Here is a 144,179-nt window from a genome sequence, read left to right on the forward strand (position 1 = left end):
CTCAAAGTTATTGTCTGCTTTTATATGCATTTTTTATTATTATTTAATTTAATATTGTTTTTTGTATCAGTATACTGCTGCTGGATTATGTGAATTTCCCCTTGGGATTAATAAAGTATCTATCTATCTATCTATCTATCTATCTATCTATCTATCTATCTATCTATCTATCTATCTATCTATCTATCTAATCTATTAGCCGAGCTTCCATTGTGTCACCTTTTCTCTCTTTCTCACTATTTCTCTCAAGGATTCCTGAACCATTTGAACAGTTCTTGCATGCAAATATACACGATGAAATGAGTGAAAAGTAACTTTTTAAAGTAATTTTATCAAGTGATTTGTTTTTCTATTACAACTAAAGTAAAATTATGCATACCTAAAACTGAACTTGTACTAATTGTTGTAGCTATGATATAAGGCTACTTTCATTTGATTTATGTAATAAAATGGAAAGTGTAACTTCAAACATGGGCAGCCACCAAATATAATGACTTATAGCTTTAAGGATACGTTTACCATGGCTGGAAAACGTATGAAATGGAACTTACAGGCACATAGTGTTTGGTCTTTTATTTTTGTTACTCCAATATTAAAAGTGTTGAGATCATTATAATATTGGTTACTTCAAATAAACATGGTAAAAGGGAGCATGATATGTTTGGCATAGAATGTGGAGTGTACAACATTCTATTTTTATCTATGATCCTATGGCATTTTCCAGCTCACTTACCCAGGTCAGCTTCAAAGCAATGGAGGCCTTTTGATATAAGGATGTGATCAATTTTGAAGGGTAGCCAGTCCATAGTTGGGCACACTCATGCATGTATCCTGAAAGGGAGGAATACCACAGTATCTTGCAAAAAGCCCACATTGAAAGAGAGAGAGTATGCATGATCTACATAAGCAACACCTTGGCTGGTATTTGAACCCTGAACTCTGAAGCTTTGAGACAGTAGCAATCGCCACCCTTATTTTACATAATTCAAAATATATTTCTTTTACATAATTCAAAATATATTGCTCAGTTAGACCACTTAATCCAAGTCAGGATCACTAAGTAGCGCTTTGAGCTACTTTTTGTGTGAAAATGTGCTATATAAATAAATGTTGTTGTTGTTGTTGTTCTCACACAATTACAGATGAACGTAACATGCATGTCTTAGGGGACACGGGAGTATAACTGGAGCAGTCAGAAGAAAATACACATGCAGAAGGGAAGAAGTCTACAAGGTCCACATGTACAATGTGGGATTCAATCCCTGAATCTTAACAACTGCATGACTGTTGTACCCTTCCAGTGTTAGTACACACTGTAAATGATTGGTTTTAATGGGTTCGGGCACAGTGAACTACTGGTCAGGATTCCTTGTTGGGATAGGCTCCAGCTTTCCTGTGTCACTGCTTAAGATAAGTAAGTATGAAATTGGATGAATGGAATTGCAGTTTCACAGCACCATAAAACTGTGTTAAATTCCGATCATTGCCTGTGTGGATTTTTGCACATTTTCTTAATATTCAGTGCACACATATGTGCTTGGGGATCACCTTCCTGGTTCTGTTGAGTTAAGCAGTACTACCCTGGGACAAGAGGCTGTGCTATTGCTAACACTTTTTTCCTTTTTTCACCTACAGTTTCGAGAGGTAGCCAAAGGAGGAAGCCTAACCCTGCTTTCAGCTAAAAGCAGGCTCCAACACTTCTGGCCAGGACACAATTAAAACAGACAAAGCCTGGAAGATGGAAGCTCATTTTGAACCTATCAGCAATGGAGATGGAGCTCCCACTGATGAAGCCCTTCTTGTTTTATTTGCCTAAGATTAATTTGTTGGCCGAACTTGGGCCTGATTCTTATGTTCAGAGACTGAACTGCCTTTGTTTTTTTGTTTCTTTGGTTTGAAGCCTATAGTTAAAGGTGTAGCCCAGCTGGTGCTCCAGCTATTTTGCGGTTTCCTTTGCAGTCCATTCACCAGTCACTACATATGCTAAACATTTGCACAAGTGGCATCAATCAATGTGTCCTACCAAGAACTCTTTCCTGCCTTGCACCTATTGGTTTCAAAATAGGCTGCCACCCCAGTGACTAAATTAGATTAATTAGGTTCAGTAAATGGATGAATGTTTGACACTTAATGGGATGGACTGACCTTGTTGGTTGGGCCAGACTCTTTAAATGACTTTCAAGACCTTGGATAGAAGAAAGCCTTGTAGTGATTCTAAGACAGAGGTACTTTGTGGTTTTATTTTCCATAATCTATCAAGGTTAGAATTCCATGAAATACAGTATTGCACGCTGTATTCAGACCATATGATAGATGCATGTTAATAAGATGACTTCTATATTTTAACATTGGGTTTTGTGAAATACTACCCCACTTGACCTAGACACTCTACATTATTGTATGTATTATCATTCTATTTCCTGTCCCTTTTGGTACATTCACAATTACAATCTCAGTTTTTATTTAGTTGCCTTTTTATTTTTATTGTTACAAGGATAACAAGAAGAAGTAAGAACTTTAATTCAATGATTAATGGTCACACGTGGCAAAATATAAAAAAGATGGCTGCTTTAATACCATTTGGCCCATTTTCTTTATGTAACAAGCACAGTTGTTAAACGTGGGAACAGAACTCTATTTTTTCTCAAAGCTGCAATATGTATAAAATGTGAAATAGTGCCAAATGCCCCTAGTAGTAAAAAGAACTCACACAACATACACTTTACAGCACGAGTGTCGAAGTCCGGTCCCGGAGGGCCGCAGTGGCTGCAGGTTTTCATTCTAACAATCTTCTTCATTAGTGACTAGTTGTTGTTGCTAATTAACTTGTTTTGCCTTAGTTTTAATTGTCTTGACTCAGGCCCCTTAGATGTTTTTTTCTTTAATGAGCAGCCAAACAATAATGAGACACAATACAAGCCGCCACGTGACCAGCTCACATGTGCCCATCACACAATATCTGAAAATAAAGAAAGGTGAAGGTCTCTGCAAGGTTGATCTCTGAGGTCACCAAAACATTGTGAGGGTTGTGACAAATTAAGGTTTTCTCGCACCCTTGTACCCTCGGACCACACGTCAGACACCAGATAAAAGTCCAAATAATTATTTATTATAATAATAAAGTGCACAAAGCACGCTCCTCTCCACAATTCTCCAATAAACCAATAACAATAATCAAAAAACCAATCCTCCACTCCCAGACGCTTAGCCACCCTGCCTCCCAACTCAGCTCGCCGTCTGGGAGCTCCCACAGTCTTTTATATCTCCTGACCCGGAAATGTCAGGTACAAGTTCTTTTCTTCACCCCGGAAGCACGTTATTCCTCTTGTCCACGTGTGCTTCCGGGCGTAGGGAAAATATCCATTACTCCTCCCTGCAGCATCCCTAGTGGCCCCATGGCATCCAGCAGGGCTGTGCATAAAAACTCCATTGTCCATGATGCCCTGCTGGTCTTCTGGGGACCTCCATGCTGCAAGGAGGGCTCCACCTGGTGGCTTGGGGGTATTGGCCGGCGATAAACGGCTGGCCATTCTCCACAGGGTGTTCTTAGAAAAAACAGAAAAATCAACAGTTTCGGAAATGTCTGCTGTGGCAGAATGAGAGCAGCAACAAGTCATGGAATTAAATAATGGGTTTAATTAATGGCAAGAATCAGCTGCTAATTAAGAGACTGGTTGGAGTCTGAAATCCCAATTTAGCTGGTCATCTGTTGGCTCGTTTCACATCTCATTTCTGTTTGGCTGCCATTTAATGGAAGAAAGGAATAAATTCAGAGGACTGAATTTTTAAAAACAGGGCTATTAAAATAAAGGGAAAAAAAGTTAATTAGTAGTGAAAACTGGTCACTGATTAGGAAAAGGGTTAGAATGAAAAACTGCAACCACTGCAGCCCTCCAGGAACAGAGTTTGACACCGCTGCTTTACAGCATTAACTCTAGAACCACATTGCAGAATTATCATCATAGCCTGTAGCTTGTAGCACCCTAAAGTTATGAAAAGAACATTCATTTAAAAGTGAAATCCTTTAAGAATTCTCGTTTACAAAGATATCTTTAGTGAAAAGCAGTTTCATTTAGATAGGTGTAACTATCACACAATAAAGCAACATACAGAACATAAAAGGCAGAGACTAAAATAATAAGCCCGATCTGAAACAAACTCCTCCTGTGCAAAAAAAAGTGGTGTACGCCACAGAATTTTATGTGCCGAATCAATTTCTGAAATTGTAGTTTCTCCACCACAAACTATGGGATATCAGACTCAGTGAAAAGCACCACTTTGAAACAAAAAAACAGATTTTTAAAAAATAACTTATGTTCGTTTTATGGCATAAGTTGTCCAGAACATTATTTGTAGTATATTTTAAGCTGACAAATAGTAGTGTTCCTCTTTCTTAATGTTAGTTGGGGTGGAAACAACACAAAATGAACATATTTGCTACACATTGTTTGCTCTCAATCAGTATTTTTTTCTCTTTTAATTCCTTCAGAATAGCTAGGGAGTTATATTTATTAGGTTTGAAAGATGCCTTTTTTTGCTCAGGAGACAAAATGTTATTGTTTAAGTGGTTTTCACAGTTATATGCAAGGCAGAGTTGATCCATCCATTGTCTTGACCAGGTAACAGGTAAGCAAACCGTAAAAAACTAGACACCTTTCATTTATAGAAAAAAGCAGAAAACTACAGAAATTTTGAATTTTTCCACCCCAAGAACTTCACTCAAATGGAAAGATGTTATAGTGGAAAGCCGAGTGAACCTATGTTAACAGACATCTTTTCATCATTCCATCATGAAACAATTTTAGGAGGTTATAGCAGCAAAAGAGCTACTAAGTGTCTATTGTATGTAAGTAATGTTTGGAAAGATGTCTGGAAAAGACTGGGCATAATTACTGAACTCATGCAATCCGGAGCTCAGGTGCTAGAAGGGGTTAAGGACAAAGCTAATGCCCTGAACCAATTTTTTAAAGATATTTTGACTACCACTGCCACCTTCTTCAAATGACCAGTCTCTCCACACCATCCCTACTACATCACCCACTCCCACCACATCCACTGGAATGGCCAGTGTTGAATTCATCTATGACCATCAGTATGGGTGGTGCATAACTGAAGACCAAGTAAGTAGACAACTGAGGAAGCTACAAATAGGAAAAGCTGCAGGACCAGATGGATTCAGTCCTCATTTTATTAAGGCCTGTGTGGACCAACTTTGTGATGTCCTCCTTCACTTGCTCAGTCTGACCCTAAGGCTCCACAAAGTGACTCTGCTTAGGAAAACATCTTGTATTGTTCTTGTTCCAAAAAAGGCAGACATTTCTTCACCTAATGACTACAGACCAGTGGCATGTCTCAGACCTTTGAGAGATTGGTCCTGGACTATATGAGTCCTCCTACAGTACCCACTGCATTTTGCCTATTAGGCTATTATTGGAGTGAGATGCAGTTATTTATCTGCTCCACAAAGCTTATTCTCACCTGCGCAAAACTGGAAGCACTGTGAGGATTTTGTTTTTTGATTTCTTAAGTGATTTATTACCATTTAACCATCTGTGTTAAGGAGTAAGCACAGAGATATGCAGGTGGATGAGCCAATGATGTCCTGGATAATGGACAATCTGTCAAGCAGACTGTAGTTTGTGAGACTCAAGGACTTTGTTTCTGATATTAATGTCACCAACACTGAAGCACCACAAGAAACAGTCCTATCTCTTCACTCTGTACACCTCTGACTATAAAAATAACACCAGATCATGTCACTTGCAGAAATTCTCAGGTGATTCTCCGCTTATAGGGTGTACGGATAAGCTGGATGAGGCAGAGTGTAGAAGTCAGGTGTAGAATTTGCTTCTTGCTGAAAAGAGAATTGTGTATATCTTAACATCTGCAAAACCAAGGGACTGGATATTGGCTTTCTCTGCATCAAACAGCCTCTAAATTCAGTCACTGTTCAGAGAGTGGATGTAGAGGTGGTGTGCCTCTACAAGTACTTGGGAATCCACATCATTGACAGGTTGGACTGATATTGGAAGACTGAGGAACAACATAAGAAAGGGGCAGAGCAAGCTATTTTTCTTTAGGAGACTGTACTCCTTTAATGTTGATAGTGACATTCTCCACATTTTCTACAGCTCTATGATAGCCAGAGTGATTTTTGATCCAGGGATGTGCTGGGCTGATATCATCATTTCAGGACAGGCCCACCAAATCAAAAAGCTAAATAAAATGGCAGGCTCGGTTATGGGATGCATTCTGGTCCTCTGATAGTAGCAAAGGAGAGTATTAAAACAAAACTGAGCAAAGCACCATTATGAACAATGCTGTACATCCTCTCTCTGACACACTAACACTGAGGACTTTCAGCCAACTAATTATTCAGCATACGTGTGTCAAGAAATGCTACTGGGGCTCCTTTATACTGTCAGTCATGGGCGTTGAAGGACTCCTCTAAGGGCCGGGAAAAGGCACACAATAAACCACCGAAACAAGAGGGGGGCTACCGGTGACTTTGTCCTGTTGTTCTTCTTCCCTCACAGGTCCGAGAAGCCGCCCGATAAGGGTACTTAACCCCGCCCCTTCTGAAGTTTTGGATATAAAAGAAGCGCTAGCAAAGAGAAAGGTGTCCTTTGCCAGGAGACCAGAACGAGCCGAACAGCACGTGACTCTCGAAAGATCCCTAAGAAGGAAGAAATCCCTGACTGGGATAGCACATTGGTGCTGTTTTTTGTTAATTTTTTCTTATTACGGTTGGTGTCCCAAACATTTCAACTATTTAAATTCTGTCCTTCCACCCGCCAACCACAATACCAACAGCAATATGCCTGCATAATACCTCACTGTGACTGTGACTACCAAGTCAGAAGTTTTCTTTCTTTTTAGTCATTCTGGTGTGCTTTTCTGTGGGTTTTCCCTGAGCTCTTGGGATAGGGCATAAATCCCAAAAAGTTAAGTTAGTTTCTGAGTTCAAGGATCTGAGCTGGTATCTGGAAAGTTGCTGGTTCAAATCCTGTTAATTGCCAGAAGGGATCCTACTCTGTTGGGCCATTGGGCAAGGCCCTTAATCATAATTGTTCCAGGGGGCTGACTCTAAACTCTGACCTCCTAAGGTAATGCTGAAAAAAGACAATTTTTCCGTAAGGTTTAATAAAAAGTACTGTATATCTAAAATCTATCCACATCTGTTTTATGAGATGAAAGCTCGGCTGGGTTTCTTTGATTTGGTACAAATGTTCCTGCAGTACTGACTTTGCTGTAATAGTAATGTTGTTCCCTTATAGTTGCACTTTGTAGACAAACTGCCTAATTAACAAATTATTAAAAACTTTGTCTGGCAAAGTAACAGGTAGCTTATTGCCATTTATGTAACAACAAACTAAAAATGTATGCATAATGCATAAGCTTAATTGTACATTGGGTATACTTAAAAAACATTGCTTTGATCATTATTTTTTGCATATATTTGTAACATTTTTTCATTAAACACATTTTAAGCAAACAATTACAGTTTTTCTCACTAGAATTAATAAAAATATAAATATGTTATTTTAATAATTGTTTGAATTTAATATTTTCAAAATCTGTGTTTAAAGCAAAACTGTTATTTTATTTGATAATAAGGTTAGAACATTGAGGAAATTGAACACAGAGATGAGTCATAGTAGCAAACAGAAACATGTGATGCCTTTAGAACTCCCATTTCCTCTATGAGTGGGACAGCTGAATCATGAATTAACACCAGGTTGAGAAGGAGCGGCTAGCTAGAAGAAAAGCAACAGCTTGCTGCCAAAAACATCATCACACCTAGTTTTGTGGATTCATTCCCCCTCATTTCATATTAAGCTTGGCTTAATGAAGCATTTTGTCAAGGCCCTATCAAAAGATGGGGTCTGTTTTATACATTTGTGTCAAATGTTTCTGAGTTTGTCTGAGGCTAAATTGAAAGAGGACACTTTTTGAGCATCATTTAGGTAACAATAAAGATCCAAATTATAAGGAAATTGTGAAGAACCTATGGATTGCAACATGCGTCTCAAACTTCACTTTTTAAAAATTTGCATTTGGACTGTTTCCCTGAAAATCTTGGAGCAGTGGTTGAAAAGTGGGGTAAAATATTTCTTCAGCATATCAAGAACGTGGAAAGTAGGTACTAGGGACCAGGGCCGGATTAAGGCGAAATTGGGCCTGATCCTGCAGCACAAAAAAAGGCCTATTTTGTCTTGCCATTGGTGCATGTGCATTCGACACTCACTGTACATGCGCACTCAGACCGACCAAGGAGCCTTAATTGCTTGCGACGCAACCAGCCAGCCGTTATTGAACATGAATAATAATAACGACGTAGTATCGTAACAACTCGAGATTAACAACAAACTATGTAACATCAACATTCAATAGCAATTGTCTGAAAAGTGCACTTAATGCAGAAAACTTAACAATGAAATACACAAAATTTTGCAATTCTCTTACAAAACAGAGTAAGAAAAAATTAATTTGCAGAGACATTGGGTTAAAGTGACTCAGTTCAGGCTGTTGAGGGCAAAAATTTTTCCACGATTTAAATTTCATAATAGACCAGAATCCTGTCAAGGATTTAAAAAATTCTAAACATCCATGCCGGGCCCGCAGGCCAGCTTTTAGTTTTACCTTTACAGATAACCATTTAAATACACATCGATTTTTACTGTACAACTAACTTTCAAGGTGAAAAATGTACTACATGGCACTTACAATACAATGATAAGGTGGCAAGAATCCCCAAGATATTGCAAAAAAGCGCAGCTAAATTACTAAGTAAACTGTTTAACGTAAAATTGGTAGCATTAACTTGAAATCTTCGGTTAACAATAAACACAATGTTATAGTTACATCACAGCGCAAAGAACAATACTAACTGTATAAGTAACGCTGTGTCTAGGCATACGAAAGTCGGACTCCAAATTTCATTCTAAGAATTATTTTGAGCTTAATATAGCAAAGAAAAACCGTTCAGCTTCCGGAAAATTCTCGTCTGTTTTCATCTGGGACTATTTCAGGAATGGGCCTAATGATAGATAGATAGATAGATAGATAGATAGATAGATAGATAGATAGATAGATAGATAGATACTTTATTAATCCCAAGGGGAAATTCACAGCTGCAGCATCAATAGCACCCACCTTAATCCGGCCCTGCTAGGGACATTGGGATTTCAGTGTAAATGCAGATTGGATTACTGCTGGATGATTCCTAGGAACACACCAAAGAAAGTGTATAAATGACAGGCCACCAAACAAAGTTTTGGACCACTCAAAATAATTACAAGTGACACAAACTAAGGAAGTTACATGTAGGTCACAAATATTCGTCAATTTACAGTCTCATAGATAGATCTTTATTTGTCCTGTAAACGTATGTTTAAACACTACAGTTTTAGACGTCTATTTGTTGTAATTACTATATTATTTAAAATGTAACAACACTGTAAACCGGGAAATGGCTTTTAGACTGCAATCTACAATTGTACGAAAATCAGCATTAGCCTTGGCTAAAAGTATTTTTAAAATGAGTTTCTAATGTTTTCCTGTGCGTCATCTTTAATTCTGAGTAGGGAATTTTTATCCTTGAATTTGGCATCTGTTACATAGCGGACGAGACGTGAAGCACAAGAGCGCAGACGGCGTGTAGCCAGTCACGTACTAAGTTATTTCTCCTCTACTGAAAAAGTTTTGTGTGATTACCCGCAATTAACTATACTGTCAGCATTTTACTCTACATCAGAGTCCAGCATTACCATTTTGCAAACGTTAAAGGATTATGGCTTCAATGCTGGTTGTGTTGTAAAGCTGACAGGTAAAGCCTCCAACAAAGAGAACGTAACAGAGACAGGCGTGGGAAAGTCGAGGACGGCCCCACCCGCCACGTTGAGGGGAAGTGCTTGTTAGCGTCTTCCACAAACAACAACCGGGTTGTGAGCTGTGTGGCGGCCTTTGCTCCAGGCGAATCCCTCACTTTGCTCGCCTGTGGTCATGCATGGCGGGCTCGACTGCATTTCGTCTCTTATCGCATTTTAAGGGCTAGCGGGGAGAGGAGTAGCCCGACAGCTGCAAAATACAGAAGAACATTGTCAGACTGCTGCGCTTTTTTTCTACTGTCGGACCCAATGCCGCTCGTCTCCACCAGTATGTTAAGTAAACTGCGATTATTCGAAGGAGCCAGGCTGGTGAGTGGTTGTCATCATATACCAACTTTTAAACCCTGCAATTCTGCATGTTTTTCACTCTTTCCTCGTTTCCTTCTGTACGTTTAGCTGATTTGAATCGGCTCCTTACAGATCGCGTTTACAAATCGTATTCCACAGAATAAACTATTCTGGCACTTTCCTGATTTTGTTCCGTTACATTGCAAAGAATCTCCATGCACCACCGTCCAACTCTGCACTGGACGTCGTGGACTAGCCTAGTGGAGCTGACAGTGCGCGGCCTGACGTCGGCGTGCTGACGTAATGGGGGCGTGTGCGTCCTGCTTAATAGTTTAATATTTGAGCACTAGACAAGGTACGGTTCTATACTTGTGGAGACTTGGTCGGTGCAGGATCCATAATTTAATTGTTGGTGCAAAGGTTTTAAATATCTTATTTGAATATTTCTATACGTCTGACCCTGGTCTTACCACAGTAGCTGTTGATTTGTATTTTTTTATCTGTTAACTTTTGGAGTTGATAGTACTTAGACACACGTTAAAATGTTACTGGTTAAAATAACGTAGAGCCAGTTCCAGAACTATTTTTTGCAAAAGATGCGTATTAACAGTATTAGAAACATGTGGACGTGGAAATTAAGGAAAGTGCTAATACGTTTTGCCAAGATTTATACAGGACTGAGTCAAAAATTACTGCTACCCAAGATGAACATGTAAATGGAACACCCAAACCTTGTATACCTGTGCACACTCAATATGTGTACGTATATTGGATAAATATATGCAAACCGCACAAAAGTAATGTATGATAATTTTCTGTAATTTCTTCTAATTTCACAGACTATTCACATTTGTATTAATATACAATGCTCCAAATTTTACCATGTAAAAAAATGGGTATAATATGTAGTATTTAATATGCAAATCAATGACTGCCAAGGCTGTAAAGCTAATCAATTCAACAATTCGTTAGAACTTTGGCCTTTTTATTCCTTTAAATATCAGGATTCATAATGGGCACAGAAGCAATCCTTCTAAAAGTGCTTGTAATAGCAATATGCTATGCTTGCAAAATAAAGGAAGACAAAATACATGTGTCTAAAATCTGTATCAATCCAAAGTTGAACAATGTCTGAAATTGCATAAGCTGTCCTAAACTTTAGTGTTTATAAGAAATTTTGTTACTGCTTGATTTTTAAAGTCTAAATATTCACGATTGTACAGGTTTCATTTTTCACCCTCTGATATAGGTCCATAGAGGGCTAGATCCCTAGTGAAGGGTCAAAAATAATATATTTGTAATCACTGACCTTAAAATACTCGAAATACAGCAAAAAATTACACGTATCATGTCTGTACTGTATTACCAATCAATATTTTTTCAAAGGTTTGTGTAATGGAGGGGGTGAACCTTTGGGATTGGTTGATGTGGCATGCAAGTTCTTTCAAGTTCTTCTGATCATTTTTGATGAAGACACCTATTGGTTTACTCTTAAATTTTAGTGTGTAATTTTTACACATAATATGATCCAAAAATGTCCTAAAATGAGGATTTTTTCAAGTCTGTAGGGCCAAAAATAGAAGGGAACCCCAAAAAGCCTGATATCTTGCATAACTAGACATGAAGAAGCATTGAACGGTATATCTTATGGTGGGGTTTTCTCATACCGGTGTGTCAGGAGGCACTGGACCAAAAAAACGGAACTATTCTTACAGCATTAAATACTTCTAATGAACAGAAGGATGTAAGACAAGATACAGAACAACATTTCTGAAAGGGATACAGTACTAAAAGAAAAGTAAAAGTACAAACTTGCAAGGATGTTACAACAAGGATGTTCAGAGTAAAAGAATGTGGTGCATCCTGGCATGTGGAAGACAACCAATATAGAACTCATGAAGTTGGTTAGATAGTACAAAAAATAATATAAAACAATATAGCACGGCTAATGGTAGTTGAATGGGCTGTATTGAGTTCCAGTGGTCATAAGTTAGGGTCTGAGTTGTTTAAAAACCCACATTTTGATTTATTCGTTTATTCTTATGCTGCTAACATATAATTTTTGGTTAAAGAAGAAACCTAAATAAAATCAGATGAATGCAGAAATCTTCCTCTGAACTTAAAAGTATACAAGGAATACTGGCAGCTGGAGTTGCCCCAGTGCTAGGCTATTACGATGGGTATACTCAAAGCAGTAGTTTGTGGTTGCATACTTTAAATGAAATAAGTCAATGGGTAATCCTAGTTAAATACCTGCCTTAGACTTTAGACTTCTTTTCTATAAAAATCCAAAATTTTATGTTATTACTCTTCTTGTGAGCCCCTTGGAGGTTGTAGCGAAATAGAGAATTAAAGCAAAACTGTGTGCCATTATGAACAGTGCTGTACATGCTCTCCCTGGCACACTAACACTGAGGATTTTCAACCAAGAAATTATTCAACAGAAGTTTGTAAAGAAATGCGACTGGGGCTGCTTTATGCCAGCAGCAAATACACCAGCAAAATACCTCACTGTGTCAGTGATAGCCAAGTCAAAAGTTTTTTATTTCTTTTTATTTTTCTTAATTTATAGTGATTGTGGTATGTACTCAGACCAAATTGACTGTGTATGTTTATTATGTATTTATCCATCTGTGTACCTACCAACCTATTTATGTATTTATTTAAAGAGCTTCTATAAAAAGCCAAATTTTCCCCTGGTGACTACCAACCTGCCTTCCTTCCTTCCTTCGATATTCAAATTTCTGTCTTTGTGTGAAAATGAATACATTTATGTAACTAAAGTTTTAATGCTAAATGCACATAAATAATGGAAAAAACAACATTTAAATTACTTCTAAGTTTTTAATTGATAAAGTCACATATATTGAACAATTGGTTGTGGCTTTTCTGCAGGAACTTCTCTGGTTTTCTGGCATTACTGTGACTGACACAATTCCCTTGTTCTTTCAGCATTCTGAAATCGATGTCTTCTACATTTTCTAATGTTTCACTTGTATTTCTTAGGTGTTTCATTTTTCTCAATAACTAGGTTTAGATTTCTAAGATGTTGGGCTGGTGTCCCTGTCTTCATGTATTTTGATTGACCCTCCACCTGCATATAGAAAAAACAAAGCAAAAAATATAAGAGAGACAAATGAAGAGACGGCATATGAATGTTTGTCAGCCTCATATTGTCCTATTAATGGTAGTTTAGAGGTCCAATCAATATCTAACCCTGTCTCTCCTGGACACCACAGATGCCATTGTGGGGGAAGGTCATGCAGTGTAGAGATGGCAGTTGGGATTCCGGAACCTTCTCAGCATGTGTGCAGACACTAGCAGTATGGGGGAGGGCTCTACTGACAAGAATGAGTTACACCTGTTTTTGTTCCCTTAAATAAAGTTTAGAAAAGTTTGCAGCCATTATCACATTATGTCACTTGTACTCATTGGGCATGTCAGACTTGCTGACTTTAGTAGCTGACCTCATCGACGGATCATGTCTGTTTACATGAAAATCACTGAGCATATCAAATGTAGTGAGCTGCATGCTGACCTTCCAGCATGGTCATGTTCACCCCATTTTTGTAAAAAACCAGTAATGTGTCGCCTGATTAAACCAATGCGGTATGAAGGATTAACAGATTTGCTGATTTCACCTACATTCTCTGCCCTTTTTCGTTCTTTTTCTTCATTCTGTTGTGCTATGTTAAACAAGACATCAGACAGCGAAGCCTATCTACTACTTGTAAGACCCAAAACATCTGTGTTCTTTATTCCTCACCACTGCGTTATATACACTGTATCTTCTTATAAGCATTCATTGGTTGACCGCTCTCATGCACACAGAGCCTACCCCTACAACTAAAGACAAAATCAGACCTGCTGAATTTTGCTGGGGTAAGTTGTGGACTAGCTGGAATGAGTCGGTTGGGTATGTCAGACTAAGTGGATGATGTCCACAGGAGTGTGCTGCTGACTGCCACGGTCTTCCTAAATTATTAACATGAAGGCTAAGACTGAAAATCTAATGTGAAATGGTCTTAACAAAACCGGGTCTGTTAAAATCAGAACAGGTATAACAGCTTTTATTTTATGTTTTTACTCATCTTCTGGTATAGTAAAATATTTTTTGGATGCCAATATTACTGCTTTTAAGCTTCCTTATTATAATCTGTATGACAAATCCTTTAATTTTTGCTTTCAGTGACAACTGCCATTTAAAAAACTGTAGCAAACAATGACAATAAATAAAAGCAAATTAATTGCGTTAATTATTTAGGGTTTTTATTTGTTTTGAGTTTAGGTAAACCTAGGAGTTTAGTGTAAACCTAGTCCTATATACCCACTGATTTTTTTTTTTAATTTGTTATCTAATAACTGAAAATTAGACCTTTAATACATTTTCATTACTAGATTGTTTGCTGGAAGAAAGGTTGTGGACCTGGCAGCTTTTAGTGTAAAATCTGACCAGGTCAACCTAACATGTACACAATGAAGATGTCAGTATGCAAAGAAATTAGTATAATAAAAAAATCAAAGTACTGTATAATACTATGTTATATATCCAAGTAGAAAACCATATCTGTTTTCTAAATTTACAAAGTGAATGTAGCTGAGACATTGCGCTCCATCCAACACAATACAATCTAATGCTGCAGGGATATGTGGCTTTCTGCAGTACTGCTGGATTTTGTTAATAATGGTTTATTAGTGTAATACAGTAATCCCTCGCTATATCGCGCTTCGACTTTCGCGGCTTCACTCTATCGCGGATTTTAAATGTAAGCATATCTAAATATATATCACGGATTTTTCGCTGGTTCATGGATTTCTGCGGACAATGGGTCTTTTAATTTATGGTACATGTTTCCTCAGTTTGTTTGCCCAGTTGATTTCATACAAGGGACGCTATTGGCGGATGGCTTAGAAGATACCCAATCAGAGCATGTATTATGTATTAACTAAAACTCCTCAATGATATGATATGCTTCCCGCGCGCTGCTTGATTGTTTGCTTTTCTCTGTCTCTCACCCTCTCTGACATTCTCTGCGCCTGACAGAGGGGGTGTGAGTAGAGGGGCTGTTTGCACAGAGGCTGTTTGCCTAGAGGATGCGGACGCTCCTCTACAAAATGCAGCTGGTGCTTCGACATACTTAAAAGCACGTATTGATTTTTTGATTGTTTGCTTTTATCTCTCTCTGACATTCTCTGCTCCTGAAGGCGCTCCTTTGAAGAGAAGATATGTTTGCATTCTTTTAATTGTGAGAAAGAACTGTCATCTCTGTCTTGTCATGGAGCACAGTTTAAACTTTTGACTAAAGGGTGTTATTTCATGTCTAGAGGGCTCTAGTAATGCTAACAGTGTGGGAGAGTTTATAAGGGCTTAAAATATATAAAAATAACCATACAAACGTATGGTTTCTACTTTTGCGGATTTTCATCTATTGCGGGGGGTTCTGGAACGCAACCCCCGCGATCGAGGAGGGATTACTGTATTACATTATTCATTAACTGAAAAAAACATTGTGTCATTATTAAACAAAGTTACACGTCATTTAATGCAGCCTTCTGCTGGGTTCTTCTTGCGATTCCTGGTTTGTAATATGCATATTCTCCCTGTTTTCCGGGGTTTTCTCTTCTGACTTTATGTTGATGGGCCAATATAAATTACCACAGTTTCAGTGAGCTTGAATGTATCTTGCTGTATAAACTGGCAAACCTTCCAGCATTGTTTTCTGTCTTCCTCCCGTTGCCCCTGTGATAAGTTACTGCTCTCTGATTACATTAAGTGTTCTTTTAAAATAGAAATATACTGTTAGCGATCTATATTTGGCATATACAGTATCATTGTGTTTTTTTGGAACATGACTAGGCTTAAATCCTTGATTTTGAGCAGTAATTTAGATTTAGCCTTATTTTTCATTCATTACCATGTAATCCTTACTGCAGAGTGTCATTGCCCATAGATCTTCTCAGATGTGTACTGTTATCACCAAGCTAATGAAAACACATTTTGATCTGTTACCCTAGTAAATTATTTTAAATGACAGAAATAGATTTGATTAGTAAACTTTTAATCGCAAGGAGAAATTTATATACATGTGGCAGCAGAAACATGAAAGACAAAGATACAGACTTGCAGGACAAATAATACAATCAAGCAATGCATCTCTCTATTATATAAAAAAAATCCTGGGATGAGACGAGACTTTTTTCAAGAGATTTTTTCAAGTCCCATGAGATAAGGCTTTGGCCATTAGATTTTTTCAAGTCACGCACTTCTCTCAACTATATTCAACCACGCACACTGTATTCTCACCTCTCATTCATGTGAATGCTTTTGACAGACCCAGTTCCTGCTCTCTCAGCTCTTATAAATTTTAACGTTTCCCTCACTTTAAGTTCCCAATTAAATAAAACGTATTATGTCCAAATCTTATTGAAGAATTTCATCATGAAGGGTTATCAATAGAAAAAAGAGTGCACGGACAATAATGTTATATGTTCTAGATGACACGTCAATGACTAAGCGCTGCCCTTTCTTCTTCGCGTCGAAAAGAGGCCCAAAAGTGTTGGAGAGAAAATAATTCAAAAAAGAACAATAATAATCTTAAGTGCAAATTTGGAAAATATTAATCAGCCCAGACCAAGTGGAATTGAAAACCTAGCAGGTCCAAGGGGGGTCGGAAATAAAAGACAAAGAGTAGAAGATAAAGTAGAACGTTGTAAAGAGGTTCAAAAACATTGGCACAATACACAGAGCAGGTTAGAGATTATGAAAGTACTAAAATTCGAAAGTCTAAAAAAACTGATAGTAAAGATTGCTTTAGCGCTAACAAACAGAAATTATTACTCTTTGAAATAATGTAACAGTGAAAAGAGATATGTAGATATTGTTCGGCTTTAAGGTTTAAGTCGGAGACTCACAGATTGTCTAATTCGTGTTGCCATCAGGGAAAAGTAGTGTTTCTTCCCAGTGAAGAGGTGTATCCACGAGAATTAAAAGATTTGTTGTTTGGTGAAAGTGAAATCCACAAACACTACAGGCAAAATATCTGAATCTACAATAATCTGTTCGCATAAGCATCATTCAATGCTCAAAACATAGATTTGCACGATTCCGGACCCTACGCTATGAGAATCTGTGGTCCCACAGCAGGTAAAGCTACTACAAGTTTGATTTTGAAGAAACCACAATTCGTTCATGTTTATATTTATGATCATGGAGAAGCGATGCAACATAGAATTGAAAGAGTTAAACAGTCGGACGTATTAGAAATTCTACAGCCAATAATGGCTTCTTCTCTTGGAGACCACTGCATAGAACAACACACTGTATACTACGGATGGGTAAAACATCTTCAGCAGCTTGTTGCACACATCTAAAGACCTAAATATCCTCAGGAAGTACAGTGTGCTCTGTCTCTTCTTATACAGCCTCACTGTGTTGTCAGACCAGTCCAGGTTGTTGTTTATGTAGCAGCCAGGTACTTGTAGCTCTACACCACTTCCACATCCTCCTCCCTGAATGGTGACTAGCCTGAGAGGCTTTTTGGCGCACTGGAAGTATCCCACCAACTCTTACGTCTTGCTTATGTTGAGCTGCAGATGCTTATGTCTTGCTTATGTTGAGCTGCAAATGGTTCTCAGTGCACCACAGGACAAAGATCTCCACAAGCCTCTCGTCCTCTGGCTTGTTTCCATTATTAGTGCAGCCTGTGACAGAGGAGTCATATGAGAATTTCTGTAGATGTTATGCGCTGCTTTTGTACTGGAAGTCCATTGTGTAAAGGAACAGGAAGTTAGACAGGACAGTTCCATGAGGTATTTCTAGTATTACACATCACCATTTCTGACACACGGTTTTGAACTCGACAAATTGATGTCTGTTGGTCAGGTAGTCCATGATCCAGGAGGTTGTGTGGGCATCAAGATTAATAGCCTTGATTTTTTTTCCCCTGGTTGATGAGACAAAATTATGTTAAAGGCACTGGAAAAGTAAAAGAAAATTATTCTGATTCGGGTGCCAGCCTTGTCCAAGAGGGAAAAAGCTCTGAAGCATGTATATCACAGCATCCTCCACATCTGTATGTGCCTGAGGATCAAGATATTCTAAAACCACTTATCTGAGATGTTGCAGGAACATCCTCTCAATTGTTGTCAGGATGTATGAAGTAAGAGCAACTAGTGTGAAATCCTTGGAATCACTGGAGTGCCATTTGTTTGTTTTAAACAGCTGTGGAACGTACTGCAAACTCATTTAAAGGTAGAACAGGTGCTAAAGGTACCCACAGAGCTGGCTGGCACATGTTTTCAGCACCCTGGGGCTGATTCAGTCCGGCCCTGCAGCTTACTTGAAGCAGAGTTTCTCTCAACTGAACCAGCAAAGATAAGTCTATCTCTGCTTAAAATACAGGAAGTGGAAAAGGACTGGAGATCACAGATGTTATGTCATTATAGGGGAAGGTCTTACAGGGTAGAGATAGCAGTTGGGATTCCGGAACCTTCTCGGGTTGCACACAGAGGAGGCTAGCAGCAGCATTAGGGGAGGGCACAACTGAAAAGAAAGTTAAATCTGTTGAAGAACTGTTTCATTTCATTAACTCTGCCCTTGTTCCTTTCCTCTGCAGATTTTACAGTCCACATGTAGCCAGTAGTAGTCCTCATCTTGCTCCAAACTTCATTCACGTTGTTCTGTTGTAATTTGTGTTCAAGTTTGTGTCAGTAGTGGGCAAAACCGATGTACCACTTAGATACTGCTTCTTGAATGCTACCATAAGGGGTGAATCTTCATTACAGAATCTGTCCTGTACTGTATATGACTTATTTATACCTGTGTAATTTGGTTTAAACAGAATCAATTTACAAATTGCTTAATGCCATTTAGGACAAACTTGTTTTACCCTGTTGTAGTAGCCCATTGATTTTTTCCTTTAGATGGTCTTTGCCTAAACTGACTCATCTTTAACCAGCAGAATGGGGGGTTCAAGCTGCAGTTGCCTCACAGTTTCAGGGATTTCGGTTTGACTACAGGTTATGTATTGTTTCTCTCAATGCTTGCCCTTGGTGTTTCCAGTGTCTGCCATTTCCTCTCAAGTCTTGTTTTAGGTTATTTGACATTAAATTGGTCTTTGAGAAAACAGTGGTAATGTGAGTTGTTTTCTGTCTTCCATTCAAGGCTGCTGGGAAAGGCACAATTTCTTTGAGTCTGTACTATTTTATTCTTTTAAAATATTAGGTAAAGTAAGCTGTTATTGAAATACTATGTGCACCATATGAAAACGTTTGGGAACTTCTCTCATCCTGCATAATAATTTACTCTACTTTCAACAAAAAAGATAACAGTGGTATGTCTTTCATTTCCTAGGAACATCTGAGTACTGGAGTGTTTTCTGAACAAAGGTTTTTAGTGAAGCAATATTTAGTTGTATGAAATTAAATGTGAAAAACTGGCTGTGCAAAAATGTGTGTCCCCTTGAAATTTTGCTGATTTGAATGCATGTAACTGCTCAGTACTGATTACTCGCAACACCAAATTGGTTGAATTAGCTCGTTAAGCCTTGAACTTCATAGACAGGTGTGTCCAATCATGAGAAAAGGTATTTAAGGTGGTCAGAAGCAAGTTGTGCTTCCCTTTGACTTTCCTCTGAAGAGTGACAGCATGGGATCCTCAAAGCAACTCTTAAAAGATCTGAAAACAAAGATTGTTGAGTATCATGGTTAAGGGGAAGGCTACAAAAAACTATCTCAGAGGTTTAAACTGTCAGTTTCAACTCTAAGGAATGTAATTAGGAAATGGAAGGCCACAGACATAGTTTCTGTTAAACCCAGGTCTGGCAGGCCAAGAAAGATACAGGAGTAGCATATGCGCAGGATTGTGAGAATGGTTACAGACAACCCACAGATCACCTCCAAAGACCTGCAAGAACATCTTGCTGCAGATGGTGGATCTGTACAATGTTCTACAATTAAGCGCAATTTGCACAAAGAACATCTGTATGGCAGGGTGATAAGAAAGAAGCCCTTTCTGCACTCATGCCACAAACAGAGTCGCTTGTTATATGCAAATGCTCATTTAGACAAGCCAGATTCATTTTGGAACAAAGTGCTTTGGACTTATGAGATGAAAATTTGACCTACTGTCAAATTTGGTGGAGGTTCCATCATGCTGTGGGTCTGTGTGGCTAGTTCAGGGACTGGAGCCCTTGTTAAAGGTCCTTGTCGAGGTTCGGATCAATTCAACCCAATATCAACAAATTCTTAATGATAATGTTCATGCATCAGTTACAAAGTTGAAGTTACGCAGGGGTTGGATATTCCAACAAGAGAATGACCCAAAACACAGTTCGAAATCTACAAAGGCATTCATGCAAAGGGAGAAGTACAATATTCTGGAATGGCCGTCACAGTCCCCTGACTTGAATATCATTGAAAATCTATGGGATGATTTGAAGCAGGCTGTCCATGCTCGCCAGCCATCAAATTTAACTGAACTGGAGAGAATTTGTAGGGAGGAATGGTCAAAAAATACCTCCATCCAGAATCCAGACACTCTTCAAAGGCTATAGGAGGTGTCTAGAGGCTGTTATATTTGCAAAAGGAGGCTCAACTAAGTACTGATGTAATATCTCTGTTGAGGTGCCCAAATTTATGCACCTGTCTAATTTTGTTATGATGCATATTTTCTATTAATCCAATAAGCTTAATGTCACTGCTGAAATACTACTGTTTCCATAAGGCATGTCATATATCAAAAGGAAGTTGGTACTTTGAAAGCTCAGCCAATAATAAACAAAAATCCAAATAATTAAGAGGGTGTCCCAAACTTTTTCATATGACTGTATTTAATCTTTTCAAGTGCATCTGTGTAAAGGTCACTGAAATCACAACTCTTGGATATTTTTCCTCTTGAATTTCTTGTGGGGCGGCACGGTGGCGCAGTGGGTAGCGCTTCCGCCAGTTAGGAGGCCTGGGTTTGCTTCCTGGGTCTGCCCTGCGTGGAGTTTGCATGTTCTCCCCGTGTCTGTGTGGGTTTCCTCCGGGTACTCCGGTTTCCTCCCACAGTCCAAAGACATGCAGGTTAGGTGCATTGGCGATTCTAAATTGTCCCTAGAGTGTGCTTGGTGTGTGGGTGTGTGTGCCCTGCAGTGGGCTGGCACCCTGCCCAGGGTTTGTTCCCTGCCTTGCGCCTTGTGTTGGCTGGGATTGGCTCCAGCAGACCCTGTAGTTAGGATATAGTGGGTTGGATAATGGATGGATGGATTTCTTGTGTACAATAGCGCTATTAATGGATAAGCAGCCAAAAGGCAGAGAAACCCAAAGAAGTGGATGTTTGTTGTGAGAAATCAATCTTAATTAACCCAAAGTAATTTCTTGTTTTTTTCAGGTGCAGAGAAGATGGTTAAGTACAGTGCCCATCCAACCTGTTCCACCTCTGAAACAAACGTTACAGCTGTATTTACGGACCTTGGAGCCAATTGTCTCAGCCTCTGAACTGGAGCAGAGCAGATTGATTGTGGAAGAGTTTGGCAAGAAGGGAGGCGTGGGTGAACATCTGCAGGACAGCCTGGAAAAGAGAGCAAGACGAACATACAATTGGGTATGCAGAATTGTGCATAGGTGGATGGCATTGGAAGCTTAACGTTTCATTTAATTTTGCCTTGAATTGAATAGACATTTTATGATGACTTAATGAAAGACTTTAATATTGGAAATATATTCTTATCATGATGTTTCATCAGGTGATAGTTTGTTTTGTCCCAAGTCTTTTATATACAGTGTATAAGACTGTATTAAATTTCACAAAGTTTAATTGCAGTAAATCTCAATCTCTTTCTTGGGAGTACCACTGTGGCTGCTGTTTAAATAACCAGACAAATCCCAACCTTCAGTTCACGTCTTGTTTAATTAGTTACCCTGTTTCTTATAAAGTAACTGAGTTAAATTCACGAATGAATTGTTTTCGTTATACCGTATTCGAGAAAAGGGTATAGGAAATGTAGCACTTAATATCATGTTGTCATAGCTTTTTTGCATATGGGACTCTTGGTAACCTGGTTTATTAATTTATTTTTGATTTTTAACAATTAGCCTACACAAAGTGTTAATTTACTTTTAATTATTTTCATAAAAAAAAATCAGAGTTAATAAATTGCCAGCATCAGTGCATTAATATTGTGCCCTAAGTGAAACACTCTAGTTCAGTTGTGTTGATTTCTTTGAGCTCATCCTCAAAATGCTGCTGTACTAACTGACATTGTGTAAGAAATAAGAGAGATTAAAATTGACTGGTATCCCCCGGAAAGCACATCCTTTCTTGTTAACTAAGCACAAAGACTTTTGTAAATTCTGATCAGTAACTTACGGGAATTCCTACAAGGGCATATTAAATGCTGAAACAACAAAATAGCAAGCAAGAATTGACACTTGATTAATTAATTTGGTTAGAATGAAAACCTTAAGTTGCGGTGTGAAATTTTGAACTGTGCTTGGCAAACCCTAATTTAGTGCAAATTTGCATAAATAACTGTGCTTTTCTTTAATAATAAGCATTGTGTCTTTTGTTAGAATTAATATGTACAAGGCTTTGAGTCTGTCTTATGGCTGATTTTACATTACCTACAAAGGCACATTTTTCTGCCTCTGGCAATTCATTGAAGGTTCAAATGCAAAGAATAATCCCAGCAAACCTCGCAGGAATTGTATCTTATCCAGAGAAATGTCTTAGGTTGCATGACATTTACATAGATTTATAAGAATAATAAAGTGAAGAAAACTGTGGACCTGTACTCTGTATAGTGATGTGTATCTTGGTTTAACAAAATTCTTTAGCACCTTCAATATGCAATTATAAATACTGCAAAACCTAATCTGTATGACTGAAACAGATTCAGCTGTGTTAACATATGATACAAATTTTCTGAGCCCCTCTGTTTATATTTTTATATCTGACAGAAGAAAATGTTTTACAAAAATCCATTGTATTATATTTTTTTTGCTACAGCAACAAAGATTGCCCAGAGAAAACTTCAGGAACAATATTAATGGTTCTTTAAAGCCACATCACATGGATTCCTTGCTGATGTATGGTTGAAAGAATTTAGCAGCCTTTTATGAATAATTAAAAGATCAAAACATGAAACAAATATTAAAGTAAAAAAGAGGTATATCTTTAAAGTAAAAAATAGATCACACTGAATTCCTCTCTCCATCGTTCTGCTTGTTTTTGACAAATAATTATCATAAAAACAATTAACCCTGTAGATATATTTATATCGAGAAATACCAGATGCTTTTCCTATTCTGAAATAATGAGTATATTATTACACTTGCATGTTTATTCCTCACTGCAGTGGTTTTCCTTTTTTAGTATTTTTAAAAAAATAGACTGTATCTGAAAATGTGATATCCCATTCAGTATTTCTAATTATTTTATTATTAATTAATAAAATTAATTTTTCCTTTTTTTTTTTTTTACTTTCTCCAAGATAACCATACATAACCTAAGAGAAAGTATAGGAATCATGAAAAAATTTGGCCTCGAGATTTTGATGAATCTTGACGCTTTAGACCATCCCGAGTCTGAAAATACCATTTTTGATATTATGACAGTCTGTGTGTAAAGAAGATAACTCGAAACGCTTTGACGTAGGTCAATGAAACTTGGCACACCTGCTTTATATTATAAATAAGAAATTCTATCAACTTTTGAGCCACTTCAAACTGAATACTTCAACAAATTGTCCAGTAAACCATGGTTATAATTACATATAGATGATTACAATTTTGTGTAGTTCTTTATAATGATAAAAAGCAAACAGATATGAAATTTGAGAAAAATATTTAAACAACCATCTGAAATTTTTGTATCATGGAAATATAAATGTGTACACGATATTAAAAAAAAAACTATTCAATATAACACATTCTTTCAATAACTATTATTAATTTTGTCTTAATTTATAGATTAGCAGTTTAATAATAACGTGCAAACATTGAACATGCCTTGTAAATATAAAGATGCAATGAGAACAATAAGCTGCTACATCCCAGTCATGCTCCTGGTAATGCATTTAATTTTATGATTTTTTTTTAATAATTAAATATAGCTAAATGCAGTTTTACCTATAGCAATTTATTGCAACAAATATTATATAATACTAACACTTTTTCTATGTTTTTAGGTGACTATAACTCTTTTTACTTTGCTTGTAATCTAGGTAATGCTTATGTAATCATGAAAAATATCCACCTCAGTTTTCGACCTCGCCAAGTGCGAAAAAACATTTTAAAACAAAGTTTGTTTATAAACAGAGATAAATGATTGTGTATCGATTATTATCAATTAGTTATGATGAGAAACAAAGAGCTATGATATTTGAGAAATATCGCGCAACTGCAAGTGGTTCTAATGACCTTTTCCTCTATCTCAGTATACGAGAAAGTCGAGAGGAGCACGCTTCCAATTTTTCCATTCCAGCGTCAAAAGCTGCCAAAGGTTAGAAAAGCACGACTTGATATACAGTTAGGTCCATAAATATTTGGACAGAGACAACTTTTTTCAAATTTTGGTTCTGTACATTACCACAATGAATTTTAAATGAAACAACTCGGATGCAGTTGAAGTGCAGACTTTCGGCTGTAATTCAGTGGGTTGAACAAAAAGATTGCATAAAAATATGAGGGAACTAAAGTATTTTTTTAACACAATCCCTTTATTTCAGGGGCTCAAAAGTAATTGGACAAATTAAATAACTGGAAATAAAATGTTCATGTTCACTACCTGGTTGAAAACCCTTTGCTGGCAATGACAGCCTGAAGTGTTAAACTCATTGACATCACCAGCTGCTGGGTTTCCTCCTTTTTAATGCTCTTCCAGGCCTTTACTGCAGTGGCTTTCAGTTGCTGTTTGTTTGTGAGGCTTTCTGTCCGAAGTTTAGTCTTCAACAAGTGAAATGCAATCTATCCTTTCTATTCTTGAGGCTTATGAGTGTCTTGCACCTTGCAGTGCACCCCCTGTATTTACTTTCATGCAGTCTTCTCTTTATGGTAGACTTGGATATCGATACTCCTATCCCCTGGAGAGTGTTGTTCACTTGGTTGGCTGTTGTGAAGGGGTTTCTCTTCACCATGGAAATGATTCTGCAATCATCCATCACTGTTGTCTTCCGTGGGTGTCCAGGTCTTTTTGCATTGCTGAGTTCACCAGTGCTTGCTTTCTTTCTCAGGATGTACCAAACTGTAGATTTTGCCACTCGTAATATTGTAGCAATTTCTCGGATGGTTTTTTTCCTGTTTTCGCAGCTTAAGGATGGCTTCTTTCACCTGCATGGAGAGCTCCTTTGACCGCATGTTGTCTGTTCACAGCAAAATCTTCCACTTGCAAGCACCTCAGATCAACTCCAGGCCTTTTATCTGCTTAATTGATAATGACATAAAGACGGACTTGCCCACACCTGCCCATGAAATAGCCTTTGAGTAATTGTACAATTACTTTTGAGCCCCTGAAATGAAGGGATTGTGTTAAAAAAATGCTTTAGTTGCCTCACATTTTTATGCAATCGTTTTGTTCACCCTACTGAATTAAAGCTGAAAGTCTGCACTTCAACTGCACCTGAGTTGTTTCATTTAAAATTCATTGTGGTAATGTACATAACCAAAATTAGAAAAAAGTTGTCTCTGTCCAAATATTTATGGACCTAACTGTACAGTAAAAAGCAGGAACCATTCCTCGATGTTAATGCAGTTAATTTACAGGGCACATTCACACTCACTTGTGCTGAACCAACTCAGAATTTCTAGTAAACACAACATTCTTATGTTTGAGTATGAAAGTGTAACCCAAGAAAACACATATAAACATAAGAAGACCTTGCAAATTCTACACATAGAAGATGGTTCTTGGTTCTTGGGGCGGTGTGTATGGATTGTTAGGTACTCCAACATCCATGGATTTATTGAAACCACACTTTGCTTTAGAGGATCACAGGGAGTCAAAGTGAACTTCAGCAGCATCCAGCTATAGATGAAACACCAATTAATTGTAACAGACATTCATGCACATACCTGCACTCCAACTGGACTAATTAATGTCCCATTAATCTAAAGTACATTTCTTTTAGATGTGGGAAGGAACCAGAGTACTCTGAGAGAAGTAGCACATGCTTGATGAGTGTATACAGGACAGGAGAGATGGTGTACTGTGCTTTGAGTTAAATTCAGTTCCTTAAAGTTGTGAAGTTGTTATGCCATTGTCTGCTGATAATTATTAAAATACAAAGCTGAAATGAAGTGGTAAAAGTGAATGTTTGTTAGTAACATGAGACGGTGTCTTGTTTTTTTTATTTTACAAAACTATTATACAACCGAGGATCAGACCGCCAAGGTCCCCGCCTTCGGCCACCACCCAACTCACACTGCACCCAACCTCCTTGGCCCCTACCATAGGTGGTGAGCCCATGGGAAGGAGGACCCACATTACCTATTCGGGCTATGTCCGTCCAAGCCCCATGGGTGCAGGCCCGGCCACCAGGCACTCGCCATCGAGCCCCACCTCCAGGGCTGGTTTCAGAGGGGGGCCCTGGTGACTCACGTCCGGGCAAGGGAAAACATCGTCCAAGGTTTTTGTTCTTCATCAGAGGTTTGTTGAACCGCTCTTTGTCTCATCCCTCACCTAGGACCAGTTTGCCTTGGGTGCAAACTGTATCCCTTAAAGATAGGGTGAGAAGCTCAGTCATCCGGGAGGGGCTCAGAGTACAGCCGCTGCTCCTCCGCATCGAGAGAGGTCAGATGAGGTGGCTCGGGCATCTGATCAGGATGCCTCCTGGACGCCTCCCTGGTGAGGTGTTCCGGGCACGTCCAACCGGGAGGAGGCCCTGGGGAAGACCCAGGACACGCTGGAAGGGCTATGTCTCCCGGCTGGCCTGGGAACGCCTTGGGATTTTCCCGGAAGAGCTGGAAGAAGTGGCCGGGGAGAGGGAAGTCTGGGCCTCTCTGCTTAAGCTGCTACCCCCGCAACCCGACTCCGGATAAGCGGAAGAGGATGGATGGATGGATGGATATTATACAACCAATTCAAGTTAGCGGTCTCATACAACAAGTGAATACAGAAACTCCTTGGAGAATGAATTTGAGAGGAGGAAGAAAGCATAACAAAAATAAATAACTGAAAAACTGATCTGCCATGACTTTGCATTACAGTGAGTAAGCATACAGTGAAAAAATGACAAGTTATTTGTTTGATACACTTGCTAAATGTGGGAAAACTGTTAAAAAAACCCAGAAAATAATACCGTAGAATCCCAGTACTGCAGTGGACATTCAGGTATTCTGAATCCTGTGTGTGAACGGCTTCTGTGTGGAGTTTTCACATTCTGCCCATGTCTGTGTGGATTGTTTTTCTAAATCCCCAGAGAAGTAGGGATGGTTAGGTAAATTGGTGAATCCATACTGGTCCCTGTGAATTGCACCCTGCCTCATATCCGGTTCTACCAGGGTAGGTTCCACCCAATGTGGCATATTAATTAAACTAAGTGGTTAGGAAAATAAATATTATGGAGTGACTCTTCGTACTGAAATCTTATCGTTCGTTACTGAAATAACAATACATCAGAATGATAACTTGAAAGTAAAACTGTGAACATTAACAGTCTTCTTGCATTTCTTCAGTATTGTGGGTCACTGTCTCTTGCAGTCATGTTCTCTCAATTCTGACAAACTTGGTGACCATCTACAGCCAGAGGGTGACATCTCTGGATGGTGCAACCCAGGGCATCGCAAAGGTGGTCTGTGAGGTTAATGTCAGGAGAGGAGGCATGCCAGTGTCATACCTGCACAACAGCTTGTGTTCTTCAAGACAGATGCAACCACATCAGCTGTGTGCAACCTGGCATTGCATTGCTGTAGATACAGGTTGTGGAGTGTAAGCAGAAGGCCTTTCACAAGTTGCCTTGATCCAAGGTCAGCAGCATGGAGCCTGTCCATCTGTGTCCTGTAATTGATAGGAACGTTGCCTTTGCCAGCATTTTTACCACTGGTTACTGCTGAGATATATATGTGTCAGTCTTTCCTGGGAGTGACCAGATCTTTAATGGTTATCAGTCCTTCCAACTTTTGAAACCTTGCATATAGTCAGATAACAGTTTGCTTATTAATTCATTATGATTTTTGTTTCTTCATATAAAACCTTTTAGAAAAGCCGTTAAGTGCTTGTAAGTGGTAAAAGTGAGTGAGAAAAGTTTTAATTCAAGTTCAGTTCCAGATTTGCTCTTTGGAGATCAGATGCTTGTGTCTTTTAGGAAGCCAAAAAAATGCTTTATTTACATCAATATAATCTGCTTTTATCAAATTCATTTTGCAGTTAAAAGAGAATGTGCAATTGATCTGTAATCCTAACCAATTTATAATTTGAAGAGAAAATACTTCAATAAAGTTGTCATCTGTAGTAAGCTTTGATGTCACAAAGATAATTTTCTTCTCACTTTTATCCAAACTTGGCCAAGTAAGTTATATATCTCTTAAGTTATTTCCCCAACACACCTTGAATAAATGGGTTTGGGTTGGGCAGGGGGCAATATGGTATGATGAAATTATACATATTAAGCTCTTACTTGTAAGCGGTTTGTGAAAGCTTTATCCAACTCTGAAAAGTGTATTCTACCTTTTTCTTGGATTTCTTTTCATGCAGTACTATTTAAAGTATTCAGAGCCTTTAAATGTTTTCAAATATTGGAGGATTACAAATGATACAGATACGCCTGTATTTGTATTGCAGTTTCACATATGAAAATGGAACACATCTGAAGAGAGCTAATTGGATGGCATGACCAAGGCACTGGCTACTTGTTCTGTCCGTATCTGTCATTTATGTACTCTCTCAAAGATGTGTTAGCTTAACTGTCAACTCTAAATCAGCCCAGTATGAGTGAGTGTGGGTATGCATGAGAATGAACTTTATATGTTACAAAATGGGATGGATAGACAATTTATCTTCAAATGAAATGTCAAAGCATGCAAAAGTGTAAACTTTCAATCACTTGGCACTCTCATGTCATTCATTGTGTACAGTATTTCCATTTTCTCCAGAAACCAGTGATTCACATCACCATCTTGAAAATTGCCAAAGTACCAGTACTTCTATACTGCACCGTAAATATCTTTTTTAATATTATAGAGTCTGTAATTAGATTCAAAGTGTTTTTGTTCAATGTTCTCTAGTGCAGTGCCAGTGGTAATCTTCTTGTTTTATACTGTTAAAATGAGCAGGTACATTAAGCTTTAAAATGAAATTGCTTGCATGAATTTGTTTGCACGATTTATGCCTCAAATTTGCTGTTGTTTTTCTCAATAAGAATACTTTGGCTCCTTCTTTCTTTACATATTATGCACTGCACAGCACCACAGGTGTAATAAGGCAATACTTTTCTATCCTATTTAAGTATTAGCTTGTACAGTTTTCACAGTTAATTACTGCCTCCTTTTAAAATCCCTGAGTTTTTTTATTTGCATGCCCAGTTCAGAAAACACATTAAATGTTTACCATAACAGAATGCATTTTGTTTGTGTCACCGTATCAGTTGAAAGTGTAAAGCTGAAAGCTAGCACAGATCTCATTTGTATAATGGGCCCATAAGCAGACTTGGTCAAATATGTGATAGATCAGTGCCAGCAGCAAAAACCTTATCTATAGTAGTTTATCTCCGAAATGCAGGGTCATGGGGACTGAAACCTAATTCACCAGTATCGAACACAACGTGGAAACCAGTTCTAGTCTGGGTGACAGTAGATCATAATAGTCATGTTCTAAGTTTGCATTCTGCCATTCATCACTACTGTAATTCAACATGAAAAGATTGCACTTTATAGTGTTTAGCAGTATTGTATACTGTACATCCTATGTAGTACACATAATAAACATCTACTTAATTGTGAGTTAACAAAAATAAGCAAGCCTTAAATAAACATAAGCTACACATACAAAGAGAAAAACATTTGAAATATCATTCATAATAGTAAGTTATACACAGTATAGCTTTGGCAACCAGGAAGGGCAAGTTCTTCACATGCAGTTATCATTGGTAGGCTGGGGTGTTAACAAACAGATCAATAAGTTTAATTTGCTAGTATTTTCAAAGGCATTCTCCATTTCCTGTTTTTACACAGGTCTCGGAATGGTGGCAGCATACTGCATATCTAGAAAGTCGCCTCCCCCTGGCTGTGCACTCCAATCCAGCAGTGGCTCTACCAAGACAAGACTACAGAGATTGGAAAGGCCAGCTTCAGTAAGTGTTGGTAAATGAAAAAGATGTTAATGATTGCATGCTGAACTGAAAAAAAAATATCTAGAACTGAAAATAACTGTTTCACTGCAGAACTGTGTTGACTGATTTAGGGTTATAATTATAATCACAAGTACAGTAAAAGAAGATGACAGTGGGCATCATTATAAAATGATGGTGTATCTTTTCTGTTGTAGATTTGCAGCAAGACTTATTGCTGGAGTTCTTGATTTTAAAGCTAAGATTGAAAGGTAAGTGTGCCAGGTTAAAGATCTGCGCAGTGTTTTGATAACTATCAATCTTGTACCTGTTATCATATTTGAAGAATTCATAATGTATGCAAGTAGTAATGTTGGGGAAACAATCAGTTATTCATAATAGAGACACAACATGAAAGGATCTTTGTGCACAAAGGTCTAAATACAAAGTAACATTTGGCTGAATATGATCCTTGTGGAAGACCTCAGATATCAAGAACGATCAAAAATTAAAAGATGCTGGAGTACTTAAATAGAGTCCAGATATAATTCAAATACTAGAAGTAGCATATAAGGGTCAGATAAATGAAAAAAATGGAAATGTAAAGTGGTATAAGAATTGAAGCATTATCAATTATCAGCAGTTAAGGGGGGATCATTTACACTTTTATGTGGACAATTCAACTTCTTTACTGAGCTTCCTTGTGAGACACACTCATTGATTTTAGCTTGAGATCTCGCTTTTAAAAATATGCCTAGCATTAGTCATTTTAACCTCAAATCAGACCTTGCCAACATAATAATATCTATAATGCAGGAGTACAAGATAGGCGTTCATGTGTTGGTGAAAACAATGAGAATGTGTCAAAAGATTAAGTGTATGGTCTAACATTGTCACTCTTTTTTTCATTTAACCACCTCTGTCCAGCTCCTTATGATGGTACTCTGTATCACAGTCCATGTTACTTGATTATTGTTTTCTAGTGCTTTATGTAAAATAGCTGATTGTTTTTTGTTATTTGCGTTTCATTAATTCATTTTTTTTTTATTATTTTCCGTTTGCTGTTTAATTTGATTCTAGTTTCTATCCTGTGTTATTTATTGAGACTTTTCTGTGCTTGTATTCCTATTAGTTTCTTTTTGAATGTTTTTGGGGAGCTTTTAGCATGGGAAAATGTTATATAAGTACAATGTATTTATTATTATTATTTAATAACTATCTGTGAAGGTAATGTTAACTAGAAAGAAGACACCAAACTCTGGAAATTTTATTTTTGTCTGAGAAATTCCTAATTGTTGATTTGTACACTGAACTTTACTTTGAAGTAACTAATAAATGTGTTTACCGGTTTCAGAAAAAGTGTTTATTATATTTGAAAATTAAAAATCTTGGTCTTTTTTATTTTACAATTTGTAATAATTTCAAAGTGAAAGGATGAATTACCAGTGGTTAACCTTTTACATAGTTTACCATGTACTAACAGACAAAGACAAATCTATGGATTGGGGGTAAACAATGCATACCTAGCTAATCATAGCAGAAGATATAATAACATGTTTCAGCTTTATAATTGTAATAATTTGCATTACAAGACATTTGTTGACCAATTCAGTAAACACTTTAAACAAAATAGCTTTGAGGCTGATATGATAATTTCAGCATCTGAAAAGTTAAATGGAAATTTGTTGAGCATTCCTGGTCAGGCACATGGCCCTTTTATGAGTGTAAATATGTACATTCTGGCAGAGGTTAAATTAAATACAAAATTTTGCAATCAACAGATTCAACATGCAGAACACAATGAAACAACAAGTGCCAAAAACTAAGAAATAATGAAGATGGCTTGGTCAGGGAAGAGAGAAAGTTTGTCAGCCAGAGAACATAAAGCCAAGAATTAAAACATGTTCTGCTTAATGCAACAGCAGCCTAAATTTTGAGATGTGCAGAGTAAGGTATAGTTAGCTCACTATTACAATCTTTGAACAAGGATTATGAAAATATAGGGTGGTCCAGATCTAATTATGCAATTTTCATTACGCTATAACTTATTAAGTTTATTGCACAGAAAATCACCCGAAAAATCCTGGACTATCGAGAAGTGTGTGAACTAAAGACCACGAAGAATCGTCTTTGCGCCAAACTGGAATCATCCCCGCATAAATCAAAGTCATCTAGACGATCTGGTTCTGCATAATTAGATCTGGACCATCCTATATATTGTAAATGGATTCACTGAGAATCTTATATTCATGAGGTAGCTGTCCTGTTATGCTTACCAAATTAAATCAGAGAAATCATATTATAATGTTTTTAAAAGAAAGACAGTTATATAGTAAAAAAAAAAAAGTAGTTTGTTTAATGATAATGCTGACTAGAGTAAAGGAGTGAAAAAATGAAAATGCTAAAGTGGATCAATCAGGCTAACAATACGGTAGTCATCTAGATATGTCGTTGAAATGCATTTGCTAAGGAATTCCAGACAAATTAAATCCAGAAGATCCTTATAAATTCAGGAACAGTAGAGAACAATCAATTTTATTGTCATCACCAGTCCAGCGTTTAAAAAAGTGTAGAGAAGAAAATAAAAATAAATATATAATCTTTAAAAGTGTTTTTTTTTTTATCTTTTTAAAAAAATAAGTAAAATATGACCACACAAGCAGTGCAACATCCATTATGCAAGCATAAGCACATGTGCTGCCACTTGGTCAACAAAGATATGTGCTTTATAAATAATTTGTCAATATTTTGTATAAGACACATGATTTAAATCTGAGTTAGGTTACAACATAAAGAAGAGGTGAAAGGCAGCTCAAGCATAACAATATCTTGCCTTGCCTTTCTAGTGTAAAACAAGCAGTATTACAGGATTATAATGACATATTAGTTGTCGTAATATTCATAGTCAATCCTACTCATACAGACAGATATCACAAAAATCAACTACCATAAATATAATGTGATTTAAATGTACTTAGAAACACTAATACTCTGAAAGCAAGATGGTTGCCACTCTATATAACCAACATTCTCAATTTTACGTAAACAGACTCATTTTACATCATTTATATGTAAAGCATAAAACTCTAATTCTAGAATAGTAGTGCATGTTAATATATTGCACTCATAGACAAACATACCTAGCACAAATGCGCGCACACACACACACACACACGTTTTCTAACATGCTCACTCTTATATGCATGCTTCTTGAGAATAAGCGTGCAGTCATACCTGCCTCATAAAACTCATAAGCATTTAACATATCTAGTGTTACACATACCCTTGAAGTATTTGCCAAAACATAAGCAATGTAATATACAAAACTTTAAAAACCTATTTTATGTCTTGCATAATATGCATTGAAACATAAGATTCTTGCTGTTTTGTTGATACTGGTACAAAATGAAAGTGCGCAGGAGATCAGGCAAAGCTATTAATGGGTTTGTTTTTAAAGTTTACTTGAAAGTTGTAAACTCCTTTATTTTTCTTTTATCTGCAGTCATACCCTAGTGGCAGAGTACATGCGTGGTAGACCCCTCTGCATGGACCTCTACTCCCAAATTTTTTCATCCTGTCGCATACCTGGTCCCAAGCATGACAATGTACTACACTTTGCTCTTACACGCCGGCCCCCTACTCATATTATTGTTGTCCGAAACTTCCAGGTAGGGCTTGTATTCACTGTCTTGGGTGCTAATATTTCTGGCATGCTAATGATACAGTAAAATGCCACTTATCTGTCTTCGACAGTTCTTTCAATTAGAGGTGTACAACAGTGATGGTACACCATTGACAGTCGACCAGATTCACATGCAGCTCCAGCGAATCAGAGGGATGTCATGGAAGACCGATAAAGAGCCTATGGGTGTGCTGACCAGTGAGCACAGAAACACCTGGGGCCAATCGTACAACACACTTATGAAAGGTATACTGTGTACTTATGTATAAACATAGTAATATTAATATGCTGTACTTTATACAAAGACCACCCAATTACTTCTCCTAATGGTTGCATATTTTATCCAAAGCAGGAAGTACATTTATTACCAAGTTTTTAATTAGCAAACATTACACTAAAGAGAAGAAAGACAGAAAACAGTGGAGGTATCTATAACCTTTGCTTCATGTTTTATCACTTTAGACAGACTGAACCGGGAATCCGTAAAAGCAATTGAACGTGGTATTTTCACAGTGTGCTTGGATGCTTCAGTAATGCGTGTATCAGATGACCGCTATACAAGTCGCATGGCAGCTCAAATGCTACATGGAGGGGGCAGCTACTCCAACAGTGGTAATCGCTGGTTTGACAAAACTTTACAGGTAAGAATTATCGGGTGTCAGACTCATGTATGTGATGGTAGAATGAATGATACGTAGTTTCTGAGGAATTATAGGTGAAGAGCCAGTGTGCTAGTAAAGCAGGACATTTGACATATAGTACATAGCAAATCAATTGCGCATGAAACATCAAGACAGTTCTTTAAGGTCTTGAGGATAGGATGACATTACTGTACATTCTGTGTGATTTAAATACTTTGTATCCTTTCTGTGGATATAGTTCATAGTGGGAGAGGATGGTTCCTGTGGACTTGTGTATGAACAAGCCATTGCTGAGGGCCCTCCAGTTGCCAGCATATTGGACCATGTCCTTGACTACTGGTGAGCATTTTACACGATTTAATAAATATTAATGAAGGTGTAGGTGTAAGGTTAAGTCCAGAATTCTAGAAGACAGAGCTCTAGGTAACATATGCCTACTAAGTTTCAATATGATGTCTTCTAAGATCCTTGTGTTTTTCTTAAGTGGTGTGATGTAATAAAGGTAGCGAAAGAGCAGTGATGTTGTTGTAGTTGAAATTCATTACCAAATACTGACGCATGATTCTTTCTTGTTATCTTTCAGTAAAAACCCAGACACCGTCCGCACTCCAATGATTCCCTTGCCGTTGCCAAAAAAACTTTATTTTTACATCACTCCTGAAGTCAAGAGACACATTGAACATGCCAAGCAAAATCTTGACATGTAAGTTGTTTTTTTTTTTTTCAATCTAGTAAATGCCTACATATTTGTACATTAGCATGTCTACAGATTACAGAGATTACAGAATCTATTTAATGTAACATACAGTTTGGCAAATTTGCTAATGTACAGCTCATATGATTGCAGGATTTTGTAGATAAACATTTCTTTTTAACAGTTAGATAATTAAATGTCTACAATGTATATGGTCCTTTTTAGCTCTGCATGAAATTGTAACAGAAGAATTGTATTCTTTCAGCATATATAGACCATTATGTAGTTTACATGCTTTTTTTGTGTTTAAGTGCATTTTCTTTTGGCATTCTCATTTCATTGCCCATTGTAACGGATTGAAGTCTGGTTAGTTGTCATCTACTGTAAAATTTCCTGGAATGAATATGCATACATATGAGACTGTCACTTTGATCTTGATTGCAAGTCTGAAGCTTTTAAAACAGATGCAAGTGTGCAGTTTCTGAAGAGCGGCATGAGAAGTTCTGTTGTATTACCTAATCCTACCTGTTTCAACTTAACCTGCCAGACATTCTCAAATCCTCTAATGTCAAGTTATTCATCATTACAAAGACATGTTACTCAACTCTTGCGCTTTAACACTGTTATTCATATGATAAGATAGATGACTGGGATGAGCTAAAATAATGTTGGGTTAACATGTTGCCAGTGAGTTTATGTGAGATTTTGGTAATTTTTTTAAAGTGTTTTTTACATTAAATAAATAACACGTACAATAGGTAAATTATATGCAGTATTTAACTTTAATCAGTTTTTAAAAGGTACTTAACTGTTTTGGTAGCTCTGTTTGTGAATCTGCGTCACTGTTTGTATTTATATGATGATTGGAAACCTACATTTTCTTTCTTGTGCTTTGACTAACCACATCTGAATTTTTAACTTTTCTAACCAACTTGTTGGTCCCGAGAGAATGAGGTTTTTAACCTTACCATATTTTCATCTTATTTTAACCTACTTCAATAAACTATGGGTTTCTTTTTACTTTCCTATGCTTTTTAATATACAGTGCCCTCCATAATGTTTGGGACACATTTTTATTTTCCAGACATTATTAAAGTGCACATTGCAGACTTTAATTTAAGGGTATTTGCATACACTTGGCCAAACCATATAGAAATTACAACACTTTTTCTACATGGCCCCCCCCTCCCATTTCAGGGCACCATAATGTTTGGGACAGCAATGGTAGGTATATTAAAGCAGTCTTATTAAATACTTTGTTGCATGTTTTTTCATTTTTAAACAAATATGAACTAGTAGTATGACATTGAGGGAGCTTTTAAAATTCTGCACTCTTCATTCCAACTACACACCTTCTCAGCTTAGGTTAGCATTGTGAAATGGTGTTTACCATTTTCCTCTTACTGATAACATATTGCAAGTAATGTTGTGCAGGTACTGATAGCCTTTCCTCTTATCTGCTGAGGGCTTGTATAAATAATGGGATTTTAATTGGTTTACTGCCTTAAAACATGCTACAAGGTCAAAACAATCTACAACCATGCTTTTCAAGACCCATGACTGACATTGATTGAACTAGAAACATACTTTTTGTCTTTTTTCCAGGTAATTGTGCATGTTTAAAAAGAAAAAATCCATGAGTGCATAGGAAATGTTGCATGTCTTATTTCTTTAAACTATCCATAATACTGTCCGGTAAATGCAAGGGAAAACATATTCCTCTACTGCTGTAGTCCTCTGTAGTGTGCTTCCACCAAAACAAGTTGGAATTTTTAAAGTCAAGTGTGGGTGAATACCTATTGTTTGCAATGGAAAAGCAGGAAAACGGCGAGAAACAAAACAAAATGGACAGATGGGACTAAAAAGTTTTGAAGCTGACAGTGGCACTTCACTAGTAATGTATTTTGAGTCTGCTTCTGTTGGTGTTAGTGAGGAAAATGGTAACCAAGAGACTTGCACAAGGAACTGTCATAGAAGCTCTTTTATGCCAGTGATCTCATTGAGATGTTGGAAAGAAAGATGGAACTGAAAAAAAAGTTAACAGAATATGACTGTGTTAACTTTCTTTAAAATATAATGGAAGCTGCATGAAAGGTCCACAACCACCAGTATGACATGTTTTTATTTTCTCTAAAAGACAATGAATTAGTGAGTGAAATTTTGGTCTATCACTACTATTTTACAGAGCAATACAATTTTTATACCATGTTCCCTTTAATCAAATACGCACATTTAAAACATTAACAAACTATACATGAGAAAAGGCAAATACAAAGCAGTAAGGATCAGAACATGTGCATTACTGAATTTTTTTTTTAAATATTTCTAAGAAGTTAATAGTCTCTGATTTTTCATCTATTTAATGGCAGTTACACTGCTTCTGAATGTATTTTTGTAGTTGCTTGTAGATTTCCATGTATAAGAATAGAAGTAACTGTGAAATAGTTGGCACATGGTTGAAACAACTCTTGAATAAAAAGCCTCATGTCAGAGTCAGTCCTACTTCCAGACCTTTTTGCAGGTTACAAAATAAATTTATGTCTTGTATTGTAGACCATTCAACTTGCATGTTTCACCTAAGTCTGTCATGATTTTTTTACATCTATTACCACTGTTGCATTTTACATACTGTATGTCTGCTGTAAATGTTTTGTTGCTTGGCTCTGTGACTCGCATATTAACTGATAGTGTAGATTCCCAGGAATTATTCTAGACTGTACCAAGTGAGTTTACAGGATGTTCTTTCTGGTTTTAATTCACTGACACCTTTGATCTCAAAAAATATAATTATTGTGATAATCTGCAAGAGGCCACTTAAATGGAATACTAGTTAGGAGGTAAAAGGCATTTAAAAACACTTTTATAAATTTTAATTAAAAGCAAATAACAGTTCATACAATCAAATCACACTTAAGAAAACTAACATCCAACCCCCATCCAAAAGAAAGAAAGTGAGGAGAGCCAGACAAAAATATAAAATAAATAGTCAATACTTGAGTAACAATGATGAACTTATGAGAAGAAGGAATATGCTTTAAAGGTTTGATAAGCTCTGATCCATTGTAAATTGTGTCATTATTTTTGTAGTATTAGGTGTTATTAGCACTGCAGCTTAAAACCTATCCAGGTCTAGATTTAAAACACAATTAAAGTCTCTGGCCTTTAAAATTTTATGAGTGTTCACATTAGGAATAGATGCGAATACAGTCAGTCATTGTCCAACCCGCTACAGGTACATAAATTATTTATCAGAATCACTTTAGTATTAAATAAATTGCCTTTCAAGATCACATATTATGGCTGACACTGCAAATGGGATAGTTCTGTGTATTAAGATTCCTACACCCCTAGTTTTCTTTGTATAGCTGAAGTGAAAAGTTTGACCAATCCGATCCCTTTGCAACCAAAACTGGTCCTTACTTATTATGTGATTGTACAAAGTTCACTGTTTGGTCATAAAAAAAATTGCTTCTGCACATTTGTTGACATTTTGTTTTCTTAAGTTAAGGTAGTACATTTTTATATATGATAGCTTTGATCTAGATGTCATATTACTGCTAGGTGTTATGACTATGAAGCCTACTGTTGTATTGGCATTAATGGTTGTTGGAGTAGAAAGGATAAATAAAAAATAGCAAAGCTCCTGTTCACTCCCCCAATCCCCCCCCGCCACCCCAATTTTGTCTCCCCAAGTGAGGCAGACCACACTTCACGAAGCCCCAGTCCTCTAACATGCCAAGAAAGACAGGGCACATCCAGAACAAAAGGCTTTAAAGTAATGCATTAAAAACTAAAGTAATGGCTATAATTCAAGGGGCAAATGTGGCACGGGGGCTATATGGCAGTGTGGTATTATCAGTAAAAAATTTGTAAGGAAAGCTGCAGGTATTGTATCAATAAATGTCACAGTACTATGAAAAGTAGTCTACAGAAAGCAAGCCTGACCTTTGATTGTTATAAATACACAAGAGGAATGCTAGATACTGATACTGTATACTAAATGCATTTGTTTTTGGCAAAAGTGTAGAAGTTTTGCCGACATTCTGAATGTGGGTGGAGGTGCAGATTCAGAGGGGATAGGAAGGTGAAAATCTATGTGATAAAAGTTTTGGGAGCTGTTCCCAGTTTTTGTCGCAGGAGCCCAGTGGGGATAGCTTATGGTGGAAGAACTACCCATGCAAAGAACCTAGTCACATATGCTGCAGAAGACATCATTGGACCAGATGTGGCCATTGTGCCGTCTAACAGGGCTGGACATTGGTTCAAATTTCTAGTTATCATTCTTCCTCTGTAGAGACTTCATGTTTGTGTGAATATCCTCTAGGATGCTCCAGCTTCCTTAAACTATATAAAGACACCCTACTTGGTTAGTTAATGACTCTAAATTGCCATTGTGTGAGTGTGAACTATGAAGTAAAACTACAGTGTTCTGTTCTTGTTCTTATGCCTTATATTGCTAAAGGGGCTAATTGAAAGCTACTAGTGGGATTTACATTTGTTATATGACTTGTAATACATTGTGAAGATGGATTCCAGGCTGCATGCGTCTATAGATTGTCTGTTGTATTTTTCCCAATATCAAACTAAACAGAAATACTAGGGCTTTTAAAGTTTTATTAGATTGCTTTGGCTCAAATATTGGTATATTTTCACTGTTATTTTCCTATTGCTTTTGTTCTCTTTGCCAGTTTTTATTCAAATTACCGTTATAACCAAAATCCTGTCAGTGACCTTTAGTTTATTGAATGCTTGAGTTTGCCTAACAGTGCTGCTAACAGGGGTGAGATGGTGATTGTTAACAAAACCCCAGATGCCACTGTTAAGGAGCATAAAACTTGGCAAAAGTGTCACAAAAAATCTAAGTTCTTTATAGGCATAAACATATATAGAAACAGTATTTGTTATAAAGGTTTTTAATTATCATGAAATGACAATAAACATCACAGAATGAGGAAGACTATGGCTATTTTAATGTGAATGTAGCAGTTATTTAATACTGAAAGTTATGCTACATGATAGTTATTTAATAAGCTACCACACGCAAAGAGTAAGCTGGGTATATACACACAAACTTGGTAAAAGAGTCAAGAGCTTCACTTTAGGTCTTACAGCATTGGCACCATTTAAGTTTATGATTTTACTGTAAGCATTATGTTCAGACATAGAGTGAGTCAGGGAAAATAGTAATACTGTCAGTGTGAAGAGACACTAAAGTGCCTCTGCAAACAAAAGTTTTTGTTTTATACATAATATAGAACCCGGGCCAAGAAAAGTATATGATGTGTATTAATTATATATTTAATGTGATTTGGAATATAGCCATATACAGCCATACTTACTTATTGTGAGTTCAGTTTAGGGAAAAAATAAGAGGTTTTTCATTCAAGTGACTATTACAAGTAATATTAATTATTTTTACCGCAGTGCTGCACCCACTACACGACGAATATCAAAAGCAACCTTTTTGTAAATCTTTTGCAAAACTCCTAAATTGGTAACTCTAGCACCGGGCAGATTTAGCAGTATAAGTCTTAAGGTTAGAGGTGTTGGCAGTCATTCGTTTTTCTGTAAACAAACTGCATTAGGGCTTTGTTGGAAATGGTCTGAGACGATCCAATTTAGGCAGTGCATGGTTTACATTTTAATGTGCAGCCAAGTTTGAATGGAGTTACAGGCCTGTCAAAATGAGGGTTAAATGTGCTGGATTTTGAAGTCAAAAACATGCCTTCTAATCATTTACACAGGCCACTTTATATAAAAAAAAAAAAAAGTTTTGTATCATGGTGCAAAATTAAAAGCCAAAAGCTCATAAAATGAGAAAACATTAGTAGTGGTTAAACTTCTACAAAGAAAAACAAGACCTGTCTAAACAAAAGGGTTACAACTATTAATAATAATTTCTCAAAGACAGAAATCCAGATTCTCATTGCTCATTACCTTTCTTATATTTTTGTAGTTTTCAGTTTAAGCAGTTTGTTTAAGAAAACAACCTCAACCAAGGTATAACGGAATACAGACCTGTATCTGCCGTTTACATTTCTTTATTTTTTCTTTACAGACTGATAAATGACCTGGATATCAGCTGCTTCACATTTAGGAAATTTGGCAAGAATTTTCCAAAGAAGTTCAAGCTCAGTCCAAATTCCTTTGTTCAGGTAGCATTGCAGTTGGCCTATTATAGGTAGGTGTGCCCATATTTTCCACACTAACTTTTTTTGTTTGCTATTATTGTTTCACCTCCTTCCACCCAATTCATTTTAGGGCTTGATAAGCTGCTTTACCTGTTTGTCCATCCTCCAGCATTAGTTGTGTCTTTAAGTAATTCAGTAATCAACAATACTGACTGGAGCATTTAATTTGGAAAGGAGTTACAGTAGTGCTTATCTCCTGCAGCACAAGCATTGCATAACAGTGTTAGTTTACCATGATTAACCAGTACTGCCATGTCTTTACATTTACCCTTGTACTACATTCAAACTGAATACCATGGGAGTGAATGGAGAGTTTACATTTAGTTTCAGTTGTAGTTATTGTGACCATGACACTATAAGTAGCCTTGACTGTATGTGGTGCACCATATAGGTAAGCTGTTTTATTTCACAACTGTGTCCTTATAAAAGGAAGCAAGGACACTTGATCAATGAGGCAGCACTGCTATCCACTGTAGCAATATGCCAACCTGCTGCATTGTATGATTAATATAATCCTGATATTGACCTTGGCAAAGGGGTTTAGGTCTAAAATGAAATACTGAGCTGTGCCCATTTGTTTACCATAAAATTAAATTGAACTTGATTCATATATAACCCATTTGTATCTGTAAACCATTAGTTTGAAAAAGTCTGCACTTGTCATCAATTTTAATACTGTAGTATTAGCTTAGTTTATATATTATATATATGTAATATATATATGTTATTTTTATATATCTATATATATATATCTATATATAGATATATATCTATCTATATATAGATAGATATCTATCTATCTCTATCTATATATATATATATCTATCTATCTCTATCTATCTATATATATCTATATATATCTCTATCTATCTATATATATTGATTTTTATTTTACCCACTCTTTAAGCCTGACCTCTTTGCTCTTTTAAACTATTTTCTTTTGAGACATTTCCCCAAATTATACACACTGATTTGGCAGAAGAAGAGAAAAATGTTTTGCAGTAGATCTTATGTATATCAAAAGATGAAAGATGTACTTTGGCAAATAAAAAAGATGAAATGTCTAACTTCACATTCTTTGTGGTGTATACTGGCTATTTTGGAACACCTGATCAAGTAAGTTGAGGCTTCTGATTTATATTTTACAAAGAAGAGAATTTATTTGGCAGAGGTGGTTTTGGCTTTTGCAGCCAAGTCTTTGACAGTACATTTTAGCTTTTTGATATTTTACTATTTAAATGTTAAGTACTTTCTACAGTATAGTTTACTACATACACAAAGTTAGATACATTGTTATTTAATGGTCCCCTCCTTTTTTTTTTACTTTTGCTTTGAATATAAATTGTACCATCCACCTTAATTAGAATCAGAACTTACTTTATTGGCCAGGTACACTAATGTGTACTAGGAATTTGTCTAAGCAGGATACGACATACAAGGGCAACAGAAATACAAAGTGATAAAATATGAAGGAAAAAAGTCAAACTGCTGAACCCTCTCCCAAGTTTGAAGTCTGCTGTTTCCTACAATTAAATTAACAATGGCATTATAGATCTTAAACTGAAGTATCACATTCAAATTGTGCACACTGACTGCAGTATTTGTGCTTTACCATCTTAAAGTGTCAAGTGAACACCTTTTTGGCTGGTATGTTCAATTAATCACTAAACTGGGGCAAGTTGTTGTATCAGGCTGACCTCTCCCAGCCTTTCCAAACAAAGCTTTTATTGTTGAGCATATGTGTTCTTGCAGGTGGATAATAATTATTATTGGATGAAATAATTATTTTGTGAATACTTGTTTCAAGTGCTGATGGAGCTGATTTGTTAACCCATGCCATAGCCAAGATATATATGCAAAAGATTTTTTTCTGATTATTTTTTAAATATTAAATTTTATGTGTACTTCTGAATCTGTGAGTTGACAGAAATTCTTTACTCTTGACAGGATGTATGGATACCTGTGTTCAACTTGTGAAACTGCTTCACTCCGCATGTTTAGAGGGGGGCGTACAGACACAATCCGCTCTGCAACTAACGAAGCTTTTCAGTTTGTCAAGGTGATGCAAAACCCAAAAAGTGGGGTGGGTATTGTTTCTGTTTATATTTGGCAATTTTGCGTTAATTAAGCCGAGGTTTACTTTGTTTAAATTAGGTCACAAATGTATGCCCAGTACTACTTAAAAGTACACAACAACACAATTGAGAAAAATGGAATTTTTGATGAAACCAACAACACACACCTTACACGTACTACATGACATCAGAAGTGAAACTCCTTCACAATGGAGAAAGGCATTTCAAGACCATTTTCACCACTTATGAAATTTTAATGACCGTTCAAACAGTCCAAACCAAACATGTAACTTTTGAATCATTTGGATAGATAAGAAAAATGAAATGATAGCAGCAGAACTGTTTTAATTTAACATCTTTTTCATAAACTGTATGTAGTACATAATTTAAAATCGGAGCAGTGTGCTTAGTGTTTATAGGCAGTTGATACCCAGCAGGGTGGAGGGATGCCATATAGGATTCATTACTAACGTTGAGGCAATCCATGCAATATTGAATCTACTAAAGTTGATTTAGGGTCCTCGAGGGCTAAAACCTTATCCTTGCAGTATCTGCTACTGGATTTTGGGTGCCAGTCCATCTGAGAGCACATTCATGCCTATGTGCAAAAAGAAACTAGCTAATTATAAGCCAATTTGTAATTTCCAATTAACCTAAGATACATATTTTACGTATATGTGGGAGGAAAACCAGGGTACCTAGGCAAAAAACTACAAAGACTAAACAAATAGACCCTGGCTGGTGCTGTGAAGGCAGTGTGATATAGTGGGTCCGCGGCTCAGAACAAAAGGCCAGTTTTATAAATAGTAGGAGTGCAAGTGCTGAGGGGAAGAAGAAAAATGGGAAAAGAGAGCAGAGGTTAGAGGAGGAAGAAGAGGAAGCTGGAGGCTGAGAACCGGTGCGGTTGTAAACGAATGAACAGGAAGAGCAGGCTTGATGGTAGTTGCAGGTAACTGGGAAGTGAGACCTAGAGGGGTGTTTGGCTGGCTCTCAGGGGTGGATTGATTGGGTCACTCCTGCTGAGTTTTTCAGAGGAGCAGGATTGACCAGGATCGTGGACGGCTTGCCACGAAAGGCAGTGGGAGTCGTAGAGGCTTGGGAGGGAGAGTCCCAACATGAGTGCCCTGGTCGCTGGGGAACCCAAGTCTTGGTCCAGCGGATTAGCCATACGGAGTCAGGGGTCAGAAGGCTACCAGACCAGAAGAAAAGTCAGCTGCACCTGCAGGTAGGGCGACTCCCCTGTTGCAGGGCCCATATGGAAGAAGCAGGGGAGCCGCCAGTTAAAAGAAGAAAGCACCGGGTTTTTAAAGAAGGGACTGCTTCCAGCCAGTATTTTAACCTCGGTTTTCAATGGAGCTATTTATTTGGATTTTAACCTGCACTTGTCAATAAATAAATAATCCATCAAAATGTTTTGAGCACTACACTTTATTTGAACAATTTTTTGGTTTTGTTTTAAATAAAAGCACTTTTGCACTTTGCAAAATTTATGTCAATTTTAAACTTTTACAGTTGAATAGTTTTATACATTAAATAAATCCCTCCTGGCTAAGGCCTAAATACTTATATTGGATTAGACTACCAGAAAGAATTGATTTATTTAATCTGTTTTCTCTGGCTACATGTTTTGGCCATGTTTCAGTAATATCCTACTGGATGACAATTTTGGCCTACTTATCAAACATCTAACAGTCCTTTTTGATATAATAGAGAACCATTTAGCTACAAGCACTCCAACATGATAACCTTTACTACACCATTCACTTGCTGTTTCATTTTGCTTACTTGGAGTAACCTTAACCTACCTTAGCACTGTGTGATTTGTTAAAATTATCATTTCAAAATATCAACAATTTATGATACCATATCTCGGTGAAGAGATGGAAAGATGATGAAAGTTTTAGGTTGGGGCACAGCAATTTATTTGTCTCACAAATTGCAGCAGCTCAGCACATGTAGTGGTGTTCAGTAAAGTTATTACGATGACTCAAAGATGAGACATTCCAAGTTTATTTGAAATTGCTACAAACGTATTGGCACGAAATTCTAAAATAAAATCTGCCTAATCATAAAAATGGATTTAAATAAATGTCTACCAACAGGAAACCAAAAGTGTTGCACTCTTCCCACTCAAACTTTCTGGGTGATACACAGATCAGGCTGCCTTCCTGTCAACTAGCAATGCACTCCCGCTAAACCTCTTGTAGCTAAGCACAGGCATCTCACACCCCTTGGCTGCAGTTTGACACTCTCAGGAAACTTATGCAAATGTTTGGAGGCAATCAATGATGTGTCCAGCCAATCGGTGATGGATGATATCATCGACCATCAGCTCAGGCTTAACATACAGTATCTGCTACAATAAAAAGAGAAGTAGAAGTCAATCCAATTTAGGACTGCAAGGGTCATACTGTAAATATATCATCACAGTAGCATTTGGTGCAAGGCAAGATAACAGCCCTGAACATGCTGCCGTCCACAGCAGTGCTGATCCACAGTCATATTGAGCTATTTGGATATGTGTGGGAGGGAAACAGGAGTATCCAGAAGAGAATATGCAGAGCCCACATGGATAACAAATGGGACTAGGATTCAAACTGAGGCCGTTGGATTTCAGTACTTGGTGAAACATAGGTCTCTGTTTTTAAGTTTTTTTTACTTTAAGTTTTCATGCTTCCATTTTGCCAAAACAGAAAATAAACTGGCTATTTAAGTTTAATCAATTTTAAACCTATCCTGAAAATGATGGAAGTTTTGGTTATTTTAGTATCGACATGCTGTGAGCCCTGACAGTGATGGGTTGTGATAGTTGGAACACTAAACAAACCTGCTTTCAGGCCCCAGCTGTTGCAGAGAGGGTGGGAGACAGAGAGTGTGACATATCTTTGATTCATTTGTTTTACCCTTTTTCACCCATTTCTAATGCAAAACTGACATTCTGCAGAAATGGCCAGCCACGGTGTCAGTATCTCATTAGCAGATTCACTTCATTGAGGGCAGCAAGACATATCTTGCCTAGATAGTTATGTCTTCCATGCTTTTTTTTTTCTTTGACATTCTACAGGGCCACCCGATTATAGCAAAATGTACCAAAAAGTGCATTCATTTAACGCTGGGTTAATCAGTAAGGTATTGAACTTCTCTGTGACTTATGAATTTAGAAATATGTCATCAGACTCACTTGGTACTTAAATATAATTGCAGCACAGAGTAAACGTAGCAGCATGGGTGTGCTTTTTATTCTTGTTCTATGGGAATTGTATGAGTGTAATTTGTGATATCTCATCTTTCTACTTCATTATATCTCTCTATTTTATAAAACAAAATCCTGCAACGAGGTGAGACTTTTTGGAGGATTTTTTTTTTTTAAGTCCCACAAGATGAGACTTTGGCCATGAAATTTTTTTCAAGTCACGGCCTCCTCTCAACCATATTCAGCCATGCACACTGTATTCTCACCTCTCATTGGTGTGAATGCTTTTGACAGACACAGTTCCTGCTCTTTCAGCTCTCATAAATTTTAACATTTTTCCTCACTTTTAAGTTCCCAATTAACAAAGACGTATTATGTCCAAATCTTATTGAAGAATTTCATCTTGAGGGGATATCAGCAGAAGAAATGAGTACACGGGCAATCCTAGCACCGAGAAACAGTGAAGTCAAATGAATTAACGTCAAAAGTGTTGATCAGTTACATGGCAAAATGGTTAAATGCGTATCAATAGACTATGCTAAAACAGTTGGTGGTGATCGTGCGGAAGATGAAAACATCAACTTACAATATCCCGAAGAATATCTACAACCATTAATATCGTCTGGTCTTCCACCACATGAATTACTGTAGAAAGAAAGATGTATCCAAGAAAGGTTATCTAGTACATTTCCAGGGGATAACATCAGACAACCAAGGAGATCTTGATATGCTATTTGTATTAAAATGTGAACAGTTTCCCATTAGAATAGATTTTGCAAAGACAATTAACAAATCTCAGAGCCAAACATTTGAAAAAGTAATTTTATTTAGTAGAGAGAGAAAGAAATGAACTTCAGTCACGGGGAGTTATCCACATTGCATTGTCACAATGAAACTCCAAACACAGAATCAAAATTAAATGGGATGTTGACGGAAATTTAATTCAAAAAATTGTTTTTAATTATGTTTTACAGTAAAAGTGTAAGTTTAAAAAGTATCTGCGTGTTAATTTCAAAGCCAAACAGAATGAAATCATATTACATGAAACATAATTTACTTGCAAATTATTATGTTTTACTGTTTTTTACTATGGTTAATTACTCACTGTAATGTGAAATAGTTCTATTATACATATGTAATAATTCCTTTGAAAATAAAAATCTGTTTAAATTGTACATCTGCATCCCCATACGCGAGCAGCAGAACCGCAAAGAGGATAGCACGTAGCGCAGGCACGGGGGTTGGCGAGCAAAGTGAGCAGGGGGCAAAACTCCCTAGTTCATATAAGTTTCCAGTTGGCTTTTTAGAAATCAAATGCAAACTACATGAATTAAGCATGTAGGATATTGCTCTGAATTAAGTGCAACCAATTAAATGCCATTTCTGGCTGACCTAGATTTTGTATTTTATATTACAGAATGAGAGGAGAGGTCAGTATTTTGTCACAGCCTAAGTAGAAGAATTTATTTCTGAATTTTCTAGCTGGGAGGTACCATTTGGAAATACACACAAGCAGAATTTTAAAGTGGGAAATTTGTATGTCTTACTGTACCTGTTCCTTTGCCCGGGAATATATTATTATTACAAGCATTAGGTTCTAGGCATGTCACAGAAACCAAATGATATCGTCATTCTCTGTTCATGAATTTCCTGCTTTCAATGTCCCTTCATCCATCCACCTGCTGTAGTGGCATGCAAGGCCTGGCGGCACACAGCTGCTTGCTGCTTACAGAAAATAAAATGTTTTTAATATAAATAGCATAGTGTTTTTTGTTTTCCACTGGAATCGCCATCGGTTTCTGCTTGACATTAGCAGCCCTTATGTTGCTTTACTATGCCTTCACACAACCTGTAAAGTTGTAACACCTCTACATATTTAGATAGAAGGCTGTGAGGCCATGTTGGCCATCTGTATTATGACAAACTCAGTCTTCAGAAAGTGCATGATAGCCACATTAACAATGCCCTAAACAAAACTGCCTAATTTAACTGATAATAGAACTGAATTCTAAGCCAGTATAAGCAGTGCTCAGCTAAATCCAATATAAATGTTGTGCTTCTAAAACTTACTGTTATGCCCAAATGGTTTTGAATGGCTGGCTTTATTTAACGGAATATTCATTACGCAGCTAACAACAGTGCTGTGCTTATAGACTTTTTAATATTTCTTCCATGTTCTAAAAATTTCTTTGCAGTACAGCTTATTTATGCTGGCATTAATACCTACTTGTATTTTCAATATTCCCTCCTGAACAAAAGCGCTTTTGTTTTTATTTTTTTTTTTAGGTACAGCTGAAGCAGGATCTACTCAAGAAAGCAATCGATGCTCACAGCACTAACACAGAACAGGTAGTTGTTATTCTGCTTTTTATAAATCTTGAGTTTGTCAGTAGCATCATACCTTATTAATGATAACTTGTTTAAAAAGTTTCCAGCAATTTAAAATGTTTGTAGATGTGGAAATAGATTTAGATTTTTGAATCTCTAATAGTATATTTTAACATAACACATGTTGATACGTGAGAGAGCTTATGTTTTAAAATTTATTTTTCTTCTAGTGTAAATAACATTACTTTAAAGAAATACTTAACTCAAAATTTTTTTTTTATGTTAGTTACCCCATGTGGTTTGTAGTGATGGCTGAGAAAAATCTAATGTTTTCATGCAGAATGAAGGAAAAAACAAGTGTATGATATAATAGAAGCCAACAGTGACCAATGCTGTACAACGTCAAACAATTTGAAAAAAAAAAAAAAAAATCTCACTTTACTTGCATGGCATAATGTGGGTGGAGGTGGACAAAGCTTGCTGGGCGGTGTAGAGGAGAAAGAGAAGAATATCGTGCCAGTTTATTTAATTGTCTAAAAAATATTTCTCAGTGCTTTTACCCGGTGTCCTGCGTGTCTATCTGTTGAGTTTAAAGGGGCAACAGTGACCCCTTACGGAAAAATCAGTGCATATCATAAACAGGAAACTAAAGCCTCATGAAATTGCCACTTTGAATAGATCTGATTCCCTGCTCATTCATTGGTCAAGAGTCCTGTCTTTTTTTCCCTTTTTCCATGCATGTTTTCACACCATTTGTCATTGTACAACATAGGTCACTATTGGTTTGTATTACAGTAGATCATAAACCTTTATGATATCAGGAGACTTCTAAATGGGTACATCTGATTTTGTTTTCTGTTGTCCAGCATTGGACATCATATATCCATGTTTTATCAGAAGCTTTAGTGGCTCCATTCTGCATGAAAATATCAGATATTTTTTTTTATTTTTGGCCATCACTACAAAGTGACAATTTAGTTTGGGTGATTACATTCAATTTTTAATATCTGATTAAACTCGTAATTCCATCCCACCTTAAATCGCTTCTTAAATCTCTTCACACCTCTCCGCCAGCGTCCTTTGTCCTCTAAATGTGCTGATAAAGAGAAGCTAGAAGCAGCCGGCTATTCCATCCTCCCACCAATTTAGAACATGCACAAACTTCTCTCAGCTCATGCCTTGATTGAGTATCTGGGAGTGAAGTGGAGTTTTACAGTGGAAATAATTTGTCTTACTATTTTAGAGTAAAAGCATACATTTGATTTCGGTCTGTAACAGCCGGTGCAATTTATGATCCTTGTAAAGGTTAGCTTTTTTTTTTATTATTCACTTTTCATTCTCTCAGTCGCGTTCAGAATCAATCCATACAACCCCATCTGACACGGCTGTTTTCACATAAAGATGCGCTATAGCTCTGCAGTGTACCAAGATGCATACTAAAGCCCTCCCACCCAAGGTTGCTAACACAAACGCTGGCGAAGCTGCCTTCTTCGTAGCTCACCGTCACTTGATTTTCTTTTTATTCAGTTTTATTGAGTGTTCCTGCCAGTCCCCGCATGTTGCTGTATGCTGTTTCTTTTGTACTCCAGGACATGCAGAGGAAAGAATGGTAAAGAGCAGTAACTTCGGCGCTATATGCAATAAACAGACACTCCCCATCTGCCCGTTGTTTTGTTATACTTTCACACCAACATATATTCCTGTGTTTGAGCATGCTCAAAAAATACACATGTAATGCCACGAAAAGTAACTAATGTAATATTATTTGAAAACGAACAGCGTCAGATCGGGTGTGAATTTATGCAGGAACTGGAAATTCTCTGATGTGGGACCTTCCCCCAGGGAAGAAAGTACAGTGTCAGGTGCTCATTCAGTGTAATAAGAACCATAGCACAGAGAGGTGTGTACACTGCAACAAGTACACGTGTCGTAAATCTAGGAAGGACGGTCCTTGGGTGTGTGGGAACTGTTAATATTTGAATGTGATGATTTTATATAGCACGGAATGGAAATCAGCACTTCTTGGAATGGAAATCAGCACTTCTTAGCATTGCACCATGCAAGCTGTCGTATCAATCGCCTACTGTAACTTGCTTTCTTTTTTCTTCGGTTATACAGGTAATCTTGAATAAAAGTGCACTTGTTTTGTTTGCAAAATGAAGTGTCTGCGTGCACTTTTCGTGGCATTACACGTGTATTTTTTGAGCATGCCCGTTTGAGCAGTATAAAAGTATTGAAAAGTATAACAAAACAACGGGCAGATGGGGAGTGTGTGATTATTGCATATAGCGCCGAAGTTACTGCTCTTTACCATTCTTTCCTCTGCATGTCCTGGAGTACAAAAGAAACGGCATACAGCAACATGCGGGGACTGGCAGGAACACTCAAAACTGAATAAAAAGAAAATCAAGTGAAGGCGAGATACGAAGAAGGCAGCTTCGCCAGCGTTTGTGTGTCAGCAACCTTGGGTGGTGGGGCTTTAGTGTGCATCGTGGTACACTGCAAAGCTATAGCGCGTCTTTATGTGAAAACAGCCGTGTCAGATGGGGTTGTATGGATTGATTCTGAACGCGACTGAGAGAATGAAAAGTGAATAAAAAAAGCTAACCTTTACAAGGATCATAAATTGCACCGGCTGTTACAGACCGAAATCAAATGTATGCTTTTATTCTAAAATAGTAAGACAAATATAATTTTACTTCTCAAAACGGAGTGATGCAGGATCGAACTTGCAACCTTTTGATTCCCAGGCGGGAACGGATTTAATTGCACCACGGAGGCAGTTACAATAAACGGCTGTCAATGTCGCATGTTAAGGCGGCTTTTTGTTTCTGCGCAATTATGTTATATTTGTACCTTTTGTAATAAATGTTTCTTTGATATTTGGACTTCAGGCTTCATACATTATATAGTTTATGCCTACATTTTGTCATCTACTACTAGAATATAAAAAAAGTCTTTGTTTTAACAATGTGTTTACACATATTACTGTAGAAACGGAACAGACATGAAATGCGTGTGTTCCAAATAATGATCTATTATTTCCAGTGTAAAACTCCACTTCACTCCCAGATAATCAAGGCATGAGCTGAGAGAAGTTCGTGCATGTTCTAAATTGGTGGGGGGATGGAATAGCCGGCTGCTTCTAGCTTCTCTTTATCAGCACATTTAGAGCACAAAGGATGCTGGCGGAGAGGTGTGAAGAGATTTAAGAAGCGATTTAAGGTGGGACGGAATTACGAGTTTTTTCGTAGGCTCTGGAAATTCTAGTGTTAAATCTTAAAAAAAACAGGCTGTTTAAACTTGTCGAGTTTATAGGAGGGTCTTTGTCTTTAACTGTCATTTTAGGCTGCAGAATTCAGGCATATTTTACAATGGTTTGGTTTATTTTATTTAAGGCACTTCAAGGACAAGCCATTGACCGGCACTTGCTAGGTCTAAAGCTGCAGGCAATTGAGGAAGGCCTAAGTGTACCTGACATTTTCATGGACACGTCATATGCGGTTGCCACTCACTGGAAACTTCATACTGGGCAGGTATGTATAATCTGGCTAAAGGAAATCTGAATTATTTACTACACTCTCTATGGCATTGCATGAAAGGACTACGATTTACATATACCACTGTATGATTACCATGAATCTCCCAATTATTATTTTCACAATAACATTTTCACATTAACAAGCCAGTGACGATATAATTGCAGTAATTGGCATACTTCGCTTTGGTTAGAGCTAGGATTCTGAAGTGTGATGTGAAGCAGGTTCATTTTCAAAACAAGAGTTTTCTATTCACAGGTCCCATCTCGTACAGACTGTGTGATGTGCTTTGGCCCTTTGGTCCCAGATGGCTATGCTGTTTGCTACAATCCATTGCCTGAGCACATTAATTTTTCGGTGTCTGCTTTTAATTGCTGCGATGAGACCAATGCTGACAAGCTGGCTCGTTATCTGGAGGGGGCACTTGTAGATATGCACCAGCTGCTGGCAGGACATGACTAATGCTCTGAAGAAAAAAATTTGGAAATTGCTTCAGTTCAACTGTTTTTGTACATTCATATCATACAGTTGAGATAAAAGCAGTGTCTCTTGCACTTCACTTTTTTAAAAATAAAACTATTCCACTGGTTTTGTTTTTGCTCATTCCATGTTTGAAAGGTAGGAGTAAAAGGACTGAGTCACAGAGGAAGTCATCAGGGTTTTCTTACTTGTCTTTTACATTATCATTTTTAGCAAAAGACTATTAAGTAATTAGGTAAGTATTGGGTATGTCCTATTTTTGTACAATGAATTACCAGCGACACATTTATTACTGTATGTGATCTTTTAATATGAAAGTACTTGTGCATTAAGTAAATAATAAAAACAACAGGAATGAATATATGTTAGTGTAGTATTTTTTAAAGGGTGAAATCACAGTGAAAATTTCATAAAGAACATAAGAGCACACGAATCAGACCCTTAAGATTGCACAATAGCTGCAGTTAATACCAGCACACTTTCAGGGGTTCTGTGTTTCGGCCATGACAATAGGGCCCTGGATTAAAATAAGCAAAAGCACTCTGGATATACCCAATATCATATGAGTAAATAAGTGACATGTCATCTGCATTGTAAAAAGTGATGGTGGCTTTATCACAGTCCAGATGTACTCCCACCTTTCGAGGCCGGCCAACTGGTAGGACAGGAATGTCTGTAGACATGGCATTGATGTGGTAGTTTTTGTCTTTTGTTAATGCTAACAACACATAATAATAAGGGGAAATCAAATTAAACAGTTTTTTGTACCATTTGCTATTCTTCTCTGTGGCCTTCTCTAACTTAACTCCAAGTGCCCAATCACTCTTCCCACCAACCTCCACTTCCCAATAGTGTTTCCCACTTGAGAATCTGTCGCTTGAAGTAGCATGCAGATTCACATCAAAAGCTGCCTCACAGAAAGGGGGTGAAGTACTGCACTGAGTTTGGTTCTCCTGGTTTGGTAGCCGCTGGTCATACTGTCTCACACTGCATCCATCCCTTGAAATCTTTAGCCAGTTTCCACTGCAATCTTCCAATGTGAGACGTAGGGGAACTGTACAAAAGTAATAAAAGAGAAAGTTTCTCACTGAATTTTTGCCTTCCGTAACATTACAAATTCTAGTGTGCTACCTACCATTTGTTAAGTTCACATAAAAACCTGGACCCTACTCCTGGGAGAACAGTTACTTTAATGCAATATAAAAAGCTAATACAGTAATCCCTCGCTATATCGCACTTTGACTTTCGCGGTTTCACTCTATCGCGGATTTTAAATGTAAGCACATCTAAACATATACAACAGATTTTTCGCTGGTTCGCCGCTTTCTGCGGACAATGGGTCTTTTAATTTAGGTTACATGCTTCCTCAGTTTGATTGCCCAGTTGATTTCATACAAGGGGCGCTATTGGCGGATGGCTTAGAAGCTACCCAATCAGAGCATGTATTGCATATTAACTAAAACTCCTCAATGCTATAAGATATGCTTCCCGCGTGGCGCTTATTTGCTTCTCTCTATCTTTCTCACTCTCTCAGCCTGACGGAGGGGGTGTGAGCAGAGGGGCTGTTTGCACAGAGGACACGGACGCTCCTCTACAAAATGCCGCTTTATCGCGGTGCTTCTGTATACTTAAAAGCATGTATTGATTTTTTGATTGTTTTTCTTTGCGCTCTCTCTGACATTCTCTGCTCCTGGCGCTCCTTTATGACGGCGCTCCTTTGAAGATAAGATATGTTTGCTTTCTTTTAATTGTGAGAAAGAACTGTCATCTCTGTCTTGTCATGGAGCACAGTTTAAACATTTGACTAAAGGGTGTTATTTCATGTCTAGAGGGCTCTAATAATGTTAACAGGGTGGGAGAGTTTATAAGGGCTTAAAATATATAAAAATAACCACACAAACATATGGTTTCTACTTCGCGGATTTTCACCTATCGCGGGGGGGTCTGAAACGCAACCCCCGCGATCGAGGAGGGATTACTGTAATTCTAAATGTGTTATTCTGGTTTGTGTTGAAACAATACTAGGAGGATTTTATCAGAACCTTCTGGTAAAACTACAGAAGAAAAAAAGTAACACGTACAAACCTGTTTTGATGACCTTTAGCATTTCTTTCCATACAAAAAACTGCATATGAGTCTCAATGGGGCCAAGAGATACAGAGCCAGGATGCAGACCAAGATGTTTAACTTGCGATTTATATCTAAAGGGATGAAAATATTGCATATTATTATATACATATTTTATACACACACTTTTGGTCTTGATAATCCAGATACCAATATTTTATTTAGACTGGTGTACCAGGGAGAGTGTGTACTGGCATACTGACCCTGATGTAGACAAAATTTCCCAGTCGTCCGTCTCTGCAGGTGGAGAAGATGGTTGTTTCATATTTTCAATGAGGGGGTATCCTGTATTAGTCCACCACTGTGAAGACAGAAAAATTATATATATATATATATATATAACACAGACCTTAAGGGATAAACACAGTTGAATAAAAATCTACACTGGATAGGGATGAAGAAGCACATACATTAATTTCAAACTTACTTGGATATCAAGGTATTCATGAAATGCTTCCCAGCTTTTCATGCACCACTTACTTACTGGAAACCTGACATGCAATGATTCAGGAGTGGGGAGATTTGTACAATGAAGAAATAAACAGTGAAACTAGTGGTGATTTAATAATCTTCAAATGCAGGAGCATACCCTTCACTAATTTTTATTTAATTAATCCATTTTCTGAACCTTTTTTGCCTGAAGTTTTCCTGAACTTCAACTGTTCAGATTTGTCAGTTTAAGACATCGAGGAATGTCTGGTAACAGTGGCCACTGCAGGCTTTACACCATCTTTTCCTTTGTTTCTGTTGAGACTGTCATCAAAAAGGACTAAAACAGAAACTGCTAGTTATTACAAGAATGTTCTGGAAGCTTCCAACTACTACTATAGAATGTTCCGTTTCAATTTTTGTTTTTTTGTTTGTTTATTAATCACTTAGCCAGGTAAGATCCTTGTAGAACATTGTTCCTGTACTAAAAATACAAATACATTTTTCAGAATGGAATGAAAGGTAAGCAAGCTATCCCTAATGGACAAAAATAAGCTTTGTGAAAGGCTCTACAAACATCAACTCTTTGCAGTGGTTTGTGGACCACCCTAATATACAGGTATATATATTTATTTGTGTGTGTGTGTGTGTGTATAAAAATAAGTCACAACCTTGTTAACTGGTTGCACCAACCTTTTTTTCCCTCTCTTTTAATGGTTTTGCATACCTATAGTCATGTGAGAAAGTAAGCACACACAATATATGTATATATACAGTGTATATATATGTGTATATATATATATATATATATATATAAACTGCTCAAAAAATTAAAGGAACACTTTAAAACACATCAGATCTCAATGGGAAAAAGAAATCCTCCTGGATATCTATACTGATATAGACTGGGTAATGTGTTAGGAGCGAAAGGATGCCACATCGTTTGATGGAAATGAAAATGATCAACCTACAGAGCCCTGAATTCAAAGGCGCCAAAAATCAGAGTGAAAAATTATGTGGCAGGCTAGTCCATTTTGCCAAAATTTAATTGCAGCAACTCAAAATTGTATGCAGCACTTTGTATGGCCCCTGTGTTCTTGTATACATGCCTGACAACATCGGTGCATGCTTCTAATGAGATGACAGATGGTGTTGTGGGGGATCTCCTCCCAGATCTGGACCAGGGCATCACTGAGCTTCTGGACAGTCTGAGGTGCAACCTGGTGGCATTGGATGGACCAAAACATAATGTCCCAGAGGTGTTCTATTGGATTTAGGTCAGGAAAGTGTGGTGGCCAGTCAATGGTATCAATTCCTTCATCCTCCAGGAACTGCCTGCATACTCTCACCACATGAGGCCAGGAATTGTCGTGCACCAGGAGCCACTGTACCAGCATAGGGTCTGACAATGGGTCCAAGGATTTCATCCTGATACCTAATGGCAGCCAAGGTGCCTTTGTCAAGCCTGTAGCGGTCTGTGTGACCCTCCATGGATATGCCTCCCCAGACAATCATTAACCCACCACCAAACTGCTCATGCTGAATGATGTTACAGGCAGCACAATGTTCTCCATGGCTTCTCCAGACCCTTTAACTTCTGTCACGTGCTCAGGGTGAACCTGCTCTCATCTGTAAAAAGCACAGGGCACCAGTGATGCATCTGCCAATTTTGGTATTTTATGGCGAATGCCAATCGAGCTGCATGCTGCTGGGCAGTGAGCTCAGGGCCCATTAGAGGACATGGGTCCCATGGGTCACCCTCATGAAGTCTTTCTGGTTGTTTGGTCAGAGACATTCACACCAGTGGCCTGCTGGAGGTCATTTTGTAGGGCTCTGGCAGTGTTCATCCTGTTCCTCCTTGTCCAAAGGAGCAGATACTGGTGCTGCTGATGGGTTATGGACCTTCTATGACCCTCTCCAGCTCTCCTAGAGTAACTGCTTGTCTCCTAGAATCTCCTCCATGCCCTTGAGACTGTGCAGGGAGACACAGCAAACCTTCTGGCAATGACACGTATTGATGTGCCATCCTGGAGAAGTTGGACTACCTGTGCAACCTCTGTAGGGTCCAGGTATCGCCTCATGCTACCAGTAGTGACACTGACTGTAGCCAAATGTAAAACTAGTGAAGAAACAGTCAGAAAAGATGAGGAGGGAAAAATGTCAGTGGCCTCCACCTGTTAAACCATTCCTGTTTTGGGGGTCATCTCATTGTTGCCCCTCTAGTGCATCTGTTGTTAATTTCATTAACACCACAGCAGCTGAAACTGATTAACAACCCCCTCTGCTACTTAACTGACCAGATTAATATCCCATAAGTTTAATTGACTTTATGCTATACTCTGATTATAAAGTGTTCCTTTATTTCTTTTGAGCAGTATATATATATATATATATATTTGTTAATGTGGAAATGTCAAGATTTGATCTTCACAGTATCTTTAGATAAAGGTGAGGTAATTGAATAGATTATTGTAACATCAGATGTTCATGTTTTACTCAATGAAGAGGTATGCCTTTCCCTGGACTCTAGTAGCAACTATTGTCCTCTTTGGCAAAAATAACCTGATGTAGGCTTTTCCTATAACCATTTACCAATCTCAGACAATGACTACGACAATGTTTTTCCCACTCCTCCATGAATAATTCTTTTAGCTGTGTAATGGTTGAGAGATGCCTTGAATGCAGAGTCCATTTTAACCCCCAAATCTTCATGGATTTCAGATCTAGACTTTGACCTGGCCATTCCATAATCCTCCATTTCTCTCTTTTCAGCCATTCCTTAGTAGATTTACTGGTATGTTTAGGGTCATTGTTGCATGCAGGGTCGACTTTCGATTGAGATCCAATCCTCTGACACATGGTCTTACATTACTCTCAAGCACTCTTTGGTACAATAAAGAATTTATATTGAATTCTATGATGGTCAGCTGCTCAGGCTCAATTGCAGGAAAGCAGCCTAAAACCATTACATTTTCACCACCATGCCTTACGGTTGGTATCAGATTCTTCTTTTCAAATGTTGTCTTTGGTTTTAACCAAACATGTCTTCTGGTACTATGGCCAAATACCTCTACCCTTGCCTTGTCTGGTGAGAGCACATTGGTCCAGAAGTCCTGGTCTTTGCCTAAGTGTTCAGGGACAAACTGTAGTCTTGCCCTGATGTTCTTTCTTAACAGCTAAAATAAACTGAAATATCACATTGACACAATTATTCAAACCCTTTGCTATGATAATTGAAATCTGGCTCAAGGGTATCCCATTCCACTGATCATCATTCAGAAGTTTATACACCTTATTTGAAGTCTACCTGTGGTCAGTTTATTCACTATGACACGATTGTGAAAGACACACACCTGTCTATAGAAAGTTTCACAGTTCACAACATTCATCAGAGCAAAAACCAAGCCATGAAGTTGAAGGAATCGCCTGCACATCTTTGAGATAGGCCTGTGTTGAGGCACATATGTGGGAAAGGCTGCAAAACGTTCTGAAGCATTGAATGTTCCCAAGAGGACAGTTGACTTCATAACTCTTAAATGGAAGAAGCTGGAACCACAACAAGTTTTCCTAGAGCTGAACACCCTGCCAAATTGAGCGATAGGATGTGAAAGTCCTTGGTAAGAGAGGTGATGAAGAACCCAAAGGTCACTCCACACAACCTGCATGGAGATGGAAGGAACTTCCAGAAGGACACCATCACTGCAACACTCCATCAATTTTAGCTTTATGAGAAGTAAGAGACACAAGGAAGCCCACTTGGAGTTTGCAAAAATGCACCAAAGGGACTCTCGGACTGTGAGAAACAAGATTCTGTGGTCTATTGAAACAGAGAATAGCATCATTTCTGGAGGAATCCAGGCACTGCTCATAACCTGTGCAATGCCGTGACAGCCTCAAGCTGTGCCATTGTTTTTTTTTTCAGAAGAAATTGGCAGACTAGACAGGGAAACCTGAATGGATCAAAGTACGAAGATATCTTTAATAAAAAAAACTATTTTCTGAGTGCTCTGGACCTCAGACTTGGTAGATGGTTCTTTCTCCAACAATAAAGTGATCCTAAACACAAAGTACAATAGAATGGCATGAAATTTCCCAAATTCAGTTATGTGAAGGTTCTTGCTGGAAACGCTACTAAGACTGCTTTAACTAAGTACTAGTCTGATTACTTGTGTCAACAAGATATTGAAGTGCTTATTTTTAATAAATTTGTAAAAATATCTAAAAATCTGTTTTTTCCTTGCCAGTCTGGGGTTAGAATAAGGTTATTTTCATTGAACTGTTTGCAGCTTCTAATAATTATCCCAGCGTATTCTCTGTACTGAATATGTTATAAAATACATGAAGACACCACCTGCCACTGCTGACTATAATTTTTTCCATCCATCTACTATCAAGTGTCCATCGCTAATTTACTGAGTTGCAAAAGTGCAACATTTTATTTTTCTCTCTGCTCCAATAACATATCTAATTAAGTGAGTAACTGCACCATCAGAGTGAATCTGAAAGCAAAGGTGAAGCTCTCAGTGTTCATTCAACAGAGCTAATGTATTAACCTGCGTGGTACACTCCACATAAACAGTGATTCTCATAATGTTTTGAAAAAGGCAGTGAAATGGCTCATAACTGTCTGACCACATGCCTACTTCTTAAATGGATGACTCATATGTTCTTATTTGCAAGCTCTCACCTTAAGTAATGAGACTGGGTCACCAAATTCCTGGATTGACTGAAGTGCAGCAATTCTCTGGCTTCCATCATTCTCTGCTCTCTGTATGGCTTCCAGATTTCTTTCCATTTGTTCAAGAACATTCTTTTCCGATAATTTCAATTCCCGTTTTAACTCCTCCTCTCTCCTTCTCAGAAATTCCTGCAACTCGGAAAAACGAGCTGTGACTTCCAGCATTAGCCGATTAGTGTCATCCTGCAAACAAAAACAGCATTTGTCAGTATATTGACTCTTCCGAAAAAAAAAAGTTACATTATAATTTAGTATTTGGTGAACCCATGGATTTTATTACATAAATGGCTTTCTTAATTTTACAAACATTAAACAACACGTCTTGGAGAGTAAAGCAGAAAATGGGAATGTTTATTTTACAGGGAGAACACAGACTACAAAGGAAGGGATGAAACAGACAAATCTTGCTACACTCCTTTGCTTTTTATTGCAGGCTCTGCTGCTGTTTTATGGGGGCGGGGACTCTAATATTCTCAAAACGTACCACATCAATGCACTCCCTTCCCTTAATCCTGGCTGCAGATTTCTGTCAATAAGCTTTCTAAGGACCTTTTACTTGAAACTCTCCTCCATGAGTTACCTCCTGGTTTACTATTGACCCTTGTTTACTTGGGCACAAATGTAGAACTCACCAACCAGTCTCTGACATATTCTTTCACTTTTTGTGCTGAAAAGCTCAAGGGTATCTCCTCCATCCCAAATAGATTGATAGAACTTTATTTGCACCCAGGAGGAAATTTGGCTTTTTATAAGAAGCTCGGCAGATTGATAGATAGATCAAGGTGGACACACATATACACTATAGTGTGAACATACACCAGAATGACAAAAGAAGAAAGACAATTAAGAAGAAACACTTCTGACTTGGCAGTTCTTATCACATTGAGGTTTTGGAAAGATGTACTGCCATTGGCATAAAGAAGTCCCAGTAGCACTTCTGCTGAATCTGTTGGCTGAAAGTACTCAGTGTTGGTGGGTCAGAGAGAGGATGTGCAGCATTGTTCATAATGTTTTCACTGTTCACAATGTGTTCAAAATATGAGGTCAGTTTTGTTTTAATTCTGTCCTTCACTACTATCTCTGGGGGGGTCCACAGTGTGTCTCATAACTGAGCTCATCCTTTAAAATTAGCTTGATGATTTGATGGGCCTCTCTTGCAGTGATGCAAGAGAAAACTGCCACCAGCCTTCACAGAGTTGTACAATTTATGAAGGATCTCAATACTCGTATTAAAGGAATACAGTCTCCTAAGGAAATGCAAACTAACCAGTTTTTTTGTTTTTACTGATGTTGTGTTGCAGGCCATTCCTTCTCCACCTGACTTCTATGCTCTGCCTCAACTCCCTTATCAATACACCTCATAAGTGCAGAATCAGCTGAGAATTTCTTCAAGTGACATGACCTGGTGTTACATTTATAGCATGAGGTGTAAAGGGTAAAGAGAAAATGAAACAAGACTTTTCCCTTTTGGTTCTCCTGTGTTGCTCACATTGGTATCCTTGAGCCTCACAAACTGCAGTCTGACTGACAGACAGTCCATTATCTAGACACCATAGACTCATCCACCTGCATATCTCTGAGATTACCCCTTAACAGGGCTGGCTGAATGGTACTAAAGGAACTGGAGAAATCAAAGAGCAAAATCCTTACAGTGCTGCCAACTTTGCCCAGGTGAGAATAAGCTTTGTGGAACTGACAGAGAATTTCATCCCCCACTACAGTCTTTGTCCAATAGGCAAACTGCATTGGGTCCAGGCGATATACCACAAGAGGACTCGTATAGTCCAAAACCAGTCACCCAAAGATCTTCATGGTGTTAGATGTATCATTGGTCAGTACTTATTAAGTGAAGTGGCACCTGCCTTCTTTGGAACAGGAACAATGCTGGATGGTTTCCACAGCAGCAGCACTTTCTGGAGCCTTAGATACAGGAGATATGACCAAAGGAGAGCTTTAGTACATCGTTCTGCAGCTAGATCTTTTTGATCATAAATGACTTCAAAGGAACATTATATGAAGCAGATCTTTTGTGTAACAGTTTAGGCATATGGTACACTTATGATTATCTGCTACATTATCTTTAACATAGTGAAATATTTTGAACTGCAGTATTCAAACTGGGTAGAGGATTGAAGCTGTTTACTGGTGCTAGTCAGATATAGGATGAAATCAGTCCTGTTTGCACTTTAACTTAGCAAGGGTGCATTAGTGCCCACTTCCAAAAAAAAATCTCAAAGCCTTTTTTCTACATACTCATTTAACCTTCACATATCACATTTAGATAATGTATCTAAACACTAAATTATTTAAAATTCTCATCACTAGTTTAGACCCTCAAATTCCTGTGTCCCCATTTTAGTGAAATTCACTGTAGTTGATGACAAGCCATTTTCAGCTGCAAAAAAAAAATAAATCACGATTTACATTGTTTACTTAAATACATGGATGCATGATATGCTCCTTCCAAGCAAATATTTATTTTTAGATGTCCATCTACTCTTAATATACACATTCATGCATTTTCTGAATGAATCCTATTCTGAAGGTTGTGTGATGCTGAGTCGGATGCCAGTCAGTCAAAAGGCAAAGGGAAACACACATGTCCTTACATTCACTCACAAGTCATTTATTAACACAAGCTGTAGAGTTTCGAGATGTGAAAATAACACTCAAGCACCAAGACAAAACTCAGGTTGACATGGGGAGGGCATTTAAACACCACATAGGTCAGGAACCCCTACATAATTCAGTGGAAATTGATCATAGCACCACCACATTCTCCAAAATATTGAATTTTAACCTTCTTTAGTGGTTTAGTTTAAAAAGTTCATGGCTCAACATTAATGGTTACCTGGTTCCCTTTAGGACACCATTCTGAGATAAATGGCAATCACCTTTTGGTCTCTGTTTACCAAAAATGTTAACCACTTTAACAATACACTGGCTTTTCAGCAGTGTAACAGAAATGGACAGTTTTTGTTCATTATGGGTAATCAGAAGAAAGGATGATAACTTCAAATGTAAGCTGGGCTCATGTGCACTTCATTGCATTTTCTTGCTTTCGTTTATGTGAGTAAAGAAAGTTAAAAAACCCGATTTCTGAGTGGACACCATGTTAGCGTGCAACAGCTGGGTGTGCATGTAACAAGAATGTTAAGTCTCCTTTAGTTTAGAGAGATGAAAGTGAAGGGCTGAAAAAAAATCCCACTGAACCCATGGCCACTACAATGTCTGCTATGCAGAAGCATGCTAATGTGCGTGAAGATTAATGATATACCATCTGTGACATGTGCTGTGAAAAAGTCACCTGCGATGGAACCAAAGCAAAGACATTTGGAACTACAAAAGCCAATTAAGGTTATGGCATACTGCAGCATTCACCCACTCTCAACAACTTTCATTTATACACTTACTGGCTACTTTATAGGTACACCTGTTCAACTGCTTGTTAATAAAAATATCTAATCAGCCAATCACATGGCCCGCAACTCAATACATTTACACATGTAGACATGGTCAAGATGACCTGAAACTGAACATCAGAATGGGGAAGAAATCTGACTTAAGTGAATTTGAAAATGGCATGGTTTTTAGTGCCAGACAGGCTGGTCCGAGTATTTTAGAAACTGCTGATCTACTGGGATATTCTCACACAACCATCTACAGGGTTTAAAGAGAATGGTCCAAACAAGGGAAAATATCCAGTGAGCGGCAGTTGTCTGGGCAAAAATTCATTCTTGATGCCAGAGGTCAAAGGAGAATGGCCAGACTGGTTTGAGCTGATAGAATGGCAACGTAACTCAAAAAACCACTCATTACAACTGAGGTATGCAGAAGAGCATCTCTGAACATACATCATGTCAAACCTTAAGGCAGAAGGGCTACAGCTGCAGGAGACCACAGCAGGTGCCATCCCTGTCAGCTAAGAACAGGCAACTGAGGCTACAATTCACACTGACACACCAAAATTAGACAATGAAAGATTGGCCTAGTCTGATGAGTCTCAATTTCTGCTTGGAAATTCGGATGGAAGGGTCAAAATTTGGCGTCAATAACAAGAAAGCATGGACGCATCCTGCCTTGTATCAATGGTTCAGGCTTGCGATGGTGGTGTAATGACGTGGGGGATATTTTCATGGCACACCTTAGGTCCCTTAGTAATAATCAAGAATCTTTTCAACTCCACAGCCTACCCGAATATTTTTGCTGACCATGTCCATCCCTTTATGACCACAGTGTACCCATCTTCTGATGGCTACTTCCAGAAGCATAACGTGCCATGTCACAAAGCTCAGATCATCGCAAACTGGTTTCTTGAAGATGACAATGAGTTCACTGTACTCAAATGCCCTTCAAAGTCAGCAGATCTCAATCCAATAGAGCACCTTTGGGATGTGCTGGAATGGGAGATTTGCAATGTGGATGTGCAGCCAACAAACTTGCAGCAACTACATGATGTGATCATGTCAATATGGACCAAACTCCCTAAAGAATGTTTCCAGTACCTTGTTGAATCTATGCCACGAAGAATTGTGGTAGTTCTGAAGGCAAAAGGGGGTCTAACCCGGTACTAGCAAGGTGTACCTAATAAAGTGCCCAGTGAGTGTAAACAGCATTGTTTTCACACATTTATTTACTTCAAATTGATTGTTTCTTCAAAGTGCTACGATGTTAAATAAATTCATTATACAATAATATATTTTGGTAATAAAAAGTATTTCTTTTCATTTCAATACAAAATGCAAGGACTGATATTTAAGAAATACCATAAAGGAATAAAGTAAGAGAAATGCTGCTGAATGTTTTAGAAAATGGGATGTAAAACTGAAGGTGAGCTGCCAGACAAGACATGCACAAGTGTCTGTTGTTAGATTTTTTTTTTTTTTTTTACATTAAAATATGTTGAGGATTGTTACATCTTTTAGTTTGTATGACAATTTCTATATAGAAAGTGTATATATATGTACCTATTAAAATACATAACGTACTTTGTTAAACATATTTAAACTACTAATAATTTATTAGTACTCATTAGTACAGTATTATTACAGTATTTATTAATACAATATAGTTTTGTTGAGATTTAGAGATTTATGCCAAAACTACAAAAAATGTTAACTTTGTTGGGTTCGAGAGATGGCTTACAGAAGCAAACTTTGGTAGTTTAGGCTTGTTTAAGAGGTTCATTTTCATTTGCTGGTGTGGAGTGTTACATGAAATCAAGTTTATAGTCTGAAATTCAATGCACTTTAAGTAAATGAAGGATGCATTTTGTAGCATTTTGCCTTAAGTCTTTAAAATAACCATCCTGCACTTTAAACTTCAACTGCTAATTAAGAAGTGTTTTCACTATTTAAAATCTTTTGAACAATTGCTCAGTAAACTGAATTATACACAGCTAATCTTCATAGGCTAGGTATGGACTACTGCTATGGACCGCAAACGCCTGCAGAGAGTGGTAAAGACTGCTGAGAAGATCACCAGGACCCCACTGCCCTCTCTGCAGAGCATCTACAACTGCAGGGTCTGAAGGAGAACTGCCTCGATCCTCAGGGACCCCACCCACCCAACACGAACTGTTCACACTTCTACCCTCAGGTAGGAGATACAGAAGTATGAAATGCAGGACTTCCAGGCTAAAGAACTCCTTCTTTCCCAAGGCCATTAGACTCCTAAATAACTGACTGGAGTTTATAACCATGGTTCACCTCATTCTATCTACCTCACACAACTGTATTTGACTTGTCCATCACACACCTACCTGCACAATTACACTTTATACTTCTATCCTGTTTTTATACTTTATGCTGCCTCTGTTACTTATTATCTATGTTTATCTTTATATGTTGGTTTTGCATTTGGTGTGGATAGCAAAGAAAGAATCTCATTGTACAGATAAATGTATTTCCTTACTGTTCACATAACAATAAACTTTCAACTTGAACAAACCATGTGACAAAAGCAATGGGTGTTTATACAGCTGGACATTCTGACATGTTAAGTGATACCATTAATTACTCCAAAATATAGGCTCTTAAAAATGGCAACCAAAAGTTGATGACTACTTGCTAAGCCTGGCAACCACTTTTAAAAATTAGTGTTAAACCTGGGAGTCTGTGGAACACTAGCAGATCAGCAAGTAGAATCAGCTTAAAAGTTCTGACTGTAATAAAATAACCAAATGACACTGTCCATTAAAAACCTGATGGGTGCATCAATGTAATTTGTTTGGAAAATAAAATACATAGAGATATTAACAAAAAGAAACAGACACTATAAAAATAAAAAATCCAAACTTATTATTTTAAGGTTGGATAAAGAGACAACAAAAATATGTTCTTAGGACTTTGCATGCATGGTGGGCTGCGGGGTCATACAGACAGATATGGCAAGAGCATTTTTTTTACCACAGAACACTGACCAGGCTGTCAGTTCCCCCTCCAACTGACAAGTCCAGCAAGCATTTATGTTTTTCTGTATTTCACTGAAGGTTTCTTTACAGTTGTCTAGACATGTGCAGATGTAAAATCCACTCATATGTTTTATTCAAAATTGTCAAAGCACTAACATACAACAAAAACAGCAAGAACAGCGCATACCTGAACTTTTGCAATTTCTTTAACCTGACCAGTCTGTAAATTTTGCAGTGTTTGGTTGTCCTTGATTAGAAACTGCAAAGCACCGTTGACTTCTGCCTGTGACAAAAGAGAAACTGTTAAAAACTTAGTCCGGGAAGATAAAATAGTAGAAACGCTTTTCATAGTGTATAAAGTACTGTAGTTTTTATTCTGTTTTAAATAAACACAAGTATTTTATAAAGTGATCTTTATTGAAAGGCGAGTTCATGCCAATATCTGAACTCTAAACTAAAAGTACTACCATGACACAATATTCTCATACCCATGTAAGCCAATACAGGGTCAAGGGAGGCCACAGCCTATCCTGTCAACTTTGTCATGGAGAAGGAACCAAACCTGGATGGAACACCAGTCCATTGCTGGGCAAACTGGGCCAACGAACCCAATGTGCATGTCTCTGGGATGTTAGAGAAAAACTAGAGCATTCGGGGAACGTGGCAGTGACAAGGTATAACATATGAAACCTAGACATTGTACAGAATACAGAATTTGGAATATTATAGAAATACATACGTACAATTGTTTTGATGAATTCATAACATATTTATTGGAATAAAAAAAATATATACAAATTTAAGGTTTCCCCTTACCAATTCTAGTGTTAGGCTCCGTGGGGAAGGTTTCACTGCCGTCCATTTAATACACAAGTACCAACGTTAATGACCCCACAACTCATGAAAACAAAAACTATCTGAAATTTTGCCCACATAAATGCTGACCAGTTACCTCTCAGGATATTTCAATTAACACCTACAAAGCTTTAGCTATGACTGCCTTTACCAAAACTTAATTGTTTCTGACTTTATTAATATGCAATTACTGTACAAAATATTAAGAGGAAAATAATCCACGTGACCATTTTAAAATGGATTAATCCAATTATTGGTTAACAGAGGGCCAAGGCTAACGTAGATAGCAAAGGATAAAAAGGCTTCAATTAAAAATTTAAAGACATCAGAAAAAAAATAAAAAGTTTTATTACAGTTATTTGAGTGGACAAAAAACAAAAAAACATTTAGTGCATTAGGCTTGTTTGGTAAACTAATTTCTAAATTATCCCAATTGTTAATCCATATACAGTAACTCCATATAAATATCAAGGTTTCCTGCCTCAACTGTATAATCTGGTAGTTTTCTCGAGGTTCGCATGACCCTTGGAGAAAAGAAGTGTTTCTACCTTCTGTCTTGAAAGAGAAGTTTGGTATTTTTTCCAAGTCAAACTTATTTCTTCACAATCATGGTATATACGAGGTGTGGCAGAAAAGTAATGAGACTGGCAACACTGCAAGCGATCTGGCAACGCTGCGCTGTTGTCCTTGATAGAGCACGTGTATCAGTACCCTCCCATAGCTCAGTGCGAGTTTCAACTCCTTCCGTTAACTACGTGATTTTTGTGACTGCTATTAGCGAAGTTGTGTTTTTGGTTGTGCATCACGCAAAATGGAACAGCGGAATTTGGAGCAACGTTGTGCCATTAAACGGCAAGTGTGACGTTTGAAAAGTTAAAACAGGCCTATGGGGAACATTCTTTATCCCGAGCTCAAGTTTTTCGCTGGCACAAATCATTTTTGGAAGGCAGAAAACACGTTGAAGATGAACAACGTTCAGGGAGGACTTTAACTTCGAAAACCAATGAAAACATCGAACGTGTGAACACTCTTGTGAGATCAGACCGTCATTTAACATTAAGAATGTTAAGTGAACAATTAAATTTGAACAGATTTACCATTCATCTAATTTTGACTGAACATTTGCACATGCGAAAGGTCTGTGCCAAAATGGTGCCGAAAAACTGCCCTCTCCATAACAGAATTTTTGACCTCAAAAGGCATTCCTGTGGTTCCCCAGCCCCCTTATTCACCTGACCTCAGTCTGTGTGACTTTTCCTAAACTGAAAAATGTCCTCAAAGGACGTCATTTCGGGACTTTAGAAAACAAAAGAGTGTAACGGACATGCTCAAGACTTCCAGCGCTGCTACCAACAGTGGGAACAATGTCTCCATCGGTGTGTAGCTGCCCAAGGGAACTACTTTGAAGGGGATAACATTTATGTTTGAAAAAAATAAAAACTTTGGTAAATAAAAAATCAGTCTCATTACTTTTCTGCCACACCTCGTATTAATTGGCCACATGAAATTGAATTCTAAAGCAAAGCATACTTTATAAACTTAAAAACTAGTCTGCTCTTTTAATTTTATAGTGCAACTTATGGGTACCCAAGTCTCAATCTTCAGAAAAAAAAGCCTTAAAGCTTACTGAATACATTCACTTTGAAATAGCAAAGGTTTCAAGTTAAGAAAATATGTCTTCCGTGTTTCTGAGGAATGCTTGTGGTAATAAATAATAAAATTTAGCACAGACTCCTGGTAATTGGTATTACTTGGTATAATCTCAAGATGCACAGCAATATTTGAATAACATTTGTGCTTGAAAAACTGACACATACAGTAAGTTTAAAGCTTTTTTTTGACAGTGGGACCCCTGTACCAAGCCACTGAGGAAACAGAATTGCAGAACCAAAAATAGGATAACAAGTTGAATATACAGGGAGATTCACTTGAAAGAGGCCCCACATATTCTGTAATAACTCTCGATAGGAGAATGAAACAACGTGCTCCTCAGTATATGGAGCTTCGGACAAACTGGGAGGCCCCTGCGTCAGAGCCATGAGGTGGTGTACAGTATTGAGCAGAGTGTCTTCTAAGTGTGAACCTATTGGGTCACCAATTCATTTAAGTGATGTCAGACTCAACTGGATAATCGCGAGTTAATGGAAGGTTACTTCAAGCAAGATGGAGCAACGTGTCACACATCGGCAAGGATCATGGTAGAAATTGAGTCCTCCTTCAACAACAGGGTAATTTCAAAGGAGCTTTGGGCATCACGGTCGCTGAATCTGACACCACCAGTCTACTTCCTTTGGGGTAAGCTCAAAAGAAAAGTCTATTGGAATAAGCCTCGCACTGTGGGAGATTTGAAGGAAAACATCCAACGTGAAATTACTGCTAATTTCTTACTCCCCCGCGACACTTTCCGATACGTTCAGGAACATGGAGCGCTACATCAAAATGTGTCAGGCAGAAAACGGAAACCACTTCCAGCATCGCATGTGATGCAATCGATTACACATACGTCAAGGTATATAGCGTATTTTTTTGGTTCAGAATGCTTTATCCTAACGGGAGTTAGAACAGAATACTGTATTTGGGGTCTCTTTCAAGTGAACCTCCCTGTACTTTGGCTTGCAGAAATGTGGGTTGGAGGGTGTGGAAGCAAGCAAGAAACATATCCTTAACTGAAAAAAAAAAAGAATTACCAAGAATCTGTAATAAAATGTAATTATTTCCAGTTTATATTTGTTGTCACTAGCTCGCCTCACAAATGAGGAAGGCACATTTTCTTAAATCAAAACCTTTGCTACTTTAAAGTGGACATACCTGGTAAGTTTTAAGGCTTTTCGTCACAATGGGACATAAGCACCCATAAGCTCCATGATAGAACGCAGAAAGGGGCTACTTATTTTTTAAATGGTCATAAAACATGCCTCATTTTAGAATGCAATTTCATGTGTCAAATTAATATATGTCATTATTGAGAAGAAATAACTTTTGACTTGGGAAAAATACCAACTTTATCTTTTAAGTGCACTTTCCGGAATTAATCCACAAGTGTTCACTATATCACATAAAAAGTGAGTGGATGAAGAGCTGCCTATTGATTTACTTGAGATGGCACCAATGGGATTACAATGCTACAACTGGTTGCAGTAAAGCATCAAGATCCTGTCAAAATGATGCATAAATTTAAATGATGTCCGCATTTTGTCATCTGAAATGCAATGCAGGTTCTCTGCAATTATTACATAACTAACTACGTAAAATAACTACAATGCAACCATGCATTACTCACAGACTGTGTGAAATCATGTAGGAACGCATGAACAGTATGTACACAACAAGGGGTGGAAAAACCCTGGGAATACTATTACACAGGTTATAGTGTAAATGACATACTGATAGATGAATTACTTACATTTTGCTTGTTTGCATCCTATTATGACAGAAGTTTGCGTAACCACTGAGCACAATCACACACCCATTCATATTGGACAACTTAGAATCTAAAAATTACCCAAACATTCTCGTATTTGGAAAAATACAGGCAATCCCATTGATCCAAAAGGACAGCATTCAAACTCCACACTGGCAGTGCCCAGGTGACGACAAGAACACAAATTTTACATTCAAATCAAAACTGGCAGCGATACTAAAGTCACGATGTAAGCTGTATAAACAGTGCCCTGAACTACAGTACTGCAAATAAAAGTATAGATTACCTAAGATTGTGTTTTTTTTTCCCCATTTAGTTTTACAGACATTTTTCTACTTGCTTCCCACAGAACCTACATGCCCAACGCCAGCTCTGTTAAGGCTGCATTAACAATTAAAGAAAAAGACTAACTTTGCAGGCGGCGACGACTTCAGCAATTGGTCTATAGGAGTAGCCCAGACCGAGTGCCCGGGCCTCCTGAGCGCACACCCCACACACCGGCCTCTGCTCGGCCTCGCTGTACAGTTGCAGCATCTGGCCGTGCCTGGCGCACAGGGGCTCAGTTTGCATCGGTGGCGCCGTCGCGGGCACCTCGCTGAAGGACTTGCTTGCGCCCTGGGGAATAACGTCGTATAGCTGCATCGCCCTCGCCTTGTCTGCTAAGTTTCTTAGAGCTCGGTTGGCTACAAGGCTTCCTGGTCCATTAACCGCGGCCCGGCATTCGGGACACTGAACCGCACGTTGGCTGTTCATGTACTTCAAAATGCACGGTCGGCAAATGTTGTGGCCGCACTCCAGCATGACGGGGTCCCTAAATAAGTCGAGGCACACCGGACACTCGAGTTCTTCGGTAAGTGACGCCGGCTTGTTCAACTCCATTGCCATTTTGCTGTCTTTTATTTTTGCCACTCTGAGTTTCAGTTTCGGATAGTCAAGTGACCGCCTTGCGAAGTTCCTTATTCTCGGCGCAGCCGTGAACAACACAGCGGCGTACCGGTGGGCGGTGACCGGGAGAGCAGATCCGTCCAGGTGGAGCCACTGTCGCAACGCAGTGGTTATCTGAATTACAAAGAAACAGAAGCAGGATCTGCCTGGACCTCATCCAATAACGAAGGTGTAAATCAGAGGTGAGCCGAAAACTATCCACAGTCACCTCTGCAGACCTCATGAGGCAGGAGGTGCGAAATAGACTCCAATAAGGACAGAGACCTATAATTAAAGTGATGTCAACTAAGATAGGCAGAAGAACCCACCTATTAGAAGATACTGATTTTGTAACTGGAAGTGACTTTATTCCAAACAGGAATATGGTCCAACCTTCCTTTAAAACCACATGCACCTCCATCTCTTGAGGTGGAAGAAGAATCTCTCTCTCTGGGAAATTCTCTGGACACTCGGTGAACTTGGGGCGGCATGGTGGTGCAGTGGTAGCACCGCAGCCTTGCAGTAAGGAGGCCAGGGTTCACGTCCCAGGTCCTCCCTGCATGGAGTTTGCATGCTCTCCTCAGTGTCTGCATGGATTTTATTTAAGTGCTCCGGTTTCCTCCCACAGTCAAAAGACATGCAGGTTTGGTGGATTGGCGATACTGTGTTGGCCCTAGTACACGGAATGGGGTGTGTATGTGTGTTTGTTCTGCCCCGTCCAGGGTTTGTTCCTACCTTGAACCCTATGCTAGCTGGGATAGGCTCCAGCAGGCCCCTGCAACCCTTTTCAGGACTAAGCAGGCTAGAAAATGACTGACTTATTAACTCACTGAACTCACAAAGGATTCTCTCTGGGAGGGGGAACTTTCTAAAATCTACTCCCGAATTTAAAGCTACAAGCCTCTTTCTTGGAGAGCCACGTTTGACAAAGTCTTATCTTTATGGACCCGTAGCCGAATCCCATTTTGTCAAGCCAAACTTATGGGACAGTAGTCTAACAAGGCTGAGAAGCCATGACTCCAAGAAAGGAACTTCAGCATCTAAACCTTTGGGCCAGAATGAGTAATGCCTTTCCCTCTAAAGTAGCAAAAGACAGCAGAAAAAAAAACACAAGGAAGCAGTAGCACAGCATCTTTTATTCCTGACAAGGATTGTGCAGCAAAGAGAAAGCATGCAGTCCAATGCATGAAATATCAACCACTTGAATCCAGAGCAACAACAAAACAACACCTACACACAACATCTGACATCATCCATGAAGACTTGATATCGTAAATCTGTTTTATCTGTGCCAAGATAAAGCAGAATTCTAAATATAAGTAAACAGCCCGCCTATATGTTATACGTTTGTCTAGTCTGTCTGTGTCCAGTCTTATATGTCAATATATATATATATATATATATATATATATATATATATATATATAATACAGTTTTCATATTTCTATACTACTTATGTTTATCAATAAATTGTATTATTCTGTTTCTTAAACGAATGTGCTCCAGTTACCTTGATATAAGTCTAAAGGCTGGAGACTCATCTCCTATAACCGAGAAAGGTAAGGTAAATAAAGTAGGAGCCTTGCCGAATTATTGGATTAATCCCATATTATAATGGCATCCTCCTGGATGGACATCTTATTTATTTTTAATCAATCAAAATGCCTACAACAATCACAAGGTGCCACACAGAGCTAACAATATTTAACTGCAAGGAATCAATATATTAAACTGTAGAATGGATAAACTGAGAGTAGAAAAATACAGCCAATGGAATGAACAGTCCAGTGACAGACATGAGAGGGATATTAGAAGTATACCTGATGATTTTTCAATGGGAATCCAAAAGAAGCTATGTACATCCAGGGCAGCTGCAATATAAATTATAAGTGAGAGAATATAGCAATGGTCAAATAGAAATGAAGAGCAGGTAATAAATTGACATATACAGTATGTAGATATCAAGCAATGCTGTTATGTACAAATATAAGCATGAAGACAAACAGAACGGAGATCTTTCACGGCTAGCAGGCCAAGAGAATACAGTGTGGTACTGACAGCAAAATCTCATTGAAAAGCAGGGACTGTTGAAACTCTTACATGAAGTGACAGCAGTTAAAAAGCCAGAGAGAACAGGTGGGTCTTTAGTCTGAATTTGAATATTGAGACAGATGGATCTTCACAAATAGATCAAGGAAGAGATTTCCAAGAGTAGGAGCCACAAAGTGGAATAAAGATTTGCCAAGGGTTGTATAATAAGGTTTATGAATAGGAAGAAGGCCAGCGTCAGATGGTCTCAACTCTCTAACTAGTTTATATGGCATGAGTTGTGTAGATGAACATTCTGGAGTATTTGAACAAACAGCTTTAAAATTCAATAGCTGTATTATGAAGAAGATTAGATATCTGACAGGAAGTCAGTGCGTGTAAGCCAACAAAGAAGTAATGTGTTCAGGGTTGTCAGTACTGTATTATTTTGAGGTTATGTATCATCAGTACACTGAGGCCATGTATCTTTTTTTGCCTTTTAAAGTTACTCATTTATCCATTTTGCTATATACTGTACATGAAAAACATTTGCTGGTAAAATTCAATAGATGGCAAACTGAATTATTCATTTTCTTATGTAAGAACTAGAATAACTTTTGGACTGTTTTTATTCCTTAGCAGACAGTTTGATGTGGTGGTTAAGAGTTTGAAATTTGAACTGCAAACCCTGAGGTTGTGAGTTTTTGACAGTGACACTGTGTCCATGAGAAAGTCATGTGCTCCTATTTGAAAAAAATATGTAACCAATTCTATCTCAGATGTTGTACGTCACATTGGATAAATTGTTAGCAGCCAGATAATATGTAATAATAATAACAAAGCATTCTCAAGTCGGTTTACTCCCAATTTAGTCTTGCTAACAGTTGGTAAATCTCAAATTGTATGCTGAAAAACCTTTTTTTTTTAAATCTTAATATTTTTACTTAATTTGTTGAAAATATTCTTAATACTTCACAAGGAACATGACCATATGTTTGTTTTGGATTTATTCTTTAGTTTGAGAAAGGTATTATTATTATTTTTAAGTGCATTGAGACACCATTATAGAGTCCTGGCATCTTGCTGGTGATCTTCTAAGATGCACTTCACATTTGCTAACGTGCAGTACATCTCCCAAAAGACCCTACGCCTCACTTCACATAGGCTCCACTATAAAACTCAACTCTGTGCTTCAGCTCTCTGTCCAAGATCACGGATTTAAACCTTGAACTGTGCCAGTCTTGAACCCCTAGTGTTTTATAAGAAATAGAGAGGAAGAAGTGTACACAGATTATGTTGTGCAGCTGGAGGTAAGAAATTTTCATTATGTAATTTATGTAATGCATTAAAAAGAGAATAAAAATAATGCCAGGATTTCACACAGGAAAACAAGGTATTATAATCTATAGTGAAAGAAAAGGACTTTTATTTTCTTAAGCTGTCCTTTAGCCTGAAATATGGCGAGTTCTGTTTCATTTTAGCTTAGTTTGAAAGAATTTTACTCCTTCCAGTAATGACACTCAAACCCAGAGCTGCCAATATGACCAACGTGAAGCATGCAGATACAGATAAGCAGAGGGTCAAGGACAGAGACTTAAAGAACTCCTCATCTTCCTGGCACTAAATTGGACCTGCTGTTGCTGTGGCTCTTAAACTCTTGAATGTCAGTTACATAGAACGTAAACCACTGTGCTGCAGATCCAGAAATTTTTGGAATACTCTCCATTTCGGAAGGGAAAAATTGACAGTATTACCATCTATACTAATGTCAAGTAAAATTAATATTCAGATTTGCCCAGAGTTTGCTGCTATAAGCTAATCCTTGGGTACTTGGAGTAGAGCAGTTTCACAGATTTATGGCACCTGAAGATGCGCTGAAATTACTCCATCAGGATATTAGATGCTAAGCAAATGACAAGTTGGTATGCTACAAGATGATCAGAAATTTAAGACAGAATAGTGACAGAATGGCTGAAATTTGTTCAGATTGTCAGCGTAAGGCCCTGATTTATCTAATGCTGGAGTCACAAAAACAGTTTTCAAATCAGCTAGCAGAGAGCCATTTACCTAGATTATGTACTGTATTTATTATTGTTATGACAGCTGGGTCTTTTGCATGAAGGCAGGATTTGATAAGTGCAGGCAGGTTGGCATCCAGTACTGAAGAGGTGGGCCTTGTTTTGCAGATTATGTCATTGATAGATGAATATTAAATTACTGAAATGTTTTAAAATGATAAGTTTGAAACAGCATCAGTGGAAATATTTAGGCATTTAATTTTATCACAGAAAAGGTGAGGTTTTTCACATTCTGCAGTGGAATAAGCGGCAATAAAACAAATTGTAGGTAGAAGGAGCTAAGTAATGACGAGAAAAAAAAACTTGTGTTATTGTGGCCCCTTGTTATCAATTTGCCATAATATACATTGGCTGTGGTTAGTGCATTTCTGTAAGCCCTCTGATGGTCTTTCTCTGTAGTGTCTCAAACATTGGCCAGCTACTATCAAAGATCATTGGACAGAATAGTATCAAGGAGCTGAAAGCTTAAAGGAGACTTCTTTGTGTTTTCCAGGAGCTATTTTAACAACAGCTGAATGTAGGGACAAAATACAATGGTCAGCAAAGTTTGTAATGTGGATGGTAACAGGGCTGATGGGAAAAAATTAAGAAATGGAGGCAGCCAGGCTAAAGGGACAGATGTTTTGAAATTTCCTGTAGGAAGTTCAACATTTCCAGGCAGAGCAATATTGATTATAAAAAAAAGACTCTTTTATGGACCAAGAGACCAAAATCATTGCTCTGACTATTGCCAACAGGTAAACCAGATGTGCAGATCTGGTCTAGTATGTGACCAAAAGAATGACTAAGTAAATGTATTTGCTACACAGTCAATACAGTCAAGCAAGGGCAAAAATGTACTTGTAAGCTTAATAATATTAATGTAAATAATAAAATCACAAAGAAGAAGAATTTGTTTGGAAACGAAGTTTTATTGAGACTGATACATTGTATTTAAGAGAATGATAAAGAACAATGGACAGGATAAAGTGATAAAATTTATTTTCAGGTTTTGGGACTAGATATTCTAATTGCAATAAGTATTCAAATGGTAATCTTTTCTTGTTCATTTCAGATCTAATAATTTTAGGTAGACAACCGCACTGACCTGAGTTCTGAGTCTCTGCAAATCAACCATAACCAGATAGAGTTGCCTCATTTACAGAGGACGAAATCATCACTTTTTGCCTTAAAATAATCCTCTCTGGTCCTTTTCCCAGCACCACTGATGTGCACTTCACTTCGCCGCCATGAAAACATGCAGCACATGAGAGAGGATTAAAAGTACCCCCATAGGAACTGGACATAGATTGCAAGGTGCCCTTCATCGAAAACCTTCTCCTTCTTTAACAGGTTGACAGAACCAGTTCTATTCTTGTATAGCACTCAGTCAAAATTGTCTTCCTAAGCCACGTCCCTTTTGAACAGATGATGTGTATTAAGGTTACTGTCATATTGTTGACATGTCTACAGCCGTTCAGCTAATTACAGTTAGTACTTTAGCATATTTTAATCAACTTTCCTTTCTTATCACTTGTACTACATTACCACTAGCAAGCGGGAATCAGTTAAGGCAAATGACTGGTTTTGTTTTTCAGGTGAACAACAAGGAGCACAAATGGTGCAAGTAAATCTGTGACAACGTAGTGAAGTCTTAGGTACGTTAAGGGACAACTTACTGTAACTCTTTTTCTGTAAGATATACACTTTTTGATGTATTTTTCATTGAAGTAAATCGCACACTGTTGCTTGTTTTCTTCATTAGCAGTAAAAATATCACAGAACATTTAAATTATTATTACTAAAGACAAAGGAAAATAATTAAACATTTTCTGATATACAATGCCAATAAACAGTGCTCTCTCTCTTGGAAGTTTTCACATTTTAACTTTAAATCACAATGGATGGACTTGGGATTAATAAAGTATTTATCTATCTATTTATCTATTTAATTTGTCTTTTTGACACTGATTAATAGAAATGACTAATGTCAAAGTCAAACCCAATCTCTGCAAAGATTTTAGGTTAATCACAAATATAATAATTGATTGCATAACTATTCATCTGCTTCAAGTCAGTACTGGGCAGCTGCATCTTTGGCAGCCATGACAGTCTTGCTTCTGTGTGCACAGGTCTCTGTCAGCTTTGCACATCTGAACACTGCAATCTTTCCCAATTCTTCTTTGCAAAAGTGCTGAAGGTCTGTCAGGTTGCATTGGAATTGTGTGTGAATAGTCTTTGTCAAGTCCAGCCTCAAATCCGCAGCTGGATTGAGACTTTGACTCTGACTCTGCCACTTCTTGTTGTTTTTAAGACATTTCTGTGTTGCCTGGGCATTATGTTTGGGGTTGTTTGTCTTGCTGGAAAGCAAATCTTCGCCCAAGGCACAGGTTTCTTGCAGACTGCATCAGGATTTCTTCTGGGATTCCTCTGTATTTTGCTGCATTTATATTATCCTATACCCTGACAAGATTTCCAGGGCCTGCTGCAGAGAAGAATCCCTGTATTATTATATTGGCACCATCATGCTTTATGATAGGGATGGTGTGTTTGTGAAAATGTGCAGTATTTTAGTTACACCAAACATGGAAGTTAGTCTGGTGGGTAAAAAGCTCAGTTTTGGCTTCATCATTCAATAGAACCTTCTTCCTGCTCACTTCAGAGTTTTTTCAAACAGTTGCTTTCTGTTTGTCACTCTCCCATAAATCTGTGACTGGTAAAGCGCCTGGGCAACAGTTGTTGTCTGCACAGCCTTTCAATTTTAGCCACAGAAGCTTGTAACTCTTTTAGAATTATCATAAGTTTCTTGGTGGCCTCCATGATTATTCTTCCTCTTGCCTCTAGGCAGGTATACAGATGTTCCACACTCTTTCCATTTCTTAATGTCTGATTTAATTGGACTTGAAAGGCATATTCGATGACTTGGCTATTTTCTTTTTTTACTTAATTTTCTCTCACCCTGTCTCAAAGGTGCTTGAAGCATTCTTTTCTTTTTACTGTGTAAATAGGTCATGATACTGACTCACACAAGTTGGGCCTTCCAGACACAGGGAAATTTTTACTACAATCATTAAAAACTACTTGACTTCAGATCGATGATCTCCATTTAACTAAATGTATGATTTTTAACACCAACTTGTGGCACCCATGATAATTTCTGTGTGCCATATTTAAAGGAGTGAAAGCCTATGCAATTGGTTATTTTGCGTGTTATATTAGTAACTAATTTAGACCACTTTGCAGAGATGTTTTCATTTTGACATTAAAGAGTATTTTTCTATTAATCATTGTCAAAATTCAAAATTAAATCCACTGTGATTCAATTTGCATAACAATAAAATGTGAAAACTTGCAAGGGGTTAAATACTTTGTATTGGCACTGTGAACAATAATTGTTGCAAATTCTATTCATTACTAACACATTTTTAATTAATAATATTTATATCATGACAGATGGGTACTTAAATACTCCTAAAGGCACCTCTGACCATTACATGACACCTCTTGCATTAATATAACTGAGGCACACTTGTTTTAAGAAGCAGAGTACAGTAATACAATTTATTGATAAACACTAGGATTATGAAATCCTGCATGTACTGTATACTGACATAGAATGAGGATGTAAGATGGAGGAAACAGACAAAAATATAACAAAGGAGAAGCTGGCTGTTTACTAACTATTTAAAATTCAAATTTATCTTGGCACAAATAAACAGTTTTACAATTCCAAATCTTTAAGGATGGTGTCCAATGTTGTGTGGAATTGTTGTTCTGGGCACAAGTGGAAGACTTTTCTTGCATTGGAGTGCACCTTTTTTTAATTGCTCCATGGCCCTTTGTTCGTTGTGTGCTGTGGTGCTGCCTTTCTTAGCAAGCTGTTAAGGTTTTTTGCTGTGTCCTCTGTAATTTATTGGGGAACAGCATTATTCTTTCTGGCAAAAGAGTGTTGGTACTGAAGATCCCTTCTTGAAGTAATGACAGCTTCTCAGACTTCACAGACTAGGCTCAGTCACTGACACAGAGCTTGGTTTGACAGAGTGGATCTCAGCTTTCAGCTCCCTAAAGAGGCAGCAGCTCATTGCTAGGGATGAATTCAACCAGTTTTATAGGAAAGTGTAACCTTGAGTGATTGGATCAAAGTCGCTTCCCATTATAGATTCAGGGCCTGCTTTTTGGCACAGTATTTTGTTCGTCCGATACAGGCAGGTTCACTTTGTGGTCACAAGCCTAAAGTGACGTCCTTTTGGACACCTTGTTGTCTGAAGGAGGCCTGGCAAATGTGTCACCTCAACTCTGATTTGCACTTTTCTTAGGAAATGAAGTAAAGTGTTGTCTAAAGTATCAATATGAGCTGCAGTTCAGTCAATTATTGTGGAATACAGGTGGGGGTACGAATAACTTTCTGCATTCCTGTTAAATCTGTTATCTTTACAGTTCTTCTGTGCCACTACAAAACCTAGCAAAACGGGCAGTGCACATTTTGTCCTACAGTGTTACCAGACTAAAGTAGATCAGGTTTGAGGTTTTAGGGCATGCAGTTTTTTGTGAACTATATAACCACTACTGAACCATCATTTCACCTTGTACATACATACACCCCTACTTTATGGATATCACATAATAACAATTTAAGGTGAACAGTGCACAACAAGGATTATGCCATGCTTACTGCGTCAGTCATAGCATTTTATTTATCAGTGCAGATCTTGGTCAGACTTACTAAGCCTATTGCAGAACCCACACTGATCTTTTGGTTTATGTTTTTACACGCGGTTTTAAAATCCCCTTTAAAAAATCAGTAGGAGCTAATCTCATTCGTAAACTTGAATAACACATTTCCCAAGCACTAAACTGCCAGTAACCCTTTATTCTCTTCTTTCATCTTTCATCTGCTTTCCTCACTCACTCTGGTCTTTAACTCCATTCATCTCTCTTATCGTTGTTCCATCCTATATATTTCTAAACTTTTTTGTTTTTATGGTCACACACCTGATGAAACATATACAGCAATAATATCTTTCACCTCTTTTCTGTTTTTCAACATGGAAAATAATATTTTTCTTAATTAACATACACATTATTATCAAAATAAATGCAATATTGATTTATACTCATAGATCAGAAATCTGGGAAGCTGATGATTGCTTGCAGTTTGCTTTAACTATTCCCCCTCATGATCAGGTGAGCAACCCATACTTTCACTGGGGGCTTAAACATTCTTACTCTGCACATCACTGCAGCCATATGTCACATGGCTAGCTTTTATTCCAGAATCTGTATTGGAAGAACAGATCAGAGAGATGAAAAACTAGTCTGTGGTACAATATACCTTTGTAGAGAGGGGATTGAAGGAAATGTTATGGGTCATGTGAGGTCACTTACCAGCAGCAGGGCTTTGATTCAAGAGATGATTCAGTGGACACTTTGATGTTATATATTCAGTTCTGTGTCTGTCCAGCAGCAGTGCAAACCGTTTTCAAATATAAGCCATGAATGTGGAGTGATTTTAATATGTGGAAATGTTTTCTCTTCAAAAGGTGGAAGTTATGTTCTTGAGTAAGCGAAAGGAGAAATTCAAATCTAAAATCAATATAGCTTACATGGGGTTCATATTCAAAGTTAAATACACAGCATGTTCTGTACAGGCAATTCAAGATTAGCACTTAAGAAAATGATGTCTAGAAAGTAAGTAAAATCAGTCATCACCATGTTAATGATATTAATTCTGTGAATGTTTCATTATTACTCATTTTAACAATAACTGTAATAACATACTGTATATGACATGGTCTCTGCATATTCACTTGCAAAATATTTAGAGAATGAGGTTGCCATTAGTCTTTTTTCTGTCTTAAAGCGCATACAGTAAAACTCATGGTCAATATGGACTCTATGGTATAGGTTTGGAAAAAAGCAGCTTAAAGGCTCAGGCGTATAATCATTTACTTCTTATTTTCAGAATTCTGGAAACCTATGAAGTTTTAACCTTTGTGTGTATGTCTGATAAGCACAGACTTAAATTACTTTAAACATTTTTCAACTTTTCTTTTTTTATGCTCTAGTGATTACAGACAATGAACATTTCACCTAATTCATTATGGATCACCTGAACTCACAGTGCACATAAAAAAGTGAGCATGCATCTGTTATTTCGTAAGTAGTGGCTTTCTTAAGCAAGTATGCGTCCATTTTCATTTTTAAACACAATGAACATTTATAACCTAGTGCACCTCTATTCCTCAGATTGTCTTAATGACTACTTTTGATCTATGATAGCTTTATAAGAAATTCACTTTTTATACTGGCATTCCTTATGGCTTTGTCTTGTCAGTTCATTTATTCAGTATGCCTTGCCAGTTAAGAGTCATATTAACAAGGCAGAGTGGCCAGTGTGTGCTTGTGAACCTAAAAGGGATACCTTACCATGCTTATACTTGTTGTTGGATTTCCCATAGTGGTAAATGCTTTGAGGAAGTACTCAGGTTAAACACTGAAAATTTCAATCTGAAAGTGTGGAAGTTTTAAAAGTGCATCACAACTACTATAAAATGGATGAGAGTTGAAACACAGAAGGGCATTTTTATGCCTTCTATGCCATTGTGGTTTTGTCTTCTCACTATCAGATTAGCTATTGTATTGGCTACATGTGCTTCATTTTCCCTGTAATAAAAGAAGTAACACACAGGTATTCTTTTGGTCAAACCTCAATGTACACTTTTAGGCAACATTCTGTGGAAATTAGAACATTATGATAGGAGTGGGTTAGTTGTTTGCCATGAACTGCCATGTAGATGAACCAATGTCAGAGGCCTGTTGACTCTTTCTAAATGACCTCCTCCAATAGGATCACCTTAATTCATCCAGAAAAAAATATCAAATTTGGAAAATGAACAATATAAACCCCAGTGGATATTGTGTTCATATGTAGACCTGAAAGGAGATTAGAGATTATTGCAAAGAAAGAAAGAGATTCTATTACTCTTCCTGAACATGATTAACAGGAGAAGAAAAGCATCATCATATAGAAAGGCAAACTAACTGATAAGTGTAGAATTTTACTTTATTTGCCACATATTAGTACTTCCTGTGAGCATTATTGAGCACCTAATATTTTCTAATATTAAACTCTCTTCCAGTCATATAGCCATATTTATATGACATTATGCACCAACTGTGAACTCAGATCCTGAAGTCAAGAGGTATTCCAAATTGGAACACCAGTGCCCATATTTATTAATCATTTTACTTTTACTCGTCCTATCCCAGAGCATGACATTAAAAAGTAGTTATGAAGTTTCCAGGGGTAGGAGTTTGTATTCTGAAAATTAATGACGTTAAGATTTTATGGCTCCCGCAACTGCAAAATGCCACTCATTAAGGTGTTTTGTAGTTTCCTTGGAAATCATGATGATGCTTTGTAGTTTTCTGATACTAAGGTGACATGACAATATAACAATAATTAATAAATAACATAATATTCATAGTAGTAGGAGAAGAGTTAGGATATTGCACTAAGCTGCACATAATTTTTGCCACTTCGCAACATCAAGAAAAATACTGTAACAAGCACCTAGATGGAAAGAACAAGAGACACACACACCAAATTACAGTAAAGCTTGATGATAATGAATGATCCACAGCCGTACGTCAGAAAATAAACCTTCCCGCTGTTGTGGCCTTGGGGAACACCTTACAAAATAACAGTTTCTGAAACTAGTCATGGCTATTCCTGCGCTGTTACTGATGTCGTATCCACTCTACCAGTGTCCCTGATTGTGTCCCCCTCTGATATTAACCACCTTATCTTCGATGAGGCTCAATTTACCCAATACCCAATGTTCCAGGGTTTGTGGAATGCAGAGCTCGGCGTTCCAGTTTGACATTTCACAGTCAATCACCTCTCCAGCTTGTGATGGTGTGAGTCGGCTCCTTGCTCCCTCTTCAATAATGGGAGCCTCTTGAGCCGTCAATAGTGATGAACGGGATGAGCGTGGCAAATGAGGACAAAACACAAGCAAGGGGGTGGTGAAAAGTGCTAGGGCTTTTATAATAAAAATCCACAAAATAAGTGTCCAAATCCAGTGCGCCAAACTGTCAATAAATAAATAATCCATAAAAAATTATTCATGCAGGGGTTAAAAGTCAATAAATAGAGAAATTTGTAATAAACGAGGTTAAAACAATCCAGTGCAGCAAACACATTTAAAATCTGCAAGCCCTGGTGCCCTTCTTTAAAACTGACATCTCTCTGGCTTATCTTATCCGGACCTAGCAGCCCAGAGAGATGTCGACAAGCAGGTGCAGATACCTATCTATTCCGACCCATGCCCCCTCCCGCCAATCCCACGGTGTCTGCGGGAAACCTCCAAGCCCTACTCTGCACTTCCACCGCTGCCAATGGCTCCACCCAACGAAAGTACCCCTGAGCATAATGGTCATTCCTGCTTCCAAAACGCTCAATAGGAGCAACCCACAGCCCCCTCCTGAGCGATAGTTACTAGCTCCTCCTTGGGGCTATATTCCCGTCCACCTGTTTCCACTCTGTTCTCCAGCTTGTTTTCTCTCTCTTTTCTCATGCCTGCCTCTCCCATCCTTTAACCTCCCTTCTCTTTTCTTGTCTCTTTTACTTTTATTTTTCTTTCTCCCTCTTCTTTGATCTTGTGCTCCTCTTTATAGACTGGGTAGTGGTTGCAGGTACAATCACCTGATTGCGTGCCGGGCTGATAATAAGGCAAATCAGACTACCTGCATGTGCAAGCGAGGCAACACATGGACAGCTGACCATCTCGCACCAACCCAGAGACAGGGCGTCTTCCCGGCAGATCTCCATCAACTGCTCCACTCCCCAGCACGAGCACTTTCATTATTTATTTATTAAAATGGCCACTCTTTTTGAGGCAGGGACCTGCTATACAACACAGTATACTACTACAGTATGGTTTTCATCCATGACCACTTTTGTATTGATGTTGTAATATCAATTGTGATTCACATATGCATGCTAATCCACACTTAGGTCAATGATGTTCATGTGCTTGCTGATATGCATGAATGCAGCTTGCTTTAACATTACCTCTTGTGGAGTGGGAGGAACAATTATAAATCTGCATACTACTTCATGCATTATGAGGGCATTGAAAGTTTGGTGGACACTTTGAGAAATGGTTAGTTGTTTCAAATGATCTTGTCCAATCGGCAAGCTATCGTGACCTGCATCACTTGCACATTCGCTCCCATTTTTGCTCTCAACTGGAAACGATGCAGTGGACCGTGGACCTGAGGAGTCTGGGCTTTCGCCCATCTATTCCAGGTCAGTCTCTGACAGGCCGTACCTTGAACTTGAACTTGGACTTGCCTGTCTAAGCTTGGATGTAGCTTTAGTTTTCTTTTCCATTTCTTTCTGAGCCCCTTTCTTGCAGACCATGTTTATATATACATGAATATACTGTAGTAGAACCCTCGGGTTGGATAAATACAGGATACCTCGGGATAATAAGAAATAATAGAAAAAACAACACCACTGCTAACCGAGCTCTGCTTCAGACGTCCATCTCCCGCAACAGACGAGATCATTTGAAACTGGAAAAGGCCTTGCAGTCCGCGCTTTCACCTACTCCTCACAAGCCGGGAACATTGGCTGTAATAGAGCCTTCCACTTCGCCTATGGTGCACGAAAGCAGAAATGATCTGTCCGAACTGAAGGTGATGATTCCTGAGCTCAAGCAAGAGATAAAAATGATATAAAGAAAGAAATAAATAGTATGCACAAGACAAGCGAGAAGATAAGCGAGAAAACAAGTGAGAAACTGCGACGGGAGCTGCAAGAGCTGCATCAGGATAATAAAGACTCGGAGAAACGCATATATAATCGCTTTGAGGCGGCCTTTAAATATATGCTGGAAAAAATTGAAGAGCACATTCAAGAAAATGTGTCTAAATTGAGCACACTTGCCGATCAGCTGGAGGATGTTAAACAGACATTCACGACTTGAATTGAAACATCCGAAAATCTAGCATCCACCACTGATGGAAAAGCAACAGCTTCCAGTTCCAAATGCAAAAAACTCAAAGACAGACTTGCTGCTATGGAAGATGGATACAGAAGGAATAATATTAGAATTGAAGGTCTACCTGAGAATCGCAAAAGTCCAAATCCAGTGAAATTTGTAGCTGAACAATTCTCCAAAATAATTGGAGAGGACTTTAAATCAGACACCGAGATAGCTGTAGCTTATTGCATATGGGGATCGAACAACTCTAAACCTAGGACTTTTATTGTGTGCTTTGATAAGTTACAATTTAAATTAAATGTAATGTCACTTCTATGACAGAAATAAGAGATTATATTTGAAAATAACCTCACTTGTATTTTCCTTGATTTCTCATTCTCAATGGCTGCTAAGCGTGCCTCTTTTTATAATATTAAACAGCGCTTACGAAAAGCCGATATCAGATACAGTCTCATGTATCCTGCCAAACTGAAAGTGGAGATTCAAGGCAAACATTACATATATACCATTTGGGAGGAAGCAAATAAAGAGTTAAGAAAGCTGATCCCGATACTTTCCTGAAATACGACTGTGAGTCGCACCCTGTCATGGCATCGTAAAGAAGATATCACTGGCTGTCTGATCCGCTTGCAATGACACTGGTACCTTTTCCATTCTCAGTCACTATTTGTTTTTGTTTTAATTACAGTTTTACACGTTTATGTATGTATGTGTGGAAGAAATTAAATTAGTAACCCTTTTTTATTATTATTATTATTATTATTATTATTATTATTATTATTATTATTATTATTATTATTATAAAGAAAACTGTTAAACATCAGATCCTTGGCTTATTGTTGTTGTTATTATTGCACTAGGGTTTACTATAAGTTTGGTGGACACTTTGAGAAATGGTTAGTTGTTTCAAATGATCTTCTCCAATCGGCGAGCTATCGTGACCTGCATCACTTGCACATTCGCTCCCATTTTTGCTCTCAACTGGAAACGATGCAGCGGACCATGGTCCTGAGGAGTCTGGGCTTTCGCCCATCTGTTCCAGGTCAGTCTCTGACAGGCCGTACCTTGAACTTGAACTTGGACTTGCCTGTCTAAGCTTGGATGTAGCTTTAGTTTTCTTGTTAATAGATATCTCAATTTTAATTCACATACACCGCTGCTGGGGGCTTGTTTTGTTTTGGATGTGCTCTGTCTCTAGGTATGTCAGAGGACTGGGACTTTGTGAAGTGGGGTTCAGCCTCACGTGGGGAGGCAAAGTGGGGCGGGGGTAGGGAGGGGGAGAAAGAGAACAAGCTATCTCTAATCTATCCTTTTAATCCTCATAATTATAATTACCAACGTAACCATGAACTGCATGGCAGTAACCCCTGGGATTTTAAAGCACTGAGGAAGCAGATTCTCTCCTTATTCCTTTTTTTTTCTTTTTCTTCTTCATTCATCTATATTCACTTATTAATTTATCTATTTACTTATTTTTACTAGGTTTAAGTTTTATTCTGCTTCCCATGCTCTCTTTCTCAGGGGTGGGGGGTTGATTTGTTTTCAATCCTATTCTTGTAAAATTGATCTATTTTTATGGAATGTTGTGTGATTTCAATAAAATCAATAAAATAAAAAAAAAAAGGTTGGTTGTGACATACTCAGAGCATCGCTATTGCAAAGCTGCATTTTCAAGGTAGAAAAAACTATAATATAATGTTACAAACAATTTTTATTTCGGAAAACATCTTGTGGCTTCTTTGCATGCATGGGGTGCTCACATGACGTACAACATTTGTTATGAATATTATTACATCTTTGTCAAATCAATATCTTTTTATGAGTCTGAATGCCATCTTCTGGCAGTTCCTTGCAAGGTAGGTCAGCTGATAAGTTCTACTAAATCCAGATGAAGTTAAGTTAGAAGTGGTTTCCAAACTTTGGAAAATTCATAAAATGCTTTTACTGCTACTCCTAAGAGTAAGACCAAACGTGTGTGTCTCTCTGAGGTTAAGTCAGCCAGTTAGGATCATTTTCCTACTGTGAGACCCTTGATAAATATGGATATACTGTACATCACTTTTCTTGGGAACTTTGTACAAGAGTGAAGAAAGATTTTTAATATCTGAAAAAGCCCAATTGGATGAATGCCAGGAAGAAATTAAGAAAAGCAAAAACAAAGCTGAAAATCTGGATAGTCGTGGATTAGGTATTTCAGGATCACATCTGTAGACGCATTTTCCCAAAATTACCAAAATTCAGCATCTCTAATTTAAAAAATGGGATTCAATAAAAGCCTGATGTACAGAAATGATTCCACAGACAAAATATCTTTGTTTTTAAAAGTTTTAGTTAAAATTCAAAGTAAAGAGTTCACAGAAAAAAGAGAAAATTGAAATAGCAAAAAAGGAAAAATTCTTGGTAAGAAAACTTTTGTTCAAAGCTTAAACCTTGTTACATTTCAAATCATTACAAGTCACTTCAAAACGTTTCTGAACCATTTCAAAATGACGGTCAGAAAACTATACGCTGTAATGGGTGGCCAGGATACTCACCCGGCCGGGACGATGGAGGACAGTCGTCCGGGTTTGCTACACTGCCACAGAGAAGGGATGTTCAACCCTGCTGTGACTCACAAACACCATCAGGGGGCGTATGGAGAATGGCTGAGCCCACCTGTGCAGGACTGCCATCTCACCCTCTATAAAAGGACACAGTTGCCACAACTCTGGAGCTGGACTCGGGTGGCAGTGGACTGAGCTAGGAGGAGAGCACAGGAGTGGAGCTTGTTGGAGCAAAGGACAAAAGGGTTGAGTACTGAGGGTATTGTCAGCACTGTGGGTTATTATGTGCTGTGCCAGTACAGTGGAACCTCGGGTCACGAACGTCTCGGAACACGTACAAATCGGGTTACGAAATAAAAGTTTGACAAAGTTTTGCATCTGTTCACGACCACACACTCAGGTGACGGTTCGTACGCGACGATGATTTCCGCACGTGTTCACTCTCTCCCTGTGCAATCTCTGTGAAGTCTTTGTGCTCTATTTCATTCCCCTTCAGGTTCGTATGCGCCAGTGATTTACACACGTGTTCAGTCTCTCCCTGTACAGTACATTGTTCTCGGGCAGACGTGCATCGCACAGAGGGACTTTACCTCAAAACTGTAATCTCCTCTCCACCCAGTTCCTCCTCGCTTCCTTCATGCCAGATCTTGACTCATGCAAGGTTAGCTTTCTTAAAAAAAAGTGTTTACAGCAAGTGGTTCGTAAGGCTACACAGTGAACTCCTGCAATGTTACTTTTCTTGGTTGTTTATGGTTAGTTTTTGTATAAATTACAGATTTTTCAAATGTTCATTTTTTTCCCTGTGCTTAAAACTCTTTAAAAAAAAAAAAAGTGTTTACAGCGAGTGGTTCATAAGGCTGTAGTGTGAACTCCTGCAATGTTACTGTTCTTGGTTTCATTTTCTCTGCGTTATTTAATGTTTTTACATTTAGTTTACTATTACACTGTGCATTCTATGGTATAATTAACTATTTTTGTGATTAAAAATCTTAAAAAAAATATATTTACATACAGTTTGTACGGTCCTGAATGGATTAATTGTATTTACATACAATCCTAAGGGGGAAATTAATTTGGGTGACCCGAGGTTCCACAGTACATTGAATAAAGGTGTGTTGTGTTACAAGAGCATGGTGTCTGTCTGTGGTCTGAGCGATCTGTTACAATGCCTATCCCATTTCTAAGTTGAAAATGGGTCTTCTTAAGTCCTTGAGTACTGGGACCTATTCCAAATAACAACAACTGACTCAGTTATCACCCTGTATCTTAGTTATAGCAAGAAAGTTCTGTCTCATACTAACACAGGGGGAAGAGACTATACCATTGTCAATGACTAAGAAGGAATTTTATATTCTATTCTAAATAGAACAAACACTAATATGAGTTTAACTCGAAGTTTCAACTTTCTACAATTGGCTCTTACAACACCTACAACATGTTCTTAAAGGTCTACAGCAAAGGGAAAATCCTTACAGACCACAAGTAGGCACTCATGGCTTCCTTTTAACAATAAATAACTAAAAAGAAAGCCTACGTGGAGTAAATACTTTTTAAGTTGCAGTATGACCTTTGACTATCTGGGGTATGTTTGACTTCATTTTTACATCATAGAAGTTGAAAGAAAAATGCCCTGAGCAACACCAACCACTCTACCGTATATGGCAATCATTGATTGACTAATTAACTCTGTGAACTGTGATGCCTTCTGGCAAGTACAGTACTGTCAAAAATAGGTTGCCCTGATACATTCCTGCAAATCCTATGACTGCTGCATCATTAGATGGCAATCACAATAGTTGGCGATGGTAGATTTTCGGGGCCAAAGATGGGGCTAATTAAAAAGAAAGTTAAGCAACAGCTTTGTTTTCATTATCATTCTACCTGTTCTTTAGCTGACAGGCACAAACTGCTTCCTATACCTTCCTTAATTGTGCCAAGAACAGGAGACTTTATATGGATGGACTATTTGTGTCTGTGATTTGATTATTTTTCCCATTCATTAAAAACTGAGAATTAAAAAAATGTTTCAGAAAAACAATGTGGATATCAAAAGTGCTTTAAATTGTTTTGTAAAGAAAATCTTTAGGAAGAAGAAGACTGGTGCAGTGATAAGCACTGCCACGTCACACTTCCAGAGCTCAATCTCGGTCTGAGTATTATCTTTGTTGAATCTTCTTATTTTACCCACGTCTATAGTTTTTCATTTTGGTTCATCACTTTTCCTCCAACAAGACAAAGATGGGCATCAAGTTACTGTTCAGTCATCAGGGTTTCTGCCTGCCAGTTTTTCCAACATGACTAGATGGAGTAACAGAATGTTAATAAACTTAAGACTTTAGTGTTTTGTGAACCTGAAAGATAAACTGTCTTGCATCACAAGAATTTGAGACACAGATTTCAAGATCAAAATTCATAACCAGGAAAATTAACACTAGCACTTGCAAAGACTGCTGAGAAATTGGGGCGGAGTGGTGACTCTGAGGCTAAGGATCCGTGCTGGTATCCAGAAGGTTGCCGGTTCAAATCCCTGTCACTGCCAAAAGAGTGCTTGCAATGACACTGGTACCTTTTCCATTCTCGGTCACTGTATGTTTTTGTTTCAATTACAATTTTACACGTTTATGTATGTATGTATTTGTGGAAGAAATTAAATTAGTAACATTTTTTATTATTATTATTATTATAAAGGAGACTGTTAAACATCAGATCCTTGGTTTATTGGTGTTGTTATTATTGCACTAGAGTTTACTATGCTTATCCAGCACCATTATTTAACACCATTCCCTGGGTTTACTATCTTAACATTTCAAGAACTGCTTCCTATACAGGATTGGTGGTAGACTTTCTGCTTGAATGTATCAAATACATAAAGTAGTTTACATGACCTCTACTGTGAAGCCACAGTATACCAATGTAAATGCCTTTGATGTTCTTTCAAAACAGATCTTTGGTATATCTTCTTTATTTTTACTAAAACTTTATGAAAATCTTAAAAACTCAAATAGAGGACGCCCTGAGATAAACCACAACTGCCATTAGCTTAAGCTGATAGGAAGGGTCTTGAAAAATTGATATTTTTGTCACCTCAGTAATGTGCCCTTGCATAAGGCTGTCATTGACATAGAGATGTGTTGCAGGCTAAGCAGTGCTAGATGATATTTGTGCAAGCGTAGGTAGAGAGTTCTTGAGCATCAAGTTATCCGAGTAAGAATCAAGCTTTCTGTCTGTCCAGTAATGTTGCTTCCTGCTGAGACCAGGAGATCCTACAAAAGACTTGTTAAAATTCCAGATGTATTCCATCATCCAAGATGCTTTAACAGGAATTAATTATGAAGAAAAATATGTCACTGTTTTCATCCTGAAAGTGCAGATTTGGGTTGCATCACCACAACTGCCATTATGGTTTGGTTGAACCAGACAATTCATACCATCTGGATAACTTGAGAGATGCTCTCCAAAACAGATCATATATGACTGGCTGAAGATAAAGGGGCATGCTGAAGAAGGGCACAACAGCAACTGACTGGCAAAATCAGATTATATGATGTGGCATGCCATCTCTGTAAAATAGAAAGAAAATGCCTAACACCATATCATTTGCATTTATTTATTTGGTGGAGGCCTTTATCTAAAGCATCTTACAATATTTGAGATACAATTGGTTATATTTCTTTTCTTTTTCCAAATGAAGCATGATTGGGTGAAGTGACTTGCTCAGGGTCATACCGTGTCTGTGGCGGGATTTGTAGCCTGGATTTGAAGTCCAAAGCCTTAACTACTGTACCGCACTGCCTGTCACCATTTTCAAGTGAGTTCTGTGATATGACAATGAGTCAAGGAGAAACTCACACACAAATTCAGCACAAAATGACCTTACATTAAACCCTACACAGCGAAAGAATTTGTAGATCGCATATTGAGCAAGAAAGCAGGCAACCTACAAGCTGGAAACTAACACTCCCTGATTACCAGTTACAAGGAGGATTCCCTCGATACTTAAGTGAAATGAGAATAAATTAAAGAATATATATTTATGATTTATATTTGCAGTTGTTGTAACCTGTTTGACAGTATTTATAAAAACCTGGGGGTCATTCATTTTTCTCCTTACTGTGGTCACTTTCATTGGCGACACATTTGTGCCGTGTAGTCTAAATTTATAATTAACAAATCCAATATGCTTAGTTAACAGAACCTCATGCTGCGTTTAGTTGTGCCAAGAACAGGAGACTTTATATGGATGGACTAGTTGTGTCTGTGATTTGATTATTTTTTCCATTCATTAAAAACTGAGAATTAAAAAAATGTTTCAGAAAAATAATGTGGATATCAAAAGTGATTTAACTTCTTTTGTAAAGAAAATCTTTAGGAGGCAGAAGACTGGTGCAGTGATAAGCGCTGCCACGTCACACTTCCAGAGCTCAATCTCGGTCTGGGTATTATCTTTGTTGAATCTTCTTATTTTACCCACGCCTATAGTTTTTCATTTTGGTTCATCACTTTTCCTCCAAAAAGACAAAGATGGGCATCAAGTTACTGTTCTGTCATCAGGGTTTCTGCCTGCCAGTTTTTCCAACATGACTAGATGGAGTAACATAATGTTAATAAACTTAAGACTTTAGTGTTTTGTGAACCTGAAAGATAAACTGTCTTGCATCACAAAAATTTGAGACACAGATTTCAAGATCAAAATTCATAACCAGGAAAATTAACACTAGCACTTGCAAAGACTGCTGAGAAATTGGGGCGGAGTGGTGACTCTGAGGCTAAGGATCTGTGCTGGTATCCAGAAGGTTGCCGGTTCAAATCCCTGTCACTGCCAAAAGAGATCCTGCTCTGCTGGGCCCTTGAGCCAGGAGTGTTGTACAATGGCTGACACTGCGCTCTGACCCCAAGGGGTATTAATACAAGAATAAAATTACTAATACAAAAAAAAAAAATAAAAAGAAGGATGCATAATTCTAGTTCCAGGACCGCAACCCCAAAGCAACAGGTTTATGACCCTTAAAACTGCAACACTTATTAAAAACCAAGATGACATTGTACAGGTTCAAAAACATAATAAAGAAATAAATCAGCTGGACTTACAGTAAATTAAACTCAACTTGGAAAATGAAAAGTAAAACCAAGTTTCTTGATTGTTCCATTGAGCTCCTCCTAAGCAAATTGTTCAAGAAATGATCCTTGTTAAGAAGAAAAGCATAGCCTAAGATCTGAGGACCTCTGAAACACTCCTGCTGTTGTTACACACTCATCAATGGCCAATCCTAGACACAATATATTAGTGACTGTCCTCAATGACACAAGACATGACCGGTGATATTGCCCAAGCCGCAGGCCAGTCCTGCATTCATATGAAATATCTTAATAGAACACAAACATGCATGTTTCATTCTGTATCTAAAACACTGCATTTGCAGTTTAAGAAATAAGTTCATCAAGAGATTTAAGAGCACCGTTGTATTTCTCCAAGGGCCATTAACTGAAGAAATCTTCGAACAAGAACATTTACAGAGTTGTCACAAAGCCACTCCTGTGTTGTCTTTGCTTTTTGTGCTTAGGATCGTTGTCCTCCTGGAAGATGGCTCTTTGGCGTGAGCTTCAGAATACTCAGGAGCAGGAGATTATTAAAGGTACTTCTGCATTTTGCCCTGTTCAGTTTTCCCTCAACCCTTTCTATTATAACAACCCAAACCCACAACATGACACTGTGACCACCATATTTCACTGATGGAATAATGATGAGTGGTCCCTGGTTTCCTCCAGACACGATGCAAAATCCTGGTTTCATCAGACCACAGAATCTTGTTTCACACAGTCTGAGAGTCCTTTAGGTGACATTTTGAAAACTCCAAGTGGACTTTCATTTGTCGTTTACTGAGAAGAGGCTCCTCTCTCAATAGGGCTATTATGTAGGCTGCAGAACAGAACTATGGAGTTGCAGAAGCACAGCCATCTCTTACAAATTTCTTCATGGCTCTTTTTGTCACTTGAAGTAGTGTGTAAGTTACTCCACGTAAGCAAAGAATATCAATTTCTTGTCACACCCCAAAGTTTTGCTGTTCAACTGATCAGTGACTGTGTAGATGTGCTTGATCCTTCCTTGCTTAGTTTGCTTCAGAAATCTGCCCCATTTTTCCATATTGTGAGTCAAACGTAGTCATTTCTTCAAGTAGTGTTTTAGATCTTTACCATTAGTTGTATTTATTTCTGACCCAGTATGTGTAAAACATCTCTCAAATTCTCAAGTTTTATTTATTTTTTCTTACCGTTACCCAGGATTACATTTACTAATTTGTCTGACGCTTTTATCGAAGGTGACTGTCATCATTTCACAGCTATAATTGGCTAAATTTCTTTTGTTTTTCCAATTGAAGCACGAACAAGTGAAGTGAACTGCTTATGGCCACGCAATGTCAGTAATGTGATTTGAAGTGAACCCACAACCTCCGGGTATGAAGTCCAAGTCCTTAACCACCACCTATACTGTATGGCTGCTACGTTTCTCAAGTCGATTTTTGAGATCGTGGTGTAGTTACTGCAACAATTGTTTCAATATATGTAATAATGCAGTTAACCACGGCAATGGTTAAACAATTCGTTTGTTTGTAGTTTAGCACCCCATTATCTTTTCTGCCCATCAGGGAAGCTTTCTCACGCAGCCACCTGTTACTATCCTTGGTGCTGAAACTACGCTCCGTCGTTCGACTGTTAACGATTGATTCAATGATAGAATAATGTCCCGGGTTGGTTCCTCGCTTTCAGTCACTACTACAGAAGTTGTTTAGTAAAAGGACAAAGATGATAATATTAGAGAAATAAAACAGTACACTGCGGTGGGTGGCGCCCTGCCCGGGGTTTATTTCCTGCCTTGCGCCCTGTGCTGGCTGGGATTGGCTCCAGCAGACCCCCGTGAACCTGTAGTTAGGATATAGCGTTTTGGATAATGGGTGGATGGATAAAACAGTACAATGCTTTAGCGCGGTAACTTTAATATAAACATATCCAGCAACAACAGGAAGCAGGCTTGATCAGACGGCACTGTTACACACATTTTCGTGTCACAATATTTCATTCACGCCACGTTTTTAATTGTTAGGCAGAAAACGTAATTCCAAGGTGGGAAACAAAACACGAAGAGAACCTGCATACTTCACACAGAAAGCGGGAAGCTGGACTTCGAGCAGCATGGAGGTCACAACTCTATTCCAAGCGTCATCGTACCGCCCATTAACCATTCACAAAGTATGTGTTTTATAAAAAAAAAAGTGCTCTCCTTACCGTGACAGCACTAAGATTTCAACAAAATGTAATTAATTCTTTAGACGTCTCCTTTGTTTATTGTTCCACCCCTAAAACGCGAGCATGTGATGACCATGTGCAATTATACTTTTGAAATACATTCTGAAACTTTTTTTTGAGTCTTTACCTCTTTAAGACGCGGATATACAATCGTTTATATGTTCAGCCTATCCGGAGCCCACCGAGTGAGTGAGAGAGCGAGAGAACGAGAGAGAGAGAGGGAGAGAGAGAGAGAGAGGGAGAGAGAGGGAGAGGGAGTACATGCTGAAACCATTTCTGCAGAAGAGACAGAAGGAAAGATCGCACAGAAATAAACTGACTGACGTCGGTACACATCTTGTGGATATTTTATTTATTTATTTGTTTATTTATTGAATTCCAATGGACCACATTTTAAAAGCATTCATGTGTTAATTACAGAAGGAAACACCAATCACCTGCAACCTTATTACCACAAGGGAAAAAAAGCAAGTGGATCGTTTTTCTCAGACATGTCTACTGAAAAACACGGTAAGATATGGCAATAATAATTGCGTTAATTCATGATTTGCTGCTTTATATATTGAATGAGCGTACTAGTTAGCACTGTTTTTTTTTTTTTTTGTTTGTTTTTTTTGCTTCTTGTAATTTCGGGGGGTATGGTACCAATTCAAGTGCTTCAAAGCAAAACTGGTCTACCCCCTCGACAGCAAAGCCCTCTAGTAACTGAATAGCCGCGGACCGGTTCAGGCTTGGGCAGGATGGGTCGCGTGTGGTTTATTGGCTGGCGTCACAGAAGAACAATGAATCATGGCGATAACTTGAATTTACATGAAAAGAAATGCGGCGGAGTTGAAAGAGCGCATCGGTCGACATAAATCCCCAGCGCTTTCATGTAACGGTTGGTTTTGGAAAGCGACGTCAGCCGTTTTCATTTTGTGCAAATAGCGAAACGCGAAGCTTGTCATCCAAACTAAATGTACTCTTTTTACCTATTATTTTTTTACTGCATTTTAATGAAACAGCTAAGAAACGGCATGTTTTAAATCATCTGAATGCTCCAATACATCATTATAATTATTGAATCTTTTTTTTTAACTTATTCTTATGCAAAGCGAAATGTTTATGCAAAAAGCAATTGCTTTTCAATTGATTTTGAGGTATGGTTTGGGTACTTGCATTTAAAGTATTAATTTGTGGAAGTACTCTGTGGCACAGGGTTGCGGTCTTATCCATGCAGAATCACATTGAGTTAGCAAGTCGGTGCTGCCTCAATAAATTAATTGTGGCTTCGAGATATGCAATAAGTTTACTCCCAGAGCGCGTTAAGTCAACATGTCTTACCAGAGCGTCCGCCGCAATGTAGTATATTGAAATGTCTTTGCCTCGCAGTGATTTGGAACGTACGATCATGTGGTCGCGATGCGCATCCTTGCGTATCAGTGGTTAGATTACAATATAATGCCGTTTAGCGTGGTTGCGTATCGGATAGTCGTTGTATATCGGACTACCATCTTTTTATTAATTCATCCATTTCTTAGGCAGGCAAGTGCTAGCATGAGGAGCAGAAACCCGTCCTGAATAGGAAGCTAATCTTTCACAGAGCTTAGTATGGAATGTACCTAATTAGATTATACAAGATTATTTGTTTTGCATCGCTCTTTGTCGCCGTTAACAGTTTGCAGTCTTGACATTATACCACTAACGTCTTTCTTCAAAAATCACAAAACAATATGTGACTGCTGTAATTCTCCCCACATGCTAAAAAAATGATTAATTTGGTGGATTCAAAAGCATTAGTTGAATGAATTTATATCTCGTATGTACTGCATCGGCACCACATCGACCGGGAGATCGTGGGCAAGACATTATCCTGGAAGCACTGAGTCTGAACCACGAGTCAGCCTTGAACCTGTCCTTAGTCCATTGAGTCCATTAAAGAAAGCCTTACAGTATCATAAAAATAATGTTTATGCCTAATTACCCTACCCTGATAAAGCAGTCTGGTAAATATGTAATAGATAGGCCTGTCAACTCACACATGCCTCTGGCATTACTCTGAACTAATTTGTGAAAGACACATTTCATTTTCAAAGTGAGGCTCTCATCTTTTCATCTGGAGTTAAACTACTGAAAGAAAAATGCTCAGATTTAGGAAACTATCTATCATATAGGTTACCTTTCATATCTATCTATTATTATTTTTTTGGTTGATGCCTTCATCCCGTGTGACATTTAAGACATGATTGGTTACATTTCATTTGTTTTTCCAACTGGAACACAGAGAAGTGAAGTGACTGGCTCACGCTCATATAGTGTCAGTAACAAGCTCAGGGTTTGTAGTCCAAACCACTACTGTATGTCACACATCTATCTATCTATCTATCTATCTATCTATCTATCTATCTATCTATCTATCTATCTATCTATCTATCTATCTATCTATCTATCTATCTGATCCTGTCAACTACACTATCTATCTATCTATCTATCTATCTATCTATCTATCTATCTATCTATCTATCTATCTATCTATCTATCTATCTATCTATCTCATCCTTTTCTTTTTATATACAATATATTACGGTTTTATGATAGGGGGAGTAGTGGCTCTGTGGCTAATGATCTGTGCCAGTGTCTGGAAGGTTCCTGGTTCAAATTCCATACAGGATCCTACTCTGTTGGTCCTTTGAGCAGGGCTCTCAAAAATCACTCCAATGGCACTGTACAATGGCTGACCTTGTACTCTGACCCAAAAAGGTCTTGTAAAAAGAAAATTTCCCCTCAGGGATTAACAAAAAAAATGTAAATAATTTTAGAATGAACATCACTTTTTAAAATTTGGATTAAAACAATATGAAATTAGCCATAAGTGACACCACTTAAGATGATGTATTGCTTTACTAAAATGAAGTTACATTTTTCACTACTAGAGTCGGTCTCCATCCACTCAAGCCTTACAGGTGCCAAGCATTTCCCGAGATAAAATTGGAAACAGTAAGTGAAAATCTGAGATTTTTATTGGAAATTGCAACACTCGTTTTTATGTATAAAGCTCTTGTCTTTAGCACACTGGTGTTATCATACACCACAGGGTGGACAGTGTACAGTAATGCAGGTGAAACCATTTTAAAGTGTATCATTATCATCAGAGTAAGCACATGCTGTGAAGCAGCAATATCTCTTTTGAACAGGCATCCAGGCTTAATATTTCTGGAGACTGAAAGTGTAGAGGAGAGCTGATTTAGAGCAGCAAGAGCCTGGGAATGCGTTGTGCATGCTGGCTACTTTCAGTGGAGACTGGCTGTCATTAATGTGCAGAGAGATCTGAAAATGAAATGGACTGAAACTAAGCGACTATTGACAGAAATGCTATTTAAGTGAGACTAAGTGAACAATCAACAATGGTATTCATAAGTTTAAGATCTTATCTGACTAAGATATGGTGAAGATGAAAGGATTTGAAGATAGCTTGACACTAATGCTGACATTTTAGAGAGTTTGCATCCCACCTAATCTCAAGTAGGATTGTGCTAATACAAAATATGAACATAAGGACAGATAAACTGTGTATCAGGAATGCACTGACCATCTATTCTTGGAGACCACTGGCAACCAGATTAAAGTGGGAGAGGATTGGGGAGAGTGAAGTGATATTGATGTAACGAGACTGCATTACAGTGGTGAAGAGGGCAAGGTTAGCGGCCTTCTTATTCAAGGACATTAGTGGAAGCTTTCATCCAGTGTTAGCTGCCTTTAATTTTACAGATTGGCACTTCTTCACTTTCACACTGTGTTCATTAATGGTGTTTCCTTCCTGAGATACATTCAGCACATTTACAGCTTGAAGAACCCTTTTTCATAAATGTTGCTGGAGCAGCTACATTAGAGAAGTAGAATTTTCTGACACGTGAGGGGTGCGCTTTACGAATCTGAAAGGATCACACAAGTCTATTGAGTGCTGGCTGATATATACGTACACTGCATGATTCCTAATATCATTGGATTATTGTGCAATTTTCCTATAAGTATGAATGGTCAGATAACAAAATTGACTGTTATGACTTAAATTGGGTCACAGTTGATTTAGTCTTCCTCACATATGCGGCTGGATTTTATGGTGTGTTTTGCTTTGGCTTGTAGACTAATGGAGTTTCGTCTGTCATGCAGACTCACAGGTAAGGAATTTTTATTAGCAGAAATCTTAATTATATATGCTTGGGCTAGAAGTTCATTTATTTATTTATGAAGGTGAGGTCAACAAGAGAACACTGTTGAGAGCACACTGAATATAAATGGTAGATACTGTTCAAGACATTTGATCTTTGAAATGAATGTTAATTAAAGGCTAATTTTTAACCTGAATAAATCAGAGAATCAAATGTGGGAACAGGAAGGAATGTGGGATAGAGTTACGTTCAATACAAAGAAATCTGAGAAATTGGTAACTACGTTTATAAGAAAGGAGGAGTGTGTAGTCAAAAGAGTTCTAAGTCAAAAAACCTCAAAAAGAAAATGGCAGAGGAAGTGGTTTTCTTTCCTTCAATAATGAAGTGTAGAGAATTGCATTCACGCAACTGACTCTTAAGTAAGTCAAGTCAAGTTGGGGAGCAAACACTGGTACAGTGCCTTGACACTCCCACCACATGACGAAACAGCTCGGGTTCCCGGTTGATAACCCCCTCACCCTCTAGAAATGACCCTCTATCTGTCACAGCCAGGTGTTTAACATGGGTGACCCCTTGGCCTGGTCCAGCCACTCAGGTCCCAAACAATGAGGATCTTACGAGCCGGCTCACCCTCGGAGAAACACGGCACATGGCCGTAGTGCCGTAACTGACGCTCCCTCAAAATGCAGGTAATGTGCCTCATTCGCAACCCAATGAGCAACCGCTCATTCAACACAAAGTCACACCAACGGTACCCAAGGATTTTCCAAAGAGATACAGTACCAAAGGAATCCAGTCTTCATCTCAGGTCACTGGGTAGCGTCCATGTCTCGCAACCATATAGCAAGACAGGAAGCACCAGGACTCTAAAGACTTGGACCTTAGTCCTTTTGCATAGATATCGGGAGCGCCACACACCCCTTTCCAGCGACCTCATGACCCCCCATATGCTCTCCCAATCCGTCTACTAACGTCATAAGAAGAGTCCTCAGAGACATGAATGTCACTGCTGAGGTAAGTTAACCTCTCTTAAGTAAGATGGCTGCAAAAATGACACGACCGGTGATATTATCTGCACACATGCAGAACGTGTCCCAGCAACCTGTATCATCATACCAGCCAAGTAAATGATGACGTCACCAACATTTGAATAAATAATGGTAAAGAATGGGTAAATAAAAAGAACAAAACATTAACAGAATCACGGCACTCATCATCTTCCTGATTAACTGTGGCTTATCAATCCAAGTCAAAATGCCTAAGTATACCAGGAATGTTTTGTTATAGTTGGCTATTATTATGATTTCGTATTAGTGTGCTCTGCCCAATTTGTTGTTTTTTTTATATAAAACTAAAGAACACTAATAAATTATATATGTGTTTATAGTGAAGGAGTCTACATTTTTTAAAATCAATCAATCAATTATCTGAGCATCAACTAACCTCACTGAAATGTTAACCAGTACACCTACCTCTGCTTGTTCTACTTATAGTGTCTTCTCGCCATTCCCATTAGGTCTCGAACTGTAGGTCTTCGTATTGGACCTGCAGTGATAAAAGTTACATTTCCACAAAGGCATAAATTCAAAGATGTGGACAACAACACTATAGTGTAATTGTGATTTACAATTGAGTTTGTATGAAGACTCTCTATAAAGAAAGTCAAAGACATCTGGGACAAGCAGGATTGAAACCCTAATTGAAAAAGTGTACCGTGGAACTTCGCTCTCATAGAAAAACAAGGTTCTGGAGCACAAAATGAGTGCCCAAATCCTGAGCACTGGTGGGTGTCAAGACTAAGCAAAGGGCACTGTGGATGTCCTCTCTCTTAAGAAGGATAAACGACCTAACGTCTGGAAATAAAATCAGCAGAGGGCACCAGGCAGCTGTTTATTACACAAGACATGGTGTGAAGGGTTGGGTGGGTCTGTTGCTAAAATTCAAGAAGAGACACACTGAAAAAAGACCCCCCATCAAATTTCAGTGAAAACAAGTACTCCATATACCTAAATATTTTTTTTTGTATTTGGTTCTTTCCCTGAGTGCTACTGGAAAATACTGTTTCTTTACATTTATTGGTGAAGAGTCTTTTATCATCAATCCACTCGCTCTCTTCACATTCTGAAACGCCTCTGTTTAGTTTGCAGGCATCAACTGTACTATTTCAAATGTGGCTGCCTTGCACAAAGCAATAAATTGTATAAATGATATAAGCAATAAGGAAAAAAAAAAAAACATACACCAACACAGTCGCTGCCAGTGTGGTGTCTGCATGTCTCAAAGATGTGAAAGTTCAATTACTTGTTCACTTGACACCGTTTGAACGAATGATCTGTAAGCGTTTATGTGTGTGTTCATGTGTAGGTTGGGTCGGTTTAATATTTCACTGGTATTGTGTTATAAATCTGTGTAAGAGTTCTAAGCCTATATAGGGTGGTCAAGATCTAATTATGCAATTTTCATTACGCTATAACTTATTAGGTTTATTACATAGAAAATCACTGGAAATCAAAGTCATTCAGACAATCTGGATCTGCATAATTAGATCTGGACCACCCTGTACTCTGCAAGAATAGCAATCTGATTGGGTTGTGCCCTGCAATAGACTGGTGGAGAGGAACCAGTTTGATTGTTTTAACAGAGTGAGCACAATTGCAACACTCGCTTCTCTTCTTGACCATTAATGCAAACAGCAGCCGTCTCTCACAAGGGCCTCACTGCTGAGAAGAGTTCCTAAAGATCATCTGTAACAAGCTTAAAGGGGGATATTCAAAACCTGAATTCATTCTGATTTTACAATGGGAAGATGCTTCATTACCTTTCCACATTTGGGTCTTGCCTTACACCTTATTCCACCAGGATAGGCTCCACCTGCCTTTGATGCTAAAATGGGATTAAGCATTGTAATAAGTAAAGAGAACTCGTGATAACTTCACAAAGGTTTGGGGAGTAGCCCCATATAATGTCCAACCCTAGGACGCAATAGTAAGCATAGGATCAAAACAAAAGCAGTTTGACAAAGAACAGAGGTTGACACAGGGCTATTTATGCAAAAGAAAATTAGGAAATGGAATCAAAATATGAGGATGGAAGTGACGTCATCGGCTCGTTGACGGAAAAGACGTCAACATGTTGGCGCCGGACATCGTCGAGTCGGCATCGGACTCTGGAAGCGGTGAGTCATTATTTTCATTTAGTAGTTCTGTTAATAGAGTGAGAGGTATGTCAGGACCATGATTCACTCCGTCATCCCTTGTGGTTTCACTCACCTAAACACACGTGTGTGACGGCCATCCATCCATCCATCCATCCATCCATCCATCCTCTTCTGCTTATCCGAGGTCGGGTCGCGGGTGCAGCAGATTGAGCAGAGAGGCCCAGACTTCCCTCTCCCCGGCCACTTCTTCTAGCTCTTCCGGGAGACGTGTGTGACGGCATGTTTACAAAATAAATCCAAAGACAAATGGGAATATTATGCATGTAATTTAAAAGCTACTTGAACACAGCTACTGTCATGAACCCACGAGTACACGTCACCATCTTTCTTCTGGCTATGACCCCTTCATTTTAGTGACCTTTTCCCTTCAGTTGGCCATTTGGCTGCAATGGGCATAGAAGATTAGTATCAGCGCAAAGGGATGGCAGTCATTAATCCTCTTATTTAATTATGGATTTGAGAAAGGGAAAAAGACAGAGTTTGACGTTGTCAACTGTAACTTAACAGGCTAAGATTAGCAATGAAGCAGGCAAACATATGAAGTAAAGAGCTGCAAAAAGTTATATGGCATATTCTGGCATAATTCGCAGGATGTGTGCAAGATGAGAACTGAGAAGTGAGACTCTGTTACTGAGTGACATCTACGCAGCAAAATTGCTAGTATTAAGTTAACATTATTGTCATACGTTATACCTAATTTGAAATAAGCCTCAGTTGATGGCAAGTATTGGGTGTGAATGACAACAATGATTAAGGCGATAGGCATGACCCCCTAACATCCCCCACTAGCCCCCCTCCCCATTTCATATTTAAGCTAAGTGATTATCTTTTTCACTTTCATTGACCCAAATAATTAAAACTGTCGGGTTTCCATGGAATCCCTGATGTGTGACTAGGTCACACTGGACATATTTCTGCTACCTTCCGACCCACAAAAATCTTCAAATCTGAATACAAGATGACTAAACTTGTTTTAAATTTCTATATGGTTACCGTCGATTTTTTTCAATTAGAGTGTGTTAGATTTCTTCCCTCTCGTTGTCACTTAGTCATCTTTCTTGGTTAGCCTGCCAGCCTGCTTTGCAGAGATCAAGTGATTGGCCTTACACAACAACCATTACATAAAAGAGGCTATCCAATGGGATCCGAAACCTGCTTGTTTGTAAGAGGGGGTTGTTGCAGAAAACAAGTACATTGATGCCGAGTGTAAAGCATAATTCATAAACCTTCATCCTCAAGATTGCCTCTCTAGGCTACTAGGTATATTTTGACAGATATACAAGATAGGAACTAAAAAATATTTATAGCCAACAAATTGCATTTTGCTCAACAGGCTCCGGAGCAAAAGGTAATAAAGCAGTCATGAAACAATAGTGTGGACAAGGTTTACTTGGGAGGAAAAAAAAAATGAAATAAAATACATCCAGACGTAATCCGTGCTATAAATCTTCTCACACTGGATGATACACCCATTTCAAATAATATGTTTGTTAGTTGGATATCAAATTGTCAGGGCACAGGCACAACATGCTGAGTCTGCGATGTGAGGCCTTAGAGATTGCTGTCATTTTTCATCCTGTGTTGTTTTTGTGGTCTAGGGGTATTACAATTATACATATTGCAAACGTTTAAACATATTTATCTTCTCTTCAGTTTATTCAAACCCATGGGTCTTACATATCAGCTCAGTTATTCACTACATTCTGTATTTCATCTGTTTATATTTTTAACCTCCACATTTATCAAGATAGAGGACTGTGTAAAAAAACACATACATAAACCCATAATTCTGCTGGTGTCTTTCCAGGGAGAATATGGCATTTTTCAGCATATGAACATTTGCATTCAAAGTTCTCGAAATATGCACAGCCTTGATCTTTCATACACATGTTATATAAAAGTTAAATAATTCATTGCTTGGCAGGCAGAACTGAAAGTCGTGCTTTTGAAAAGCCAAGTCCAACTGGACATTGCAGCTGCATGGCTCCCACAGTGGCACTGCCATAAAATTAGCATTGGCACCTAGATGATCATATAATATAATTTAGGAGGAAATCAAATATTGAAACTATATATGCCGTATCTGTTTTATGTGATAATTGTAACATTAAGACAAAGCAAGTCAAAGTTTTATTTTGCATGTGCTAATGCATTATATTTTTTATAGCTGATGCAATGCATCCCTTGGCATTGTGCCCACCAGCTCAATGAAATGAAAGTCACAGCTAAGATTTTTCTAAGAAATATGAAACAATTCTAAATTGCTGCAGCAAGTGTGGTTTTTGAATAGAGGCTTCGTCCTTGGATTTACCTTTAAGTTAAACTATTTTGCTTTTATTTCACTTAAATATCAATAGCTTGGGTTAGTACCCTGAGATAAGTTAAATGTTACAATGATGTGCTTTCTGTGAAATCTTCACTTTTGGTGCTTTATGGCCTGTAAATCTTGAAAATAACAAGTGTATGAGTGAACTTTTTTTCCTCTATAAATAACATCATGGTTGTTTAAAATGCATGTGTGCAGCTTCATCTGTTTCCTGAAATAAATGAATGTAAACTGTCTTGTCAACCTTGTGCTTGGAGTGCAATAACACCTTCTATCAGCTGTCTGCTTCCCAGGCCAGTTCTTCAGTTTGGCTCGCTTTTATTTGTCGTTTTGTATTACACAGAGTGACTTCCATACAAAGCTTTAATAGTCATTTTGACTACTGCATTGTATAAAAAGTACATTGTGGCATAAAGAATATTTGCCCACTTCCTTATTTCCTTTATTATTGCTAATTTTTTGACACTCCATGTTTCAGGTCTTCAATCAAAATCTGACATAATAATCGCCTTGTAGATGAATGAACTGACATCATCCTGAAGAATTCTCTGATAATGAGTAGAATTCTTGGTTTTGTCCTCAGTCTGCAAAGCATCACGCTACCATCGCCATTTTTAACTGTTAGTATGAATTACATACTGTGGAATGCTGTGTTTATGTTACTCAGGATGTAAAGTCACACTTTTTTTCACATTTGCCCATGAACAATTATCCCAAATATGCTTGGGGATCTTTAAAGTGCTTCCTAGCAAATGGCAGACAAACTCTCCCATTTCTGCCTTTGCTGATGCAAGAGAAGCCTGTCGTTCTTTGGATGTTTTTTGGGACTTCCTGGATGATATCACATTTGGAGATTAGGGCACTCAATGTGGTTCATGGAGCTCCAGATCCTCGACAGATTGACATTTACCTCTTTTCATCCAATTTACACAAGACATTCCTTTGATCACGGCATCTTTCTGCTAACAACTTTACTGTGATAGTAAGAGAGTTTAGTTCCAGTTAGTCAGTCAGTCATTGCCAACCCGCTATATCCTAACTAAAGCAAAAAAAAAAAAAAGACCAAGAACAAAAATGAGAGCAATGTTCTTTGTTTGGAAATCCATCCATCCATTATCCAACCCACTATATCCTAACACAGGGTCATGGGGGTCTGCTGGAGCCAATCCCAGCCAACACAGGGCGCAAGGCAGCAGGAACAAACCCCAGGAAGATCACCAGCCCCCCACAGGGCACACACACACCAAGCACACACTAGGAACAATTTAGGATCACCAATACACCTAACCTGCATGTCTTTGGACTGTGATGGGAAACCGGAGCACCCGGAGGAAAACCACGCAGACATGGGGAGAACATGCAAACTCCACGCAGGGAAGCGAACCCAGGTCTCCTAACTGCGAGGCAGCAGCACTACCCACTGCTCCACCATGCCACCCTAATACAAATACAAAGAAATTCCATCTTAAGAATTACCTCGGATGATTGCAGTCTTAATGCATCCTTGTGTGGGAAGGCTAAGCTAGAGCTCTCGCTTCTTGCCTTGTGAGATTGCTTCTCACAGCCTGGTTTTTTAGTTCCAGTTGCTTCAAATTATTCATTGACATTCATGAGTTTGTCTAGGGGTTGCGGGGGGTTTTGGTGTTAGATAACTTAATTGGATCAATTCAAGAGTACCTAAGTACCCGTTATCAAATATTATATTTTGGTTGACATTCATCTATGGACCTGAAAACTTTTTTAAAAAAGTGTCAAAAATGTCATTAATAAAGAATGTCAGGAAAGAAGCAAATGCTTTTTCACAGCACTATAGAAATCAAAGAAAGATAATGACTGCCTACTCTGCCAAAAATGTCTGATAAAATGCGTGCCTCCCTACCATTTCCAGCTATGGTGATGCCAAACCCAGAATTACTGTATCTATACTAATAAAAGGCAAAGCCCTCACTCACTCACTCACTCACTCACTCACTCACTCACTCACTCATCACTAATTCTCCAACTTCCCGTGTGGGTGGAAGGCTGAAATTTGGCAGGTTCATTCCTTACAGCTTCCTTACAAAAGTTGGGCAGGTTTTATATCGAAATTCTACGCGTAATGGTCATAACTGGAAGCTGTTTTCTCCATTTACTGTAATGGAGATGAGCGTGAACGCCGTGGGGGCGGAGTTTCGTGTGACATCATCACGCCTCCCACGTAATCACGCAGTACATAGAAAACCAGGAAGACCTCCAAAAGCGCTGAAGAAAACATGCATTATATAATTGAGAAGGCAGCGAAACAATAAGAAGCGAGCGAGTGACATATACAACCATATTGATGAGTTCTGCTACTTCGGAAACAAAGCACGATGTAAACCTACACTTTAAATTAAGTTCATAGACAGGCTGCCGCTGGCGTTTGTAATTTAGTGCCTGCCCATAAAAGGCCGTCCGTCAGCGGCAATCCAATAGCAAACTGCCACGGGTAAATATTCACGGGTGAAGGACTGTGCTTATGGAGAGGAAGATGAGATGGTCAGGGTGGTGTTTGACACAAACTCAGCGAAACTGCGAGAGAAAGTTTTAAGTGCCAGGACTAAGGTAACATTAAATACAGCCATGGACATAGCACGAGATGGCACCAGCACAGCTGGGAAACTTCGATGCATGTACACCGAGGCTCACGTGAACTGGCGCGTGCACAGATAAAAGCAACAGTTCCAAAGAGCTGAACAAAACCGAATTACACAATTGAAAAGGCAGCAAAAATATAAGCGTTGATACATACAAGCATATTCATAAATCCAAAACAAAGCACACGTTGGAAAAAGTCAATGTCCCGCTAAAGGAAGACAGTGTAAAAAACCCGTGCATGCAGTGTGTCAGGTCTCAGATAAAGAAGAAGACGAGCTGTTTATTGATGCAGTAAGAAACGAATCGATGAATGAAACCTGTCATCTTTACAACGATTGACAAACACGGAATGTAACTTGAACACAACACATCCTACAAATACGAACCTGTTTGAAAGAAATAATGATAATCAAATCCTTGATGACAGCAACACTCAGTAACACTCACAAAACAAATACTGTATATTGACAGTCATGTTACGTTATTTTAAAATGTTCCCTTTTCTTTTTCATAGCTTTTTTAACACACTACTTCTCCGCTGCGATACGCGGGTATATATATATATATATGTATATATATAACCCGATCTACATACTCGAATAATGGATACTTTATTCGCCATCAATGATTGTTTTGGTAAAGCCATACTCAGTGTATTCATTAGATGAGCGGTAAAAAGTAAGAGCGAGGAAGGATGACTTATTGAGGCATGCAGGCTGTAGTCTTGCGTCAACTCTATCTGAATTGCGCGATCACATTTGAAAAATATATCTTTTCAAGTTCTATTTAGTCCATATGTGTCAAACTCAAGGGCAGGGCCACATCCGACCAGCGTGTAATTATATCCGCCCGAGATCATTTTATATACTGTATTATTGTTATTAATGGCCCGGGTATATGAAGTGCTGGTAACACAATAAACTACAGATCCCATAATGCAGCGCTTCAGCTGCCTTTCCGAACACTTACCGAGTTAATCAAGTTATTGCGAAGCTAGCTCACACGATGCTGAAGAGAAAAGTTGATTCTGAAAATAGAGCCTTTAAAAACCGATGGGAGGCTGAGTATATGTTTACTAAACCCGTGTGTCTCATTTGTGGAGCTAATGTGGCTGTAATTACAGAATTTAATCTAAGACGGCACTATAAAACAAAACATCAGGGTAACCTGAATGCAATGCAGAAGATACAGAAAGCAGCATAATTAAATAAGAATCTGACACTTCAGCGGACGTTTTAACCCGTGCACAATCACAAAGTGATTTCAAGTGAAGCTGCTTTTATGGGAGACACAAATGCACCAGTGCAACTTGCCCCACTTTCCCTGTTGCCAAGTAATGTTAAACCAAGTCGTCACTACGGTGTTCCCAAATCGCACTTTGCTGATAAACTGGCGCACTGAGTTTGCACGGCGCTTTGGTGACTTTGAAGAACAAAAAGTCCGTCTACATGCGGCTCGAACCTTGTGCATGTTTGGTAGCACTAGCACATATCTGTGTGAGAAGCTCTTCTCAGTGATAAAGACTAACAAAACAGCACACAGGAGTCGCCTCACTGATGAGCACCTGCAATCCATCCTGAGAATCTCCACAACACAGAACCTCACAGCAAACAGAAACGAACCTGTGGCCAAAAAAAGATGCCAGGCGTCCAGCTCTAAAATGACATATGAGCAAAGAAACTGAATGATTTGATTTGTTATTGCTGAAAAGAACACATTTCATTTATATTTCTAGGTTTTGTTATGCAGCATGTTCATATTTGAATTTGTATCATTTTGACAGGATATATTTTTATGGAGAGCAAAATCTTTTGGGATATTTAAAATCTAAGTTTATTTTTATATAAAATTACATAAGAGTAAAGAAATGTGAATGTTTGTTCTTTTAACGTTTACTTTATTTCTAACTTGTATAATTTAGACAGGATAAATTTTTATGGAGAGCAAAATATTATAAGTTGTTTAAGGTTTGAGTTGATTTATTCACGAATAATATTCCTGTCTGTTTTTACCATTCCTACCAAAGATATTTCTGTCGACTAAATAAAAATTCCTTCTATTTAAAATTTAAATAGAACTTGAACAAATACGATAGTTCATAATATCCACGCAGACTTGCGTAAGAGCGGAGTCATCCGTTTTAACAAATGCAGCGTATTGCACTGATACGAAATAGCTGTGTGTGTATATATGTAGATATGTATGTATATGTATATATATGTTTATATATGTGTGTGTGTATGTATATATATATATGTATTTGTGTGTATATATGTGTGTGTATGTATGTATGTGTGTATGTATTTATGTGTGTGTGTATATGTATGTGTATATATGTAGATATATATATGTATATATATATGTGTATATGTATAGATATGTATATATATATATGTTTATGTGTGTGTGTGTAAATATATATATATATGACAACAACACTCATCACTCACAACAGTGACAAAACAATTACATTGACAATCATGTTACGTTATTTTCAAAATGTTTCCTTTTCTTTTTCATTGCTTCTTTAACACACTACTTCTCCGCTGCGAAGCGCGGGTATTTTGCTAGTATTTTATATACATGGTAAAGATGACTGCTTATCTCTTATATCTGGCAAGAAGTTTAATTATAAAGAAAACAGATACAGAAACAAGAAGCACCTGCAATCAGTGAGTGGTGATGTAGCATCTTGTAAGCAAACACAACTACTCTGCAGCCCAGATTCCACTGTGAGCTTGATTCCCTTAAATGCTGTATTATTGTTGTAAATAGGCGCCTGCCTACAATAACTAGCTCCCGTGAGCAAAGAAAAATAATGACACCGTGAGCTGCAATAGACACAAAAATGCTAAAAAATAGTATGACCCTGCAGTATAAAGCTATAAAAAGGAAAAAAAAATATTTAACCAGAAGTAAAGAGCAATTAAGTTATTTGTTCAACTTTAGACGGCTTACTTTAGAGTAAGTTTCCGTGTTAATTCAAATCAAGTCAAATCCCAGACACGGCAATACATGTGAGCTCCAGGAATACAGATGATGAAGAAATGCTTCAACACATCTTTGGCGTAGCTTGAATTCGTGCCACTCGGGGCAGAGCAGTGCTTCAATTTGCCGCCCTCCAACATATCTGAATATGTTAACATTAAATATAAAATTAAAATGACATATAGAGAAAAATTAAAATACATTTTGCATAGATTTATTCATATGTAGAGAAAAAGCAATAGTTTTTCACATATTATTATTTATAAGCATCAACTAGACAAGAATATAGTATAAACGCACTGATAAGCCGTGTTCTAATTCTTAGTTTAATATAATTACGCTGTGAAAACCAGATCCAGTGTGGTGTACAAGTGATAGGTGGGGATGTTTTCTGCGCAGAGCAAGAACGTATTCGGATTGATAGCGAAATGAAATTATAAATTGTAAATTAGTTGTTTATCTCCCTAGAAATTATTATCAGTGTAATGTTTATTTTTGTTATTGCCTCATAATTTTTCAGCTGCTGTGTCTGATGCCGTCGCAGAAGGACAGTCTGAAAATTATTTTTGAAGCATTTGTGGATTAAAAATCAGAGAATTTTACTTTTTTGATTCATGAGTGATATTTGTCCAAAACCTGCTGCTCACTCAGGAATTGTACAGAGCCTTTTGGCCCATAATGCCGCCCCCAAGAATGTACCGTCTGGGGCGGACCACCCTCCGCCCGCCCCTAGCTGTGCCACTGCAACACATGCGAACAATGAACAGAAGTGATGTTTGTCGTTAATAAAATGTAGTGACGTGGGCTATCATAACTTAATGGAGGCAGGCTTAGCAAATGACACTGAGGAGACGACAAAAGGTTGTGCTACTGTGAATTGCAGAAACACTGCAAGGATGACATTACTCACTAGTTAAAAACTAAAGAAAAGATACAAACCACAAGAAATGCAATGAGAAAACTTGGAAGACAGCAAGAACCTGGTAATATTTTGAAGAAAGTCTTGGTATACTGTGGCTGTTTTTTCAGTCTTAATACTGATTAGAGAGTTCTCAGTTTTTTTTTATTATGAATGAGTGTTGTGACCGCGAGCGGCAAAAAAAAAAATGTTCTGTCAGTGGAGATGACAGTGTATGGCTTGAAGGTCTAAATAAAGGCAGAGTTGTTAAACAAGCTGATCTACAGCTGTGAATTCTTTTCCTTTTTAAATAGCTAGCAGTAGTCCTGCAGTTCATTTAATCTCAAACTCCAATTTCCTCTTCTTTAATCTTTTATTTTGAAACCTTCCAAACCCTAAAACTCCCTAACCTCTCTTTTTTCTGCTTTTATGTCTCTTTTGTTGTCTTCTTTCAGCCTTTTTGTTTTTGTGTACGTGAGATCTGTGAGATCTGTGAGATCAGATACTGTCACCATGCTGTTCTTGAAGTTTAAAAGCATTAGTGTGATGACATTATGGGCTTATCAGCTACCACAATATGTGACCAGCACAGAAAGCCATTGCTGCAAAGAATGTGTTAGTGGGCACAGTGATGTTTCGAAAAAAATGTCAAAAACAAAAATAACAACTCAAAGTGTATATGAATTGATTTGAAAAACATCAGAGTGTTCCCAAATGGAAGAAGCCCTAACATAGTAAGAAAACATTAGGAAAGAGTATGGTTAGTATGGCAACCCAATTTATTAATGAAACAATCTTAACACAGTCACATGGGCTCTGATGATGAGAGCCATGTCAATAATAAAAAGTAACAACATGGGTTATCATAATTTAATTAGCGATTGTAAAATTTTGATAATTTAAATTTATTTTTATCATTTTTTGCCATTTGGATTTGTTGATGATGGCATCATCAGTGCTTCCATTTGACTTGGGTTACTCTAATGCCACACATACTTGTATATGATGCCATTGCTTCAATCTTATTTAAGTGTGATCTGCATACTTCGCCATTGTTTGAAGTTTTTACAAAGGAAAAAATGTTTTGTATAATCTAAAAAAACGACATTCTTGACACTTGACTTCTGATTTCTTTGTGTTTCTGATTTCTTAGACCTTTGGGTACTGGTCTGATCTTTCTAAACTACTCCTTTAGGTTTGCCCATTAATATTTTTGTCTTACTCTAGTTAAGTGCTGGTTTTTGTAGGGTACTTTGCGTGGGAAGATGCAATCTGATGACAAAGGTGACATTGCCGGAATAGAACGCCTTTATTTGGTGTTTTTACATAAAATGGCAAGCATTGATTGTTTACTTTCATGTCTGCTTGCCTCCCAGTGGGCTGATTTTGATGAAAGTTGTTGCATTTAATCCTCACTTAAAGTTTAATTTATTGGAAATGTGCAGTTTCTCTCGACCTGAGTGCACAGTTTTGAGATTTGAAAAACTCCCATTTAAACCCATTGATGAATTTTCAAAATCCAGCAGACTCCCGTGACCCTGTGTTTGGATTCAGCGGGTTAGAAAATGGATGGATGGATGGATTTATTTTAAAGCAGAGAAATGTTCTGTGCAATCTCAATTAATTAATAATTACTGTTTCTAAAAGACTGATCAAACAGAGCTGAGAGAAATAGGTGTATCAAGAATGACAAGATAGCAGGACATGTGTGGCACATGGATGACAGCAAAAAGAGTGGAAAGGTGTTTTCCAGTAGGAAGGAGAAGAGCAGGAAGGCCAAGAAAAAGGTGGAAAGATATGGTGATGGAGGAAGCAGGAGACAGAGGAACAAGGGGATGAAACCTGGAGGAAGTGGCACAAGTGGAAGAAGCTTTACATAAGGTGGGGATGCAGCATCGAAGAGGACAGAACGCGGCTAACTAACTAATTCATCATGATATGTATTTATATCTGTCTCTTAAATGAATAAACTAGACAAAAGTTAGAAATGCTGCAAGCCTGAAAACATTTAACTTCCCAAACACACCTGAATGTCAGGTCATATGTTCAATTTCTAAATTCTTGTCTCTTTTTTTGTATAACAGCAGAAGAGCATACACATCCTTTATTTTATATTACAAACAATATGTCAGGACTGGGAGTCTTTTTTTACCAAACTGCGTGGTCTGTTTTAAACCTGAACCAGGAGTCCATGGATCCCAGGGCCTGACAAAACATTGAGTTCCGCTCACTCAGCCAGAACCATCCTACAGACATGTCAAATAAAAGTGTGCTATTCAACCAAATACTGAACCAGTATTGATTTGTACTTGTAGAACATCAGCTTATGATTTAATTATTCCAGCATAATTTACTTCCCCACAATACTGCTGAAAATAAAGCAGGTTTAGAATTTGGATGGGTGAATGAAATGATGTACAATTTACTTGAGAATAATTTGATTTGGGATTGGTGTGGTTTACATCAAGAGATGACTATTAGGGACAATGGAATAACCTAAACACGCTTTGTATTCCATATAAACACTAATCCAGTAAAAATCCATGATAACACACCTCACAATAATATGAATTATAAATTAAAACAATCAAAATATCATAGTCAATAGCTCGTTTACAATGAGAATGTCTTCACTAAAGCTGAACGAATGGAGAAGGACTGGGTTTTGCTGATGCACAACATGCAAGCACTGGAGCTGCTGGTGGTCACAAGCTGTGCTCCAAATATCCAGCAATTCTGTAGCATTAAAACCACAACAATCGAGCCGACAACATTATCTCTGTTTAATATTCTAACTGAACCAGTCAATGTAGGTCAACCTGTATCATCAGGTCTGAATACAGAAGAATACACAAACAGACCAGAAATCTACGGAAATGTAAAGTGCTATCTATCTATCTATCTATCTATCTATCTATCTATCTATCTATCTATCTATCTATCTATCTATCTATCTATCTATCTATCTATCTATCTATCATTTTATAGTGTCTTTTATAATCTATCTATCTATCTATCTATCTATCTATCTATCTATCTATCTATCTATCTATCTATCTATCAATAATTGGTTTGTCCTGCCCTCTACAAGAAGGGCCTGTATATTTCAGGATGCCCAAAGTTCACAAGGCCCCTGAAAGACCCCTGAAATGGCAATATTATCTAAAACCTGGCCTTTCAGAGCACCCAAAATCCTTACCACCATCAGTACCACCCCTGGATTCAGCTTCAGTTGCTTTAATTTTCACGAGAACCCAACTGACCTGTAGGCTCCTGGTCCACATCTCAGCAGACCCATTTGAGGATCCATGTCCTCAATGATTGACCCAATACAAAAATTGGCTGTTTTGTAAACATGTACACTACAAATTCATTGTCCAGTCATCTATTTATTGAAGTGTTTTCAAACTCTTTTTTTCCTTACAAGTATTTGGGAATATGAAAAAAAATTATAGGCCAGTTTTAGTTTAATAGCTTCTGAAAGCATTCAGGCTGTCAAGCTGGCTGTGTATTCGTAACTCTAGTAGTTTTTAAATGTGAAGCGGGTTTTTAGAATATTTTCTCATATTTTGTTTAGTAGAGTATATGCTGTCCACTGTACTAAAGAGTTGTTATAGTATTTAGAATTGCTAATCAATGATGTAATAATGGGCGGCACGGTGGTGCAGTGGGTTGTGCTGCTGCCTCGCAGTTTGCTTCCCAGATCCTCCCTCTGAAGTTTGCATGTTCTCCCCGTGTCTGCGTGGGTTTCCTCCCACAGTCCAAAGACATGCAGGTTAGGTGCATTGGTGATCCTAAATTGTCCCTAGTGTGTGCTTGGTGTGTGTGTGTGTGTTTGTGTGCCCGTGGTTTGTTTCCTGCCTTGCGCCCTGTGTTGGCTTAGATTGGCTCCAGCAGACCCTCGTGAACCTGTAGTTTGGATATAGTGGGTTGGATAATGGATGGATGGATGAAGTAATAATAAAGCTCCTTTATCAAAGCTATAAATGCCGTTACCTCAAATACAGTTTAATGTACAACATAAAGAAATGTCATAGAACCTAAAAAAAGTATTATTTTCATTGTCTTTCTGCTTACTTATATTTTACAATGAGTAACGTTAATTCAGTCTTCTGTACCATGGCTGCTGTTACCTTTGATTTTGATTTCCCATGCTGTTTAATTTATGAGTGATGCCCCCCCACCCCACTATGGACCGTCGTTCCTTATATTAGTGCTGTGCATTATAGTCGTTTTTAGTGCTTGAGTATCAATCAGGGCAAAAAAAAAAGAAGAATGGGAAAGCTGCAGAGAAAGAGAGAGTTGGGGGTTTTAGTAACATGGGTAAAATGAATATATAGATATAAAGCTGTATTATAAATATTATTAACTGAATTTTCATTTATTCACTTATTGCTTTCTTTATTTACTGAAACAGTGAACCTCAATGTTCAGATTATGCTTTGAGAGAAAAAAAACAAAACTAGCTTTGAACTGTTAGGCAACTGAACATTCAATAAATATCTGAAAAACAAAGGGCAGTCACATTTCTACTACATGTTCTTGTTCAAAAAGATCAATCTATCTACATTGCTGGCGACGGGCGGATTTGATTGACAATTAATCCAACGGCTGAGAAAATTCACTCAGTCGGAACAGAGGTTGCAGGCACACAAAGATAGCGCTTCGCAAAGACACTTAACTTCTTGTAGTGATCTTGATTCATCTTCCACTACAGCAGCAGATAATACATAATACAATAATATAATAATAATAATACAGGGATAATACATGGCTTGTTGAAGTAGCTTTCCAACTCACTTTGTTATAAATCATCCTTTCTGCTCTAATTCTGTCCAAGGAGACTGTTCAACACTGCAGTCGATGCTGATGACTAATTTGCAGCATATCTCCATCCAATGGAGCCATCTTCATCATGGAATCGGTCTGGAATCATGTTGCAAAGCTCCTTCAGTTCCTCTGTCACACTCAGTTGGTACTCCGGTTCAAGAAACTTAAGATGTTTATGTTTCGGATCTAATATTGTGGCTTTCAGTAACACATTTCCGGGCAACTTGCGGAGCCTACCGCCTAATGCAATGAAGGCAAGCCGTCCTGGCCCAGATGCAGCAAAACAGGCCAAAATCATGATACTACCACTTCCATGTTTCACAGATGGGATATTGTTCTTAAGATGGAATGCAGTGTTTTCCTTTCTCCAAACATAACGCTTTTCATTTAAAACAAAAAGTTCTATTTTGGTCTCATCCATCCACAAAACATTCTTCCAATAGCCTTCTGGTTTGTCCACGTGATGTTTAGCAAACTGCAGACGAGCAGCAATGTTTTTTTTGGAGAGCAGTGGCTTTCTCCTTGCAACCCTGCCATGCACACCATTGTTGTTCAGTGTTCTCCTCATGGTGGATTTATGAATATGAACATTAGCCAATGTGAGAGAGGCCTTCAGTTGCTTAGAAGTTACCCTGGGGTCCTTTGTGACCTTGACGACTATTACACGCCTTGCTCTTGGAGTGATCTTTGTTGGTCGACCACTCCTGGGGAGGGTAACAATGGTCTTGAATTTCCTCCAATTGTACACAATCTGTCTGACTGTGGATTGGTGGAGTCCAAACTCTTTAGAGATGGTTTTGTAACCTTTTCCAGCCTGATGAGCATCAACAACTCTTTTTCTGAGGTCCTCAGAAATCTCCTTTGTTCGTGCCATGATACACTTCCACAAACATGTGTTGTGAAGAGCAGACTTTGATAGATCCCTGTTCTTTAAATAACACAGGGTGCCCACTCACACCTGATTGTCATCCCTTTGATTGAAAACACCTGACTCTAATTTCACCTTCAAACTAACTGCTAATCCTAGAGGTTCACATACTTTTGCCGCTCACAAATATGTAATATTCGATCATTTTCCTCAATAAATAAATGACCAAGTATAATATTTTTGTCTGATTTGTTTAACTTGTTTCTCTTTATCTACTTTTAGGACTTCAGTGAACATCTGATGATGTTTTAGGTCATATTTATGCAGAAATATAGAAAATTCTAAAGGGTTCACAAACTTTAAGGCACAACTGTATCTCTGTTCAAGCAGACTCTCAAACATTTCAACGACGTAATTCCAGCACATGCGACAATGCTGAACAAATTTGTGTCTGGGTACATTTTTTGCTCTTGTTTCTCTTTAACTGTGACTGTCCATGGTTTACTTGAACCTTGTTACTTGTGTTATCATGAACACGGCCTACCACAATCTTAGATTTCAACAACCATTTTCAGTTGCCTTTGCCAGTTTGTCTTTCATCAAAGCTGCATGTTTCTAATACTGTATTCTTAATTTCTCATTTGTTGGCATAAAGTGACTTGTTATTGTAACATAAGAATCAGTGGTTAGAGAGGTCCACAAGTCAGTGGTGATATCAGCACTTTCTGTCTTTGAAAGCTTTAAGGGAGGATAAGCTCATCTACTCAAGCAGTTGCGTTTTTTTCTGCAGGGTACACTGTATTGGGGTTCAGTATAATGCATGAGTTCTTTAAAGCCTTCCCCCTCTACAAAACCAAAGGGTAGCATGTCTTCACCAAACATTTCAGTTACTAGCTGTGTAGTTTTTCATCTCCACACGTCACACTTTCATTTAGTATAAATGAATGAAGAAGTGTTACTTTGACTAATTGTCACCTTAGATATATTAATATCCATAGGCATTTTATTTCCGAAAGAAAGTTGGTGACCCATTGCTCTTATTGTGTTAAGGTTGTGGAAAGATCAGCCCAGCTACAGACAGAGACGCAGACCCACAATGTCCAGAACACATACTCTTGACAGTATTTTTCTCTTCTCCTACACACAGCACAGTACACGGTACACAAATCACCCCCAATTAGGTTCAGTCCCGTCTTTCTTCCTTTCTTTCTCCTCCACTCTTCTTATTCTTCTGTCACCTTCACTCCTCCACACTCAAGCTCCGTCCTCTTCCACTCGACTCCGGCTCGTCTAATAGAGTGAGGCGGCCCCTTTTATAATGCCCCAGATGTGCTCCAGGTGCTCCGTGACGATCTTCTGGTGACACTTCCTAGTATGGCAGAAGTTCTGCAATCCAGGGCTCCACAATCTTTTGGGTGCCCCCTGGTGGTGGCCACGGGTCCCATCAGGGTTGAGCTTTAAAGCTCTGATCCAGTGGCCCTCATGCAGACCAGGGCGGCTGCCCTCTCGTGGTTCAGGTGAGGTATTGTCCCTCCACCGATCCTTCCAGGCATCCTGGTTGGAGGGGCTCCCCCGCCATCCGCCACATGATATATAAGTTTCATTAGGCACATCTTGCACGGAACAATGCTTTGGTCAAGTTGTTCAAAATGTCTCCGCACTTCACCACATTTCTCCGAGGTCATTGTCTCCACTTACAAAGCTAGTGCATGTCAGACGGTGGTAAAGCTGGTCTGGGTAGTTGAAACATCCTGTCGGCCCCCAAATTTCTTACCCAATCAGAAAAGTAACAAACAACGCTGTGCCAGTTTAACTGCCTTGTGATTTTCCCATTAAAATAAACCATGTACACAACACGCTGTATTCTGCTCAATCGGCACACATTAAAAAGGATTCGAATTTCAATGTATAAATGTTCTAATATGTCTCCAGTTTCATTGTCGTGTGCTCGGGTACACTTTTGAGTGTTCAAGTTCAAGAGCACTTTTAGGTACTCGAGTGCTCAAACACTCATTCCCATCCCTAGCTCAAATGGTGAGATAATGTTCTCCCTACTTATATTCAAGGACAAGGCTTATTCTGCAGTGTGCACCTGCAGTCTCTGGATCCATTCCCATTTACTCGTTTGGCTGAGCCCTTTATCCAAGGCGACTTACAACATTTATGATACAATTGGTTACATTTGTTTTGGCTTTCCAAATTGATCCCATGCAGGTCAAGTGACTCGCTCATAGTCACACAGTGCCAGTAGTAGGATTTGGACCCACAACGTCAAAGCCTTAACTTCTACACAACACTGCCTGCATTTATATGTGGGTCCAGAAAGTGGTGCTTGTAATATTTTCCATAAATTAAAATCTTAAAACATATTAGTTCTTAAAACATTTTAGTAAAATAGTTCAGTTCAACTGAATTTTCAAATGCCACCTGATTCAAAGGTTCAGTTCTTCCTGGGCCACCTTTATTGTGGGCTTTGTGTTGTTGGGGTCTCATCACCCCATAGATAACTGGTGGTGGCAAAGAAGTAGTGTCGGTCAGCCTGCATATCTTATAAATGTAACTTTCTTTAAAGCTAGGAATTATAACACTTATCTCTCCATGCATTAATAGCACAGTGAATTAGGTCTTCAGTATACTCAGTTTCAGACGGCATTTCAGATTTTCAAAATGCAGACTTGTTCACAAAAGAGACGCTGCTGCATTGTCGTATGACCCTGTGATTTATACGTGAAGTGCGCACAGCCTATTTTCTTCACTCTGCTCTCTGATGTGCTACATCCTCTTTTTCTTATTTTATGTCATTTGAATTTGCAACTTGCCTAATCGTCAGCACAATTATTTTAACTCTTTGGTAACTGGTTAAAATTGGGCTTGCAGGGTCATGCCTTATGTATAATGGGCAGGCATCCATTATAGTTTGCTGTAGTCTGGTTTCTGCCCCATAGGATTTTTTTGACAACACTGATGGTGAGAGAAATTCATCTGTAAAATGACTGATTGAGCGGTTGGAGAAATAAAGCTTGAGTCATTTAACTGTTAAAAGGTTTATATTTATGGCCACCGTGATATATATAGGTGGCATGGTGGTAAAAGGAATAGCACTGCTACTGTATCTCACAGCTCCAGAATCATGATTTGAATTAAGCATCTAGACAATCTCTGCGTGGAGTTTTCTTTTTTTCTCCCGTATCTATTGGTTTTTTTTTTGGAGACAATCTGGTTCTCCTTCCACATCTCAAAGATAAAAGTGTTTTAGGTTGCTTGACTAACTCTAAATAGCCCAGTGTAAAAGCTGCCATGTCTTGCAGAGGAGTGCCCTCCGTTCAGTCGTTATGCCCAGTTTGTGTCCCTGACCCTGAATTGGATTAAATTTAAACCTTTGAATGCAATGTATGTACATACTGTACGGAGATAGGCAGGCCAAAAATTAAAGACCTCAAATTCCAGGGTTAGGAAAGGATGAAAGTAAAATTTACAGAGAATTGCATTGTCCTGATATTTAGCTGATATCACAATTTGTTGAAGTCTTGACGCATGTATTATTTTGATAATTAAGCACACGGTTTTAAAAAAAATGAAAGACTAAAGTTTTTTTCGATATGGAGGTTACAGAAACTATCAGTCATTGTCACTTTTAAGCTAATGCATGACGTCTCCTATCTTCTTATATAATACGCTATCAAGGTTGTCCATTTGTCTGTCCAGGATTTTAAATCACCTGTAGTTCGCAAACTGTTTGAACAATTGACCTGAAATTTGGTACACATGTACTATGTGAAGTCTGCTATCCGCTTTCAGGGTGATGATTGACCTCCAAGGTTATTTCTCTTTTTATTTTTATTTTACTTTATTATAGAATCAACTCTCAGCAGTGGCCAGCAGGGCGGCCGTGTGATGCATTTGTACGGGCACCGTTCTCACCTTCGCCCTCACTTCCCCTACCTCTTCATATCTTAAATCATTCTTGAGGCAGATTGAAGACTTAAGTGCCAGCTTAAGTGAAAAATGAAGAAAAGTGTACTAAGTAATTGCAACACAAACACTAACTTAATCAGTTTTAACGCGAAAAGATGGCGATGAAAGAAGAGAAGAAGCGGGCCGCTAGGGTGTAGAAAAGAAGAGCTGCTCAGGAAACAGTAAGCGCATCAACCTCTGAGCAAACGAATGCTAAACGTACCGAAAAAGAGAATGAAAACTAGAAATGCTCAAGTCAAGTGGATTTTTTACATGTTATTGTGTAGTGTGCCATTACTGGTAAATGATAAAGAGAAAATAAACAGGATCCATCAGCAGGGTTCCAGATAATGGGCAACCAAAACATATTAAATGCCACTTTATCCATTTAAACCGCAAAACTGTTCTTCAAATGAATTATTATGTTGTGTAGTTAATTCTCCAGATCTATCAAGGTGCCTCGATAAAAGCAACAGGTAAAGGGTGTATGGTGAAACTGGTTAATTTTGACCATCATATGAGCCATTTAACTAAAACTAGTCACAAAAAATCACTCTTAAAATAGTAATCAAACAAATTCACCCAAGGTGATTTTCAACACAATAAATTAACTCTTGACCAAAATGGTTCTTTTTCAATAATCAGCACACGTGCACCTTTTTGGATGTTAATTCAAACTTTTTTTTTTTAAGTTGAGTTCAGTTCAGATTTCATGTAATTGATTCAAGTCAGCTTCACGTTCTGCTGCATTGATTTGGTTGATTGTTGTTACTGATGAGCTAACAATTCTTATTAAATTAAATTTGTATCAGGAAACTTAGTCGAGTAGGGTGATGGCTGTTTAGTCTATGCTTAGAGGGAATTATTTAGTGTTCATTCTGCATTTAGTGCGTAAATAAAAGTCTATAAATCAAAAATGTCTCACTTTTGGTAAGTCATTGTGAGGCATTTTGTTTACTTGTGACACTTGCGTTGTGGCTGTCCTAGTTGTACAATGCCTGCTTTGCCAAAATGACCACTCTTCACACAATCACATTCCTAAAGATGCATCAGAGACAGAAGCAGTCCTCGGCCCATTCTCCTATGGCACTTGGAGCGTGCATGTCCTTCGCCACATCTGAAGAAATCAAGAAAGAGTTAAACGCAGTAGTAAGGGTTAGGGTTAGGGTTTCATTCACTTTCCTAAAGTGCTTTATTTAACAATAATTTAGTAAAAAATAGATGTGATTGGGATGTTGTGAGCATTCTACTGGATGACTTGACATGTAGATTATGCGACAGGAGTAATGTGAGATTTTATTCATGGACGCGTTTGATATTTGTGCAGTTATCCAGAATTAGTCATCATAGATACCTATTTTCTCCACTTAGCAAGAAAAAAAAAGATTATAAACTTTTCTTGGCCATCACTACAAATTACATGGGGCAAGTAATGTATAAAAACTATATTTTTGTGGTAGAGTATTCCTTTAAGTGCTGATGTGAATGAGAACCATAGAACTTTATGGAATTTGCTAGTTTGCTGAGGAGTAACAGCTGTAGAAAAAATGTTGGTAAACACTGAAGTGTGAATGAAGCTTTAAGGAGCAATATTCCTAATTTTCCACACAAAGAAGCTACAAGTTCCTCACAGAATTGTAAGCAAAGTGAGTTACAGCATCAGTTTCAGAAAAACTTGTATTTTTTTTATTTTGCTCCTTCTAATCGTCTGACTTATATATCGTCACCATATGTTTGGAACTTGACACCTTTTTGTTTAAATACTTGTGCATAGCTTTTATGTTGTTTTTATTTATTTTAACAGTATTATCATCATTTCCCCACTTTGTTATCTTTTTGCTTTTGAGCAATATCATTTTGTGGGTACCAATTACCTCTTTTTTTTGTTGTCACATGATTTATGACGTGTGATGTCATTGCACATTTCTATTTATAAAAGACATCAGTGTGCTTTACTTGAATCTCTCTCTCTCTTGAATTTTCAAACAAGTGTGGCACAGTGGGTAGCATTGCTGCCTCGCAGTTAGGAGACTCGGGTTCACTTCCCGGGTCTTCCCTCCATGGAGTTTGCATGTTCTCCCCGTGGGTTTCCTCCGGGTACTCCAGTTACCTCCCACAGTCCAAAGATATGTAGGTTAGGTGCATTGGTGATTCTAAATTCTAAATCCCTAGTGTGTGCTTGGTGTGTGTGTGTGTGTGCACCCTGCGGTGGGGTGGTGCCCTGCCCGGGGTTTGTTTCCTGCCTTGCACCCTGTGTTGGCTGGGATTGGCTCCAGCAGACCCCCGTGACCCTGTGTTAGGATATAGTGGGTTGGATAATGGATGGATGGATTTCCAAACAAAGAACATTGCTCTCATTTTTGTTCTTGGTTTTTTTTTTTTGCTTTGGTTTTAAACTTCTGTTTTTATATTCTTGGTGCTGAACTTTTAATTGTTGACAGCTTTATTGTTTGGTTTGTAATTCACATTCTTGCTTTATTATATGTGCTTTTTTCAGTCCTTTGCTGTGTTACTTTTCAGTATCTGGAGCTAGTTAACTTAGACATGCACTCACTTCTAGCTAAATAGGCACTTTGGGAAAGTTTAGGGTCTGCTAAAGCGGTTATCACTTTTTGGATTTTTTTTTTCCATTTTACCTTGTCTCCTACACAAATCTCTGTATGGTTCAAGTGAACCATGCAGTTGAATCCTAGCTGTGTATCATTGACTAATTCAATTTTAGGGCCACAGAGAACACTTCTTTGAGAAGTGCTAATACAACTAGATGGCCTTGCAGACTCATATAGACGGTAACTGGGCTGAGATGTGAAGTGACATCCTATAGATCTGCTTGTGTCTTTCTTGTTAATATTTTGTATAAAATTGCAAAGCTCACTCTCATATTAAAACCTGAAAATATCAAATAGCACTTTTCCCAAAAACAACTTAGCAGTAAATATGCATTCTTACCATTTTAGACTGACTTGCTCCAAGTGACAAAAAGTGGCTTTAATTTATATCCTTGTGGTGTTTTGTTTTTTTCCTTTTTGTTAAAAGTGTACATCATCACAATGAAATATTAATGATGGACTCGACTTGTTCCTCCATGGCCTTTGTGCTGTGGAGGACTAGTTAAAAATGGGCAATTTAAAGCTTCATGTTTTATTTAATGGGGTGTAATGTTAGTGACAGTCATTGGCAGTGCTGCCTCATAGCTCCAGGTACCTTGTTTCATTCCAGGTGTCTGTCCCTGTCTTTTTGGAGACATTTTCTCAATGAGGATTCTCCAGGAATTTTGTTTTCTTTTGAAATTCCACATAGCTGCATGGTAGGCTAATTGATCAGTTATAAGTGTGTGTTTGTGCAACTATTAATTAATTGTTAATGTTACTTGTGGTTGGCTCCAGCCTTGTGCCTATTGTTGCCCATATAGTTCACAGCTCCCTGCGAGTCTGAACTAGATAAGCACATTTACTCCTTTGGATTCTGAGTGCCTGAAATCAGAGCCCTTTATGAGATACCATTTTGTTTTTCTGAGAATGCTCTTCAGAATTAATTCTGCAAGTTTATATTATGAACATCTGTCTTTAGAAGTCTGTCAAACCAGATAAGACCATTCAGTCCATCCAACTTGTTTGGGTAGTCAAGTTTTTCCAATACCTATATATCCAGATACATTATGAACATTGTTTTCTACTTCAATTGCTTGGCTAGTTGTTTTTTTTCCAGATTCTAATAATCTTTTATGTAAAGAAGTGCTCTCATACTTCCATCTTAAATGAACTTCCTCCTTATTTCTACCCATGAGATGCAATACTTAAGTGAAGGAATGCTGATGGATCAGTTTCATTTGAAGACCTGGGTGAAGTCCCATGCCGTCTTCTCAATTCAAGAACAAAGTGGTTTAATTCCAATGAGTAAGATATCCCCTTTAATCCCAGGATACACTTGGTTTCTCTTTAAAGAGAATATGGCAGGCTTTGCAATGTTTTTCATCCTCTGATCTCTCGCCTACACTTAGCAGTATTAATTCCAAAAAATTCAAAGACTTGGCTAGAAATGTGACATGTAAGTAAGTGACTGTGCCAAACCACCATAAAATACACAAGCTGCCCAAGCCAGGGTGAGAAAGCTTTTTTCCTTAAGATAGTATCACTGTCTGTCTTGTGTACATCGACTTTAGATATCAGAAATATGACACAATAAGCATGGTGTGATTGCTCATTCTAAACTGACACTCAGTGAGTAAGTTACTCTTCCAATGGACTGATGTTCTATCCACAGTTGTTGACTACCTTCAAGAGGACTAGCAGTCTACTCAGGCATTTTTGTTGCTTTGCTCTAGTTGCTGTAAGGAAAAGCTACAGCTTTCAGCATCCCAGAATTGTATTAGTCAGATCTGAGAATATATGGTATGCATATACAGTATGTGTGGACAATGAGGTAGAGCAGTAGTTGAAGGAGCACGTCTTACAGCTCCAGAGTCTAAAGTTCAAATCACCACCCGTTCAATGTCTTGGTGGAGGTAGGACTGTATAGGTAGTCCCCAAGTTACGGACATCCAACTTACGACTTACGAACCGGGACTGCAGCTGCAACGCATGTGCCTCAGTAACTGCCGCTCCATCATCTTCGGCCTGCGGACGCTGCAAACGGTGGCTGGACGGAGGCTGGAGGGGAGCAATTTCGCTGCTTGCACAGTGTAGTGTCCCTTGGGCGGCTCCGGCGACAAGTGGTTTTACTACCCGCCCGCCACACATGGCTGCCCTGTTCGTTCTCGGTGGGCGGCTGGTAATGCTGCAAGCGGTGACCCAGTTGTGGCTGAATGGAGGCCATTGAGGGTGAACAGGGCGGCGGGGGGTAGCATTTTAGTGTGCAACAGATGGCTGCCTATTGAATGGAGGTGATACACTACCCGCCTTTGGCCACACCGTGTTTGTTCTCAGTGGGCGGACGCTGCAGGCAGCATACTGTAGTGGAGGTGACTGTGAGGTGGGCTGGTGATGAGCTGCCCCTCGCCGGCCCCATTCATTCTCAATAGCAAGCCTGCTTGTACTGTTACACACATAGCAGGAAGTTGTCTCTTGTCAGTACATCAGATGTGTTGACGACGGGTGCCTTCCTGCTGTGATAGCGTGTGCAGAAGAAATCATCTTAACATTTTGTCTGCATCCTTCAACAATGTCTCTGAAACACAAATCTGATCCAAGTGCTGGTGATAAAGTAAAGAAGAGAAAAACCATCATTGTGGAAAATAAAGTAGAAATAATAAAAAGTTCAGAGAGGGGTGAAACTCCATCATTCATTGGCAGAGCACTTGGTTACAGTCGGTCAGCAATAGCATTTATTAAATTTATGTACCTGTTCCGACTTACATACAAATTCAACTTAAGTACAAACCTACAGCCCCTATCTCTTATGTAACCCGGGGACTGCCTGTATTCTCCTCTTACATCCCAAAAAAGTACAAAATGTAATCTAGCATTCTGTAGCCCCCTTAATCCAGTTCTGGGTAGTGTGGGACTGGAATCTGTCTTGGTAGCGTCAAACATAGGGCTCACCTCATTATTATTCATTTTATTTAGAACACTGATTAGAACAATGAGACTGCATCTGCATCTTCACAGAAAAGTAGGTTCCTATTAAAGTAAGCACAGTAATTAGATGACACTTCATTTTCACTCTCAGAAATCTTTTCCCAATGCGGGTTATCAGCTAGGTCAAATGTCACACCAGCAAAATCAATAAGGTGTTACAGGCTCACAGCTTTTGAGATCAGACTCAGATCAGCTCTTTTCTTCTTGCTCTGAACTCCTCTAATGAATGCGGTGTGTCCTTGATCTCTGTCTCCCTCCTCACTCTTCCTCTTTTTTTCCCACTCTGTGAGTGCTAATTATTCTTTTTCACAGTGTCTTTGTCTCCTTCATGTTGACTGTCTTAGGCGTTTCCTTTCCACCCCCACCTTCTTTCTCCTCCTCCTTTGATTTCTCCATGGCGCTGTGCTGCCCTTTTCCTCGAATTTCTTTCCCCGATGCTCTTCTGTGACTCTTTGTGGCATTTGGCAATGAGAGCAGTCAGTCATTAAATAGTTCAGCAAACTGCTATCCCTGTCATTTATTTTCAGGTAGCTGTCTTATTATTTTACTGCAGTATTTGTTGCCATTTTGTAATATCTGATCACCTCCACTGTACGTGGTGTACCAGTTGTGTGTAGAGCATGTCCTTTGGACAAATTATGGGGTGCAGGTGAACTGAGGGTTTCAAGGAAGTCAGACTGTACCTGCGTATCTGATGTGCAGGATGAATCTTTATGGATCTCCACCAGTGTGTATGGCAATAGTGACAGCAAATGAAGAGCTGCATGTATGCTTCATGTGGTGAAGACCATTGCTAGGTAATATTCAGGAGTCAGTTAATTCCAACACTCCAGATAACCTGTCATGATAGCCTACCAGATATCTGAGATCCACTTGACTCTGGCCTTTTCTAAAGACTTGTTGTGAAGCTCTTGGTCAGTGCTGATTTAGCTCTGTGGCTCCTTCTCATTGGAGCTCTCCAAGAAGCTCCTTCCATGGTCTAATTCAACACTTGATAAATTATCTCTTCTTTTTTGCATTTTAATCAGCAAAATTTGTCATTCTGTTGTGTTTTTTTTAATTGTCTAAACCAAATGTACTGACCCTGATTCTGTGGCATTGTTAATCTGCTCACATTCATTGATCGAGCTTTGCTTCCTTTTAGTTTATCATGTATGAAATAATCTCGTATTTTATCTTGTTACTTTACATTGCACACTAGATGTAACTTGCTTTGGCGTGCCCCGTTAAGGGCACTATATAAAATAAATGTTGATTGAATGATTCTGTTCATAACTACTAGACCTGAAACCCAGTATGGTTACAATATTGGGATAAGGCCCATAGCAGTCTGGTAGCAGCTTTGGATTGAGTACAGATGGCTCCAAGGATGTTTGTGGATGGTGATACCTGGCATTGAGTTTTGGATACGTGAGGACACAAAACTTCAATAGTTTAAAGATTAGCACAATTCCAAAGACTATGGGAAGCACCAAAGATCCAAGGGTAAATAGGATTCGCAACTCAAAATTTGCAAAGTGAAGACCTGAGCTTAACTATGGTGCCATATATAGTAACTGAAATAAAGACCTACTACTGTAAGTTAAGTAAGTTCGTTTATCTTGTTCATCTTTAATGTACTGTCCTAGCCATAAGCACATTTCATAGTAATATATAGGGTGGTCCAAATCTAATTATGCAATTTTCATTATGCTATAACTTATTAAGTTTATTACATAGAAAATCACCCAAAAAATCCCGAACCATCGAGAAGTGTGCGAACTGACAACATGAAGAATCATCTTCGCGCCAAACTGGAGTCGTCCCCGCATAAATCAAAGTCATCCAGATGATCTGGATCTGCATAATTAGATCTGGACCACCCTGTACATTTATCTTTAGATGGATTAAGTGTAAAGTCTGAAGTGGAGACTGAACTGCAGCCTTGTAGTTTACAGGCCACACTGCTTGTCTTTTCTCTTTTGTATCCACCCTTGCATCATAAGAACTACTGTAGTTATGAGTGAACTCACAGAATTTGCTTTGCTGTGAGTTTAACAAAATTACCAAAATGCATTGAAATCAATGGGAAGCAGGAGATGAACTACTTTTGATGCTGCAACGGTCTTTAAAGTACCACTGAGGTTAGAGAAGCATTTTCCGACTATTCTGGACAGATAATTATGGCCAAAAATGTGACCTGAGTTGTAAGTTAGTAGTGTTGACCACTGTACCACTGTACCTCAAACAACAACAGCCTCAAATACCACAAGCAAAAATACAACAAATGGTCACAAACTAGCAATAAATAAATAAATTACAGCTAACTGCGCCTAAGAGTTCCACTCTTAGGTTACACATTGGATGTGCCATGAAACGGGACTCTCTTTACATTGTTTGAAGATGTGACTTTGGGCATAAACAGTTATTCATCTTTCTTTATTATTATTAATAATTAATTTATTAATTATTAGGATTGATTTGAGGAAAGGTAGTTCTTCTTTAAGGCTTGTTTTGAGATTGTAGCTGGACACATGGCTAATTATGCATGCAAATTAGTCATGCAGTGCTGCACTGCCTAATTTACCCTCAAATGAAAATACCACAAGTTTTTTTTTTTTTTTCGGATTTTTTAATTGAAACACATGCAGGATGGAAATCTTGCCAGAGTACTGATCTGGTCGTGACACCTGTTTAGTTCTGCGCATGACTGCTGCAGCTCTGTGAAAAAATGTTTTCCTAAGCCAGCCACTTGGCAAATTTGCATTAAAGTGTTCAGTGAACAAGCTCACTCACAAACACAGCATATTTACAGTGGAAAAAGCCTTGGAGAATTTTACCAATCAACAATAATAAGACCATAAGCGGTTTCACAAACTTGAGGAAACAGTTAAGTACTTCAAGCTTGGTAGCTTGTTCTGGAATCCAATCCCACAATTTACTGTGTGAAGAAGAGCTTCCTGGCTTCAATCTTATATGTTCCTCTCCTTAATTTCCACGGTACCCTTGATGTGATTCACTATTTAATTGCCGGATTAAATCATCTGAGTTTATCAGAGCCACACACGTCCTTTAGACCAGGATGCACTTGGCTGCTCCCCTTTATAAGGTCTTAGTGCTGTTTCTGCTTTTTTGTGAGGTGGCAGCCTGAACAGCATGCAGTGTTCCAAATTTTTATCAACATAAGCACTCACAATTTTTCAAAAGTATCTGGATGAGATATTCAGACAAGTAAAGCCCCCATCATACTATATAACATTTTCAGTGATTTCCAGATGTAGATTTCACTAAGATAATCTTACAGTCACAGCAACAAATATTTAGATAACCAAAAACATATATGACGTAATCGTCTGCCTGCACTGGGCATGTGCACAGCATAAACGTCTTCAACCAGGCCTGCACTGTGTGATTGATGATTTTAAGTCTGATTTGCGGTCATCAACTGATTTTCTATGCTGGGCCAAGTTTCACCTTCATCAGCTGTCATTTCAAGTGCAAAGACGAGAGTGGTTGCAATGCCTGAATGTCTCTCACAAATGCGCCGTCATACAAGTGGAAGAATTTCTGTCATGTCAGAAATTGAAGTCGTCTGTCTTATAATGGGAGCCATTTTGTGAGAACATTTTATTGCCATCAAATTTCCCGAAATTCATTGTGTGGTGACAGCAGTGAATGTATCGTACCTGTATAATCTGAGTTACCTGCATTATGGCTAATGACTGAACATACTGAACACATATGTGACTGCTGACTCTAATGTGCAGTGAGTAGTCACTTGACCATATTTTCTAAAAATTGCACAAAATGCAATTTAGGTGCATACATGGAACCAACTCAACAAGTGCCATGGGAAAGAACTCTTCCATGCGTGCCATGTTGGAACATGCTTTTCTTCCACAAAGGGTGAGCAGTCAGGAAATGAGATGTTGTAATAAGTATGTTTCAATCAGGGAAGAGTCATGTAGTAAAAATGAACCAACCAGAGTGTAATAAAGTCTGCATTTTCTGAAATCTTCACTTTTGTTTGAAACGGTGGATTCTGGAGATCTTTTTCCAAAGTATTTGTTTTCGTCAGTTGAAAACACCAAAGTATTGTAAGTGAAAGGTGAAAATGGAAACAAATGTTTGTGTACTAGTTTGGACGTGACCGGTCTGTGACTCATCCCACCAGACATGTTTGATTCTGTCTTAAGTCATGTGCATGTAAGAGCTGATAACCAGTGAATGCACACCCCAAACTGTATACTATGCAGTCCTAAGGAAAGAAGGAACATGGGTATTACAGACTGCACCAACAAAAAAGAGACATATCTGTCTGATATTTGTTGTACCAAGACAGAATTGAAAAAGCAAAATAAAATGGCTGACAATGTGGGTGAGCTCTCCATACCTGGAAAGCTTTTGTACAGGCATTGACTCTGTCAGGCAACATATTATTGGCTGTCAGAATGTAACAAACTTGTGTTATTTTGGAAACATGAACTGAAAAGTCTACATGGTGTTGTGAAATTTGTCACCCCCATGACATCTTTTTATCTGACATCCTCAAACTGATGAGATCCAACTTCTGTCGTTAAGTTTGACATCCCTTCCGACTAGAAACTGTGTAATTTTCTGCCAGCTTTAGTTATTAGCTGACTGACTGAGCGTGGAATGAATGGTGGCCTCTCAATTGTCAAATTTCTCATGTTTAGTACTTTTCATCCATCCATTATCCAGCCTGCTATATCCTAACTACAGGGTCACGGGGGTCTGCTGGAGCCAATCCCAGCCAACACAGGGCGCAAGGCAGGAAAGAAACCCTGGCCAGGGCGCCAGCCCACTGCAGTAGTACTTTTCAGTGATTGCTTATTTTTATATTTCTTTTGCCTGCACTAGTACTTTACACTATTCTGTGTTAAACTCTTTATTTTACGAGTGTTCCCCCACTTTAGAAGATTCTCCTGGCCTTTTTAACTGCTTTTTGCTGCCTCCTCTGTGTCTTTTGTGAATTTTGCTCATTAGGCACAAGGTAGGTGTAGACCAGTCCCAAATGGAACAAGACAAGAACCCTTTGCAGGATACATTTATGCTGTTCAGAGTTGCCTAATGCACATATTTAGGAAGTGGAACAAAAGCAGGGAAAATCAAATAAAAATGTTAAGCATTCACTCCTTTTAGGTAGTGACTGGCCCACAGATTGAATTCTGGCTCCTACGGCTATGAGGTGGCATCATTACTCATCCTACTCAGTGTAGCTACAGTATCTTTTGTTCAGACTTTGTCTATACAGAGATTCTGTCAGGTTTTATTTGTGTAAGTTTTTAATATCTGTCAGATGCTTAATTTGTAGCTTTGCCTAAAGGTTTTCTTAAATTTCAAGTCACCTACACTTTGACCAGACTGAAACTCTTTCTCTGGCAGAGCACCTCGCACACCATCCTCCAGTTCTGAGTCACATCTGTCAACGCCTAAAAGGTGATGCAAATGCTTCTATTTTCTTCTAATGTTGAGTTGTTTCCTCCTACATGGCGATGACATACAGGCATCTGTAAACTGGCCATGCGTGCATGAGTGTGCCTAGCCATGGACTGGCATTTTCTCATCATGCCAGCATTGCTTTCCCCTGACATCACAAACATGGGCATATTAGATAGATCACTGATCCTGGCCTTGCACCCAATGGGAGAGCCTCCAGAACTGCATTGGAATTAGCAAATTTGGAAGATAAATGGATGGATGGATCTTTTTTTTTATTTTGAAATACATTCATCAATTTTATAATTTTCTTTCCTTTCTTTCCCTCTTTAGGTTTAGAGGAAGGATGTCCCCAGATGTCTCCTCCACCTTACATCCCCAACCAAGATGGTCCACCATGCAACAATCAAGCTCAGTATCCTGGGGCTCCTCCTCCTGTCCCAGAAGGCTATGTCCAGGAGACCCAGTTTAATTGTGGACCTGGGGGTCAAAATCCCCAAGGCTATACTATCCAGACCCAGCCACCACCTGGGGGCATGCCTGCAGGAGGCTACATTCACTCGGGGTACCCTCTCCAGCTACAGCCTTGTACTGCTTACCTGCCCGTGTATCCTATAGGGACAGCGGTAAGATGATCTCCTTTCTTTTCTTCCCTCTGTTTGTACAAATACTTCTAACAAAGGTCACAAAGCTTGATCATTGCTAACTTATAACAATCACTGTTCCTTCTGTTAATGCAAAGGTATAGCCTGTTTGAGAGAATGTTTAAATATATGTTGAAAAAATATATAATTGTTATCAAATCAACAAAGAACTAAACAATAGACTTTATCAAAGATTTCAAACAGCATAGACATTGCTCCAAGTACCAATAGGTCCACTTATTCTGTTTCATGGTCTGTTGGTCATCAGTTACTTTTCTTCTGCATATATTTATTAAGCGGGGCACGGTGGTACATTGGGCTTCACTTTGCAGCCTGTTCACTATCTTTGTGATGCTGACGCATATTGACATGGCTCTTTCTCCATATATTCTAATTTTCCTTTTTCATCCTAAAAAGTCCAAATTATGCTTGCTAGTTACTCCATAAAAGTGACTAAGAGTATGCCTTGGGAAGAAGTCATCCCTACGTTGCTTCCAGTGCTGCAAGGATGAGTTTCTGACCCACCCCAACCCTGGCTTGAACAAATGCTTTTAAAAAGCAAGTGGATGGATTTCCATCAGTATGTGCAGTTCATCACTCCAAGTATCTAATCAATTCCTGACCAAACTAACCCAGTCAGGTTCTTGGAGTCACTGATACCATTCTGATACAATTTTATTCCTTTAGAGTGGTGTATTCTGTACGGTGGTTGACACTGCTGTCTCTCAGTTCCATCTGCTGGGTTCAGACGGGTCTGGTGACGGTGTGCTGTTTGCATGTTCTTCTCATGTTCACGTAGGTTTTGTCTGGGTACTCCGCCTTCATCCCAAACATGGACACGTTAGGAGACCTATTGACTTCCCCTGTATACCTTATGCTATCAGGATATGCTGTTGCTTCCAATTACCCAGTATTGAAATAAACTGAAGATTGTAATTCATTTATTTTCAAATTATTTGATTTGTTTGGGGTCAGATGTGTACATCAATCCATCTATGGATCATATTTTCTTCTAGCTTATCAGACCAGGGTAGGGTGCTTTAAATACTTGTCTATGACGCTCACCTCAGTTTGATTCATCTTTATGCTGCTGCTTAATCCTAGAAGTTCATCCATTTAATAAACTAACTAAATGTAATTTTATAGTCATGGACATCCAGAGTCTGTCCAGGCAGCATCTTGCTCAAGGAAGGACCCAGCCCTGGAAGGTCCACTAGTCCGTGGCAGGGTTCACCAGAGCAGTATAGAGTCACAAATTAACCAACTGGAGAACTTGAAGAAAAACAAAGAAGGACACTTTCAGAACAAGCAAATTCAACACAGATAACAGGGTGCGATTTTGTACCCAGTGCCACTCATAATTGTACATAATGTTATATTTTTTTATAATATTTTTCAGTCCACCTTTATGGTGTCACTCCAGTAACCTTTCCTAACATGCCTTCCCACTGCAGAAACATTTTTCAGGAACAAGCGATTTTTTAGAAACTCTGGAACTTTTTTATCATTCCAACCATAGGAACTCGGGCTATTTGTAGTTCCTGGTACTTTTTTAGTTCCTACTACCGGGTATATACCTTTCATTCAACCAGAAACAATTGTGGGCGGGGCTCTGGTGATGAATTGTGTTGATAGGTAGATCACAAGTACTGGAGCCATCTTACAAATCTGTTAGACTTTGGAGAGTTATTGGTAAGGATCACTTTGCACCTCACCACTCTCCATTGCCACCTCCCTGGTGAGTGACGCCATGTACCACATCATAGCAAACATGCCTATATTTTACATGAACGTTACATTCCTGTTGTGTGGTAGAAACGCAACACACAAAAGTGGCCAGGGACCTCAAGTGGCCCAGAACTTAGGTTGTACAGGAACTCACTGGTCCCAGAGAACAAAGTTTCTGTCGTGGTAAAGTGCCTCTAGTCAGTTGATTAGTTTAGTAATGAACACAACACAATATTAGCAGTTCAGCCCTTAAGCAAATCGTTTTACTAATAGTTTTACTCAATATAGGCAATATTTTAATTCTAGTGTACCTAAGAAAACTTCCCTGCTGTTATGGGGTCATGGTAAACATCTTAAAAACAACAAGTATGCACCTAGACAACTGGAGTAAGTTTAGTCTCACCTTGCTATGCCTCTTCTCACGTGCACACATGTTGATCTCACTTTGTCTTTTGTAAACCTGCAGATGTATCAATCAATCACTTCTTCGGCCCCCTTGTTTCTCCTTAACTCCATTCAGCTGCACAGATTCTCCTCGATCTTTTATCCAGCACATCAGCTCCTCTGGCTCCTTCCATACTCCAGGGGTCTCCTCAATGTTCAGGCTCTTATTTAGTCCGACCTACTGTGTGACTACTGCACCATCTGTCTAACCTATTTAATTTCCTCATGGAAGTCCCCACCCCCTGCAAAGAACTTTCCAGAAGCTGTGGATGACTTTCTTCTGGAAAGTTCACAGTCACACAAGAGCAGCTGGCTCAATCACAGGTGTAACTGTTAAGTCTACCCACTACACTGACCACAGCAGTTAGCTGGGCCCATCTCTGATCTCTAAATGATTCAGTCTGCTGGCTGCTCTAGAATTTATTTTGCACAGCATCTGTTTTCTGAGGCTCATCACAATGTTCTTTAGTGAATAAATGGTGTGATGACCGCACAAGATAAAGGATGCACTGCCTACACTTATCAGCACATAGCTACAACACTGTGGAAAAACAATTGAGCACAAACATTTATAAAAGGGCAGAAGTCAAAGATTAGGAGTTTTTCTTCAGTGACTTACAGAGAAGAGGGACTTTCACCTTCAGTTAGAGTGTTAAGAGTGAAGGAGCCTCATAGATGAAGACAGAGCCTTGGAATGCTGTACAGTGGGCATGTGGGGCAGAAAACTCATGCTATCATATTGGGTTGGAGGAATGTTGGTAGGCATTACATTAAGTATTCCTGAAAATATGTATTAATATTATTGTAAAAACAGAGGCAGATACTTCAACAATAACAATTATGTTAAACCATACTAAAAGATCAACAATGACTGACGTAATGTGCATGGTGACTTGAGGCCTTGCTACAAAGTAACAGGGGCTTCATTCAGATAATGCGATTTGTCCAGATCTGCAACATGTTAACATCATTGCTTGCAGATTGAGGGGTGCACTGCAAAAAATGAAATCTAAGCAAGTGAAAAGTTAAATCGTGACATTAAATCTTATTTTCCTTACTCTAAGAATTATTGACATACCAAATAAGCTGCATTTATGATTATTTAGCTTAATTTAAGAAATATTGTCAAGTAAATTTTGCTTACCCCATTGGCAGATTTATCTATATTAATAAAAGGCAAAGCCCTCACTGACTGACTGACTCACTGACTCATCACTAATTCTCCAACTTCCCGTGTAGGTAGAAAGCTGAAATTTGGCAGGCTCATTCCTTACAGCTTAAATACAACAGTTAAGTAGGATTCATTTCAAAATTCTACGCATAACGGTCATAACTGAATCCTACTTACGTACATATATACGGCCATAGCCTGCAGCTCGGTTGCCGTGTGAGGCGGAGTTGCGTTCCCCATCACCACACGTCCCACGTAGTTGGCTGCCTGCCCATATAAGGCCATCCGTCAGCAGAAATCCAAGCTGTGAGAAAACAGTAAAAAGGAGGCGTGTCAGACGTCGTGGTACATTTTCTGATGCAGCTAGACAGAAACAACTTTGTGACGCTGTTGCTAAATACTTGCAGAAAAATCCACAAGTTAATAGACACACTGTCACTAAATACTTGCAGGCAAATCCACAACTTCACAGAGATGCTGCCGAAAATAAAAAAAATGCAAGAAAGCAGGAAAAAAAGAAAGCAAGGTACAGAAACGGAAAGAATATATTATTTATAAACGGCGCAAATATATTGACATGTACTTAACTTATATTACAACTATATACACATATAAATTAGACACCCAGACACACACAATCCCCACACGTTCCTCAGTCCTTTATCTGAACTTTCTGTTAAAAGTTTATAATCACACGGCCCGGGAAGTTTGCAGTGAATCCAGCAACCAATCCTGATGTGCATCGCGGACACGTTTACTTAATTTACATGTAAAGAAGCGATCTTACCGGCTCGGAGAAAGTTCCTTTATTGAAAAATGAAGTCCGTCACACCCGGGTGACTCGGCGTTAGCGTCTATCCACGCCCGCTCCACAACAGACAAGTAAAGCCGTGAGGTCCAAATATCCCTTTTAGGTTAGCAGGCACCCCTTCTACGTGCACCCAACCGTCCTTATTACGGAGTCTTCCTTGCTTTACCGCTGACTGCTTCTTTCCATTCACCTTCCCAGAAAATCCACAAGTTAATACTGGGAATGCCTGTTAAACATCTTATATTCACGAGTACCGATTTGGGTATGAATGAAACCTGTTATCTTTACAACGGTTGACAAACACGGAATGTAACTTGAACACAACACGTCCTCCAAATACGAACCTGATTGAAAGAAATAATGATAATCAAATCCTTGATGACAGCAACACTCATACAGGATGCACACATACAGTATAATTACCTAATGACATTTCAATCCAGTCTCAGGAAGTTGTGAGACAACACCTCTAGCTATTCTGCCACCAGGATGCCCTGTTAACATTACTGTACATAATGTTTTTATTACTAACAGACCCAGGTGTGTAAATAGAAACAATTTGTGTTAAATTATAAAAAAGGAATATATCAAGATGAATAAAAAAAAATAAACAGACTTTATTATATTGTGTGCCTTTTCATAGTTTACGACACTGCACAGTGCTTCACAAGCACAGAATGGTATTAGCATTATTTGCGTGTTTATTTTTTTAACAACTAGCTGTGTAGGCCTGTGCTGTAAAAAGCCAGGGCTCCAAGAAACCATGGATTTTGGCACTTCAATCAATCAGTCACATCGGTTGTACATTAGCAGCTAAGCGAGGTTCTCTTTCCTAAGCGGTTTCGTTTTGTCGATGTGCTCACCTCGCTTGTGTATTAGTGGGTAAGCGAGTTTCTTTATTCTTTGCAGTTTCACTTTGGCAACAGAGCCGCTTTCTTTAAACTTCATGCTGTAGCCTCGCACTTTTGAGCCGGACAGACAGATGTACACACTTCCATGCATAAACATTTATATATAAGATGAGGCCACTGACTGGCTATTTGATTTCCTGAAGGACACACGGTATTTTGAAAGACAACTGTAGGGCTTTAATCCTAAAGCAATTGGATTCTGTTAAGATAGTATTACAGTATTTTACAAAAAAAAAACCTTTACAAAGTCAGTGTGCACTGAATCAGCAACCCAGTTCCTACTCCTTCTGCTGTAACCCATCAGTCATGTATTCATCGATTCCTTTCCAGGTAGAATGAAAATAAATTCAGAATGCAGTCTAAACTCTTCTACTGACTCATTATCAATCCACCCATTTTCTGAACCTGTTTTATGGTGTTTTGGGAATTATAGGATGGCCAATGGCAGCACACAAACACATTCACTTTGGGCACCTTTGGAGGTATCAAGTAAAGAATATGTGAAAGGAAACTAGGGGACGACTTAACACAGTAATGCGGATAAACAATTGTTGTACAATCTCCAAAAAGTAATAGATTTGAATGCAAGTCTCAGAGCTGTGACAATTTTTACCCCTGTGCCACCATACTTTCCATAAAAAGCCATTCCAGTTAATAATAAGCTGTAAGACATCTTGGTCTTCTGCACCTCTAATCTGACCTTGTCTGAGAGAATAGCACATGGACTGGCAAAGTGGGCATGATAGAGTGTAACAGCAGATGAAAGTGAGTGTTCAAATAATAGCAGAATATATTCAGATTTCGGAAGATTTAAAAGATATTGTTTTTGGAATTTTTAATGTGTTTACATAATAGAAGTGATTTATCTTCAGTTAATTATCATTCTGCTCTTCAGCATGCCAATATGTTAAATAATTCGGTAAGGCTCTTACTTTATCTTCCTTAACTTTCATTGTTGTAGGAGAGGGTTTCTGGTCATCAGACTTGTATCAAGGTAACTGAAGCGCATTCATTGTAATAAGCAGGATAATGCACATTTTCGATAAACACGAGGATTAAAGAAAAAGTGGAGGATTCTTTTTGTATTAAAGTGTACTCTTTCACTTTGTGACATAGTCCTTTGTCTGTGGTGTGCTGTGCTGTTTCTCAGCTCTCCTTCTGCTGTGTCCACTGCAACTTCATAGGGAAAAGAATTACTCTTTCTGGAGCAAGAGTTTAGATGCTGAAGTTCCCTTCTTCAAGTAATGGCTGCTTCTCAGTCTTCAGATTGAGCTCAATGATTGGCTTGGCAGACTGGATCTCAGCCTTCAAGTCCACAAATAGATGAGACTGTCAGCTTTCAGTTCTCCAAAGAGGGAGAGGCTCATCAGCTTTTTAGTTTCAGAGATTTTCAGTCATTTTAAAGAGTGTACCCAGAGTGCTCTTGGGACTTCCCCTGAGAATTTCCTCAGAGATCCCTTGGGAGAGTGCTCAGAGAAGTGACCCAGAGTTCACTTTAGGTAGTTTTTGAAGGAACGAATAACCTCTCATGATCTGATTAAAGTCGCTTGCAGTTACAGAATCAGTGCCTTCCCATAAGTGCGCTATTTTGTCCACCATAATTGTTATTGGTTGAATTATAGCCCTTTGTCCTTGGGTGTCTATTTGCTGCATGTCAGTTCAACTTTGAATTATACCTTTGTTATCAAATGAATTACTGGCAGATCCTGCTATTAAGAGTTCAGCCACTTTCTGGAATGTAGGTTGGTCAAAGGTGAAACTGGATGTCTGCATCCCTGTTAAATCTGGTCTCTTAACAGGCTTGGCGTGCCACAAACGTCTAGCAGAATGGGCAATTCCCACATTCTTCTACAGTGTGTCTCTTTTTTATGTCTTGAAGTTTTTTTATATTTTGTTGAAATACAATACGTTCAAATGTTTGTGAGCATAGTCCCAAGCTTGTACAAAATGCGATTGCAGCATAATGATGCATCCATACATAGATACTTAAGCAGGCTTTAACCAATTCAGTTTTGGGGTTTGGAGCCTAACCAAGCAACACTAGGTGCAAGCCATTAACACCCTGGACAGGGTGCGAATCTGGTGGAGGAATAATACAAATAATCCATTCATCCATCCATCATCCAACCCGCTATCCCAGCCAACACAGGGCGCAAGATAGAAACAAATCCCCGGGCAGAGCACCAGCCCACCGCAGGGCACACACACACACACCAAGCACACACTAGGGACAATTTAGAATCGCCAATGCACCTAGCCTGCATGTCTTTGGACTGTGGGAGGAAACCCACGCAGGCACGAGGAGAACATGTAAACTCCATGCAGGGAGGACCCGGGAAGTGAACCCAGGTCTCTTAACTGCGATGCAGCAGCGCTACCCACTGTGCCGCCCTAATACAAATAATAATGAAAAAAATTCCATATTAAGAATTACCTTGGATTATTACAGTCTTAATGCATCCTTGTGTGGGAAGGCTAAGCTAGAGCTCTCGTTTCTTGCCTTATCAGATTGTTTCTCACAGCCTGGTCTTACTGCCCACTCTGTCTGATAGTTTTCTCTGTAACAGAGCTTTTAGCTCCTGAATAATTCATTCCATTCCTCCATTTCCAGTGCGTGTTCTGGGTCATGAGGTTGCTTGATCTGGCAGCTATGGGTGCCACGTAGGAGGAGACTCCCTGGATTGCAGGGCTCACACAAACACCATCATACTCTCAGAGATACCACAGCAGGCCTTTGGGAGGAAGGTGGTAGTCAGAGCAGAGGTGGATCGCCATACCAATGTGTCTTTAAAACTGGCACTGAAATGGTGTGAGACGGAGATGTCTCCCTTTAGTGACTGTGCCTCCTCCGAATAACTCTGTTTGGCTTGACATTTAAAATAATCTAATTTCATCTAACAAGTGAAGCAGTGATGAACATGCACAGGGATGCACAGTGGCACAGTAGATAGCACTGCTTTCACACTGTCAAACTGGAGTTCATCATCGTCTCCCCATTTCTGTGTTTTTTTTTTGTAGGTTTGCATTTCTCATCTACAAAAATGTGCAAGTTAGATTAATTCTTAATTCCAAATCAGCCCTGATAGAGTGTGAGTTTGGGTATGACTGTGCCCCACAGTAGACTGCTGTCCTGTTGGATCAATACCAAAATTTTGACTTCAGCATCAGTACCAGATTTTCAGATCTCAGCATAGGCACCAAAATGGAACTGAACCCACACTTCCCTGCCTTACCACCCTCTGCGTCAATACAAGCAGCACTTCCACTTTGAATTCTCTAGCACGTCAACAAGCATGGGGAGGGCTAGTGATGTGGGCTCCCTGCAGAGGCTTTGACACATTTAAGAGTGGATGAGAAAAGAGCTGAGCACAAGGTCTTTGAAAATGACTGTTTACTTCTCGTACCGAAAATACCAAAACTCTGGTACTGTACCATTTTAAAAATGAACATATTAGTACTTTTTCAGTGCCGTTATCACACCAAATCCTAGTCTAGGGTTGGGTCCTTCTTTGCACCCAGTGCTGCCATGGTATGTTATGGACCACTGGCATTCTGAACTGGATTTAGTGGGTTGCATAATATTATGTATATAATGTTCTACACCTCATCATTGCATCCAGCACTGGAATGTCTGCTCACAAAATTGTCCAAAACGGTGGCCGAGCAGATGTACAATTTGTAGAATCTGTGATGTCCTCTGGAGACTGCTTCACCCAACAGTAGATGAAGAGTAATGTCAGCTGACAGCTTGAGTTTGCCTCCAGACTGGGTGCCTCAGTAGACCCCACATTCAGAATATGGTGCCTTCTTGTGACTCCAGTTCAAAGTCACATCATGTGGCCTAGTGGCTAAGGCACTGCTCCCTAAACTACAATGCTGCCTGTTTATCCCCACCTCTAACTTAAAGTCTAAGCCTGAGCAAACCACTTAGCCTCATGCACACTTCTGACTCTTGCAATTAACTGCCCCATTTTGACTCACCAGTTGACTTAATTTAAGTGTATTGGGGCTTCGACAGAAACTAAAATGGAAACTCCACAGAGAGAGTTCAGACTGGGATGTGAATGTAAGGCTGTAAAGCAGGAGTGCTAATCAATGCGTCAACATACCATCCTGTTTGTACTCCAGCCATCTGAATGATCTCAACTTGTAAAGTTCCATTGGGTTGGTATTAAATATACAGTGGAACTTCGGGTCACGAACGTCCCAGACCACGTACAAATCGGGTTACGACTAAAAGGTTCACCAAACTTTTGCATCTGTTCATGACCACACACTCAGGTGACAAAAAAACTGCCAGTTTCCCTTCCGGTTTGCATGTGTTCAGCCTCTTCCTGTGCATTCCCTGTGCAGCGAGCAAGTGAGAGAGAGTGTGAGAGAGTGAGAGAGAGCGAGTGCGAGAGAGTGAGTGAGAGAGAGAGACAGTGCGAGAGAGTAAGTCAGCGAGAGAGCGAGTGAGCAAGAGAGAGAGAGAGCGCGAGTGAGAGAGTGAGTCAGCGAGAGAGCGAGCGAGCAAGAGAGAGAGAGCATGAGAAGGCAGTTAAAGATGGCACCAGGGTTGTTTTTGAAGAGACTGCTTCGAGCATTGTTTTAATCTCGTTGTATTTAATGAAGACTTTTTTCTATTGGACTTTAACCTCCACTTCACTTCGGTTTTTATAGCATCATTTATTTACTAAAGGATTCTGAAAGCACTGCACTTTAAATTGGACTTTGTTTTTGATTGTTGTTTTGCTGATTCTAATAAAAGCACTTGGCACTTTTTGCACCATCCGATTGCTCCATTGTAGTGCTTCACTGTCGTACTCATCGGTAACATTACCGACGGCGACGGGTTTAAGGGCTCCCAGAAGTGAGATGGGAGCATGCAGCGACCCTGCATCGTCACAGACTTTACCTCAAAACTGTAATCTCCTCTCCACCCAGTTCCTCCTCACTTCCTTCATGCCAGAACTCAACTCATGCAAGATTAGTTTTCTTGGTTGTTTATGTTTACGGATTTTTCAAATGTTCATTTTTTCCCCTGTGCTTAAAACTCATTAGAAAAAGTGTTTACAGAGAGTGGTTCGTAAGGCGTGAACTCTTGCAATGTTAGTTTTCTCTGTTCAAGGTTTTCTCAGTGTTATTCAATGTTTTTACATTTAGTTTACTATTACACTGTGCATTCTATTGTATAAATAACTATTTTTGTGCTTAAAAATCTTTAAAAAAATATATTCACATAAGCTCGTACGGTCTGGAACGGATTAATTATATTTACATACAATCCTATGGGGGAAATTAGTTCAGGTCACGACTAAATCGAGTTGCGACCAGAGTTTTGGAACGAATTACGGTCGTGAACTGAGGTTCCAATGTAGGAAGATGATGTTGTAAAGTGTTCTATAAGATCACACAGGTGCTCCCTAGCAGACTGCAATAGATGGGGACAACTACATTTTTTCTCTAAAATATATGCTTTATTTACAGACTTCATCTTTAGGTTTATAATGTAGCGTCTTCTGGGGCATTTTTTCACAT

The 144,179-nt window shown here is 38.4% G+C and overlaps 3 protein-coding genes across 4 annotated transcripts in view; 2 read left to right on the forward strand and 1 right to left on the reverse strand.

Moving 5' to 3' along the window:
* The first annotated feature begins 9,735 nt into the window (after positions 1-9,735).
* LOC120539053 (carnitine O-acetyltransferase-like) lies at positions 9,736-53,350 on the forward strand. Of its 2 annotated transcripts, none has more exons than XM_039768763.1 (14): positions 9,736-10,199; positions 21,550-21,762; positions 30,324-30,442; positions 30,637-30,690; positions 33,921-34,086; positions 34,172-34,346; positions 34,563-34,741; positions 34,980-35,080; positions 35,325-35,444; positions 41,494-41,616; positions 43,574-43,685; positions 49,181-49,243; positions 52,621-52,758; positions 53,020-53,350. In XM_039768763.1, the coding sequence occupies exons 1-14, from the start codon at positions 10,140-10,142 to the stop codon at positions 53,221-53,223; spliced, it is 1,827 nt and encodes a 608-aa protein (XP_039624697.1). In that variant the 5' UTR covers positions 9,736-10,139; the 3' UTR covers positions 53,224-53,350. The 2 variants fall into 2 exon arrangements, with proteins under 2 accessions (XP_039624697.1, XP_039624696.1); XM_039768762.1 differs by having other exon boundaries at positions 9,742-10,199; positions 43,574-43,709.
* Positions 53,351-53,363: 13 nt separating this feature from the next.
* On the reverse strand, positions 53,364-72,394 carry LOC120539054 (nuclear factor 7, brain-like). The gene is made up of 6 exons (XM_039768765.1): positions 71,635-72,394; positions 67,135-67,230; positions 60,485-60,718; positions 55,572-55,669; positions 55,327-55,442; positions 53,364-54,295 (listed from the first exon to the last, which is right to left on the reverse strand). Exons 1-6 carry the CDS (start codon positions 72,106-72,108, stop codon positions 53,706-53,708), a joined length of 1,608 nt encoding a protein of 535 aa, XP_039624699.1. The 5' UTR covers positions 72,109-72,394; the 3' UTR covers positions 53,364-53,705.
* Positions 72,395-96,343: 23,949 nt separating this feature from the next.
* The window catches only part of prrt1 (proline-rich transmembrane protein 1), a 56,760-nt gene continuing 8,924 nt past the window's right edge, over positions 96,344-144,179 (forward strand). Inside the window, exons 1-2 of the mRNA XM_039768766.1 lie at positions 96,344-96,600; positions 133,284-133,576. Coding sequence (XP_039624700.1) covers positions 96,582-96,600; positions 133,284-133,576 — 312 coding nt within the window. The 5' untranslated portion in view covers positions 96,344-96,581. The remainder of the gene's footprint in view (positions 96,601-133,283; positions 133,577-144,179) is intronic.

The sequence above is a fragment of the Polypterus senegalus genome, chromosome 11 (assembly GCF_016835505.1).
Source record: "Polypterus senegalus isolate Bchr_013 chromosome 11, ASM1683550v1, whole genome shotgun sequence".
In the NCBI taxonomy this organism is placed as follows: domain Eukaryota; kingdom Metazoa; phylum Chordata; class Cladistia; order Polypteriformes; family Polypteridae; genus Polypterus; species Polypterus senegalus.

Bases quoted from the DNA above. Each gene is read 5' to 3' on its own strand.
- LOC120539053 (XM_039768762.1), top strand. From the start codon at position 10,140: ATGCCGCTCGTCTCCACCAGTATGTTAAGTAAACTGCGATTATTCGAA. The intron at 10,200-21,549 runs GTGAGTGGTTGT...TGTTTTTTTCAG, and splicing joins TATTCGAAGGAGCCAGGCTG to GTGCAGAGAAGATGGTTAAG. The intron at 49,244-52,620 runs GTAGTTGTTATT...ATTTTATTTAAG, and splicing joins ACAGCACTAACACAGAACAG to GCACTTCAAGGACAAGCCAT.
- LOC120539054 (XM_039768765.1), bottom strand. From the start codon at position 72,108: ATGGCAATGGAGTTGAACAAGCCGGCGTCACTTACCGAAGAACTCGAG. The intron at 60,719-67,134 runs GTATGCGCTGTT...TTTTGTTTGCAG, and splicing joins AAGAAATTGCAAAAGTTCAG to GATGACACTAATCGGCTAAT. The intron at 55,443-55,571 runs GTCAGTATGCCA...TCATCCCTTTAG, and splicing joins GAAATTTTGTCTACATCAGG to ATATAAATCGCAAGTTAAAC.